The sequence below is a fragment of the Lichenostomus cassidix genome, chromosome 22, assembly GCF_008360975.1.
Source record: "Lichenostomus cassidix isolate B80296 chromosome 22, HeHo_3.0, whole genome shotgun sequence".
NCBI classification, from domain to species: Eukaryota; Metazoa; Chordata; class Aves; order Passeriformes; family Meliphagidae; genus Lichenostomus; species Lichenostomus cassidix.
The window spans coordinates 4,415,218-4,537,113 of NC_139502.1; the positions used below are offsets into that span (position 1 = coordinate 4,415,218).

Consider the following 121,896-nt stretch of genomic DNA (forward strand, 5'->3'; position numbering starts at 1 on the left):
CAACACCACCACCACCCTCCTTTCAAATGGCAGTCAAGGTCTTAGGCATTTACTCATGGGGATTCCTTTTCTCTCTTTCCAAGGACCCCAGGTGAACCTGGGATCATGCATTACCCTCGATGTCCTGAGAGTTGTGGATCTGAAGTACTGCGCTGGCAATGAGCAGGTGAGAAAACCGTAGTGCTTACCTTTCTTGAACCAAGCGCTGGGGCTTCATTTCCATCAGCATTTCCATCAGAGCTGCTGCCCAAAGGCAACCCTGATGGCCCTCTTGCCTGGCACCTTCCCTGTTGAGAGCATGGGTGAGCAGTGGTTTCCGCCCCGAGACCCAGAGCGTGGGTTGACTGTTGCCAGTCCTCTTGCACGCATCAGCCTCTAAAGGCACCAGACGACAGCTGTCAGATGCAGCAATGATTCGTTGAATCCATGGAATGAATTCTTCGGGCCCTGCCCAAGGGCACAGCCTTGATTCTGGGTGCTCTTGAAAAGACTGAGGGCAGTGCCAGCACTTCCCAGGGGGCAGCATTTCTTCTATCGTGGAAGGGATTTTTCAGAAGCTTTGGGGACACCAGCGACTCTCTTCAAAGGGCAAACGGCTTCTTTCCCTTGGCTTTTTAGTCTCAGCAGATGGATCACAAGTGCCATTTCTCTGGTGGATGTGTTTTCCAAAATCTGACTCTCAGTAGTCAAACACATGTGGTGGTTATGCAGCAAAGGAGTGAGCATTTGTCCTGGAAAACCATCTGGAACTACAACATGGTGAGTGGCAGGGCGCGTGCTTGTTCACAAAGCATGCGAGGAGACGGGCTCCTCGTACAGCTGGCCCAGGGAGGGGGCTAGTTTCTTTATTGTGACCATCCTGTGTCCACATTTTTGGTAGCATCTCTTTGCATTTCCTAATCTTTTTATCCAGATTTCATCCCACCTTTTTAGGTGGAAAACCAAACTGTGAGTTTTTTATTTTACAGGGCATCATTGCAACCAAAGTGATGCAAGAGAGAACTTGCTACATTTCCACCATGAACAGAAATGAGATGCCCAGCTTTGAATATCTGGCCCGCTTTGCTTCACAGAACAGGGTACGTTTCAAAATCAGCAGTTCCTTGCCAAATCAACAGTTGTTGTGCCAAAGTCCCCGATTAGTTAGATTTGTTTTAGAATGCTTTAAATTGCTATATAATTAAAGGTTTTTACTGTCTTACTATCTAAGAATTTTGATTTTTCACTTAGTACACTTCATTATCTCTCAGTCTCAAAGTCTGAAAAAATAATTTTTTTTCGGAAGATCTTATACAGGAAAAATAATTTCAGTATTATAGAAAGAAAGGAAGTTACCAATCTTTTTGAATAGTATGATGCATCATGTTCCTTTAGTTCAGCTCACCGAATTAGTACAGACAGTTAAAAATTATCTCAGCATTCAGCATATTCTCCTTTGGTAGACAGCAGCTTTCCTTCAAATTTGAAAACTGAGACCTTAAAGATATTCAGATTTGAAAAAGCAGGAAAACCTGTAGGGCAGAGAGAAATCAGTGCAAGGGCTGGGACTGACCAAAAGCTTTGGAAGGAGCTCATGTTCAACAGAGCAGCCACACTCCTCCTCTTCAGCGCTCTCTTCGTGTTGCCGCTTCTCTTTGTGTTCTCTTCACCTTGACTCCCTTAGAACGATGTGCCTTTGGAGCTGCCTCCAAGGCTTGCTAGTGGTCCTAAAGGCCCTCAGGGGATGAAAAGGTGTTCCCAAAAGCAGTTGGGAGTCAAACACCAAGCCCCGAGCCATCATTGCTGACCTAGGAATATGCCTAGCATGCAACAGGTCATGGCACTGACCTTGCTTCATGCTGTTATGTGATGCTTAGAACCAGATTGGTCATGGAAGACCTACCAAGAAGATCACCTTTGTCGCCAATGGATTGGTCAACAGCCTGAGTTCTTATGGAGCCGATGTCTTCTCTATGTGCAGTGGAGTCACCACCTACGTGGCTTACGAAGTTCACGGTGAGTGCAAGCAAAGGAATTGTGTCTCTGAGTGACCTGGCCTTTGTTTCCCCTGGGGAATGACTAAGGCACAAGCGCTGCTCTTCTGCCTCGAGGCACACAGAAACTAAGCAACAAACATGCACCCTTGTAGAAGAGCAGCCATTGCTATGGATATGGGTATAAATCTCCTGAGTTTCTCTCAGTTTGTTAATCATAGAAATTCTTGTATTGAGGTCAAAAAAATATTCTTTTGAAATATATTCATAGTAATTATTTCACTCTGAGGAATTAATCCTGAAGCACAATCAAAGTATTCTGAGCCTTTCTGCAAGCTGATTGTCTTCAGCCCTCTTTGGGAAAACACTCTAGAGTTCAGGCTCCAGATGCTGCATTCTGGCAATAGCAGCACTTCCACCTACTCACTTCTTGCTTTGCTTTAAATTTGCTTTGGCGTCTGAAAGGGCTCTATGTCTTTGGAGAAGCAAGTGCGATGTGCCAGGTATTAAGGGCTGTAAGTGAATGTACAGAACACTTAACAGCATCTAATCCAGTGCCTTTTTTTTTTTTTTTGTGTCATTGTTTGTATAGGACCCCAATTGAATCTTGGATCATGTATTTCACTTGATGTCTTCAAACTTGTGGACCTGAATTATTGTCATGGCAATATCAAGGCCTGAAAACCTTACCTTTCTTGAACCAAGTACAGAGGCTCAAGAGCTGTACCCCAAAGCAAACTCTTACGCAATTCTTCCCGTGCATCTCCTTTTAGAGATGTTCTTCTTGGGGACTTAGATGCTGAAACAGATCAACTGGTTACCAGATCTTTCAAATAAAGTCTTTCATTATAGATTAACACCAGCTTTTGGTCATTACTCTACCCTTTATCATCTATGAACACCTCCAGAAAAATATTTTTATTGCCTCCCTTCTGCCCCATTTGAGCCCTTTCATTGCTCTTTTCATTGCCAGCTCTCAATGCAGGGCACAGCCAGAGAGCTGGGCAAGCCCCAGGGTGTGCATGGTACAAACAAGGCATTCAGAGCTAAGATCTTCCTTCCCCATTCAGGGAAAGATGCCTCACATTAAAAAGCTTGATTCAGGTGGTACAAAAGGCAGAAAGAAAAGAGGACAAAGCAATGAGTTTGCCTTTTGTAGGGGAAGGGGAGTCTCCTTTGTGGGATTTACAGAGTTGTTCTGTTCCTAAAATAAAGCCAGGTTGGGATTCCTGTTGCTCAAATCTTCACAATCCAGATTTAGTATTTCCCCTTCTCTAACAAAAATGGCAGGATGCCTCAGGTTATCCAGGTCAGTACATATCTGGTATTTGTATATGTGGTATTATTTTAGTACCAATACCAGCCATGCAACATCCCTCATTTTCTGATGCCCTCTCACTGGCCCCAGGGGCTTTATTCTGTAGCAGGTTGAAAGGATGCAGAGTTCACTGAGGCACATCTCAGGCAAAGGCATCTGAATTACCTGGATGAGCCCACATCAGTCCCAGCAGAAGAAAGACAGCCAGGAGTTTGTTGCTGCCAATCTCCTTCCTTCTTGATATTACACAAGTTCTTTTGATTCCTCCACCGTCCAACAGCAATTTGGACACTTCATTCACTGAATTTGACAACTCGTGCAAAGTACAAAGTGGATGTGAAACAGATGAAAAGCCTAACACTGCTCACAGTGCTGGCAGACAGCTGCAGCTCCATGGCACTCATGGAGCCCCAGCAAGGCCCCAGGCAGGAGCAGAAGGACAGAGTGTGGCCCTGAGCAGCACAAGTGAGAATTGGGCCTCCCCTTCTCAAAGAAAGTAAGATGTACTGGCTTTTCCAGGAATAGCTGCAACAATAATCCTCATCAGAAGAGGCTGGCAGAGAAGTAGAGTGTTCAGAGACATTAATTCAGAGTGACACTGAGTCCCCATCGCACCGTTCTGGCAACGCAAAGGAAGCTTTAGTGTGCAAACCCACCCTGAACTGCAGCCAAGGGCACCATCAACACACAGGGACTGGCAGAACTGCTGTCAAATACAAAGCACTTTGGGAGTTGGGAAGTGAGCTCCTCTAGGAGTGGTGCTTCTGGAACCTGGAACAGGCACAGCGAAGAAAACAAATCCAAATTACCACAGGCTCTTGGGCCGTGGCACCATGTATCACTATCAAATTCAAAGAACTATTAAAATCTACTTCCTAAATAACAGGTGACATCAAATGCCCCATGGTGCTGTGCCTCCTCACACATGTTTTGCTACCTCTAGTTTATGGTCTCTTTCTCAAATCAGCCCTTAAATAATCAGGTCCTCCTCTCCTGAAGAGGCTCAGTGAAGACACAGGAGCCATGTCTGACAGAAAGCAGATCCTGGATGAGCTTGGAAAGGAAGGTCAGCAAAAGAACTTAGGAATTCCTATGGTTTAGAACCAACCTCATGATCTCTAGGGACTCACTTAACATTTTTAACATAGCATGATCACCACCTCCCTTGGTTTGAAAGGTGGTTTTGCTTATAGGTCCAACTGCAGGCTGAGTCCTTTGCCACATTGGCACAAAGCAGCACTACAAGTTTACTGGGAATCTGCTCTGCTTCTGATTATCTTTTTTTTTTACATTTAAACATTACTGTTAAACACATTGGACTTACCATGACCAGTTTTCTTTCATTTCCCTGTATGCAATGAATTCAATCGGGCTGCTATCAAAGCCTCCTCTTATCAGAGTGCTTCCCCAGGAAACTCGTCATGCTTCTGTGAACACAGGGCACCTGCCAATAAGGTAAACCTATTTTCAGATTTAACTTTCGGCTATTATGTATAAAACGTAAGAGTACACATCAATTACCAGCAGAGCTGGCCTGGCCTACCATCCAAATGAAGTTCCCTGTAAGCATACGTATCACTTTCTCATAAAACTCTTATGGCAGGGCAGCTTTTAAATGGTTTTGAGCTTTTCCTGGCACCAAGCAAACTCATAGTGATTTCTGCAGGGCTCACAGAGTGAAAATGCCAACAGGGTGGGGACTGCAGGGGTGAAATCTCCCTTTTGGCAGGGATGGAACTCCACATGCCTAATCAAACGTGAAAGAGAGAAGTGCTCTGTTCCAGGGGTGACACACACACGGGAGATGTCCACAGGACAATATTTTCTATTTAAATCCTCTTCAGCTGCAGACCCCACTGCAGAAAGTGCTTAGCCTATACACAATGTAAACTGGAAGTCAGAATTATTTTAAGACAGAGAACAACTTGAAGCAAGATAAGCAGTCACGATGTAAAAATATGAATTTCACATGCTTATTTCAGATGGTGATCTCTTTCTGGTGGTTTCCTGGCTCCAGCTCTTGCTACAGGGTGTTGTGAACAAGTGGTTTCAGTCACTTAAAGAATCACCATAAAAAGTATTGGCAAAAGCAGATTTTAATATGAATTTGTACAAGTTAACAGAGTTAAATGGCAAGGTTTAGCCCATTGCTTACTGCATGGATGAAACCTGCAAAGGTAAATCAAATAAAAATCACTTTAGAATGGCATGCACAGAGTCCAAGGGTGCATTGGGCGAGAGTGCAAAGGGTTTAAGAGTATTTAATCATTGACTCATTTACAAGGTGATTCAATAGGGTTTACTACAATTACAACAAGGACTAAAATATAGTTTTGAGATAGCAAAATCTTATCACTCCACATACCCACACAGTGGCCCAGAGCTGTCTACATCTATATCTATGTGTGCAAAAGTACCTGTTAAAAATTCCCCTTCAGTTCACTGAAACAGGTCAAATCCCATTGTATTTCTCAACAGATGAGGGTTGAGCCTCGAGGAGTGAGGGATATCAGCCCAGTCTTCAGAGACAGTCTTTTGAGTATTGCAAACTTGAGGGTTTGACAGCTCCAGGAGACATCCCACTCCAAGGGAGATGCTTGTGGAGCCCACTGCAGTCCAGGGGAGCTCAAAGGCCTCACTTAGCCCTGCTGTTTGTAGTGCCAAGAGATGACTGTTCTTAGTCCCAAGGAGATTTCTGCCCTGGCCATATCCCAAAGTTGGTAACAATGGTACTGTTCCACTCAGGCTATGATACTGGTAGATAATGTTCCAAGGCTGTCAGGGGATAAGTGATTATCCCTTGTTCCCTGCCTTGGTCAGGCAACAGATATTCCTGAGACAATCTGTGTCACTCCCACATTTCCCACTAAGATCTCCCAGTACAGTAGTGAAAACCAGGTCAGGATAAAGCCTGTATGTAAAGTCTGACACAACAGCACTAACAGCTTCTCAGCCTCCTCTCAGAGGCCAGAAATTATCTCCCTTTTAATTTGATCTCCAGGAGTAATAATGCCCCAAAACATAGCTATTAGAGCTAATGCTTTATTGAGTGAAACACTGCTGGGAATCAAAAAGCTACATCCTTATCTCCTTCAATCTTTTCTAAAAATTGGAACATCGAGAAAGACTCCAAGGAGCACCACAATGAAAGTTCACATCACTCTGGCACTAGGGTTATGCTTAAGTAGGAGAACACATCATACACGTGACATTGCTGGAAGAGGCAATTTACCTTTAACAAAGTCACTTTTCAACCTCCATGACACATTTATCAAAATAATATAATTGAAAGGACCAATATTTTCTTTGCCTATGATTGTTTGCTCTACATAAAGCCTTTTCAAAAAAGTGTTTATCTTTGGCAATCCACTTCTTTTATTCAATGTATATTGTTTGCATGAAGAACTATTTTTTTTTTTAATATGGCTGCATTGCAACCAAGGTGGTTTTTTGAAAAAAAAAATCATTGATACAATGTGCAAAAGGTTTCGGCTTGACAAACAGTTTCCTGCACCACCTCAAGGAGACAAAGTAGAAGGGTAAATGAAAGTCTTGTGAAAGCCAATTGACTGGGAAAAGGCTCCAAGAACTGAAGAGAACCTTCTCAGCAGGGCTGAGTTACTCTAAAAGTTCCTTCAAATGTTGCATTGCCCATAAATAACCCCTTCCCCCATACCAAAGATGTGTGTACAGCTTTTGAACTCCAGTTTTGGTTTTCCTAAATGCTGCTTTCTGGGTTTGTTTCTTTGATGCTCAGGGACCTGGGCTTTACCAATTGCCACCCAGAGAGAATTGCTTCATTATCTCAAGGTTCAGACTCCAAAGCTTGAACCCATTTGAAAAATGCACCCAAGCTCTGTGCAGAGGAATTCCCTCCTACCTGGCTTACCGAGCTCCTGGTGAGTTTGCTACTGACAGCCTTTGTGTTCCAAAATAAGGACAGGTTAACAAGGTTAAAAATTACTTGTTCACCTCCAAGTAAGGCTGAGTAAGTCAATTATTGAAATCTTGTTGTTTTCCATGATTTTTAATATATGGGTGAATTCATATGTAGGAAGGTCTGGGCTCTGGCTGTTGACAAAATTCGGAATGTTTTAGGTAACCTCAGGCATATACAACACCTGACTCACCAGGGGTCCTACATGGTTCCTCTCTTTTGTGGGATCAGACAGGGCTGGGGGAGAGTGATTCACCCCATAGCCCAGGCAGAAACCCCGTGTTTTCTCATAGGAATCCACACAAGCTCTGCTGCTCATAAAGAACCAGGAATGTGACCCCCATTTGGTGTAGCAGTACATATAAAAAATGTCCCTTTGGACTTCAGACACCCTACAGTCAAACCAAGACCAGAATTTGATTTAATACTGCAAAAGCAGCAATGGTTACAAGTTATTTGCCTTTAAATATTTTAAAAAACACCTTTTTAAAATAATGGACTGGATTGCAGTTGAAAGAAAATTCAGAATATTTACAGTGATTTCCCGCTGCAGACTGGAGTTGCTCACAGAATGAAACTTGACACTAATACCAAATATTCAAAAACCTTCCCAACTGAATGACCACTCCTGTCAATAATTAGTTACATCACCACAGAAAATAAACTGAGACAAGCTAAAGACACATATTGTTGTCACCAAAAAATAACAGAGATCTCTACAGACTTGCACATATGTGGGATAATTCAGCTTGAAATGCCTATTTCTTGTATAACAGTTTTAAATGGCCATGTTGTATTTGGACCACATATTTTGGTGGGTGCTATGGTTACAGGGAATAAACAGTGCATTTTGGAAGGTACAAAGGATTTTTTTGCTTGTTTTGTCAACTGTAAGATTTTTAGTTTTTTTCTATTTTCATATCTCTAGATTATATCTGGTCCTAAATTTAATGAGAATTTTCAAAAGTCATCAGTACATATCAGAAAAATGCTATAAAACCTATCCATTTTTTTGTCTACAAATATATTCCTATCACATAATCATCAGACTCCAGCAGGTCAAACTTTGCAGAAGTACAATCCCCATATTTATCAAGTAGCTACAGCAGGAAATATTTTTCAGTGACATGCAACAGGGAAACAAATGACAAAATAATTTTATTGCAACTCAGTCCTTCCACACCTAATTCTGAAAACATATAAAAGGTGGGAGGTTCACACAATTTATTCTGCTTTCAGCAGCATCAGCTCTGCAGTCAGGATGAATCTCCCTGTGAGTATGCATGCTTTTCTTCCTTATAAACTGAAACTTTGATTCAAACCCATTTCTTTATCCCTCGGAAGTGCTTCTGCCTTTCTAGAGCACAAAGGCTTTCTCTGGGGACATTTTGCTCCTCCAGAATGAGCAACTCAGTCCCTATTACCCAAATGAGCTGATGAGGTAAGGATTTTTTCACAGCTTGGCTGTACATTATTCAGCAAACAGGAAGCTTAATCCATGTCCATTTTTGTCAACACTTTTGCACAACTGGAGCAATGCACTAGTGGATCAACCCCTTCCCTGTAATGCCAGGGAGAAGAAATTCTCCTCAATCTTGTCAAATACCTGTGTGTTCCTGCACAAGTGTGAGAAACAACTCCAGATTCAGCTCTTGAAAGAGCAAGTGTGAAATGTGTCTACTTTGCAGCATGCTGGGGTAAAGCAAGGGTGACTCCTTTTTAGGGCACTATTGCAATCCCAGGATGAAAGCAAAAAAGGACCCAAGGAGGACCCTTAAACATCAGATTAGGAGAAGGGATTCTCCTGATCAGATTTGTCAGCCAGAGCTGCAGTTAACACTTTTGTATTTGATTTTCCTTTCAGATTTTGACTGCAGTCCTTCTTGGACTTGTCCTGACTCCAGCCCTTGCTGATTATGTGAGTACAGTGACCAGTTTCTTCATGGCTGCTCTTTCTGTATTCCCTGCTTCATGAGATCTCCTTGAACCTTTCATTTTTCTAAAGCCTTGGGAAGATAATCACTTGAAAGCCTGAGTGTTCTTTCATTTGTTTTCCTAGCACCAACAGATGGAAGTAAGCAAGAAAGTGTCCATTGGTGGAGGCTATCAAATTATGACCATCAATAGAAAATGGTTTGTGGCAAGTATCCAGCAGAAGACCAACCGTGGGTCCTGGAAAACCATCTGGAACTATGACACAGTGAGTGCAGGCAGTGTGCTTGTTCAGAGACTGGATGAGGAGATTGGTTCAGACATTCAGTAAAAACTGGTTTATTACTTTTTTTAATATGTAAATAATTCCAGTATTATTGATTGAAAGAATAAATTCCAAGTAGTCAATAACTTCATTTTACAGGGTTTTATGGCAACCAAAGTGCTGCCAGAGAAAGCTTGCTACATTTCCATAATGAACAGAACAGAGATGCCCAGCTTTGATGCACTTCCCCAACTGGCTGCAGACAGCAGGGTAAGATTGAAAAGGAGCAGTTACTTGGAAAGTTGTACTTAATGCAAAATAAACTGATATGCGAGATGTTGCTATTTTGAAAATCAACAGATACTTTGAAGATCACATTCATCACATCATTAGTTAGATATTTTTATCAATTTTAATGATATTTTATAACAATGTAACTTGAACCCTTTGAAAAATAGGAATATCCACATTCACATTGCTTTCAGTGGAGGGTTATCAAGTTTTGCCAATGTTGTAGCTCACTTAGATTATACTTAAAAAGTTTATAACAACTAAAACTAGGAATACGCCTGAAATTAAATGGATCAGGGCACTGACCTTGCTGCATGCTGTTATGTGATGTTTAGAAGCACAATCATCAAAGACCCCCTACAAAGGAGATCACATTCACTCTTGTCAAGAGAACTATTCGTGACCTTGAATCATATGGACCAGACACCTTCTCTATGTGCATAGGACTCACAAGCTATGTGGCTTACGAAGTTCACGGTGAGTGCAAGCAAAGGAATTGTGTCTTTGAGTGACCTGGCCTTTGTTTCCCTTGGGGAATGACTAAGGCACAAGCGCTGCTCTTCCGCCTGGAGACGCACAGAAACCAAGGGCTTCGGGAGTTGCACAGAGGCTTCGACATCTCTGCAGCTCAGGACTGGAACAGGGTGGTGTCACAGCCGCCATGTGTGACCCGATCGAAAGCCTTACAGCTCCGTCCTTGGAATCTTAAGGAGGCCTAAGTTTGGGCTCAGAGTGTTTCAGCCCACGTGGAGCTCCTCGGCAATGCCCAGGCAAAGAAAAAGGGTCATCCTAAGAACCGCTGTCCTTCGGCCCTTGGCTTGCTGACGAGTTGGCCGAGGGAACCACCACACCCTTGGGCTTCACAACACTGAGCCAAGCGGCTTTCTTCCCTCTAGGTTTTTCCCAGGGGGAAATTTCAATTTCCCCAGGTTTTTAATGACCTGCACTTCCTAGGAGTCTTCCAGAATGCCAGAGCCCATGCGACTGGGCCCATGAAGTGGCACCAGCTTAACCGTATAATGCCCAGCCCTGGGGACTTGCAGGAGCGAGTGGAATAGAGCCCCGATTTCTGCACGAGAAATCCCAAAGGGTGGCCAAGAGCACGGCCTGGTGGGCATTCCTTGCCGAGCCACAGAGCTGGTGCTCTTGGGGGACTCCAAGGGAATCTGTCCCTTGTACAGCTCAAACATTTTTAGTGCAGCAATTCTTCAGAATATGGCTTGTTCTGAGCAACAAAAATACACCCTTGTAGAAGAGCAGCAATTGCTATGGAGATGGGTATAAATCAGCTGAGTTGCTGTGGGTGCCTTGATTGTAATTTGACCACTTGCAATACAATTTTTTGTATTGATGGGGAAAAAACCTCATTTGTTTTAAATATATCCAAGGAGACTAAGTTTTACTCAGAGGACCTAATCCTGAAGCACCATTAAAAGATTCTGTGCCTTCCTGCCAGCTGATTGTCTCCAGCTGTGGCATGGAAAGATGCTTTACAGCTCAGGCTCAGGATGTTGCATTCTGTCATAGCAGCATTTCCACGTACACACTGCTTGCTCTGCTTTAAGCATTGCTTTGTCACCTGAGAGGGCTCAGTGTGATTGACAAGGCGAGTGCAATGTGCCAGGTACTCAGGGCTGTCAGTGAATGCATAGAGAACTCAACAGCATCTTAGCCTATATCTCATGGTAATTGTTTTTCTTTTCTTGTTTTTAAAGGACCACAATTCTATCTCGGATCATGTGTCAAACTTGATGTCCTTCAATATTTGGCCCTCACGTACTGTCATAGCAGTAACTATGTGTGAAAATCAGCTCTTGAACCTTGTGTGGATGCAGTCCAAAGCCAACTCCAGTGCTGTTATTTCCTGGCACCTCCTCTTTCAAGAGGCTCAATTTGAGGACTGAGTACTGAAACAGATCAGCTGGTGAACAGAGCTATCAATTAAATTCCTTCATCGTGGATTAACTCCAGCCTGTTTGTCACTACTCTACCCTTTTTCATTTATGAACACCTCCAGAAGAATATTTTGCCCTATTTGAGCCGTTTCATTGCTTTTTTCATTGCAAGCTCCCAGCACAGCCAGAGAGCTGGGCAAGCCCCAGGGTGTGCATGGTACAAACAAGGCATTCAGAGCTAAGATCTTCCTTCCCATTCAGGGAAAGATGCCTCACATTAAAAATCTTGATTCAGGTAGTTCAAAAGGCAGAAAGAAAAGAGAACAAAGCAATGAGTTTGCCTTTTGTAGGGGAAGGGGAGTCTCCTTTGTGGGATTTACAGAGTTGTTCTCTGTTCCTAAAATAAAGCCAGGTTGCTCAAATCTTCACAATCCAGATTTAGTATTTCCCCTTCTCTAACAAAAATGGCAGGATGCCTCAGGTTATCCAGGTCAATACATATCTGTCTTTAGTACCAATACCAGCCATGCAACATCCCTCATTTTCTGATGCCCTCTCACTGGCCCCAGGGGCTTTATTCTGTAGCAGGTTGAAAGGATGCAGAGTTCACTGAGGCACATCTCAGGCAAAGGCATCTGAATTACCTGGATGAGCTCATATCAGTCCCAGCAGAGGAGAGACACAGGCAGGAGTTTGTTGCTGCCAATCTCCTTCCTTCTTGATATTACACAAGTTCTTTTGATTCCCTCACAGACCATCACTTTTCATTTTGTGCAGTCTGAAAGTAAATGGGAGAGAATCAAGTTTAGGAGGGATTTTAATTTCTTTTTATTCAGTGCCCTAACACAATCATTCAGCTCTTGTCATGCCCTTCTTTACCTGAAGGAGAAAGAAAAGCCCACTCTTGCACAAGTGCTGCAAGGATGCTCTAGGTTGGCAAAGTGCTTGGAAATGGTAAATGGCAAAGAAAAACAAACATGCATGAAATGCTGAGTAGAGGAGGGAAGGCAGAGAGAAGTGCATGGCCTTATCACAGAGCCCTATTTCCCACAACACCAGCCCAAGAGGACTGAGAAGGAGCGATGAGAAGGAGAATTGGGAAAAAAACAGTAAAACTCATGGGTTGAGATAAGAAAATTTTAATAACTGAAATGAAGTGAAATATACTACTAATAATAATGCTAATTATAAGAACAGCAGCAGCAACAATACTAATGGAAAGTGGTAGGGAGAGAGAGAGACAGACAGACAGAAAGGAATAAAACCCAAGGGGAACAAGTGATGCCCAGTAGAATCACTCACTACTGCCTGTTGCCCAGGCTGTCCCCCAGCAGCTCACAGCCAACTGCCCCAGTTCAGACACTGGGCATGATGTTCTGTGGTGTGGAACATCCCTTTGATAGTTCAGGTCAGCTGTCCTGGCTCTGCTCCCTTGTGCAACTCCTCACTGGCAGAGCATTAGACATTAGAGAGTCCCTGATTTACAGTGAGCACCATTTAGCAAGAGCTGAACCATCAGAGTGTTGTCAGCACAACCTCCCAGAATGAAATCACCAATGCACTGTGGGTGTTACAGAGCATCACAGCATTCTGGTGAGCTCTGGATCAGCCCATGGCAGACAGTGGGGATATTTCCACCCAGGGACAGTCAATTCCAGGTGTACTGATGCCCCTCCAAGTGAAAACAAACTGTGGCCTGCACTCTGCCACCAAAGGGACTGGGAAAAATCCATCAGCAATGTCAGTGGTGGCACAGCACTGGGCTCTTCTGTGAGCCATGTGCTCATGTTGAAATTCCAGTACAGCAGCGCTCAGAGGCAGCAGGACTTCAGTCAGGCCATGATAATCTGCTGTTAGTCTCTGCTCTCCATTAGACTTTCACACTAGCCATCTGGGAGTACTGAAGGGTGAGCAGGGCCTGCTGATCCCTCCTGGGCTCTCCAGGCAATGAATCACAGATGGGATCAAAGTCTTGGCTGGTGCACTGTTGTGAGAGCCATCCACACCTGCTGTCCTTAAATGCTTAACAGCAAAAAGGTCCTCCTAGAGACCAGGCAGGGCAGAGCTGTTTAATTTCCTCCCTCACCAAGGCAGCCATACCAAAAACCCACAGGTAACTGTTTTGGGTGCTTGAAATAACCTGAGCAACCCCATGCCAAGGATGAAGGGAGCCTCCTGGCCACTGACAGTGGAGTGCTTTTGCCCCTCATTCCCAGTCAGGCTGATTTCTGAAACCAGGGCACTTTCTTAGGTTATGGGGACATTATTCCTTGTGAAATTTTCTTCTATTTTATTTAACATATTGCAAGCAATATATTTTCATCTGTGTAATTAGTGTAACACTCTGCCCAAAAGAGTTACATCCATACACAGAGTTTGCAGCCCCTTTTAATAAAAGCTGGAGGAACAAACTTGGATCACCAAAAAAATTAAACATTGTACATGTTACAGCAGAGGCAGATAAAATCACAGCAGGGAAAAGTCAGATAAAAGCAAGAGACAAGAGAGTTCTTGATCTCTTGAAAAATTAGAGCAGTCTAGGGAAGAAAAAAATCCTCTTTGCCACTGAGTGTCAGTCTCGAGTTGTAGAACTGAGATGGAAAAGGCACACAGCTCACACCCAGAGGAGTCTGCTAGCCCACAGCACCAGGAGAGTGTAGTAGTGCAGTGATAGCACAGCTGTGCTGAATTTCAGCACTTGAAGATACAGCCAGTGACTTTAAGGCCATGTCTGCACTGGGCAGGAATTCCTGCCCCAAGTGATAATTTGTGATAACACTGGGTGGTGTGGGGAACTTCCACACAGTGCTGTAACAGCTTCCTGAGGTACCGTGAAAAACAGGGAGCATGATTTTTAGATCTTGGCAAAAGCCATTACCCATCGTACGGGTCAGACATTTGGGAGCCAAAGGGAATCACCTCCAAAGCCACCCAAGAGTGCTCCCAAACCCACCTGATGCTGTCCTGGGACAGCTCTCAGCTGCACCACTGTCACCACTGGCTGGCAGAGCCAGCTTCCTCGAGCTGGAAGTTTCAGAAAAGGTGCCACAGCCACACAGAAGGGAGTAGTTGATAGAACAAGATCTGCTGACACCACTTCCCCCATCATTTAGATATGCGAGTTATAGTCACTCATGAAGGGCATCAGCTGGAGCTTAATTACCCTTTGCACTGCTGTATGCAATTAGAACACCTCATTTTTGTGTGTCACACAAAGACTAGAACACACTCAGTCTTCCCAAGCAGTGATAGGTGTCTCACACAAAATCTCCATTTTATTTCTGGCATTTTTAGTGAAGGGGGACAGACAGAAATTCCAACACCCCTCCTGTGTCCCACATGAGCTTCCTGTTATGGAGCTGCATTTCTCAGAATGTTGATGCCGCCCTTACCGATCATAAACAAAAATACACACTGTTAAGGCAGGCAGGCATATGAAGGGGATTAGTCCTCAAGAGTTGCAGCAAAAACTCAGTGTTCCATTTTGTCAGCAGCTCCCTCCATCTCAGAGCACTCACAGCTTCATCTGATGCTTCATTCCTCGGCTTTTCCCCAAGCTTTCCTGGGGTTTCTGTCAGTCTGAATCCACAGCAACACAAAGAATCTGATCTCCTCTTCCATTCCCCCTTTTATCCCTCTGTTAGCTCCATGCCAAAGTTGTTTTCCTGAGGCACAGCCTTTTCTTTGTTCTGTTTTGTTTTTTTTAAACTCAAAGTATTAGTTCATCTCAGGGCCAGTGAAAAACAAATGGAAGAGATTATCACTCTGCTTTTAATCTCTAGGCAGACAGAGATCATAAAGCAATGACAACAAGACATATCTAACTGTGGCAGAAGTCTTAGCTGTACCTCAGATCTGAAGCCGGCCCTAAGTACTCTTCCAAAATTTCTTAAAGCTAGCACATGAGTCCTTAAAGAGGAAGCTTTTCTTCAACCCATACGTGTTTTACATCTTTCATTGAGCTCATTTTCTTTTAAAATACACAGAAAAATAAAATTCCACAGACTAGTCTCATCCCCTTCCTTAGGGCAGCACAATGTTCAAATACATACACAAAACTCTCCAAGCCCAACCCCAGGATTTGGGTAACTGCAGCTTTCTAACTATAACCTGATCTGGCACAGAACAGCTGTATAAAACTTTAAAATCCCCAACCTGACTTGCTGACCTAGCACACCTTTGCTGGCTACAGGAGCTACAGCTCTGCACTTTGGTGTCTCCAGCAGCCCCATCTGGGAGGGTGTGAGCACCCAGATCACCTGGATTTGCAAACTGCTCTATCATTTTCACAGCTACCTAAAAAGGAGCCCCTGCCCTCACATCCTGCCTAGGGCAGGAGCCACCCCTCATCTTGGGCAGCAGCACAGCTCCCTCAGCAAAAGGCTCCCATATGTGGGACATGCTGCTGTATTTCCATGGATTGCAGGAATCCTGATACCCTGACACAGATCCTTTCCCTGGGCACCAATGAGCTGTGTCCCTGCTCTCCTCTCAGACTAAGAGATAAATGGAAAGACTCACTCCTGCACTCCCAATTCCCCTTGAGTTGAGGTGGGAAATCCAGAATATTCACCTATAAAACACTTGTTTCTGCTCCTGTCTAGCCCTACAGAAGCTTTGCTTCCAAGGGATCTCCAGAGCTCCAGCTTTGATTGGGATTTGACAGCAGGGCTGAAGAGGTACCATTTGCCCATGTCTTGTTCTCACACTGGGGGTGATGGAGCTGGGGAATTGCTGAGCAAGGCCAGGTGTGGGAGGGAGAACACTCCCAAAGTCTGAGTCATCAGTGCACCAGGGTGGCTGATTAATGTGCCATTCAGACATTTCACTTCTGTCAAAGTCTGTTAGCACAGTTTGTCCTTTTCCCTTGCACCCCATCCTGCTGCTTTTCCTGGTCTTCCTTCAGATTGTTTGCTTTTGTTAAGGATGTTTTCAAGACCAATTTAATGCTTTAAGCAGTGCAGAACAGCTGGAAAGCCTGACTCGAGTGCACTTGCACTCCCTGAAACCCCACTGAAGCTGCTCCACTCCCTGGGAGCTGGCACTGGGGAGGATGGATTTGTTGGTGTGGCCTGAGAGGGAAGTTTGGGAGCTCCTGCTCCTGGCAGCTCCAGTTTAGCTTTTACTGGTGCAGGGGCTCCCTCACTGGGGAATGGATGGTGTTCCTCTTGAGCTGTCCTGCTCTAGTTTTAGAGCCTGTGGTGCTGTTTGTGGAAGGAGATCGGAGATGTGAGTGTAGATAAATTTATGTTTTCCATTGAGTTTTCTTGGGAGAGTTTAGGCTTTAGAGGTTGAAATGAGTTTGGTGAGGGTGGTGAGCTGGGGCAGACTCATAAGCACAGACACTGCTGAGTACTTCTCAGGACTGAGAAAATGCAAGGGATGAAGCCTGGCATGGCCTCTTTAACTTTCGTGAAGCTACCCCAGGTTTTTAAAGGTCTTTAAATTCAGATGTTGCCTATATGGGAAATTAAGATGTCTCTGCACATCACTTCTGTCTGTGCGGGAAACAAAGATGTAATGATAGGACAAGGGGGAAAGGCCTTAAACTGAAAGAAGGCAGGGTTAGATGGGATATTGGGAAGGAATTGTTCCTTCTGAGGGTGGGGAGGCCCTGCACAGGTTGCCCAGACAAGCTGTGGCTGCCCCTGGAAGTGTCCAAGGCCAGGTTGGACAGGGCTTGGAGCAACCTGGGCTTGTGGAAGGTGTCCTTGTCCATGACAGGGCTGGGATGGGATGAACTGTAAGCTCCCTCCTAACCCGGCCCAGGCTATGATTCCATGCACAGAGCTGGGAGCCTGCTGTGAGCAAATGTGCTCAGTGCACAAATATGCTGAAAACCAGACTCTGCTCAGCCTGAGTTTTGGCCACGAGATGGCATTCTCTGAGCTTCTTTTGCTGAGGAAAAGTCGAGCTTGCCATCTTTAATAATAACAATAATAATTAAAGGGGGGGGGGGGAAGCCACAAACCCTCCCTGTATTTTCTGAAGTCTGTGACAAAGCAAGATTTGTGAGGAGGCTGCTCCTGCTCTTGGCAAACAATGGTGCTGCTTTCTGAGAGCTGCAAGGGAGACTGAGGGTCAAGTCCCTTTAAAAAAAAAGTGAAATACAGTATTGTGCATCTTGAAATCTGAAACCAAGAAACAGAAGTGCAAGGGAAACAAGGGGGAAAGTCTTACAATTCCTGAGGACAACTGTTGCAAGTGGAGTTTTAAGGAATACAATATACATATATACCTTTTAAGGTCATTGAATGGCTTTTGTGGAGAAAGCTGTGAAATAAACGAGTCTTGGAAGAAGAGATTTCTTTTTCTCCTCCTCTCTGGATATAATGGCCATTGCAAAGCAAAGCATCTTGAGATTTGGCTTCAAATGTGTCTTCCTAGCAATTTTTACACTCACCTGTGATGGACACGGCGGAAAGAGAGAGAATGGTGGTCCTGCCTGCTACGGAGGATTTGATTTGTATTTCATTCTGGACAAGTAAGTCAGTCCTACTTTATTCTTTTTCACAGTGTTCTTTCACTAGGCATGAACTGGAATGGCACATGCTGATACCAAGGAGGTTTTCTTTGGATTTTGGTTTTGTAGAAGTCACTGTGTCCCCAAGGGACCTTTGAAACTCCTGACTGCTTGCTTTGTTGTTGTTGTGGTAACTTCTTTGGTAGGTCCAGTGCATAAATCCCATTGTCCTCTGAAAATTACATCATTGTAAATTTTCCTGATATGGAAGCTTTGTGTGTACTCGAACTCAAGTGTGTACTCCAGTTTCTTAAAACAGTGCCTGGGAGAAGGGCAGCACCCTGGTCCCCTCTGGTTTCCCTGTGAACTGGGGAGGTTAAAGCTCTCACGAAAGCAGGGCTTGCAGAGTTATTCCTGCAGGCATGAATTCAATAGCTGAAAACGTGGAGGAAGCGCTCACCCGCCTGGAGCTTTGCCTGTGCCCCTCTGCTCCCTCAGCTCCTCTGTCCACAGCAGCAATTCTAGGTAAAAATCAGCTCAAAGACAGGCTACTCCCTTCAGAAAGAGCTGAATTCAGCTGCTGTGATGGAGAACAGCTCGAATGCTTAATTTAAAGAGAGCTTTATTTTCTCTAGCTGAGTCACACTTTCTTTGTTTCTTGTGTTAATCAAATGCATATTTTGACTATTTAGCTGTTTGTACTGAAGATAACTTCCTACCTCACTGTTCCATCACTAATTGTGACAGTGTCATCTCCTTGGCACTGTAAGTGTTCTGCTTTTTTCAGATGTGGACGGAGTAATGTGAAATCATTTTGTGCTGAGCTTTGGGAAGTTTCATACTAAAGCAATACAGTAATTTAGAAAATAAACCAAAAAAACATAAAAAATACTAGCTGAAATGATTGTCCTAATTTTCTTGATCAAGAATAGTTATTTTGAACCAAAGGCTTGGAAATACTGGAGATTATGCCTGCCAGAGCCATGGCACTGACATTAATAACCATAAATTTCAGAGACAGGAAAGTATTTGCAAGTTGCCAAAAGTGCTCACAGATGAAATTTCTGACTGATCCTCTTGAGTGTTTTGCAGTAGCTCCCACATTACATTAGTGTAAATGACTTGGAATTACATAACCCTTTATTACAAAATACTGGGTAAAATCTAAGACTGAGACACTGGCTGCTTCAGTGTGCCAGTTGTCCTGATGCTCCAGGGGAAAAGTTTATTTATTTTATTCAGTGGAAAGATCCACCTGCCTTATTAATTTTGCTGCTCTTCAGTTATTAGTTGGAATACCTCTATTGCTACATACAGAAAAAACCCCAAACCCACACAAACTCAGAGCATGATTTGTACTGCAGAGAACTTTTGTCAACTGCATTTCCCTGGAAGTTCAAGCAGGATTGAAGGTTTTCTCAAATCTCATGGATGTGCTGTGTTACACCTCTGAACTAATGTAACTTTAATAGGCCATTAATTCCAGTTCTGTGCTGTTCCCTCACAAAAATCCATGACTTCTGAGCTTTGCTCAAGGGATTATGGATTTGGGTGGAAGCACAAGCCTTGGCACACACTTTAAGGCAGGCTGGCTGGCCCCAGTGTATGTACCGAGGTATCCAACAAAAATCCTGCTTTGACAGTTGCAGAATTCCTATTTCTGGGATTTTTCTGGTGCAGAAATGAACAGGATTTGATGTAAAAATTTCCTTGGTCTCTAGTGGAATTTGGAGGGGCACTGTAGTTTTTCAGCTCTTCCTGAGTACAATACACCATTGGACCTGGTTGTTCAACTTCTGATGACAGGTTTACTGTGATGGAGTCGGTTATCCCATATCCTTTAACACCTTCATGGAATCATAGAATGGTTTGAGTTGGAAGGGTCTTTAAAGATCCTCTGGTTCCACCCCATGCCATGGGCAGGGAATCTTCCACAAACCTTTCATTTCCCAGAGGCTAAGCTGAATTTCTAGAAAAGTTCAGTCTTACTTAGCCTGGGTTTTCTACCTTCTAATTCTCTAGAGAATGTTTTTCAAGATGCTGCTGAAGTCCTGAATGCGGAGAGAGGTGATGCCTGTAGAGGCTTTCAGGAGAACTATGGAATGATAATAATAAACTCAGGACTCATTGTTCCTCTTTGACTTCAAAGGTGTAAAAATGATTACAAAATATGAAAGTCATAAAGGACTCTGAAGCAGAAGAAATTCAGATTCTTAAGCCTGAAATGTAATTTCAATGGTGGAAGAAAGCCATCAAAACATTAAGCAACCTCCTTTCTGGGATCAAAAGGAATAATACAAAACCAACAATCACTGGAAGCCACCAGTGCAAGAGCTCTGAGCTGATCTATTGGCCAGGGTGGATTTAGTGACTCCATGAGTCTCTTTCGTTCCCTGTGACTGAAGAGTTCATAGGACACACTCCAGGGGCTGCACTGTGCCCAATCCTGGTCACAGCTGCCTCTGGATCACAGTGCTGGCCACAAGAAGCCCCCTCAGAGTGACCACACAAGCCAGGGGAAGTGGCACAGGCTGCCCCAGCTCCCTGCTCCAGCTCCTGCTATGTTCTCCTGAGGACATTCCTGAAGACCTGCTCTGTGAGCTGCTGAAGGGAATCCAGGTTTTGGGCTGTCTGCAGGCAGCTGGAGACAAATCCTGCTGCACATGGAGGACCTGCAGCAGATTTCCCATTTCTCATGGTCATGAAGGAGAGGGAAAACCAGTATTCAGCCATTCAGAGTTAATCCTGTGTGGCCTTAATGTGCACATAACAAACAGAACAATGGCCTGATGGATCCCAGCTATTCCTGTTGGGTCCAACATGTCCTTCTCTCTGTGTTTGATTCTGCTCTCAAGAGCTCTCACACAGCTCAGGAAACTCCAGAACCATTGCCTGACATGCAACAAACTTCAAATGACAAAAACAGTATTACACACATAATCACCTAACTTGAAATTCTGAGTTGAAGGAATTGAATTGACATGAATTAAGATGGGATTCCTCCATGTCTCTTTTCCTTTGATTGCAAAATCTCAAACTATGTCTATTTTCTCAATTTAGTCTCAAGCTGTGTGCTATTTAGAGTAGAAATTTGCTGTTTGGAGTAGCTTTTTGCTCGTTAGAGTACCTATTTGCTGTTTAGGGTACTGTTGGGGGCTCTTTGCTGTTTGAGTTCTGTGCAGGATTCAGTCACACAGGTGCTGAGCACCTCAGAGTGAAGGTCATACCCAGATAAGCCCAATGTTGTGGAAGGCAGACTTGGCTTCCCTTGAGAGATCTCATGCAAGGTCTGTCCTTCTGGGTTCTGTGGTGCTCAGGAGGTTCATGGATTCAGGCTCCCATACACTGAAGGAGTTGGTGCCAAGGAATTTACAGCCTGATGCAAGTTAAGATACAGGACCTTCATTAAGAAGGAAAATGAGGAAGCAGTGAGATGTTGCTAAAAAGCCCAAACACTTGTCTTTGCTAACATTGTCCAGTTATTCTAAAAATATCCCCCATGTGACTAATTAATGCTGACTGTGGCCACCCCAAAACTGACATGGCACCCAGCTCTGCAGTTAGTAAACACCCCCACAGGCATAGCTGGAACATTTAGGGGCAGCTCCCAAATTGATTTATTTGCAGGTAGAGAAGAAGGAATAACACCTGAGCATTCTCCGTAACCTTTTGTTGTAGCCTGTGTATGTCAGAGGGATTATTTGTGTGCTCTGCAGATAATGGGGATTTATACCCACATGTAGAAAACACACACGGAACTAAAGATGTGTAAAAGAAAACTTGGCTCTAAGAGATCCTTGGAAAAATGAAGCAAGTAATCCAAGCTGTTTCCTGTGATCCCTTCATTATCCAGCCAGACAGTGGATCTCTTTTTAACCAGTTGTATTGAAATGAATCTCCTGCTCCAGAGAGGCTGATGTTTGAGTGTAGCTTGAATAGCTGTAGTTACTGTGATTTAAGCAGGACTAAGTCCAGATTTACACTCAGCATGTGGAAGATACAGGGCCACAGTGGAATGGAAACAGGCAGACCACAGGCAGGGAGCCTGAGCCACAGGATCTGCTCCTTCCCCTGGGAAAGTGAGCCCTCGAGCAGAGCTGGAGAATGTTCCAGCTGCTCTCCATGGAAGAATCTGAAGCCTGAAGTAGGGAATAGTGACACTGAGTGTCTGTAGAAAGAGTTCAAAACTATCTCTGCTACTCATTGACCTAGGGAGTGATTCCTTGGGTTTTTTCCAGGATCACAGGCCTGGTCCAGAGCAAGGCGTGCATTTTGTTGGGATGGCAGGGGCTTACAAGGATGTGGAGGGATGTTTTTTCTCTGTGTTAGCATGAGGGCTGAGGGATGCCAGCAAGGCAGGGTGGAGAAATTTGTGCATTTTTTTGTTTTTTGCTTGCTCCCTGAAGGAACTTAATTAACTCCTAACTCTGCCAAGGGTAGACAATCGCAGTGAGCTGAATTAATGCATGAAATCCTTGCCAGTCAGGACCTGCAGATGTGTTTTTTACCCAGTGATGCATCTTAGGTAACTATTCCTTGGTAAAAGGAATGGGTAGGAACTTCCTCACAGCCTGGATTAAGCACTCTGCACTTTATCTGCTGCCTGATGTAAATTAAGTCCATGGCTACTTGTTTATTAGTTGTTTTTTTGCACACCCCCTGCCAGAGAAGAATGTTCTTGGACTGCAACTGGGCTTAGAGGCTTGTCCTGCTCTGAACTGAACCTCTATAGACCCTGTGACCTCAAGTGTTCAGCAGTGTCCCTGGTGAGCTGTCTCGTGTGAAGTGTGGCACAAGATAACTGTTTCCTCAAAGAATTGCATCACCTCACAAACGTCTTTGTGCTATGGAGGGCTTTCAAAATTGCTCCTAAAGTATTTAGAAAGACAAAAGACACTTCTTGGCTCATTTGTGTTATTTTCAAATAGCTCAATAAAGAGATGCTGCACAACTTCTCAGGTGAATGCCATCTCTGAGAGCCATGAGACTTCTTGGAGTTAGTCCAAACCCATGGAAGTTTAAGGAGATTTTTGGATCAACGTCAGCCTCTGAACCAAATGTTTTTATGCCCTTCTGTCAGCTGCAGAGCACAAAACTCGTGTGAAGTCTTGGTGTAAGAGTGTGTGGGCTTGATTCCGTGATTCTTCTAGTTTGTGAACTGAAAAAACCCACGGGTGTTCTGGGAAGATGCAACAATAGAAATGGAAAAGTGACGTCTAAAAAAGTGCAAGAAAAACAAAGTCTAGGGAGGTTTGAGTTGCTGCAGCTTTGGGTTCGGGAGCATCTTGTCCCAGTGAGAAGGAAGAAGGCACCTGTTGAAGGGCAGGGCTTGGACAGAGCATGGCTGGACTGGCTGGAACCACAGAGCCACTGGAGTGTCTCTCTCAACACTTGCATTCCATTTCAATGTACAAAATGCCAGTGGAGTTGACCACAGAATGTATCTTGTTAAAGAGAATGGTTTACTTAGGTTTAATTTCCATTTATTGGGCCCTTCTCCAGAAGAGAATTTGGCATCCCCACGATGAGCCTTTTCTTAAATTGCAAGTTTATAACATCAACCATTCAGCTGCAAAGTGTTGGCTTGCTGACCATCTTGTTTCTTTTGGGACTATGAAGAGAGAACTATTTAAAAATTGGCTTTTCTTATCTTACAGTTAGGCTTTAGAAATAGTTGTCCCACTCAGAGTTCTTGGCCTGCCTCATGACAGGCAGTACAAGGGAAGTGTCTTTTACAGTGTGGCTGCTGAATGACACAGCTCAAGGAGGTGGTCACTGTAAGCTAATTCTGGGTTTGTAAACTTTGTATTGGCTGCAGAAAGGCTGGTTGTATTGGATTTGTCCATTTTATGCCAAGTGAAGAATGTCAGAAATCTGAAGTGTGTTTCAGAAGATGCATTTTATGTACAAGGAGTACTTTTTCCTAAGTGCAGACCTGGGCATTTGTGGCCCCTGACATCAAAAGGAGAAATGAACTCCATGCAGACTGAGCTGTCCAGCTCAGGTGGAAGCTTGCTGTGCAGGAAGGAACAATGTGTGGTCAGCAAAAGTGTGAACAATTATTTTGGGCCCCTGTTGTAGCTTCCTCTGCTAGAGATGAGGAAAAACTGGATTGCAGACCATTCCAATCATCCCACTCCAGGGCCATAGGAACTGAGCAGAAACCATCCTCCTTTTGTGGATAGAGTGGGTTTATGATTGTAGCAGTGGTAAGAAGTCTCCTTAAAAAAGGCGTTTAGCCTTCTGCTGCTCCCGAACTTCAGGTGTGTTAATAGATATGTGGGATGATCTCCTGGAAAAAGAGCTGTAAATGGTGGTGTTCCAGAGGGCAGGAAGATGAGACTGTTGGTGGGATAGTATAGTGAGGATGATGAAGGGGAGGAGGTGCAGCAGCAGCTAAACCTGTACTCGTGTGAAGAACTAAAAGCACAGCTTACCTGTAAAAACTGTCCAAACCACCTCAGACCAGCAGAACAAGGGTTGGAAAGGCAAACACTTCACAGGATGTGCTATGGACCTGTTGACTGGCACATCTCTGAATTGAGCTATTGGATCTAAGCTTTATTCTGGCAAACACTCTTTTCAAAAATGCATGACTTCAGAGCCATGGGAAGTGTCAGGATTTAGTGTGACGACCTACATACCTGACATGGCTGGGTGTCCTTCCCAGCTGCAATAGTCATTTGAAGGGATGATCAGCTTTTGTTCAGAGGGGAAGAAACAACCTGACTTTCCAAGGCTAATGGAGCTTCCAGGGCAGTGTCTTGCTGCCAGAGATTTTCCTCAACATGGAGAGTGGTGTGGTTGTTTTACCTGATGACTGGGAGGAAGTTGGTTAGGTGCTGCTGGTCCCAGCTTCATGTCCTGTCCCAGATGGGTCAGGAGATGTGGGAAAATTTATTGAGGTGTATTTTTGAGAGGTGGATTTATAGTCTAAAGTAACATATGTTTCATTGAAGTAAGAACTAATTGGTTTATGATTAACAAAACCTTGGCTTTCCATGTCTTCTGGAGACTGACGCAACCCTTGCTATAAAGTCAGGTGTTTCTTTTTGCCTCACCATCTAGACAATAAATGCTTATTTTCCAGGCCAGTTCTAGGAAATTATTCGGGCTGTTTGGCATTGCTGAGACTGGAGTGCCTGTCGTTTTCAAGGTCTGCACCTGGGGTTGAGTTTTTTGTGTCTCTGTTTCATCAATTTAGGGTTTGGATACAGCAGGATTTAAGTTTCCTGTCTTAAAGAAAATGCTGATGTATGTCACCCTCCATCTCTTATGATGCCAATTTTCCCGCTGTCTGTGGTTTAATTGGTTTATCAAGACCTTTGTTATTGGTGTTCCTTTAGTGCTCTTGGATATACATTTGTGTGGAGAGCAAGTCATCATTTCATGTCCTGCTCTGATGAAAGAGCCAAGAAGTAATTCAGCACTAAGAGCATTTGGTAGTGATCATGTCTGCTCTGCCATCTGTCCCCCAGTGGTGCTGAGAGCAGAGTGTCTGCAAGACCAGCCCTAAACAATGCTTTTGGGATTGAGTCCTTTGCTCACCATTTTTGCATAGGGCATAGATGCTTTTGTACCTGAGCAAAGGTCCTCACTGCATGGGCAAATTGGGGTCATACAGGGAAAGAACAGCTTCAGGAGTCATGGAGCAAGAGGGGAAGGCCAAGGCTTTTCCTGAATGGCTGTGAATGAAAATCAGGTGCAGGGAGAAGGGGGTAGGAAATGTCTGTGACCCACACAATGGGTGGTCACTGCCTGCTTTTCATGCTTCTACAAGTGAAGCACTGCTCTGAGCAGCCAGTCTGGGGTGGCTGCACCAGGCTGGGGGAAACTGTCCTGGCTCTTCATTGGCATTCTCAGATCTGAGGTAGAACAGAACAGGTCAGGTGCCTTCCTGTGAAGTGAAAAACCATCTCAAATGTCAATATTTTCTTCTTCAGGCAGCAGATCAGTGAAGTTTCTGTTAAAACGGGAATGATTATTTCCCCTATAAATATTTCTAATTGTACTCAGTGAATTAAGTGATGACACATTTATTTTCCAACTCTAGGAAGGAATTTTTTTTCCAATATTAATATTCCAGTGTTCATAGGAGCTTTTATGCCAGAAGGGGCATTTCATGCTGAAAGATTCTGATTAACCTAATTTTTTCCTCATTCTGACAACATAAAGAAGAATAATCCAATCCCATTATAGCCCATGGTTTATTCTCCTGAGGAGAGAAATTAGTTTGTTTTGTCTTTAACTGAGGTGAGAAAGAATTAACCAGAGCAGTTGAGATGTGGACAAAGGTGTTTTACTTTTCAAAGTCTCTGGCACAGTGGAAACACTGGAGAAGTTTAATAATCTGTTCCTCCAACTGTGTGTAATTCTCAGAATACATTTGAGCTAAAAGCTCTGTGTAATGGTTTGGAAGTGAGTGGGTGGAATTAATCTAAAACATCGTGCAGAGAGACAGCTCTTCACTCACATAGGGTATATTTGGTTAAAGCTGTGTTAAGGTCCAGCCTAACTGCCATATGCCACTGCCAAGGGTAGCTTCAAACACTTGCATGGAGTGGGAATTATTCTTGCTTTTTAAAGTTAAGTAGGAAATGTCAGTTACAGTTTGATCTCTCTTTAAAGGAAGAGAATGGGCAGTGAGTGTTGAACAAAATAAAAGTGAATGCCTTGCTGAGCAATGTGGGAGAGAACATATGGCTGGGAAAACTCAAACTAATATATCCTGTAATCATTGTTTCCCTAGATCAGGAAGTGTCCTGCACCACTGGAATGAGATCTATCATTTTGTGGAACACTTGGCTCGCAAGTTCATAAGGTAAGAAGGGCTGCAGATCCCTGGATGGGGAGGGGGTGCCAGTGGCTCCCAGTCTCAGCATGTGCTGCTTCCCACTGGGGGATATGCTGGAGAAAGGGCTCTTAATGCTTTTCTCAGATCATCCATTGACTGCTCTTCTCCATGTTTCTGTTCTGCGGGAAATGGGAGGACATAAGCTAATTCCTCCCTTTATTCCTGCCTGCCTTCCATGGATCAAATTGTATTTCTGTGGGCAAGCAATCCTCCTGTCTCTGAGCTGCTGCCTGAGGTAGAGAAGTGTGAGTCTGCAGGGAGAGAGCCTGTGGCTGTAGCTTTCAGGCTCTGAATGACTTGTGACTGGATGAGGAATCCCTTGGGATAGGGGGTGGAACGTGTTGTGATAAACATAATGAGCCTTCCCTCATCTCCGTGGTGATACCAGGATGCATTTAAGCCTTTCTTGCTTTAGCAATCCTAAGCTTGTGGTGCAAGTGTTCCATACATCTTTTACAAGGATTCCCCAAGGTTTTCCTCGACTAAGAAGGCCCAGGGCAAAATACATTTTCCTGCCTACTTGTGTCTTTCATCTTCTTGAGTCATAACTGTGATAGCAGAGTGTCCTGTGTGATTGGGTTACACACACAGTAAGCTCTGCTCTGGACCACCAAATTAATTTCCTTTTTTTCTCTCCTCCAGCCCTCAGCTGAGGATGTCCTTCATTGTTTTTTCAACTAGAGGGACAATTCTAATGAGGTTAACAGAAGACAGGTAAGAAGAGTTTTAGAGGCACACAGCAGCTTTTGTGTCCTTGTAGCTTCCTTCGCCTTCCTTGCTCAATAATTTCCAGTCCACTAGGAACAGTGGTGTGGTATCTCTGTGCTTCTCAATGTAATTGGCAGAGTCACTTGCCCATTTCTCACATACTAGAATGCATTAAGGCCTCTCAAGGCAGAGGCTGCCTTCTTAATTTCAACTTCTAAATGTCTTTTTGCTGTCAGGGTTTCAGCTCACACTGGTTTCATTGAGGGAGTCTGCACTCCCCAGGGATTCAGGATATTGTCAGAGAACCAGAGACTCAGTGCCTGTGAAACATGCTCTGGGAGTTTCTTCAGCAAATAAATAGGTGAAACTCCCTTCCCATAAAAACAGGCTTGGAAGCCAGAGGTGACACCCACACTCCTGGGGTAGAGGGGAACATGATTTCCTTGAAGGTCTGAAGGTATGTCATAGGCAAACAGTGTTTGGGATGGACTGCAAGGGTGTGTATTTTTTGGCAATAACAATTTGCTTGCCTTGTTTGTGAAGCGTGTTCCTGCCACCCCCTTACAGACCCCCAAGTTAATCCCAGTAAAATCTGTGGGATGGATTTTTTTTATTTTATTCTGACTTCCAAGGAGAGCTGGATGAGGTCCTTAAATCGCTCTTGCTTCCTCTGTTAACTTCATTGCCACGTGGAGCAAAAATATATGTAACACATGTGTAGACTCTATAAGTCAGCATGTGTTTTACATATTGGATGTCTTAAATCACATACCAGAGCAGCTCCATGGAGGAATGGGGAGGAAACTGGCTGCCTTCCTACAGAGCGGTGCACACACATACCAGTCTTGAAAATGTCCTTAAACCCAGCCAGCTTAAGCATCTCCTGCCACTTACTGCAACAGTGGGGATAAAGAGAATAAACCATATTTATTTAACTGGGTGCCAAAGGAAAACCTGTTCCCTGCCACTTGTTGTGTCCCACCCTGTGAGCAAACCCCACTGCAGAGATCTTTCTGCTCAGGCTCTCAGCTATGAGACTGAAATGTTTCCCATGTGGAAATGTATTCCATATTTATCCAGCTGTCTTAGAAATGTTGACTGGGAACAGGATATTGATATGGTATTAGTCTAACAGCCAGCTGACTGCAGAGCTGCTGGGTTTTACTGGGCAAATAAGGTGTGTGCTGGTGCTTCAGCTCACACTGAGCTCTCTCACCTGGAACACTGGAGCAGTGGGAGAACTTCACCCACCTCGTCCCTGCCTCTGAGTGGTGTATCAGCATCTGAATGTGGGGATTGAGGGCACTGAGCATTCCTTTTGGAAAAACTCTGTGCATCTAATGGGAATGGACTGGTGTATTTTAAAGACTTTTGCTGTGTATTTTAAAATTTCAGTGTTTGCCTCTGAAAACATAGTTTTGATCACAGGAAATGCTCAATTTTATAATAAGCTTTGGTTTGCTATGTGCATGGGTGTCTGAGAGGAGAAAACTTATGATAGCCTCTAAGTAGTTTGGGATATCCCAGGTACAAAATGGGTTCTTGAAAGTTTGATAATTCAGCCCTCGGCAAAAGCAGACAGTCTTTATTCCCTAAGGGAGTCACTACTGTGCAGACTGAACAATGTCAATGCCCTGCTGCAATCAGCCTCCCAGTGTGAGCTCTGAGTGTGTGATCATACAAACTGGGCTTTCTGAAGTAGTCAAAAAATGTCGAGACAAAACTGACTTCTGCCATGCCTGTGTGGTCCTGCCTGCAGTGACTTCATCCCTTTCCCACGAAGATTGTGTTGTTTGCTCAGATACACCCCACACACTGCAGGGTTTAATTTTGTATTAAAGACTCCTGGCCTGTGCTTGGCTTCCAGAATTTGATGTCTGCCACTCAGTGGAACAACAAATGACTGTCCACCCCACAAAGCCTGCAGCTGATCTGTCACTGTGCCTGGCACTCCTAAAAAGAATTAAAACACATATCCTGAGTCAAAATAAGCTTCAGTCTTCAAGTCAGTTTGACCAGAAACTGAAGATGTAATGTCTACATAAACTGACATTCCCAGGATGGTCTGAGACTGTCATTTTTTTGTGGCTGTGCGACGATATTTGTACAGTCAAGTCAGCAAACATGTGAGGAAAGTGAGCCAGGTGCAAGTCAGCTGCTAAGGTTTGGCCAGGGAATATTTATTTAGGAAGAAATGCATGAGATGTATGGATATTGACCTTGGAGATGATGCTGTTGTGATGCTTTCCCCCGGCAGTGGGAACACTGGGAGCACAACTACTCTATGTTCCACATCCCTACAGAGGTATCTACCCAGACTCACCTTACCTGGAAACACTGGGTTAACTGTTTTCCACCTCTCTGTGTGGCTCTGCCATGCACATCTCCACCTGGCTCTCAGGATATCCTGATGACTTTGGTCCTGGGTCTAACAGAATGCCTGTGTTCATTTCAGGGAGCAGATCCGCCAGGGCCTGGAGGAGCTGCAGAAGGTGCTGCCAGGAGGTGACACGTACATGCACGAAGGATTTGAGAGGGTAACTAGTGCAAGATCAGTGCCTGAGCAGTGTCTGCTGCTCCTCAGGAGCTGTAGAACAAGGGGGGATGGTTAATAACTCTGGTGGATGAGTGAGACAATGTTCTTTTGCTGCAATGAGCACAGTGAACTGTAAGAGTTCAGTGCTGGAGCTGCAAACTCTACTAATTAGCTTTATTTCTGCCTTCAGCTTTTATGGGGAGACCTGTTTTTTCTGCTTAGGAGAAGACAGAAGGCTTTGGCATTCAGTCCCACAGGGCTCTGTGTCCAGGAAGTGGGACAGTAGGAAGCTGTCAGTCCTGCAGCAGTCCTGTTAGAGTGGGGTGAGCCCACAGCTCAGACCTGGCATGGCCAAATAATGCTGTGCAGACATTATTCCCTGCTCTGACCTTCTCCTTGTGGGTATATTTTTTATATAGTTTACAAGCTTAGGAGTTTCTGCAAACCTTAACTCCTGCACTCCCTTCCACCTCTGCCCTAGATGTGTGTTTGGGAGGGGTTTGAACTGCATGCCCACTGAAAATACTGCACCATCACTGTTCACACTTAAATGTGAACACACAGCAGAATCTCAGGTGACCTGACAAAGATATTGGTTTATTTGCAATTGGAATAGTTGATCTGGGGGAGCTGAGGAATATTTAGCATTGGGTCTAGGATGTTTCTCAAGGATGAAAGTGGATGAGATTTTCAGAGAGGAAAGTGGGAGATGACATTAACATTGGCCTTGGGGTTGGTTTGACTGATAAGAACTTGCAGTAATGCAATCAAAACCACAGGCAAGAACCTTGCTCTGTGAAGCAGATGTCTGAAAGCAGAACTCATGTAAACTGCAAATGTGACATCCTCACTGCCATTGTTCCTTTCGTACGGTGTGTGACTAGATGTTCACAAGGTCTTATTATTGATTTATTGCTAATAATATTCTGATTTCATTTCAGGCAAGTGAACAGATTTACTATGAAAATGTTCATGGTGAGAGACTTTCTTGATCCACTGAATGTTTTTTTCTCTTTCTTTTTGACTGATAACTTTAACAGATTTGAAATGCAGCTTTGCAGTGGAAAGGGTGGGGGTGGCTGGTATTCTTGCAGAAATGTGGTGCTACTCAGGGTAGACTCAGGTCTGAAAGGGAAAAAGAACAAGTGGAGCTTTAATGAGCTGGAGCTGGAATTAAAGTGTTTCAGGCCAAAAGTGAGAAGTCAGGCTGGCTGAAGATGGCCACTCTTACCAAAACTGTCTGGTACCTTACTTTGCTGCTTTTGCTGGGGGACTCTGGTGACCATTTCGTCTTCCTTCTGAAACACAAGTACATGGAGAAGCTGTTACATAAAAGCTTTGTTAATCAGCAATTATAAAAACCAGCAGTAAATGCAGACAATTAGAAAAATGTTTGTCCTTTCCTTCCCTGTAATTGATGTAAAAACTTTCTGGTTTGGAAGGGAATGCTGCAAGGTTTAATGATGTTTCTGAAACGTTACTTTGGAATCTTGAAGATTTTAGGCCCTTTTCCCACCATGTCTTTTTAAATCCCAATTGAGCCTTTTATCACAAGCTGAAAAAACTCCTCTGGATTTCTTGAATTGACAGCATTAATAAAATCAGGAACCAAGTAGGAACAAATTGCATTGGGTTTTTGATGGCTGCAGTCTAATCTACTGGTCTGAAATACCACAGTTATGCCACTAAGTATGCTGGCAGGATGTTTTCTAAGGTAGTTTAACAAACACAACCAAAGCCAAGGGACTAATGAGATCTGTGTATTTAGGTTACAGAACTGCCAGTGTCATCATTGCATTGACAGATGGAGAACTCCACGAAGATCTATTTTTCTACTCTGAGAGGGAGGTAAGTGACTTACACATTTGTAGTCAGGGAGACGGTGAAATGTCTGGGCTTGCTGCTGTGAATGCAAAGATAAGGAAAGACTTTTTCCCCAGTGAGAAAACTGCATTTTGGTGCTCTGCAGACATAAATCTTAAGGATAACCCTTAACAGCAGCAGCTTCTGACTCATCACAGCTGAGACTGTTCATGGGAAAGGAGAGGGGTTAAAACTCCCTGTTAAAAATAAACACTAGGAAAAGGAATAGTTCACAGCTGAAAAGTTTCAGTATTTACTGGATTGCACTGGGAAATGCTGAATATTCTCACTTTCACTTTTTTCTCTCACAAAAAGTAACAACTGCACAAAGAGGATGGCTTCTGTCACATCAGAAAATCTTCCAGATCATCCAGTCCAACATTTCCACAAATATTTCCAAGATTCAAGCACTTCTTCTCAACATCCTCATTAAATTAGTGAACTATGCAGTGTTAGCTAAACAATAGGGTGAGCACTGAAAGCGTTGCTGTAGAATGTTCCTGCTGCTGTCCTTTGGACAGTCCTCCCTGAAGAGATGAACCAATTGGCACTTGTCAGTAAAGCAAACCAGAATGACCTAAACTTGGAAGATGGTATTTTTGCATGAATTTGCTATGGACAGAATTTTTCCTCTCAGTCTGCCCAAAGTGCAGCATTAAATCCAATAACAACAAAAGGAATGGGTTTGTAGAGTAAAACCAATATTGCTCCAGCAAATGTCCTGAATCTACAGTTCCCCTCCTTACAGTTCATCTCTTTTTTCTTCCCTTCTGAAATAAAAAATCCACAAGAAAAACAAGTTTGTTTTTAGAGGTGAATGAACAAGTTGAAAGGTCAGAAGTGTTATATTTGTTTTGGTTTGGGGAGGAACAGTTATGGGCTGGTAGAAGGAAATCCTGAACTCGGCACTTACACTGTGAGTTGCTTCAGTTGTTTGGGTTGAAGCTTTCCAGTGTAAAACTAGAATGACGCTTTTCTGCTAAAAGAGCACTTTGCTGTTGTACAATGTGCATTGCTACAGTCTTCCCATATAATTTGACTTGCTACCATCTCTTCTGGGAAGGAGTTTTCAGTCAGGTCAGGTGTTCTTGTTCTACTGAAATATAATTAAATTACTAAATTCATACTCATGCATTTGGAGCAGTTGCCTTTTGAACAGTAAATGCAACTTCCTCTTCCTGGGAAAATCAAACCTGTGGATGCTCTCCCTTTAGTTCAGGATGCTAGGTAAACACAGTTTTAGGGCAGATAGAATGGAGTGTCTCTCACCTTTGGATATCATGAGGCCAGGCACACATATCTGAAACAGGAAACACAAAATCATTTCAGGTTACTGATATACTGGAGTGTGCCCTAAATGATGAAAATTGATTTGGCTTGTCTGACATCTGGGAAGTTGGAGGAGCTAGAAAGGTGAACTAATTAAGTTTTAAAAATCCCTCAAACACCTTGGGAGCTTCTTTACTAAAGAATAGTTAGTCTAGCGGCAGATTGAACCTAATTTTACACAATGAGGGAGGAAAACTTTTCAAGTCCCCTTTTCATAAACTCCCCCATTGCTCATTTTACAGAGAAAGAGTAAATTTATGATTAAGTCTTCTCAGGAACCTGCCTTTCACCATGTTGGTAACCATGTCATGCCCCCTCTCCTCATTCCAGGCAAATCGCTCCCGGGACCTCGGAGCAACCGTGTATTGTGTGGGTGTGAAAGACTTCAATGAGACTCAGGTAAAGGAGGCCCTCATGGTCACTGAGTGCTTGGCAAAGGTTGGACATGGGCACTCACCCCTGAATCAGCTTCTCAAGGGGTTTTCCTCTCCTTCTGCTGCCTGTCTAAAGTGACCACCTGGAGTGGCTGGAGCTGGGTGTTGGCTTTAAGCCACTCTCTGTCTGAATCTCCAGATGTGCAGAGCTGCCCCTCTGCCTGCCCCAGATACTCTTGCTAATGCTGGAGAAAAGCAGAGGAGAAGACACATGAAGAATAGCAAATTGGCTGGCCTGAGCTGCAGGCAGGAAGAAGTTGTGGGGATGTTTTTCCCCCATAAAACTGAAGTATTGCCTTATACCACTTCAGTTTCAGTGCAGCTTTTCTTTCAGGGGAAAACTGTTCTGTAAAAAGCAAACAGCTTCACTAGTGACAAATATTTTACAGTGTTTGTTTGACTTCTAAATTTATCAAATGAATGTTAGCATGTCCATTAATTATATTTCACACAGTAACAGCTGACATTTTTCCAATATGAGAGAATCACTTGCACAGCCCCATTGCACAGAAGTGGGGATTGAAAGACTGTTTCCAGGTTTTCAGCTTTCAAAAAAGGAGTCAAACCAAACTTGGCTTAAAACAATCTCCTTTGAATCAATCTCAGAGACTGGTGTAACCCAGAGTAAGACATAGAAAAAGCAAAGAGGGAGTAGAAATGGAACAGAAACCAGATCAAAGCAGCAGACCTCAGACTGCTGCTACTTGAAGGCATTTAGAGGGTGAAAAAATTAATTTGAATTAGATGACTGTGTCTGAAGTCCCAGAATGGACGAGGAGGAGGATCATGGGGAATGAACTGAGGAAGCTGTAAACATCCAGCTTTTTCACAGCAGCTTCTGCAGCTCAGCTAGCAGCAATGAGGGGCTTTCCTGCCCTGCCTGGGGCAGGCAGGGGAGAGCTGCCCGAGGATGACTCTGAATGCAGAGCTGGGGGTTCTGACTGACAGCAGCTGGAAAGGGGGAGCCCCTGGGGTTTAGGGAGGAATGTGTGGCTGCTCTGCTGCCTCCAGCTTGCAGAGCTACAGGAAACTCCAGAGAGGCCTGCTGGGCTGGTGGTACCTCTGCCAGGGGAGATTTACTGGAACAAACCTTGGCCTTGCAGCACTAAAACTTGAGTCTGCTCCAGCAGATGCATGGAGAGCTCATTACTGCTGAGCTGGGCTTATATTTTTGTCTTAACCCTTAGCGTGCTCTTGGCAACTGAGCTGAATGCAGCTCTTTGCAGGGGATGTCCTGGCTCCCCTTACCTTACCACCACCTCATGAAGGCCCTTCTTCCTCATCATGGAGGTTTCTGAATGCTCCTCTGATACCTTTTAACCTCCACTCGGAAAATATCTCCTCTTAGCTCCCTGCTTCCTTCTTTTTGGCTCTCTGGTTGAACACAGGACCAGTAGTCAAATCTCTGTCCTGACAGGAAAGGTGAATCAGACCTGTATCTCCACGTGGGGTATGATTTCAAAGAATCGTGGAAGAGTTAAGGTTGGAAAACACCTCTGTGATTATCAAGTCCAATCTTTGTGGATGCGACCTTTGCACTAAAGATCATTAGACCCTGGGCACCAGAGTAAGCCATGTTCTGTCTTGTCTCCAAGTCTTTCCTGATCCCTGATATAAAGCTTTATAAAGTCAATCACACTAACAAGATAAACATTTTACTGCTTAATAAACCATAATACAGTAGCAACCCAGAAAGAGTAGTTGAGAATTTGAGGGTTGTATTTGCAAGCGAATTAATCTGGAGAAGTCTTAATTTGCTGCCTGCTGGCTAATTGATCTCATTCTTTGCACTTCTGTTTTATTTCTCTTCTCACCACTGTGTCAGCTGGCTCGGATTGCTGACAGCAAAGATCACGTCTTCCCAGTGAACGATGGGTTTGAAGCTCTGCAGGGGATCATAGACTCTGTGAGTATTTTCACTTGAGTGTTTGCACTTGTGCATGTTTGTGTTACCCTGCACAGCTCAAGGTTTGGTTTTCCTGTGTTCACCAGCACCTGCTGAAAAATCACAGAATCACTTAGTCCAAAAGAACCAACCTTGGTTTGTGCTAATATGCTACTTCAAGGTCAGGTTTATGGGTAGGTTCCAATACAGCAGCTTTGAACTCAAATGTTATCTTTGTCTGTGGCTCTCTTTGGTGGGAAGGAACTGAGTGAATAATGAGGCACATGGGGACATGACTGCCACACAGCCAGGCTGTGTCAGAGCACATCCTGTACCTGGGATTAGGGCACTGGGATCTCCATCCTTCTGCTGGATTGGCTGGCTCTGTCCTGGGGGATGTGCTGTACTACCTGGGAGTGGAAGAAGTGTGTGCCAAAATCCCCAAACCCCTGCTTCACACTCAGCCTCTGGAAGATGAGCTGGTTTGTTCCTCCTCAGACCTAGGCTTCCCTATTCCCTGTTCCTGGCATTTCCTGCAGGATTGGGTGCAGCACATAAGAGCTGGCCCACTACTGAAGTGGCTGATTCAATTGCTTCCCATGGCTACAAAGGATGGGAAATCCGTCAGGGCCATATGTGTTCTCATTTTGGTCCAGGCTGTTGGGGTGATAAAACCCAGATCAAAGCTACAACATGGAGCTGGGGAGGGGGGATTCACTGGGGGGCTCAGATTTCTCTGTTTACAGTGGTTACACACTATTTGGACAATGCAATTCCAAGCAAATCTGTTCCCTCAGCACAGGCTCAATTTTCCCTAGTGCTCTCACATGGATATGGAATACAATCCCTGGCTTACTGGTTTTCCTGGCACTGTCTAAGCATGGATCTACTGCCTCAGCTCTCTTGGACAATCAGGTGTTGCTTGTCATTTAAGAAAGCAACAAAAACAACAAAAAAGCAATCATTTGCTTCCCAGCTCTGCATTCCCTTTGCAGCTGTTTTTAATTAATTCCAGCAGCAGCTCTGACTCCTCTTCCAGTTATACTGAAGAGAATGGGAAGATTTCAGCCTCCAGGCACCCAGTCAAGACTGCTCCAGCTGACTGGTGCAAGACTTCCCAGGCTGGGAAGGAGGGTCACAGGGAAGTGCAATTGTACAGTAATGAATCTGTGACCTGAGCACTTGCATTGGAGTGGAGTCATTGCAGTAGCCTGAGGAGAAGGGAAGTGGTTTTGTGTGTAAAAGGAATGACAAGGAGGACATTAATCACTCCAGAGAATAACAAACAATCTGTAGATTCCTGTTCTAGCTGGAAAATCAGGTCCCTCTTTCCTATTTTTCTCATACTTGCCAAAAGCACCCCTGTGTTGGAGCAGACAAAGCAATTGTGGTCACATAAAATGTTAATGGTGAAAGGCCCCTGGGATTTGGAAACTTCTTTCAGTTCCTGTGTAAGAGCTGGCACAGCAAGGATGCTCAGCCACGTGAAGGAGATTGATTAGGCTAAAACCTTCTGGCTGATGTCACAGGAGAAGGAAAGATCCAAAGATAAGCCTGGAAAGATGAGTACTTGAATTAACTCTAGAGATGTAAATACCTATGTCTGTGTGGGCCTGAGGGGATTTGGTGTGAATGGCCCTGATTTTTCCCTCCTCCCTTGTCCTGAGTAGGTCTTTCTCGACCCTCTGTGTGTGCAGAGGTGGTGGTCTTGGAAGTCCCTCTGGAATAAGGAAGAGGGTGGGAGCTGGGAGTGGTGGAGCTCAGGCTGGCCTCAGCTGGGCCTCTGGATCTGCTGAGCAAAGATGTTCAGGGTGGTGGGGCTGGGGATGTTTCTGAGCACCTGCCCTTCTTTTTCTGTGGGAGCCACAGAGCTGGGCGTGAGCAGCTGCAGGGAAATCTGCTCCCAGCATTCCAGGAGGGATTGTCTCCTCCAAGCACCACCAAGCCCTGGAGACTGTGCTTAATTGAGAAGAAAATCCAATTCCACACTGAGGTCATGCTTAAAAATATGATTCTTAAAGTGGGAGCTGAGGGTGTTCAGTGCACTGTGGGGTTTGGTCCTTTCTGACCCATGAGTTCCAATGTGACTTTTTTATCAAGTAAACAAATTTTGTCTTCCTCGTTGCGCAAAAGCCACTGCTAAAACTCCAGCTTTCCCCTTGTAATGGAGATTTGAGTTTGTCAGGAGGGAACAATCTGGAGGAGAAGCAGATTTGACTGATTGCTGCAGGCTGGGAAACTAATGGAAGGAACTTAATTAATTTATTAAATTTTCCTTTGCTACGAAAAATGTCTGCAAATTTCTGTCAATTTAACGCAAACGAAGCAAGTCTTAGAAGCAAACCTGAAATTCAACTTTATCTCCTGCCCAGTATGGCTTTGGTAGGAGTGCTGGAGGCAAGGAACATGAAGCAACATGAAAGTCAGGATGGGATCCTGTCATCACTTTGCTTTAAGCCTGTAACAGGAGCTGACTGAGGAGCAGTTCTTGGAACAGGAAAACTCCCTGCTCCTTGCCATGTGTTAAACCATGGCACCAGCTTGGAACTTATCTCAGAACTGTAATCATGGGTCCCTTAGCAAGGGGTCTGAGAGAGCTGCAGGAAGCCTGAGGAAGCAGTTGTGATGGATACGAAATGAAGTGGCATGAAGTAGTCTGTGAGACTGTCTCCTATCTGTATAAATTGTGCAAATGGTTCATCCTTTTAAGTTTAACTTCTGTGTGCTCCTTTTGGATCCTCTTGCAATGGTGTTCAGCTACTCAATATTTTTCAGCTCCTGCCTCAGCTCTTAGGATTGATACAGCAGTTCAGAATTGATGTGACAGTTCCAGGTGCTCCTTCACCCTGGGAAATTTTAGGTTGGGAATGCACTGCATACTTCAGTTACACAAACGGTTCCTGGGGCAAACTGCAGTACTGGATAAGTTCAGTGTGGGGACTTTGGAGAGAACTCGATGTGAGCATCAGTGAGACACAGTGTGAGGAATGTGGCGATGGCTTTGTGTGTCCATGCTGAGCTGAATGTTCAAACTGCACTGACAGATGAGAAACTGCAGATTCCCTGGTGCAGGGCGGGGGCTGAGACCCCCTGAATGGGGAGAGAGATCAAAGAAAGTTAATTCCAGACATATCCTGTAAGTGCAAAGTCTGTAATTGACACAGAACATGTATGTCAGCTGATAACCCCCAGCCTCTACTGCCCAGGGTTTCTTGTTAGTTTTAATGGTATATGAGCAGTTTTCTACTTCTTTCTTCCCCCATATGCATCTTTAAAAAGGACTTAAATGTATTTGTTTTGCTTAGCCCATGTAGATATTATTGGACAGGAAACACTTCATAAATAAATGGCTGTTTTGTAATTGGCAACAGACTTTGGTATTCAGTAATTGAACAGAGCTTGCTAATGAGCACCTGGCATCAGGTCATTCCCACTAACACTGATTATGCAGTAACCTTCTATTACACTTCAGCATCCTGTTTGCTAATTAGAATTCCCAAATTTGGTGAAAAGAATGTATAAGAAATATGCAGCTGCTGTGGTGAAATAATCTGGCTGTGTGCTTATGGAGTAGAATATCAAGTGAAAGCTTCCAGCAGCTGCAGAATTTCCCCTTCTTCCCTTTGTTTCCAAAAGGACTCAGTGACCTGCTGGGCCTCTCCTGGCTCTTGGCTCTTAGTGCCTCACCTGACAGAAAGGTAAATTAGTCCCAGGTAGTGCTAAAATCCACCCCCACAGGGACGTTTTCCATTTTTCATCTGGCATGTCAGCAAATATGAACCAGAGACCCTTCCAGAGCCTGTGTTTCCCTGATTGGAGCCCCAGAGAGTACAAGAGGAGCCTGATTTGGGATCTGAGCTGGGTCACTGAGCTGCATTGCTGAAGCCATCAGGACATTTCCTCACCAGGAGGGAGCTGTGCTCCAAACACTTCTCTGCAAGGGTGCCACAGCAAAGTGCCCAGCAAATCCTGCAGTGAGTGTCCAGGGAACGCAGAGCTGGGAGAGTTCTGCTGGTGGAAATGGGGTTGTGGAGCCACTGTCCCAGCTCTGCTGTCAGAGTGATTTATGGGCATTCACCTGGAGATTGCATCACCACCCTTCCATGGGATGTGCTGTCCTGGGCAGCCAGACCACAGGGATGGGATGCACCTCCAGCCCACTAGGGCTGTGCACTTCTCAGAAAATAAGAAACCTGATGAAATCTTTTACAGTGAAGATGTTGAATCATTTTTGAATGTATTTTTTAATCAGGAAGAGACATAAAGAAATTTTTTTTCAATAGTTCTGCCTTTTGCAATAATTCTGCTTGGTGTTCACTTTAAGTTAGGGTGTGTGCTTGGAGCACTGGAAATTTAATCTAAATCAAAATAAATATTGCAATTGGCACTGTAAAAGTGTTTAAGGCCAGTTTTTTATAGTCACGTAAAGGGATTAGACTGGACTGGGAGATCTGCATCATCTAATTGAGACACCTGCTATTCCCCCCATCCGAGCTGGCTTACAGCAGGAATGTTTGCAAAATAGCTGAATAGAAGCTCTGAATTTCAAAATTAACCATGTGAGGGTTTACTTCATTTAACAAAGAGAAATATTTATTGCATTTTACATTCTTTGTGCTTTTCCTTATCCTGTCTTTTAAATTCTTCTAGTGCTTCTCTGTTCTGTTCTCAACTGTTGACTTTTCTCTTTTTTTCCACTTGACAGTTCCTGTATAACCTTGTTCCTGCAAATCTTCTCTCTCCTCACCTGTCAGACAGCCACCAGTTCAGACCATCCTGCCTCCTTCAGTCCCTTGGTACTTTCAGCCCTGCTTTCTGAAGTTTGTTCTGAGTAACTCAAACTTCTGTTTAAAAGTTTTAAAAAACAAAGCCTGGCTCTATGTATAGCTTTTGCAATTAGGTATTTGAGGGAGGGAGCTGTGACTGTGAAGAAAAAAATGTTATCTTTTTCTTACAGAATTTATTGTATTGGTTGCTGTTCTTCTCTTACAGATGTTTCAAGTTAGAGTTGGGAAAATAGTTTTCATGTTGGATTTGAGTCATGATGCTTGGCTGACATTTACTTGCCTCTTGGAGCTGACCTGAATTTTGATCAGTGCTGCCTCGTGCAGGGGCTGGGGCTGAGCCCTCCGAGCTCTCGGTGCTGCTGTCATGGGGGTCAGAGGCACTGGCACAGCTCTGTCTGTGCAGTGAGGAGCTGGAGTTGGTCTGCAGAGTAGGGCAAAGGCTGCTGCATGCAAAGAACAGCTTGAGGAGTTTCATGGCAACATAAACAGTGTCCAGCCCCAGCCTGCTCCTCGTGTCTTGCGAGCGCTCAGCCAAGCCTGACGCCGAAGTGTTTATGAAAATCTCTGCATATAAAGTGGTTAAAGCCAGGGACAGCCCTTCCAAACACACACTGCTTCATTTAAGCTTGAGTGAAATGAAGAATTGTCTGTGCATTTGCTCTGAAATCACAGAGCAGCTTTGGGGATGCCCTCAGGTGTACTCGCATAAATCAGGTTAAAAACATAAGTTACAACCCTCTGCTGAGACTTGAGAAGTGGCTCTGCAGGTATTTCTGGGATGTTTTAATGCAAAGCTAACAGTTTACCTTAAACTTGTGATGTTTTATTTGGAGTTTTGGGTCCAGAATAACTTTGGAGAGGGAGGTGTGACTGCAAAGGGAGGATGATGATGTTGCCTCCCCAATCCTTCTGAGTGCTCTGTGGGGTTGAAGATCTGGGGGTGCAGAGTCCCTTTGCACTGGGCACAAAGGCAAGGCTGCCCTGGGATAGTGGAGAGCTTGGCATCTCTCACCTTCCAACCCAGCAGCAGCTGAAGGAGGCCAACAACACCTGGTTGGGTGGTTTAGAGTGAAACACCAATTGTACCACAAATAAAAAATGTTTACATGAGAACAGCGCATTCCCTCACCTTTCAGATCTGTGTTTCCATGGAAACAAGGCTGAGGTACTTCATTATATTTGTATCTTTTAGATTTTGAAGAAATCCTGCATAGAAATCCTGGCAGCAGAGCCCTCCAGCATCTGTGCAGGGGGTAAGTATAAACGAGGCCATGGCTGTTCATGTTGCCTAAAATACAATTTTCAGTTCATCTCTAATTGCTGGAGAGTGCAAAATTCACTAATTACCTCGGGCTAAATATTTCACCTTTGTTTTTGGTGAATTTGTTTTTTAACCTTAGGGTAGTTTGCACATCTCCCACTTCTGCCAAGTGATGTCAAATGGGAATTTCTTACAGAAAAGGCCTGAATTCAAAAGTTTTGTTTAAATGTTCTGTCAAACAGTCTGTCTTACTCGGGCTGTGCCAGACTTGAAGTAGATGTACTGCAAAATTACAAACCAAATTAAGAAATGAGACTTTGTGATTAGGTTTAGAGTTTTGCGAAGTCATAATCTCAGAGCATTGTTGAGGGAAGTGCTTCAGAAATCAGCACAAAAGACAAACAAGCATCTGAGTGCTTCTAATAGTCCTTGAACCTTTCTCAGGCATTTAGGATTGAGTCACTGAGGGCTGAGTTTAACCACCATTCTGCTGACTCGTGTAGATGGTCCTGTCCCCTCTGTGCCCTGGCTCTGGTGTAACTGCTGTGCACATTCAGCAGGACTCAGCCTTTCTCAAATCAGTCTGGAGAATCATTTCAGCCTCTTCCATCTGCTCCCTGTGAACTCCTCTCGTTCTATGAAGTGCATCCCCACTGTTTGTTCAATGTGTAGCAACTCACTGAGTAGAGGTTGGAAGAAGAACTGAGGTTTGTAGAGGACAAATCCCTGCCAAGTTCTGCATCTTCCTTTATCTTGACTCAGCAGTCCCAAGAAGTAACCCAGTTATCTTTACTTATTTGTCCTCACTTCCAAAGCAGCTGCTTTCATCACCCTTCCAGCATCTCCTGTCCCCAGAGCCTGCACACCTAAATATCTACAGCTAGTCATGTATTTCCCAGCAGATGCACGACCAGGCTCAATGCCCAATAAGTACCCAGCATCAGTTTTTTTTCCAGATGTGTGTGGTTTTGGAGTTCAAAGCCAGGATGGTATAACTGACATGAATTATAGTCATTTTGGCAGGCCAGTTAAATAGTTCTGTGTTTAAAAAGGCTCCAATGCAGGGCTCTGTCTACCTTAGCATGCTGGGTGATTGTTGTGACAGTCTCTGGAGTGGTGCAATGATGTTCCATATATGCAAATGTTAATTGCATGAACATTCACATCCACCTTATACACTCAGAGATAATTTAAACAATATATTTATATTCATATTCAAATGATAAACATTGAAGGTTATAGAATCTTATGAGCCAGAAGATGACTTATAATCATAATTTATAACCATCTTTAACACTTTCTATATGCTTTGATCTTATCATTCCCATTCATTGTGCCTTAATGGGAAGACAGGGGTAGAACAGTTGTGCCCAGCAGAGCAGATGAGAGGAAATGCAGAGGGTTTATATAAACTGCTTGTATCACAATTTGGCCAGTACTTCACAAGAGGAACGATCTTGGAAAATGCCAACAGTTATTTAGATCCTCAGTTCAGGACCTTGTCTCCAAGTCTGGACAAATAGTCCATTGCTCTTGGACTGCAGGTAATTTAATCACTCAGGGCTTTGAGACTAATGAAAGTGCCATTGACTATGCAAATTATGTGCATTAGTGTCTTTAAAAAAAAATGTTTGCAGGTATAGCTGTGATACTTCATGTTTTCATGTTTCTGTGCACATCCTTGAGGAATGGTGGCAGTTTGTTCCTTTGTTTCTTGTTTGCAAGCAGCAAACCTGAGGGCTTTGTGTTACCCGAGGCCACTCTTGCACTGCTGACTTGTCCAAGATGCTGCAGTTATGAATTTCAGCTGTGACCTCATTCTGAAGTGGCAGTTTCTGGATGATTTGGCTGTGCAGGGGGCACTGGACTGTTCAGTTCAGCTGATGCGGAGCCAAGGGTCCCTGTGGTCCTGCGGACATCACTGACATGCTGTTCTCTGACTGCACTCTCATCCCTCAGTGCTTGAGACTTCTGTGATTTCTCTCAAATATTCAACAGAGCAGAGTTCTTGTTCCCCTGCTCTTCCCAAATGCTCTCCCACATCACACAATGGGGCTGGAGCAGCTTCCCTGGATGTGTTGGGATGATTTGCAACTTGGCTGTAAGTGAGTGGGACCTGGAAGGGAGCCCAGATTCCAGAGCAAATCTGCTTTTCTTGACAAGTACAGTGTGCTGGTCCTTAAGGGAGATGAAAGAAGATGGGGACCGTAAAATGCAAGGGGGCTAATCTGAACCTGCAAAAATGAGGTTCCCTGTTGCTCCCGGGGATTTTAAATCCAGGGTGGTGTCCCTGATGCACTGAGGTTACTCCTGGGTTGTCTTGAACAGTGAAAAATTTTGTGTTCAAATCCCATTCCCCAGCCAAACTTCAGTGGGAATGAGCTGAGTGCCTCTCCCAGAGAGTCACAGGAATTGTGGGGGCTGCTTCCTTCGCCCTGAGGAACAGCAGAGCTGCTCCAGGACTGTTCTTGGGCTGTGTCTCCAATTCAAAGCCTGAAAGTCTGCAAGTGGTGCTTTCCTTGCAAGGCACTTGTGCTGGGGCTGCAGGAAGTTCAGAAACTTTTCCCAGTATGATGCTCAAGTAATTGGAATATTAAGGGACAGTAGAGTGGTGGGAGAGTGGTGAGGATGTGACCTCAGTGCTCAGCCCTACTCGTTCCGACAGCTCATCTCTGCGCAGTGAGGACCTGGCGCTTCCTGCAGGGACCTTGCGGAGCTGATCTGGAAAAACAGCAAAGAAAGACACTTGGGAAAATGCCCTGAGATCACAGCCTTTGTCCAGAGACTGCAAAGTTGATCAGTTGATAAAATCTCCTGTCATTGAATGGAAATGAGTCTAGTTGTACAGTAGGAGGGCAGGATGTGATAAAATGACACCATTTTGCAGTTACCTGGGGAAGTAACATTTAAACTTCTCCAAATTATTTGTCACTTGTTTTTTTTTTGCCTTTCCACGGAAAGATATTTCAGCCTTTCTTCACCCAAAACTTTTTGCCATTTAAAATGGATACTTGGAGAGAGGAAAGCTTGGTGTCCTTGAAGCTTCATGTTTCCACTGCAGGCCAGTTAAAATGTTTCTGGGGTGAATTGTTTCCTGTTTCTAAAAATCCAAGTTGAAATTGGGTAGGGAGACAGTGGAAATTACATTTTTTTATAGTTTTTAAACTTAATTGTTAAACTGCCAATTTTAGCAGCTGAAAACCTGTGAGATGTGCCTGGTATAAACGACCATTCCCTGCCTTGCTCTGTGTCAATAATCCAATGTCTGTTTTTGCAGAGTCCTTCCAGGTTGTGGTGAGAGGAAATGGTTTTCGCCATGCCCGCAATGTGGACCGAGTGCTCTGCAGCTTCAGGATCAATGACACAGTCACCCTCAGTAAGCTCCTTGGGTTTATTTTCTTTTATTTTCTGACTCTGCACTGGCAGGCATTTGCTTGCAGGATGTTTTGGATCTTCAAATATGTTGATTGTGAAAGCAATAATGATGGGATGAGGAGCTTTAATTTGCAGAATGCAGAGGCAAATTGCTGGTGGCATTGTGTGCCGTAACTGACAGCAAGTGTGTGAACAGATAAGCTTAAGGAGGATGAAAATACAGAAAACAAGAACCTTGCTGCAAAGAGCAGCTCTCAGGGTCTCGCTGGGCTGTGTGCAGGGAGAGCAGGTGTGTCTCTCCTCACCAGTGTTTTGGGGTGCTCAGTGGGTCTGGTCATGCAGCTCAACTGAGCCCTGTTGGTGGAAGCTGTAGGGGCTCAGGCCTTGCTGTGCTGCTGGGGAAGCTTGGAAAGATGTTCCCTCTGCAGTTCCCCCAGCAGAAGAACTGATGAGAGTCTAGAATTTTTGTGACGTGCACTGAGAGCCACTGAGCTGCTAGAACTGAGCACTCTACTGCTTTTGTCTGGCCTATATGGGAAATCAGATAACTCACAGCTAACACCACCAGTGACAGCAGAATTCATCCTTCCTAATATGGAATTTGTCCAGAAAATGCCTGATTATTTTGGAGACGGTCCTGACCCTCTTCAGTATAAAACAAATGCATTAATTAGTTCTAGAAAGTGGAAATATAGTGGCTCAGTGTGTTTTGAGCATCTGTGTAACTTGTTCTTTGGAGCAGGGGAAGTTTGCTAAGGCTGCTTGCCCTGTGCGGGATGTCAGTGAGCCCTCAGGACAGGAGTGGGATGGTTGTGCTCTTGCAGTGGCCTCTAACAGGCAGGTTCTGGACTTGCCAACTCTTGTGTCACCAAGCAGAAAGTCTGACTGGCCATGGTTCACATTTGCTTAATTCAGATATGGTCAGCGCTGAGGATGTGGGGAGCAGAAGCTGGAGGGTTCTGGAGCAAGGCTTCATTCCTGGAAGCATACTAAGGCTTTCACAGAACTGGGAATGCCATCCACCAGCTTTCCAGTGCTCAGTGTCCTGTCTGTAGAGACACACACAACTGGGGGGGGGGGGGGGGATGACCCCACTCCCAAACACTGTGACCTGCTGGTGAGACGGGGAGGAGGAGGAATCCTTCCTCCCTCTGTGCTGACTGCTTGTCCAGCCCAGTCATTTTTCATGGTATCATCATAATTTCATTGTAGATTTCAGGAAAGATCAGCTTATCTTAATGCAGCCCCTGGGCTTTTTTAATTTGAAGCTGTCTTCCTGTGACCACAAAATGGCAGTGGAAAATGAGGATAAAGGCCAAATGTTTCCTGCCCTCTGACCTGGTGCATTCATGGTGTCCTGAACTGATGCAGAGGTGAGAAGTGAGCTCACTCTGCTTGGCACTGCACCAACACACTCCATGTGCTCTGCACAGCCCTGGGTTGTTTGGAGCTGTGATGTGGCAGGAAAAGGCCACAAACTCAAGCTCTGAGCTCAACCCCCTCCCTGTCAGACAGGGAGCTCGGGAGTTCCCAAGCCCAGGTCTCTCCAGGTGGGAACTGGCACAGCTCTGTTGGGTTTAAGTTTTTCTGTGGGCGATCCCAGAGCCTGCAGTCCCTTCCTGCTGCTCCCAACTCAAACAGCCAACCCTGAGAGAACTGAACCAGGATTTTATGGAAACCTCATGGAAGTTGGATAGCTCAGCCATCTTTGTTTGCTTGAAACCTCTCTGCCTCTGATTGTATCAGGGAGGGAGGTATTTTTAAAGATAACACTAAGCCAACAGTTCCTGAAACCTTAAATTATCCCAGATGAGATGTAGTGAGCACGGCTAGGACGTGCTGAGGTTAGAGGCATGAGCTAATGGGGTTTTACTGGGATTATTGGCAGGGAAAAGTGGCAGGTGAAGAGAGCATCGACATATAATGTTCATAGTTATGGGATAAAAAAAAAAAGAACATCTGTACAAACCATGAGGAATATTTGGCTGAGCAGAACTGTAATCAGATGCATGTTCAGCAGCAGGGTGTTCCTGCCAGCAGCAGGACCTGGGAGAATTGGGCTCAGTCTGCACAGAGTTAAAAGTAATTATCAAGTGCAGTGACTTATGACTGCTCTGTAGTGCTAAAATGTCTGTGTCTGCCCAGATTGTGCAGGAGCCAGCAAAGATAGCTCTGGGCAGAGAAGTTGAACTCTGCCCTAAGCAACTGAAAGCTGAGTAGAGAGATGAAAGGTTGGTGAAGGAGCAGGCACCACAGCAGAGCTGGGGCTGGATCTGCTGCACTCAAGTGAGTGCTCTGGATGCTTGGCCAAACCCCATCCTTTGCACAAACTGGCCTGAATTCTCTTTATTCAGACAAAGACACTGGGAGCAGGCCTGTGCCAGGTATCAGCAGAGAGCGAGATGTATGGGGAACTGGATCCCCAGACTGCCCAACAAATGTCTTCTAAAAATTGTCTTCTGATTTTAAAGCCTAACAGATTGCTCCATTTCTCCCATCTTCCATTTTTCCTGGCAGCACAGTACTTTTCTTGTGATATCCTTTTTACTTTCTTGTCACTCTTAGCACAGGAATGTTTTGCTTTGCACTCTCCAATCCCTGATTTCCCTGCTTGATCATGTCACTGTAACCCTCCACTGAATCCTTCTATTTTCTAATAGCAGCTTTTCTATCTTTCCACTCTGGTACTAGAGAATGTCCATGTCTGTACAAATTCCACCAGGTGTTCTGGTGGGTGTGACCTTTATGAGGGACCCAATACATGCCTCTAATCTTTCTAAGGGAGAACATGCACCAAGGTGAGCTTGGCCTCCTGTTTTGAAGGGTGGCCCAATCACTGTTTGCCAGAGAATATAAAAAAGGAAGAACTGGTTGTGCTTCCCTCAAATGCTCCCCCAGCCTCCAACAGACTGCAGTGTGAGAACTTTTAACACAGGATCACTGTGCCTTTTCCTGCCCAGGCTGAGTGGAGGAACAAGCCCAGTGCAGTCAGGGGATTTGGGCTGAGTGAGGAGCAGAGCCTCTGTGCAGGGTGGGGGGCTCCGCCAGGCTCACCCAGTGATCCAGGTGCTGCTGGGGGACCTGGCTGGTCTCCTACTGTGACACCAGTAAGGAGCTGATGGTGACAGCTGGAGCTGCTCCGTGCTGGCCCAGGGCTCCTGTCCAGAGGGACACTGGGATGGTGCAGCACATGCTGCTCCCCTGAGCAAAGCAATGCTGGGCTGCTCTGCCAGGTTCTCTTGTAGCCTCAAAGCTCCTTGAGCAGTTGTTTGCTCAGCTCATGAACCCCTCAGAGCAAATCCCTGTCCTCCATCCAGAGACTGCTGGGAATGTGATATCACTGCTCTGTGCTTATCTGTTCTCCATCCCTTTGCTCTGCTCTGGAAGGCCTTGGCACTCAGAACTGCTGTGTCCCTGCAAAAAGCAGAGCAACTACAGCTGATCTCAATGTGGTTTTCATTACAGCATTAACAAAACATTTCTTATTTATGGGTCTTTCTCACAGGCAGTTTCTGTGTCTTCCTGCATTCCCATCTCCCACAAAATTAGTTTGAAACACAAACTTTGCTTGCCGAGCTGTAACAAGAGTGGCAGGGGAGGAGGAGTCAGCCCAGGGGAACAGAGACCCAGCTTTGGTAGGTGGGGCAGAGAATTAGGGAGGTGTTTTGGCTCCTCTGAGGTGACAAAGGGACAATGGAAGTGCTCAGGATGACTGGAAGCTGCCATCTCATGTGGGATGAGGTGCAGAGCCTTCTTAGGGCAGCAGCCTCCCACTCCAGCTGGGCTGGACTGGAGTCTCCTCTGCTGCAGAAGCAAGAGACATGGGCAAAGCATCTATGAGATGTACTTTAGTTGAATACAAATCATAAATACAGGGAGAGCAGAAGGAAATTGTTAGTCTGTGATATATGGGAAGTTCAGCAAACAGCTTTTGCAGCCTTTCCTGGGCCAAAATATTGCTGATCCTCCAAGTCCAGCAATCAGCACTTGCAGCATTGCAGTGGCAGTTTGGAAATGTTGGGCTTTCATAAACCCTTCTGTAAGGGATCCTTGCAGTCACATTTCAGTGCACCATTTGGTTCTTGGATGAACCATTAACCAAAGGGAAGGCTGTTAATTTTGGCATGGTTAAAAGAAAGTGCTGCTATCTGTTTAGTCACCTTCTTTGGGTTCTTATATCTCTCTCTTTTTGAGGTTTGCTTTTTTGTGTTAAAGCATCCTGCATATATAAAAGCTTTTATTATTATGGTTGGGAAATATTCCAAGTCTTGGCTTGCCATAAGGTTACACCCAGCTAATGACATAAGAAATTATTCACTATTGCTGGGAATAATGGATTTTACAGTCCACATTTAGTTGTTTAGGTGTAAGAATGCTGGGTATAGAATTTCAGAAGCCTAAGCAGTATCAAGTACCTTGTTGAAAAGGTATCCACAAGACCCAGATGTGTTTTTGTGGGAGGTTTACCCTCCTCCACTCTTGCACACTGCTCTGAATGGCTCAGGCCTCAGGACTGGCCAGTTTGAGTGATCTGGGGGAGTTTGTACAGTAAGATCCTTATTTTGCTTGAAGGAGGGATCAAAGGAGCACAGATAGGGAGCAAGTTGTGCCCATTACTGTGGGCAGCCTTTCTCAAAAGAGAGCCATTGCACTGTTTCCTGGAGATGTCCAAGTTCTGCACACGTTTGGTGTCTGAGAAGTGACCAGGGCATGCCTTCTATAAAACTGTCAAAGGAGCAAAGCGATTCCTGCACCACTCCTGGGCAGCCCCAGCCAGGAACTAAAATTACATCCAGGGTAGCAAACTCAGCAATGAGCCCAGCGCTCCGCCCTCCCTTCCCAGCCCTTCCACCACCACTGTCAGCTGACAGCAGTCCAAACCACAAAATCCAGACTCTGGCATGAGATCTGGAGTTTGGGAACATTCAGCCCATCTCTTACTGCACTGGGATACAGCAAGTTTGTCCTGCAGCAGACCAGGAAAGCTCCACTCTCTCAAATGCATCCGGCAGGTCCAATGCAAGAGCAGATGAAGTGTTGTTTTGTTTGCTTTCCCTGTGTAAGTTTTCCAGGAAGGAGTCAGATGGCCAGAGTTATGCAAACCAAATGGATCTTCTTTTGTTTAGAGCAGAGGAAAATAGTCACTCGTTTTTGCGGTGAAACACAAACATTCTCCAAACAAACTAATCTCTGCTTGCAGCCAGCCTGGCCAGCCAGGAGCTCCCCCAGGGGACTCTGGGGCTGATAAACTTTCTAGAGAGGCATGGACTGATGGGAGTTGAGAGTGGGAAGGGAGAGAAAGAGAAACAAAAACTTAATGAGATCTAAGTAAAAGGCCTTGCAAGATGAAGCAGCTTTTGTTTTAGTGAATGCTGGCACAGAGAAGCCTTTGGCCTTGGCTGCCAGAGTTAGCAAAGAAGAAAACAAGACACTGATCTTCATTTTCTTGGCATGTGTGTGCTGAGACAATGTCATAAATTTATGAGAGTTAATGATATCTTCATAAATCAGGGTGAGAACAGCACTGTGGGACCAGATGTGCCACCACTGTGCCTCTGCCTTGTGCAGAGCGGGAAATGCTGCTTGGTTTGGTAACTCCATTGCAAAACTGAGGGCCTGTCTGTGCTGCAAGCTCCCCATCAGCCCAGAGCTGGGCTGGAGACAATGGGAATGAGGGACGTGTGAGATCACTGTACTGTGCCCTTTACATGCCTGTGTTCTGCCTCCCCTCTAAGAGGAAATCAGCACCTGGAGGACAGGGCTAGCAGGGAATACCCTGTGCTAAAATCATCTGTTCCTGCTTCTCAACGTAGGAGAAATGTTCCTGTGAGTTCTTGCACTGAGGCAAATAGCACTAATATGGCACTTCCCAGGCCACCATCTGGAGCAGGAATCCTGAGGGATCCCAGGAGCTCTCTGTAGGTGAGCCACAGCAGAGAAGCAAAGCCAGTCTGTGGAAACTACAAGGCTGCCTAAAATGTTTCTTGTTCAGCTGTTGGCCTGTGTCAAACAGTCCTTCACAAAATAACTGCTGTGGATAACCCAGAAATTCAAGTGTGTGTATGTAGGCATGTGCATGTAGGGATTTGCTAGAAGCTGGAAACATAAGGAGAACTTCAGGGAAGTTAGAATTTTTCATTACCATTTCTCTTTTTTCTCTTTTTTTCTTGTTTTAATGGAGTGTAAAAAATAAACAGTTCCTAACCTGCCTGAGGAAATATCCTTTTATATTGCTTCCAAAGCAAAGAAATACACCAGTATGAAAAGGGATTCTATGTGACAGGAATTACCAGAGCAATACTACTGCTTTCTAAAATTTTGTAACCAGTGGAAACCTCTTCTAGGAATATCTGGGAAGGAATGCTTGGCTTGGTGAGTCCTGCTCCTGCGTGATGGGATAGATTCTTATAGTTAGTACCTCTTTATGACTCATAAATGCAGTAAAATGTGCTGTGTGACCCTGTTTGTAAAAGCTGAGAACAGAGCAGGATCAAGAGTGCTCTGCTGCTGGTGCCCTGAGCATCATTACCCACCATCCTTAGGAGCAAACTCAACAGCCCAGGGAAGAAGGAACAAGGCTCACAGCTGAAGTAGAAAATACCTTGGAGAAGGCTGCCATGCTCTCTTTGGCTTGTATCTATTCATGGCTTTTCTTTTCTCCACTGGCACTTGAAATGGAGTCACAATGTGCACAAATTTCCTCAAAAACAAAAGACCAAACAGGCAGAACCATTCAGCTCTTTATTCCAGTTCTAAATGATTTGGTTAAACTTTTATCCTCGCTCCTTTGCATTCCTGATATTCCAGTGTGTCTCACTGAACAGTGTGACCTTGTTCCCCTGTGCCCAAAAAAGGGGGAATCCCCTTGGTGTAACACTGCAGGAACAATTGGACAAAGCAACATTTGTTTTAAATTTCCTAAATATTTAAGAATGAATAAATACCTGGGAATGCATGAAGTTCATTATGAAGTTGAGTAAAGATTTTAGGTTAAAGATCCCACAGATTGGCTGTGTCTGTGCCAAATGGCTCAGCAAGGTGGGGATGAATTGTGCTCCTGTCCCAAAGCAACCCTGAAAAACAAACGTCTCATCTACCTCAGTGTGTAGAGAGAAGATTGAAAATGAAGTTTGAAACCTACAGTTTTGAGAGGCCAAGGGGAAGGAATCTGTCAGGAACAGAGGGGATTTCAAACAGAATTGAAAGTTTACTGGAAAATTTTAGGTGCTGGTAAGATTTGGGAACTGCTCCTTTCAGGTCTCAAGCATCCGTGTGGAGGCCCTGGAGCTTCACATGGGAATGGCTAGGGAGATTCCTGATGCAGCAGAATCAACCCCTCCTGTGGGAATGTTTTGGTTTCCAGCCTAAACAACACTGTCTGCCTGGTTTTCTGCCCATCTGCCCCTTCTCCAGTCAGCTGGTAAATGGTCTGGGAAGCTCCTCAGCATCCCCCACTGTCTGGTCACCAGTGGTGGTACAAAGTTCTGACTTAAGTCTACAGAAGAGGAATATTAGTCAATGTTCCTGTTTCCCAGGCAATTGCCTGTTGATAATTTCTGTCACTCCATTTTAAAACCAGTTTAGAAGGTTTAATTAACCAGTTTGGAAGGTTTAATTTAGGTTCAGATGCTTCTGCCTTTAAATGCAAAATTTTCTATAATATACAATTTTCTTAACTTGGATGTCTCTGCTTATATAACCTGTTGCAACTCCAGCTGGGCTCCTGCACAGAGTGGCTGTGATCCTGCACTCTGGCCTTCCAAAAACCTCCACACCTTAGGCTGTGCTGTGGCTCAGACATGTGAGGCAGCTCTTTATCCTCCACAGCGTTTGATCGTGTTTGTGTATCAGTAGTGAGGAAAATCATTATTTAAACATGTTTTTTAATGCCTGGATTACCATCTGGTAGTAAATCCCACAATTTCTCTTTTCCAGATGAGAAGCCTTTCGTAGTGGAGGACACCTACCTGCTGTGCCCAGCACCTGTGCTGAGAGAAGTTGGCATGTATGTTTTTCCTACTCCCACTTTGCCTGGGGGAAGATGGGTCTGGGTCACCTCCCTGTGTTCTGTTGTTCCCGTTTGGATCCCATGCTGACATTCTCTTGTGCCTATCGTGTTCATTGGCAGTTGTGTGCTGCAGCACAGGGGCCAGGGCACCACCAGTGGGAATTATCTGTGCAAGAGGCTTTTCTGAGCATCAGCAGCCCAGGGCCCAGGATGGTATCAGACACAGGGTTGTGGATGAGCTGCCCTGACTTTTTTCTTTGGTTTGATTGTTCTTTTCAGGGAAGCAGCTCTTCAAGTCAGTATGAATGATGGGCTGAGCTTCATCTCCAGCTCCGTCATCATCTCCAGCACACACTGTGTAAGTTTTGATTCCTGTGCCTAAAATGTTTCTGTGGGATGGTGGGACTTAACAATAGATGTGTGTTACATTAGTAGTAGGGCTGCCAAGTTGGAAAAGCCTGGTGTGAAGGACCTGTTCTCCCCTTTAAGGTAAGTTTGAACATGCGGTAATGCAACATCTTGTGAACCTTTGTGTGCCAAAATGTGACAAAGCCCTTGAGCCTTCAGTAAATGCCTCAGGCTCTTGTGGGACATCTGTTGTGGGACAGGGACCAGAGCTGGACTGGCAGTGGCCTGGAGGTGTCTGTGTCTGCCTGGCCACTGCCCAAGGAACAAGGAGCAGCTCTGCTTCCTTCATTACCTGGTCTGATCTCTCCACAGCAATTGTGGCAGTTGTGATCATCCTCTTTGCAAGGAAACCAGCCTGGGGCCAAAAATGTGCTGGATATAGATGGTTTGTGGCTGCAGCCTCCTTGTCAGTGGGGAATTGCTGCACTCAGGTTCTGCTGCAATCAGGATGGTGAAATTTTTAATTCCCAGTATTGCTGAAGATGCTGCTTCTGCCCTTCTGGGAACAGGGCATGGAATGAGTCATGCTGAAGGGGGTAGTGAAGGAATTCCTTTGGAATTCAGAGCAATCATTCATGCTTCAGTGTATTCAGCTTTATTCATCTGTGGGCAGACCTATCATTGTACAGGCCATGGGTGAGGCACTGCTTTAATTCTTCTGTGAACTGACTTAGAGTAATTTTTGGGAACCCAGAGTAGTGTTGCCAGAAAGACTTAAAAATCTGTCCCCTGATCTTATCCCTGTGCAGCAAAGGGCACTGGGTTTCTGTGCAGAACAAGGGAAAGGCCAAGCTGTACAACATCGAGTTACCAGAAGTGTTCTGTGGCCCACAAAAGCTGAGAAAAGGCTTTTGTGTCACTTGAACTCGATCCTTGTTCAACAAGGACAAGACTGTATAGAGAGAGTTTTCAGAGCTTACATGAGAGGTTATATTCCAAAACTGACAAAGACTTCCTTATGCCTTAAAAGAAGGGTATTTATTTTATTAGTCAAGTTTTAGTTCTAATTCATTCATTACTGGCAAAAATGTATTTGCCTGTTGTCAGCACATAAGCATTTGCTGTGTTTTACTCACATGAGGCAAGACCTGGGAAACAATTCGTAGAGAAAAATTATTCCTTCCTCACATGCTTTCTTCTGGGGATAGAATTATTATTTGTAGGTTATAGGAGATGAAATACCTGATTCTCTTCTATTGTTCAATAACTGTAAAGAAACTTTGGAAAATGCCTGTGCTTCATGGCACTGCCTGTTACTCTGATACCTCCAGATGGGGAACCTGGATTTGCAGTGCAGCTGAGCAGTCAGAAATCAAACCTAGATCCTGCATCTAAAGTTAGATGCAGAGACATGCAGTGGCTGCTTTGAAGATTATATCTCAGGCTTCACTAATCGAGGACATTCCTTCTGGGCAAACACACATTTTTGCCTTCGTAGTAATGTTTTATGTTTTCAAATTCTTTTTAAAGATAAAACTGTTTACTGAGACTACAATGCTCTCTTCAGTTAAGGTTACAAGGGCTCTGGTCCTGGAAATACCCCTATACAAAATGTGCACCAAATTGTTTAATTGACTTCAGACATGGAATCTGTGTCTGTAGGACCATCTGCATCTGAAGAGGGAGAGTGAGAGCTGCGAAATGATGTGATGGTAACACACAGGGGAAAAAACCAAAGATTTTCTTCCCTCTGTGTAAACCAACAATCAGTGCTTTGGGTTCCCCTGTGTGCTGTGTTTCTGAAATGGTCAGGTTTGGAGGGAGTTCTGGAATGCCCTCTCCAAAAGCTTCCCTGATGGCAGCAGTGCCACACTCAGCTTGGTGCCAATGCCTTGAGCCCCAGTCCCATTTGCTCCCCAGGAATGGATGTTTAATGGGAGAAGAGACAAGGCAAGTGGCTCAATGGCCTGAAAAAATTTGCCATTTATCTTATGATGCAGCTCCACAATGAAGCTTTCCTCTGCAACATGTAAATAATCTGCACAAATCCCATTTGCCCTGTAAGCAATAGCTGTCACTTTCTCTCAACTATCCATTTTCAAGAACTCTCTGGAGGTAACCCAGGGAAGCAAAAATTCAATTTAAAACATAGCTGAAGCAGACAGCTGCTTTCCTGACAAGCAAAGACCAAAAATGGATAGTCAGAAAAGTCAGCTGGACTTTTACTCCTAAGTTGAGAATGTAGATAATTCAAGATCAGGACAGAGAGAACCTAGATATATAATAAAATTTTTCATCACCCTAGCTGACAAAAAATTTAGTGTAGCTTTTCATGCCAGGGAGATTTGGAAAGTTTCTAATAGGTTAATAAGGCAAAGCTATTTCATAGCAGCATAGCTCCTGATCTTCCGTTAATATCCAAAACCTCCTAGGAATGAGGCAGCAAAATAAATGTCAGTTTATTGAGCAGTGAAAACTCTAGAAGAAAAACACTTTTCATCTTTGACACATGGGTCACTTTTTGGAAAGAATAAAGAGCTCAAAGCCTTGGCCTTTTCTAGAACCTCATCACAGTGTCACCACTGCAGCTCAGCAAGGCCTGGCTCCCAGGACAGCCAGCAGGGAAGAGCACGAAGTCCTCCTGTGCTCACATTGTTTTCTAACACCAAGCACCAGCTGCAGAATATGGGATTCTGGGGCTTTTTGCCTTGCACAGTGCTGTCATTTTTGTGAGGCTGCCAGTTCAAAGTGCCTTTTGCAGGCTGTGCTGCCTCAAACACTGCGTGCGTGGCAGAGGGTGCTCAGCGCTCAGTTCCCTTGGGAACTCACAGTGTCAGTGCAGGATGCACAGAGCTCTGCAGGATGAAATCACTCCCACAGGGCCAAACTGAAGGCATTAATTGCATTTTCCCCCTTGAGGTGTAAAATCTGCTACAGCATTTCAAGGGGGAGAAAATGTGGGAAGGCCAGAAATTAAGGCACATGGAATGACTGATTAAACCTCATTCTTAATCCAAGGGACACCATAAACACCTGTCACTTTCCAGCATTGAGTTACACTTGTCACATCTGCCAACATCAAATCAGACCTCTCCAAACACTGTTTGGGTTTGGGGTCTTCTGTTTTGTTTAAAGGAGCCAAAAGCTCAGGTAAATCAGCCTCAGCTGCTTCCTTTGCTCCCAGGTGTCAGCATTGGCATCCACCTGCCTCAGTGTCTGTGGTGCTCTCAGGTTTGCAGCCCTAGGAATTTCAAACGTTGTCAGAAGTTGAACCCTAAGGGTTCTGTTGGATTCTGCCTTTTCCCTAACTGCTGGAGCTTTCCAGTATCAGAGTACAGGTGACTGTGGGTGCTTTTACACCTCCTCCTCAGGGGACTTGAGGAACTGCTGATTTAGATGCCCAGTGTCAAACTACCAGACATGATTAAATTTTAGTATTTAAAATAAGTCTCCACACTTTCCTGGTACCTCACTGCAGTTCTCGCTGTTTAAAAGTAATTGATTTTTTATGTAGCAAAAGAAAACAAAAGGTGTGGGAGAGACTTGTAAAGATGCTTTTGTTGCAAAGGATCTTTTAGTATTTTCATTTTTAAGTACGTTTTGGGAAGATTTGCAGTCACATCATGTGGTCTCAGCTGGAGCACAAATTCCCTTTTAAAAAAGTAATGAAAATTCTTCTTAGTTGGCCCAGTTCTTTTCAAGCCTGAGGGATGAAACAGTCTGTCCTAGGTTGCAATATAGATGTAGTTAAGTATTCTATTACCACCAGCTGTGGGCCATTAGCTGCTATCACCTGCTAATGACCCACTCCGGATGACAGGCAATGGCCCATCAGGGACCCACCGTGTGACTCATGGACTTATCTCATCCCATTGTGGGATGCTCTGCCCAGGAGGGAGGAACCAGGTGTTCCCACCTGGATATAACCTGGCCTTGGAACTGCCTGAGCTAGCCCTGTCTACTGGGTTCCCAGAGGACCAGAGCTACCACTGGATCTTCAGCTGGAGACTAGACCTTCACAGGATCACAGCTTCAACTGGACTACTTCAGTTGGACTGCTACTACCACCCTAACAGGGTGTTAGGTTGTATCTGACTTTGTCAGTGCTTTTCCTTGTATTATTTCACTTATTTTTAATTTCAATCTTGACTTGTGATCTCCCACTGGTTTGTTTTCAAACCAATACACAGTCCATAGGAGACCTTGGGAATTTTATTTTGTTTTTCTTCCTCAAGATTTTCAATACGAGTTTTTAGAGGCAAGAGTTGATTACACGTGAGATGCCCTTCTAAATCCCTGGTGATGAGTGTCAGGCTGGAATTTTCCTGGCCAGTGACTGGAACTCCAAATGCATGGTCTGTCTGTCTGTTCTGAGCTTGTGCAGGGGTGGCCTTTAGCCAAAGGTGGAGTTGTCACCTTCTGGAGATGACAAAAGGAATTGTCTGGAATTGAATGGGACTGCTCTGTTTGCAGAGTGTAGTCAAAGAAGAGTGAAAGAGAGAAACAAGGTAGAACCAGGTGAGTGGAGAACTCTTTGTTGCTGGTGAATGAGACTCTGTCTCCAACTCTCCTGTGAGTTCCTCAGGAACAGAGCTTTTGGAGTGTGCTTTTCACCATCTTGGCCTTGCTGCTGGTTTTGGTGGCTCTAAAGTCTAGTGGGGAAACCTGGCTGGGCAATGCCAGGTGCCCTCAAGCTGGTGAAGTATCAGGGGATGTATCTGTGTGTCAAGAGAAGAAAATAGAGACCGGGATATTGCACTTGCTGCTTGGAGGTGATAAAGCAAACCTACCCCAGTTAATCACATCCCCATGGGAGTTTGGGGGCTGCAGCCCCTCACAGGTCCCCAGATGCTGCAGGCAAGGACAGGAATGTCCTTTGGGGGGGGGGGGGTTGGGGCGGAAACACAGGGTTATATCCTGCCTGGGATATGTGCCAGGCAGGAGCCCTGGGACACAAAGGGCTTCTGCTTGTTGGAAGAACGCGCTAATTTCCATTTATCTATCAGAGCTGGGCGAGACACAGGAGCTGTTGTGGTTGAGCAGAGCATTTTTTTTATTAAATTATGGAATGCAGATGCAGCCCTGTGGCTCGGGACAGAACTGGTGCTCTGTGACACTCAGGCCCTCTGGGCACAGCCAAGACTATTTTTCATTCAGAGGTTTTGCTCTCTGCTCCCTGCAGACCGAGGGTCACTGGCTGGATCCTGGTGGAGCTGCTGAGAGTGGCTGGGTTTATTCCAGAGGGAAGAGGGCAACACCGTGTAAATCAGGGACTGCAGACAGAAGTTTAATCCTGCTCCCCACTAACTTACATATTACCCAGTTAAACTAAGACGGGGCTGTCCCGAGGGCAATTTAGGGTGTTCTTTGGCCTGGGCTATGTGACCAGTGGCAGCAAATCCAAAAGAGCAGGGGAATGGCTGGAATGAGGGCTCCCAAGGCTTGGAGACAGTGTGGTGTTTGTGTGCTTAGCTCTGTGCACACCTCTGGTGTGACACAGCTCAGCTGCCCGAAGCATTTGATGAATTTGTCTCTTGGCTTGGCTTGGCCTGAACAGTGCTGTGGTCTCACCCCAGCTGGCAGCTCAGCCCCAGCAGCCTCTCATCCTCTTCCTCAGTGGGCTGGGGAAAGAACTGGAAGACTAAAAGTGTGAAAATTCTTTGGTTGAACAAGTTTAATAAATTTAACAGGGAAAGTAAAAGCTGCACACACAAGCAAAGCAAAGCAAGGAATTCCTTCCCCACTTGCCATGGGCAGGCAGGTATGCAGCACCTCCAGGAGATCAGGGCCCATCCCATGGAGCAGTGACTGGGGGGAGACAAAGGGCATCACTCTGAGCATCTCCCCCTCCTCCCTCTGCCCCAGCCTCATCTGCCGAGCACAATCCATGTGGGATGCAATATTTCTTGGGTCGGGGCGTCAGCTGTCCTGGCTCTGTCCCCTCCCAGCTTCCTATGCACTCAGTGTTGGATGCTGTGAGGAGCAGAAGGGCCTTGGCTGTGCAAACCCTTCTCACAGGAGCAGATCAGCACTGTTATCAAAGCTGTGTTCAGCACAAACCCAAACACAGCCCTGTACCAGCTACTGGGACGGAAATTAACTCTAATCCTGCCAAAACCAGCTCAGGGAATTACTAACTTACTGCTCTAAAATTGTTTTTCAATAACTGTGCTTTTTCAATAGTGTTTTTCTTTCCTTTGGAAGCTCCCTATGTGGGAGGAATCGCTCCCTCCCCACACAGGGCTGAGGCTGTGCTGATCCCTGGGCAAGGGGGAGCAAAGCCATGCAGGGACACCAAGATGAGTTCTGGAGGGAGCAAAGCCATGCAGGGACACCCAGGTGAGCTCTGCTGCTGGCACAAGGTTCTGGGTGACAGCCCCAGAGCCTGCACAGCTCCAGCACCTCTTGGGGCAAGGCTTTGCTCCTGAGAAATGTCCTAAAGCCTGTGGCACTGCACTGGCCCAGAGGAAGGCTGGGTTGGTGTCCCTGTGCTCCTTTGGGTCAGCTAATCTGTTCCCTGGAGAATCCAGTGTGCATTTAAACCCTCTCTCCAGCCCTTGGATTTGGTTGGGACTGCTTGGACTAAGATTTGAGGAGTACACTATCCTTGGAAGCATTCTTAGGAGGTATCCTGGGCATCTGTTTAGCAACTGGCTTCTTCAATTCTGAGTCTCAAGGAACTATTTTGGTTATAAATAATGTTTAGTTATCAGAACTTGCCTTTATCCATCTCTTGCTTGACTCAAATTAGACAGAGGAGGGGCAACACTCCTTTCTTGCTGCTGATATTCCTACTTATTTGGCTTTGTCCTGCGGTCATACTTAGGGATCTGACTTGATCCTGATAGTTAATGACAAGACTTTAAAAAGTGGTTCAATTCTCCTACTGACATCAGTGGGCCTTTGGTAGCTGAAGGCACCAAGATCTATAGTTTACTGCCTGCTAAACATCTTGGGACAGCAACAATACAAGGTCAAGGACTGTAAATGCGATAGGAACTAAGCATCCTCAGCTTCCACCAATTTTAAGGCTAAGTAAATCAATTACTCCTCCCTCTTCAGCCATTAATCTCAGCACCCCACTAATTTCAGGTGTGAGGTTGCCCAAGTCAGGCTTTGGTGGTGTGAAAACTGCTCCCACCTGTACCCAGGGCAGTGTGTGCTGCAGGGCAGTGTGTGCTGCTTCTCCCTTCTGGAAGAATTAGCAAGTGATGGCAAATGAAGTTGGGGAGCTCTTAGAATGGGATTTACTCCTGTTGCTGCATTAGGAGTTTGAAGAACTGGAAGAGAGAGAAAGTATTAAATGCTGTGTTGTGAATGTGCAGGTGTGCCCAGGTGTTGCACACCAAGCAATGTCAGGAAACAGAATGCACAAGAGAGGAAATAATTGCCAAGGCTGTGTTTGGGGGCAGGAAGTCAGGGCCAAGTTCTGCGGTGCAGAAAGAGCACCTCAGAGAGAAGCCAGGATAGGAATTGAAATAAGTCTTTGTTCATTTTCTAAATGCTCCCAGAAGAGGAAAAACCACTAATGACCTCTTGCACTGGTAGTTCTCAGACTCAGAACTGGAAGGGAGATGAAAACTGCAGGGACAGCATAACCCAGCTCTTCCTGGGCAGCTCTTGGCGGGGAGAGCAGGGAATGTCACCAGATAAAAAAATGGCTTGGGATGTTGGCTGAGGTGTCAGGGGAGGGGCAGGCCCACTAAATTGGATAGAAACAGCCCCTCTGGTCAAACAATTCCAGATGAAAGGGTGTAGGAGCCATCAGAGTCAGCTAAAACTTTGGTCTTTTAACCTGGAGAGGTTTTGCAGTTGACATAAGGGGGTGGGGACTGGCACAGCCTCACTACAGCTGGGTATCCCAGCTTTCTTCCTAGGGCACTTTGAAAGACTGAAGGAATTTGCACCTTTGAGTTAAACAATAGTGGATGGATTTGACCTTTAAATATAGAGAAAGTTAGAAAATCAAGCAGGAGCTGCAGCCTTGTAGTAAAAACCTTTCACTGAAGGCTTCCTTTTGTTGGGTTTGTTGTTTTTTGTTTTTAATTCAAAAGAAATGTAGTTCAGTGTTAATGTAATGTAATTCAGAGTGGATTTTTTTCAATTGTGACTTTCTTCTGGGCTGCATAATTAGGACTCTGACAGTGATGAGTGCCCCTGAGTCTGCAGGCAGCTAAAGGCACTCCGGGGTCTCAATAGAAACTTTATGAAGCTGCAGAGTCCATTTAATGAGACTTTCCTGGGCCCTTGATCTGGGTGTTGTTAACTGAGGCATTGCTCAGTGGGAGCTCCAGGGCATGAGATTTTGGGTTTGTTTCTACAAGAAATTGCTCTTAAGTAAGCATAATAAGCAAGTATAATAGGCAGAGAATGTTTTTGCTGCCACAGGTCACCCAAAGAGTTAAATGTGCAGAGATTATTTCACTTAAATATTGCTACATGGGTTCGTTTATAATACCCTGAAGTGTGGTTGTCACACTGCAAAACTCATGTTCCTATGGGCTGGAAAACAGGGAATCACAGGAGAGACCACTAAGTTGGAGGTGGGGGCAGGACAGGATGGAAGTTTTGAAAAGCTTTAATTTGAAAACATCAGAATGGTTTGTGGTTATGCAGCCTGTGCTCCTGTGACAGTGCTGAGGTTAAACAGAAAATGCAATCCAGGATATCTGCACACATGTGCACCTCCAGGGGTGAAGCCCCACTTAACAGTGAGGTTGAAACAGAGCACTCTGAAACAAAATGTTTCATTTTATTGAAGTGTTTTCTGTTTAAAATGTGATTTCAATTTACACTGAATTTCAGAAGGAAATTTATCCCAAAGTTGTTGTGGGTGTCCAGGTCATGCTGGCAGGCTCTTACCCCATCAGAGGTGTGAGCTGCCTGTACGGCCCATCAGCAGCCTCTCCTGCTCAGCTCAGGGGGCACAGAGCATTATCAGCTCAAGGAAGGTGCTCCTGACATTATTTCTTTTAAAAAGCACTCTTTAAATGCTGCAAATCTCATAGCTATGTATGAGGCGAGACATTCCAGAGCTGCAGCATGCTGTTCCCTTTCCTGCCTGGTTGAGATGTAAACCAAACTGAAGCCATAAATGTTCTGACAAAGACTAATTCCACAGAATTTTGTCTGCTTGCATTCCAGTTGCCATTCATCTCTTGAAATGGATTTACCATGCTGCTTATTAAGGGCTGTCTTCAAGCACAAATGGGACCCAAAACGACTGCTCAGGTTTCACCTCATAGGTTTTGCTGTTTGGTTGCAAGTGTTGAGGGACAGCAGATGGCTGGTCAGAGCTGGAGTTCCTCAGGAACAGAAACATCCACAGCCCAACTGCCCTGTCAGGGGAGAGCTCAGCTGCTGCTGCTATTTCAGTGCAAAGTGTGTATGTGCACATGGAACCCAAAAACTGCACTCCAGTGGCCTTGCCTTGGTGACAGCCAGTTCCAGGCCCTTGCTGTTGTTTTGGAGAGGGACTTTTCACAAGGCCTGCAGTGACAGGACAAGGGGGAATGGCCTCAAGCTGAAGGAGGGAAGGTTTAGATGGGGTATTGGGAACAAGTTCTTTAATATAAGGGTGAGGAGGCCCTGGCACAGGTTGCCCAGAGAAGCTGTGGCTGCCCATGGATCCCTGGAAGAGTCCACGGCCAGGCTGGACAGGGCTTGGAGCAATCTGGGATAGTGGAAGGTGTCCCTGTCCATGGCAAGGGTTGGCACTGAATGATCTTTTAGGTCCTTTCCAACCCAAACCATTCCATGGTGTTCCCAGCCACTGAACCAAGGCTCCATCCCCAGGACAAAATCAGAGGCCTCCCAGGTGCTGTGACCTCTGCCTGTAGCTGCAGGGTGTGATGAGGGAGATTTTCACACGGAGCTGCAGCACTGAAGGTTTTCCCCTGCTCCCTTCCTGCTGCTGTGAAGTCTTTCCACTGTTTTCAGCCTTTCGTTTAAAATAGGTCTCCTAGCAATGGCATTCAGGGTCAGGAGCTTTGTATTAGAAACAGGAGTAGAATTTTACCAAACCAAGTGGGCTGTCACAGGGAGATAAAGAACCAGAGAGGAGTGACCCTGTTGTATCTAACGCAGGATGCTGGATGCCTTACAGGTGAGGCACAAGCCAGGGCTGGACTTGTGGCTGGACTGAATTCCACCATCAGTTCTGCCTTTCAGAAGTCTTGTGAGCACTTCTGTTTGAGTTGGAAATGTCGAAGTATTTCTTCTGAAGGAAAAGTTCTGTGCTTTGCAAGGACAAACACAGCAATCAAGGATTAGAGAATTGCTTTCCCTGACCAGAGTTTCCCTTGTAGCAGAGGGTGTAATGATCACTCCCACCATGTGTTTGCCTGCTCTGTTTAGAGTGTGAACTCTTCAGCCTGGGGTGAAGGGAGGCTGCACTGCTGTTTGCACTGGGTGGTAAAGCAAATTACAGGATGCTGGAAAAGTGTTTGGAGCTCTCATCTCCTTTCAGATCTGGAAGGAAAGGAGGGAGACTGATCATTGCCAGAGGTCACAGCCCAGAAACCATGGGGGAAAGAGGCTGAGAATACCTTTGCTGGGTGACCTCAAACAGGTGCTTTGTGCTCACATCCCCTGCTGAGCTTGGCTCCCACTCAAGCAGCTCCACATAGACACAGACCCGAGGCTGACCCTGCAGAGCAATGAGTTTTCATTTCCTTTTAGAAATTAAGTCACATTGTTTCTGTTATATTTAAAAAAACCCATCCTGTATGTCATAAAATAAATGACAGACGGTGATTTCTGTTGCTGTGGTGGGAGATCCCCAAGAGAGTCTGACACAAAGAGATGCCTCACCATAAAAGCTGTGTGAATGTCTCTCATGTAGAGGGACAGGGTCAGCCTTTCCCCCCCCTCTGTTGACTAAAGGACATTAAAATTGTTTCTCCTTTCTCTCTGGGGAAAAAAAACCTGTCAGATTTTGGATGCTCACTCAAATCTCTACTCAAGATTTTCATAAAGCTTTTCAAAAGTCCTTCATCCTTTTCCTACTGACACCTCTGAGAGCTTTCAGTAACTTGTTGCTCTTCTTGCTTGGAAAATGTAAACCAGGACTGGGATACAGGAGCCATTCACATCTCCCTGTCTCTGGAAGGACATTAGCCATGTTTCTCTTCTTTGTAAAGCACCTGAGGTTCAGAGCTAAGTGTTATTTAAGCTGTTAATGCTGCAGAGTCTCTCTGGCTGCCCTGACGCTGCTGTGCCCAATCCTGGGAGCAGTGCAGGTGGTTCTGCCCTCACCCCGCCACAGCAGTGAGGATCCCCAGGCTGCCCTGGAGGAGAATCGCAGGGCTGGGTGAGAGCCTGTGCTCCTCTGCTGCTGTTCCCAGCTGGAGAGGATCCCACAAGCTCTTCTGCACAGCACAGGGCAGGGATTACCTGCCTGAGAGGGAACCTCACTGTACTTTACTGAAGTAGGGATTGCAGAGTCAGATCAAACAGGTTATTGGGGCTTCTTGCCTCCCAGTGAAGTCCTTAGGAATTAGGACTCCTTCTCCCAAGTCCAGTCTTCAAGGCCCACTAATGCCAGGCACTGGATTTCACAGTAGTCATCACTCTGAGGCTCAGCATGAAGTCATCCCATTTAAACACATCCTTAAAGCTAAATCAAATGCCTGCTGTGGTGAGGAGCAGACACAGTGCTTTCCTCCCTCTCCCTGCAAATCATCAGGGCATTCATTTGTCAGCCAGGACACGAGCACACTCATTAGATGAACCCAGTACTTCATCGATCACTCCTGACCAAAGCTTCAAGCTTTGGAAGCTCCCTGCACTTTGAGGTTGTTATTCCAGGTTTTTCCCCATGAACAGCCAGTGTGTGCTGCACAGGCCAGTGCAGTAAAGTGAGAAACTAAGAAATAAAATCTTGAACAAAAATAAGATTAGAAAAAACAAAAGAAACCCAAACACAACAAAAAATGCCCGTCTGGTGTGTAGCAGCATTTTTTGGAAAATCGTCAGGATTAAGCCATAGTTCCATTGAAATTCCAATGAACTGATTTATGGTTGTTTATGAACAGATTTATTTTTGTTTCTGTGTCAGAAGCATCAAGGATGTGTAAGATGAAATAGGGCCTTAGTACCACAGATTGTACCTTCGCTTTGTCTTGCCTCATGATTGCATCCACACTGCCAGGGGTAAAATTTTGAGAGCTTGGTCTTGGGCAGCAGGCAACAGCAGGCAACAGCAAAGAAATGCTGGAGGATAAGTCATTTCCTCTGTGGCACAACCATGCTGGAGTGGCCATCCTTCCTCCCTGACTGGGAAAGGAATGTGCACCTAGTTCACAGGTTTTGGGTCTGATCTTCCCAGGGATCGGTGTGTGCCTCAAGGGAGTTGTCCCCTTGCAGGACATATCCCACGGTTTGTGGGTAGAGTTCAGGAAACATCCCACAGCAGTTTCTGGATCAGACTTTGCCATCCCTTCCCTCCCTTCTCAAGGAGATCCTGCGGTCCAAGGGATGGGCCAGGCCAGTGTCTCCTGGCCAAGGAATTCCCCCAGTCCAGCCTGACTTCTCATGTCCCTGACAGTTCCACAGTGAAGCTGGACAGGGCTTGGAGCAACCTGCTCAGGGGAAAGGTGTCCCTGCAAGGGTGCAACGAGATGAGCTCTAGGATCCTTCCCAACCCCAACCATTCTGTGATTCTCAGATTCTCTCTCTCTCTCTATTTCCATGTATATACATATATATGTACACCCTCTTCCATATATGAGGGAAATGCCTCTAACATGTTCTGCTCCAGATTTCTTGCTATCTATTGTACAATATCTTCCAGAGGTCCTTTTCTATTGACCTTCCACTGCCAGTACTTGCAGCATTTTCTTGGCCTTGCTGGACTCTGGCAGGGCAAAGGAGTCTTCAAGGCACAGCTGCTTCTCTTTCTCCACAGCTTTTTTGTTTCAGTCTACATGGGAGAATTTTAACACATCAGACACGGAGCACCTTGAAAGGCCATAGAAAGAGCCCACTATTTTTTCTATTACTGTTTCTCGGTAGAATAACAAGGTGTTTCAAAGAACAACTCCAACCATTGTCCAGGCCTTCAACAGTTCTCAGGAAGCAAAGTGCCAAAGTTTTACAGTAATTTGGCCCCAGCTCTGAGAGAAGCTTTGCTGTCTTGCTTTTGTCAGCTGTTCAGGTGTCAATGGAGTTTTAGGTTGTTGATCTCACTGTGGGTACCAGCCCCATATTTATCTGTGCAAGAAGCCAAGGTGAATCCCTGTGACAGTGGCACCCATCACAGATAACTGTGTATTTAAGGGCTGGCCAGGCTTTTCTCCACTGATCCTTTCTTATGGAAAAACTTCTTGTTTCCTGTAAAAATTCTCTTTTTAAAATGAAAGTTGTTTTCCTGGTCTGAATTGCCAGCCTGTATTTAATAAGTATTAAACACACTCATTGCATTATTCCATGGTTCAGTGTTTCCATGAGCGTTTGCATTGTTCTTCCAAATTTTGATTTAAAAAAATAGAATGAAAACAGACATTTGAAATGCTTCAGCCCATTTTCACCAGCTATATAAGACTGGGAGAGAGATTTCAAAATGCCAATGGAACTTTTGCAAACTCTTTGAGCAGGCAGATTTTTGTTCCTGTTTATCATTCAGCTTGTCCAAGTGGCAGCTTCTATCTCGGCAGAGTTCTAACAGTATAAAACCATAGACATTACACAGAGTGACAGCTAAATTCTAGCAGGAACTGACAAAATAAAGATAAACCAAAAGCAGCTTTATAAACCACTTTGGATTATTGTTGCAGGATTTATTGTGTGCACAGACTCTGTCCTGGGGTGACTCTCTGGGGTTTCCTCACAGCAATGACAGCTCAGAGGAGCTGAGGCAGCACCTGCAGCTCCTGACTGAGGACAAAGTGGCTGTGTTGCTTTGATGCTTTTCAGTTCTGGCTGAGCCCAGAAAATTCAGTTCAGATTTCTCTGGAGCATTTTGCTATTTGTTCAAATACTAGGAAAGGAATTAATCCAAACAGAGGGGGGTTGAGGAGAGAGCATTCTGGTTGTGATAGCTGGAGAGAGATTATTCCTACAGCCCTGCCAGGCAACATTGGCTTTGGGGAGAGGCATTACCTGAGTGAGAAAGGGAAGATCTGGCAACTCCAACTCTGCCCAGTCATCTGGACTGGTTTGCTGCTATGATACACAAAACCACAGCTGGCCAGGCCAGCTGCATTGCAGAGAAACAGATGTGTTGGGGTACTGAAAATTGGTCTTTACAGGCTGTCTTGGGGGAAAGAAAAGTAAAAATAAATTCTATTTTTAAAAGCAAACAAAAAAAATCTCTAGAAAACAGTTTAAAAGTCACTTTAATTTGTTTTGTATTTTGCAAACTGATTTTAGAATACTCTTAATGACCACATGTTTATTTTAATAGGGGACTACAGGGGTAGATAACAATTAGACATAAAAAGCCTTATTTCTTCTACAATTTCATGGCAGTAAAGAGTTGAGATCACATTTTCTGAAGCGTTGAATACCAGCAGGTTGCATTTTGTAGATGATGGATGTGCCTTTGTGCTCTTTGTCTTGAGGAACAGCCCCAAATGTACAGCTCTGTCTTCTCAAATGAGCTTTTATTTTGTGTTGGGGTCCAAGTTCCATTTCCAGACATGCCTTGGGTGAATTCTTCTCCTGTGTGGATTACCTTCTCCTGCTTCCAAGTGTCAAAGATCAGGTTGTCTTGATCCAAGTCCTCCAGAAATTCTTTCTACACCAGCAGAGAACTTGGAAAATGCTCTCAACCTGGTTGTTCTTCCATTACTCTCCCATTCTGGAATGATGGGAGGTCATCTGGCTCTGGAATGGCAGTGATTTAAGCAGGCATCCATTTTTTGCACCCGCCAGGTCAGTCTGTTCCTGGCCATGTCCTCAGTCTGGCCGTGACACGTGGGTGGGGGGTTTGAATGTCTGGCTCTCGCAGCAAGAACATCTCAAAGAGGCTTAGGTCAGGACTTGCTGGTCTGGAAACAGCTCAGTCCTGGGCAGGAGTGGTACAGAGAGGCTGGCACACCTCAGGGAGACAAGAACATCTGCTTTGGGTTGAATCTGAGCAACAAGAAATTATTCACATTTGGGGTTTGACAGCTGAATTGAGCTGGCTTATGCAGCAGTTTGCAATGCTGATCAATACTGGAGAATTGCAAATGTGGTTTAGCTGGGGAAAGTGTCTCAGCCAGAGAGGAGGGGATCTTCTGGAGTTAATGATGGGGAAACTCCCTGTGTATCCTTGTGATGCATGTTGAGATCTCTTGGAAAGCTTGTGGCAGAACTATTCTGAGTCAGCACAGCTGAGAGGAGCAGGAGGACCTGGGTCAGGAGCCCCTGGAGATCTCACTGCAAGTTTTCTGTTTGGAGTCAGCTGTAAGACCAACATCGCTGTCAAGTTTGTACTGCAGGAGGGGAAGAACTGCAAAGAAGTTGCTTAAACTACAGTGAAACATTGCTAAATTGTGGCTGCCCCATCTCTGGAAGTGTCCAAGGCCAGGCTGGATGGGAGACTTGGAGCACTTTGGGATAGTGGAAGGTGTCCCTGCCCATGGCAGGGGGTGGCACTGGATGGGCTTTGAGGACCCTTCAAACCCAAACCAGTCTGTGATTCCATGATTGTGTTGTGAGGTCTTTTTTAAATCTTTAAGTCTTCACTTAAATAGTCTGATGAATGTCACATTAATTTTTATCTGAATAAAGTGTTTTATGTAACTGTGAGTATCAGAAAATCAAGGCAAAAACCTGTGAGGTGAACGAGAGGTCTTGGACTTGGTTTGCAGTGAGGTCTTGGGGGAGGGCAGGTGCCAGAGCTGGATGTGTGGGAAGAGAGGAAAGCTACATCTGGTCTGAAAATGAAATGGAGTGTGACATTAATAATCATTCTTGTTAATGTGGCAGTAAATGGAGAAGGCCCTTTGGGAAACACCTGGGAGCAGGATGCACAGGGAGGATCTGTGTCAGAGGTGTCACACGCACTGTGTTTCTCTTCCAGTCTGACGGGACCATCCTGGCCATTGCTTTGTTGATCCTCTTCCTCCTGCTGGCCTTGGCTCTCCTCTGGTGGTTCTGGCCCCTCTGCTGCACTGTGGTAAGTGATAGAAATCATCAGCACAAAGCAGCATTTCAGTGCTGCCTGAAAGTAAGAAATGAGGGGAAAGGAGGCAAAGTTTTCCACAGGACTGATCCCAGAATGGGGCAGCATTTCTGCCACTGCTGGCTCTGCTTTGGGCTTCTGCTTCTTCTGCCCAGCCTTGGATTAGACCCGTGGAACAACAATGTTGCCAACATGCAAACCTTGTCAGGAGCCTTTTAGTCTTGTTTTTTGGTCACAAAATGGAAATAGTTTGCAGAAATGTAATCCTTGCCATGCCTGTTCTGAATTTTCTAACCCTGGTGTCAGCATGTCCATTCTGGAGGGCTCCTGTAGAAGGGCAGGATCAACCCACACTGGAGTCCTGATTCTACCTCAGGTGCAAGGAAAAGACATTTCTAAGTCTGCAAATTTTTTCAAGATGAACTTTGTTTCCTGGATCACCATCTCTGAAAAGCAATTTGAAATATCCCAGTGACAGTGTCAGTGGAAGTACAACTGTGCTTTAGTGAGCATTGTCTTTCCTCCAGGCCCTTTCACAAAAGTTCAAAAGCACAATCACAGAGCTAATACTTTAAAAGGGCAGAGAGAAATCAGGAGAAAAGGGGGGAGAAGGAAAGGGTCAAGGGAGGCAAGAAAGAAATCACAGGACTCGAGACCAGCTTTCATCTCACATGACTGCTGTTTGTCTGTCACACCCTGTGCATCCCTGCTGATCCCTGGCACTGCCTGTTCAGTGAGGATCAGGGCAAGGGCTGATTTCTGTGGAACACACAATACACTCAAGCTCTGCTCTTCCTTTGGATTTTGTTCATGCTGCAAATATAGAACAGGAATTAGGGACATACAAATGTCAGCAGAATTGAGTCTGGGTTTGGTGACTGGCTGCATGTAACATTTCAGATGCTGCTTTTAAGGCTGCCCATACTGTCTCCAGTTTCTGGGTCACCATCATTATTCCTGATTTTAAATCACAGACCCAGTGTTGTAAATTTGCACCATGTTGTACCAAACCTACAATCCAGAGCAGAGAGCTTTGGAGCCACACACTGCAGGAGCCACTCACTGGAGGATGAGTCTCTGTGCTGAGATGTATTATCCAGAACAAGGATGGAAATCTTGCAGGAAAAATCTTAATTGTCTATTTCTGTTCCTGGCTGAAAATGGGGATAAAATGCTTCTTTTCACAGTAGTTTGGCACCTCTGTCCCAAGACGAAAACCAGAATGGAAAAAATATTTATTTGGACTTTCAGAACAATAAGAAAAAAATTGGTTCTAAAATTGGCCAAAGGATTAGCAGCGTGGTAGGTTGCTCAGTTATTTGTCTAAACTAGATGGCACATTCCCAGAGGAGCTGGGCCAATTTTTTGTTGGCACATCTGCATGGAAGTCAGTGGAGATGTGCCCTGTGCAGACATTTGCACTGGGATGTGGAGAATTGAGGGGATAGAGGGGAAATGCTCTCAGTGATGCTGCTTATTTAAGGTTCTGTTAGAGGAGATAGATGAAGCTGGTGAGAAAAACGCATAAATAAAAGCAGCAGGGCATGGAGGAGAAATGGAGTTGTCATTGTGAGGGCACTGTGGCTCTGCTGCAGTGGAATCATGTGAGGACAGTGGTCAGGTAACAGCTCTGAGTGTGAAAAATGGTCCAGATAAGCAAGGTGGGTGCAGCAGAGACAGGGAGTCTTTGGTCTGCATGAAACATTACAAGCTTAATATTTTCCAGATTTAAATTCTCTACTTAAAACATTTGTTGTAGATAAAAGCTTGTCCTCACTCTCCTCCTTTACCTCCCACATTCCCTCCTCACAAGGTCTGCAAATGAGGACTATCTCACTGATATTTTTCCAGTGTAGTCAAACACTTCCCTGTAGTTGTTGGAAAGATTTTATTCCAGAGCCTGTATGAAATCTCTTCCATCTCTCTGGGAGGGCATCCGGTGTGTCTGGCAGTAGATCAGCAGCCAGGGTGCCTCGCTGTGCATTGCTCACCCAAAAATTCTGTGAAATTAAAGATAAATCCATGGAGGAGTGCCCAGCCTGTCGGGCTCTGGGATAGGGAAAGGGAGCAGAGCAGACCTTATTGACTGGTTTGGAAGTGGCACAGGAAGGAATGCGGTGTTGTCAGAAGTGAATTAAGGGCAGAGGAACTGCATTGCACAACAGACAAGAGCTCCAACCTCAAATAACCAAACCACAGACCCGGAGACATCACCGTGGATTACAGCTGAGGGACGTTGCAGAGATAATTGTGGATGTGTCCAGGGGAAAAAAGGAAAAAACCACTCTTCTCTTACAAGTATAAATTTGTTTCTGAGTGACAAGCACATTTCTAAACCCTGAAATTCCTCTTGGCATGCTTTTTAATTAAATAGGAGTCATTATTATCCAGCAGTTCTTCAGGAAAGACACCAAGCCAGCTTCATCCCTGGAGTAAATGGACTGAAGTCAATAGACTCACTCTGGAGGATTATCTGGAACCCAGTATCTCCTTGGCACGCGCCCATAAAGGAATGCTGTTTCCAAATGTATCCAAGTTTATTGGTCTCAGAAGTATTCTGGGATGAAGTCTGGAATTTACCACTCAGTTTACAGTAGAGGCAATTGTTGCTTAGTTGATCAGAACAATAATAACTCTTTGCTGTGCCTGATACCAGCACAGGCAAAATTTCCCTGGATACCTGTGGAGGATATTACAAAAGCATGGGAGGCAGGCACTAACCTTTCCAAAGGTTGTAGGAGGTTTATTTAATAACAGAAAACAAAGAAACAATTCTGCTGTGCTGAACTCCCCAGCACAACTCTCATTACAAGAATGATGGCAAATACACAGACACCTCCAACAGGCTGACCCCACCTTTCCCGAGCTGAGAACATCTGCAAAGCAGCAGATCCCAGCTCCTGGCTTCCCCCAGTCACTGGTTGTCTTCCCATTTATCCTCTTTGCTGAACACAGCACAACCTGGAGGAGTCCAGGCATCCACAGCAGTAACTGTGGGTGCCAGAGGCTGCTCAGGTGCCCAAGGTGAAATTGTTCTGGGTAGGAGGCCAACATGATACTCAGGTTTAATGCTAATGTAAATCAAATAGATTTATATGTACATATATGCCAAAGGGATAATAAACCTCCAAAACTGTCTTAAGAAGGACTTTGCAGGCACGTTGTTAGATTGGCTTGGAAATGGGACTGCTTAAAGTGTTTGGATGTACAGTGAAGGCATAATTAATGTAATAGCTGGAAGGCTTTGTCTGTGCTGGGATGGTTTCCCCTGCTGGGTTTATTTTCCTGTACTGGGATGGTCTCCCTTGCTGGGATGGTTTCCCTGTACTGGGATGGTTTCCTTGTGCTCAGATGGTTTCCCTGTACTGGGATGGTTTCCTTGTGCTCGGATGGTTTCCCTGTACTGAGATGGTCTCCCTTGCTGGGATGGTCTCTCTCCTGCACAAATGCTGACCCTGCAGGATGAGGGAGCTGTGCTTGGACCACACTTTGCCCCAGAGCAGGACCTGCATGGAAGGTTTGCCATGGAAGGTTTGCCATGGATATCTCAAGGGATGGACCCACCCAGCCTGCTCGAGCCTTGGGCTGGAGCTCAGCAAGGGCACTCCTGTCTGTGCGTGGAATTCTCTCCCTGGGGCAGCTGAGCCCGAGCCTTTTCCCCACGTGCATTTCCCTGTACATCGCATCCCCTCCCCTCCATGGCTGTGAAGTAAACAAGAGCCTTTTGCCTCCTGTCTGCAGCCATCCAGGATGGCCTGAGGGGCTGGGCTAGTTGCCCACGTAGAAAATCTGCCCCACCTCACTCATTTTCATACTACAGCGATTTTAAATGCAGAGGTGTGGCTGGCAGATAAATGAGGTGCTGGTATTTAAGCATCTAACACCAGTTATAACTTTAAAGCTGTTTTCTGGAAGTAAGCATGGAAGAACCCAGCAATCTGTTTGGCTCTCAGTCTGTACTGCAGCTGACCAGAAGTTTTGGAAACAAAAAGCTGGGTGGAGAAAATACAGAAAATATAGATTAAAACCACATGGCTAAACTGCTGGAAGAGAAGGGGAGGAAATGCATAGGCTCTGCAGCAGCCCTGAAGAGCCATAAAATGACACGGTCCCTGTTGGCTGGATGGAGATTCCTTACAAGGGTCCATGGTTTCTGATTCCCACCCGCTACCATGAGCACACGAGGCACAGCTCTTCTGCAGTCCTGCTGATCTGAGGAGAAGGGAGCACAGGATCATGAATCATCTGGAACATTATTGAAACAACCCAGGAGAAAGAGAGAAAGCAGAAGTGTGCAGGCAGAGGCTGCCTGAGAGCCCTGCAACCCCTGCCTTTGAGCAGTGAGTATCCCACATCACAGACTGGAAATGTGAGCTGGTTTCACTGGATGTATTGGAACTCCCTGGGAGGTATCCCATCCAAGGTCTGAACCCACACAGGCTGCTAAAGGAGTGTCTCCATCTACAGCACACTCAGCCCAGGTGCCTCGGAGGAAGTGCTGGTTGAAGGTGGCTGCAGGTTTGGGGCAGTTCAATAACAAATCTGACTCTGCAGTGCTGAGCACAAAGGGCAGCAGGAGGATGAAGATGGTCTTATTCATCAGCCAGGGCAGCTCAGTGCTGCTCTCAGCCTCCTGTCTGCCACATCACAGTAGTTTGGATATGGATATAACACTCTATAACTGGTTGTCTTTAAAATGCTGGCACAGAGCCCCAAAGCCAGCCTAACAAAGGTGTGTTATTTTGCCTGGCCTAAAGGCATCAGCTTTGCAGCAGCCCAGGTCGAGACATGGGCTGGTGAAGGGTGAGGGTGCCAGGCACTGAACTGGGGTGCCTTGGGGTGCTGCTGTCATCTGTCACTACCAAAAGTTAAAGCCAAATTCTCCCAGGTGTCCATCAGGTCTGGGGTGTCCAAAATGAAAGATCTTCAGGGAGTTCCTGTTTTGGAAAGTGCCCTCTGAGGTCAGGAAGGCCATCTGCCCTTGGATGCTATGCCTAGACTTGAGTTCCTAAACAATTCCCACCTTAATGCATTTTCTTGAGGCCAGATCCAAAGGCAGTGATGCTGATCCTGACCAGGCTCAACACCCTCTGTTCCACCCACAGCAGCTCCTTCACACAAACAGAGGCACCACTGAGCTTTGCCCCAGTCCTGCATGGGAAGTCATTTACTCAATAAAAAGAATTTCTTCCTTTGTTTTTTTCCCCTGGCCACCTCTTACCTCTTCCAAAGAAAGCTGGCTCAGCCCAGCTAAGGAGAAATAGATCCTTGGGACATAGCCTCACTTAAACAGAAAATTCACCAAGAATCAGTGAGTGAGGGCAAGGGCTCCTGTGGACACCTCACAGTGGCCACAATGGTTTTCCTTTGCCCAGAAAAGGAATTTAATTTCTATAGTCTTCCAAAGAAAGTGGGTCAGACACTCGGAGCACACCCCAGTGGCTCTGGCCTGGTTTATCTGTGTGAGTGGAATAGCCCAGGAAAAGGAATAACCTGTGCAGCCACAACATTTTTCCCTACATTCCCTGCAGAGCTACATGTCAGCCCCATTCAGCTCCAAACTTTACCAGAGTTAATTAAAAATACAGCCTTTTTCTCTTCATTATGTCATGTCTTTCAGAAGTGGATGATTTTGACATGTGCTATGATCCTGTATTGAATTTGGGTTGTTCACCTCCAAATCTTAGGGGTGAAACAGCTTTTCCTTGTAGTTTTAGCCAGTTTAAAACTGAGCTTCTTGAATCTGCTCCCAGGCTGACAAGAGAGGTGAACTTAAAAGGATGAGTTAGCTCTCCACTGGACTTCTTTTACCTCTTACTTGCATTCTGAGGAAGAAGATTGTTTTATATTGCAGATGAAGAAATTGGGACAGGCTCCTGCTTGTATTAGCTTTGAAGTGTAGACCAGATCTCCAAGGATTTAATGGGTACTTAGAAGACAGAGAAGATATGACAGAAATAAAAAGGAAATGTTCCTTTACCCAACTCATACCTCAACTATGAAACTGTCACAGGACTGAGAGGTCAAAACTATAAATATGTAAGGGGAAAAAAATAGGAAATTAGTCAGATGGATCATAATTTATGCTATTAAAAATCCTTGTTTATTAGGATAGCAAGAATAGATATTCTGTGTTTTTCAGAAGAGTGAAGGTAATTAAGGACAAAAATAATCTGCTCAGTTAACTGCATTCTTCCAAACTGTAGTCCTAATTAGAGGCAAAGTCCTTTATTTCTTATTTTGTACTGTTTGCTTAATTTTAAATTATGATCTGTCCCATCCTAAAGCAGATATGCTCCTCTGACAAGAAACATATTGCCCACATTTATCATCTAAAACTCTAGGGATAGTTACTGTGTGATTGCTGGACATTGAGAGCTGGTGGAGATTTCTGGGCTCCCAAGATGCAAAACATCCTAGACACATTCCTGGAATGTGCAAAATTTGGATTCAACTTGTGCTTTCTTATGCCTGGATGGCTACAGAAATTTCAGGACAGCAGAAAATTCATCCTCCCCTCTGCTTTTAACCTTCCAGGAGGTGGCTAAGAGCATTCCTCTGCTTTGCCACTGCGTTATCTAGCAGAAACAGCCACTTCTCAATGGATCTGTGACATGGAGAGGTTCAGCTAACACAGACCTGTGTCCTTCACATGCATCTTGGGATCTGTGATGAAAGGCACAGAATTACCTCACAGTCCTGAATTTTCACAGCTGAGTGTGTAGAAGTACTGATAACTGCTCTCAAAGTTCCTTCCTGTGCCAGGGAAAGCCAATGGCCACCTCTCTATTCCAGGGGCCTTTACCCTTGGAAACAAAAGAGCCTTGCCAGGTTTCTGTAGCATGGTGATGGTGTAGAACTCCTCAGGTATTCCTCACCTGGAGAGCAAGCCTGAGTCTGAACCACCATCTTCTTCTTCTCCCAAACACAGGGACAGGAGACCCAGAGATGGCTTGGGGTTATCAAAACACTTGCAGCACACATGAACAAACACTGCAGCCTTGCCAAGCCAAACTTGCTGGAGAGCTGTGCTTGGCCTGGCGTGCTCCCAGCCAGCTCCCTTCAGCAGGTCCTGAGTGTCATCTGGCCAGGCTGGAGGTACAGCCAGAGCAAAGCTTGATGGCCATGTGGGCTGTGTCCTCACAGGGTCTTTGTCATGATGTTTTCTCTCTTGTACTCGAGCTGTTGTTTCCATTTGTGCCAGCAGGTGTGGAGTCTTTGGGGTCTGGGACCTCTATGTGGGATGGAACCATGATCTCATTTGCTTCACTGCCTTCAGTGCCCCAGAGTAAGAGTCTCAGTGCCCAAAACAAGGGTCTCAGTGCCCCAGAATAAGGATTTCATGCACACAGAGTTGTAACTCTAAGAATCCAAAAGGGAGAAGGACAGGATTTGTGCTGTTTGAAGACCCGGGCAGTGAGTCAGAAATTCGATTTTTTGTAAGACTTGAACTTAAAAAGTCATACAGGCTCAAAGGCACAGGAGACTGAACTCCCCCATCTCTGGACTTGTCCAAATTAACCAATCCATGCTGCCAATTTATGGGGAGTTCAGTTGCTCTTAGAAGTGCAAAGCACTCAAAAATGGAAGGAATGTCTCTTTTTTCCCCCTCTTGGCCTGTGATGGAAAACACTTGATCTGTTTACAGAAGTCGGTCTGTTTGTGTGTATGTGTGTGCATATGTTATGGGCAGGAATGCAAATGTATGGAAAACATTTACATTGTTGTGATGTATGGAAAACATCACTTCCAAGTGTGTAATCTCTAGAGCTGCCAGTGATACTGGCTGAGAAGTTGTGTTTGGATGCTTAGCTGGACCAAATATGTTGGATGGCTTATCCTGACATTTCATGCCAATGCAAATGAGAGAAACTCCACTGGAACCCGTGATGTTCCACCAGAACAGGGAATGCTCCAGGAGGGAACCAGGCCATTTCCAACAGGTATATTTTGGATCAGATATCTGAAATTTCTCAGTGCCTGATGGGTTTTGTTCAGGGGTTTTGTTCAAAAGGACATCTGTTGGCAAATGCCACCCCTCACACTGACCAAAATGAAACTGAAAAAGTCTCCCATTTATTTTGGTGCGTTGCACACTCTGTCAGTATTTAGTGTGTCAAGAGACACATGAGAGATTGTGCTGCCTCCATCTTACACCTCTGAGTAAACCAGGCTGATACTCAGGATTTCCTTTCCACTGAGTAGTACTGAAATGCAGACAACCTTTCATCCACCTTTCACAGAATCCCAGAATTATTTAGGTTGTAAAAGACCTCTGACATCACCAAGTCCAGCCTGTGGCCGATCCCCACCTTGTCCCCAGCCCAGAGCACTGAGTGCCATGTCCAGTCCTTCCTTGGACACCTCCTGGGGTGGGGACGCCACCACATCCCCAGGTGGGCCATTCAATGTCTAATCACCCTTTCCATGAAGAAATTCTTCCTGACTTCCAGCTTGAAGCTCCCCTGGCACAGTTTGAGGCCATTCCCTCTCATCTTCTCCCTGTTTCCTGGGAGCAGAGCCTGACCTCCCCCTGGCTGCACCCTCCTGTCGGGAGTTGTGCAGAGCCAGAAGGTCCCCCTGAGCCTCCTTTTCTCCAGGCTGAGCCTCCCCAGCTGCTCCTGGTGCTCCTGGTGCTCCAGACCCTTCCCAGCTCTGTTGCCAGCTCTGTTCCCATCTCTGGACAAGCTCCAGCCCCCTCAATGTCCTTCCTGAACTGAGGGTCCAGAGGCAGACACAGCACTCGAGGTGCAGCCTTAGCAGTGCCCAGCACAGGGGAAGAATCACTGCCCTGCTTCTGCTGGCCACACTATTCCTGATCAAGGCGAGGTGCCATTGTCCTCCTTGGCCACCTGGGCACACAGCATCCACTTCTCATCTACTTTTCATCATTTTTCATCATTTTCATACTTTCCATTCTGCCCAAGCTAGGATTCCCAGGATGAGCAGGGAGATGGATGCTGTGCCATTCACTCCCCAGCGCTGCTGCTCATCTTGAGCTCCTCAGGGCCATCCCTGCTCCTTCCTCCCTAACTGGGCCCATCAGCCACACCTGACCACAGTTCCATTGTGCCTGAATGGGGGATGAGCAAGGCTCCACCACACTCCTCAGTCATTCTGTGTTTCCACGTGTGCTCTAGGCTCCTGTGCATGCCCACATTCAGTGCTGATTCCTAAAGCACAAAGCCTCTTCAGCAGAGGTTCCCTGAGGTGCTGAAGGCCACCAAAACAGAAGCCCTGTGGCCCAGGAGCAGGTAATGGCAGAGACCAGCACTGATCACTGCTCTGGGCTGGGACACAAACTGCTCCAGCCCTGTCTCCTCCCCAGCCAGAGGCACATGCTCCTCATTAATGGCCACATTGCATGACTCGGACTTTGCAGAGGAAAATAAAAACAGTGAGCTCATCACAGGAGGAAAAACACGAGTGAGAGGAATTGCTGTAAATATTTATATCTTCAGGGCCTTTAATGTGATTGCAATTTTCCCTTTTCTGCATTTAAACAGCCAAGCCGTTGCTCTTTGGGACTGGTTTTTTTTGGTTGGGTTTTTTTTTTTTTTGCAGGGTGATTTTGAGGCCCACATGTGTCCCCCATGCCAGGGCAGCCTCTGCCCCTGACACCCAGCTCTGAGCAGAGCTCAGGACATTCAGTGTCACCTCCATGGGTGCTCAGAGCCCCGACAGCCTCTGACTCATGGCCTGGTGTGTACAGAAAGAGCTGCCTCGTCCAGATGGACTAAAACCACTGGAGCAAAGGCATCCCTGGGGCAATGGCACTGACATGCCTGGCTGGGCTGGGGCTGTGCAGTGGCTCTGCACCGGGTGCGTCTCGTGTGAGGGAGAGGGTTTGACGTGCCTGGTGTCGCTGCCTTCCCCTTGGAAACCTCTCTGTTGCTCTTGGATGCAGAGCTCTGCTAACAGCCAACTGCCTGCTGAGCCCTGGATGCAAACTTTCTGCATGAAATAATGGCCTCACACCCACATAAACTAAAATTGTTTCTATGGAGAATATCCTGGACCAGGCTACAACCTCACCCTGCTTGCTTTCAGTGAGCCATACATATATATATATATATTTTTTTTTTTTTTAAATTTTATGACAGTGAACAATATTAACGTGATAATGTGAAAAGCATGAATGTGAAGAGCATGAGGTGGCACAGCCTTCTGGAATGAAACAGAAAGAATGGTCTGGGAGACCGACTGGGGGTTATCACTGCTTTGCAATGTTCCCAGGGCATTTTGCTTCATGTTGGGTTTGCTTTCCAGCCTTTGTTCAGACTGTAAACTGTTTGAGGCAGGTTTTATACATATGTGCAGAGGGCAGGAGAAGGAGATGCTGGTTTTAGTGTGGTTGTCCAGGTGAAACATCAATTGTGTGCTGCTTAGAGCCAGCACTGACTGTGGGAGCTACTGGGATTAGGAGAATGAAGGTTATAAAACTAAATTTTCTGTTGCCTCACTCAGGGCAGGGGTCACCTAATGAGCAGGGTGAGTCTGGAGTTGTAATTAGGAATGCCTTCATAGCAGGGCTTTGGGACACTCCAAAAGTGTCCCCTCAGTGACAGTGGCACCCGCAGCCACCCTGTGATCACAACTTTGTGTTGTACAAAGTTCAGAGGTGTTCCAGCAACATATCCTGTTGTTTTCTCCTTTGGATTTTTTGGTAACATTTGAATTGTGCTAAAGAACAAAGTATGAATTCATGATTCTCTTTCTCTTTCATCATTCTAGATCATCAAAGAGCCTCCTCCACCTCCTGCAGAAGACAGCGAGGTAAGTGACACTGACCACTGGTCTCCTCTGTGTTTAGGACAAGGTTTTGTTCAGTCTCCTCACAAAAGGTGATTAAATCTGTGTGTTCAGTCCCTCCACTATGCAGGTAGGAAAGGAGGACAGATCAGACAATACTTCACTTGGTCAGAACAGCAGTGCAGAGTTAGGCTGTGATTCACACAAGGGACAAGCCTTAAGCCTGTGTTTAACTCTGAAGTTAGTGGAACCTAAACATAAGCTTAACTCCCTTCCTGGAATGGCACAGTAATGATTTTGGTGGTTTGGGATATATAACCACTGCTGGCAGGAACTCCCAGTGCTGAGCCCTTGGAGCACAGTTGCTGTGAGAAAAGGAAGCTCATGGTCCTCACACTGTGTCTGAGGCAGTGGAGCAGATTCGGAGCAGATGTAGAACCCTGGTAAAATCTTCTTGACATCAGCAGAGCTGCACAAGCCAGGGAAGTTTAAATGGAGAGCAATCAACAAACGGTAAATCAACATTAAAACCTCCACCTTAGCCCTGCTTACAAGTTTTAGATGAATCTTGCAACAAATGGTTAAAGCTCTGTCACCCTTCCTTACTTAACAGACTGTGCCCAGAAACATGCTCAGTTTTCCATCTGCCTCTTCCTCTGTGCTCCTGCTTTCAGCACGCAATGAGTCTCTGCTTTGTCCCACTGTTTTCCACATGGGATTTCATTGCAGTCCCTGGGCTCTGTGCAGGATACTCTGATGGCAGTGGGAGTTTTTCCATTGACTTCACTGGGGTTTGGATCAGTTCCTCTTAAATATGCAAGTAAAATTAGACTAAGATCTGTGCTCAGAGTGATTTGGTTGGGTAGTTTGCCTTGCTTTCTGCTTCTGGAGACAAATTCATTGTCTGCTTCAGCTTGCAAGTGGAAAAGCTTGAAGTGAAAATGTGAAAAAGTGAAATGGTCCTCTCTGCTCTCCGTAAATTCTGGCCCAGGGAGTGTGAACTGAGCTAAGGCTCAGGAGAGCTCAGGCCTCTGCAAGGAGCTGGGATTCAGCCTCAGCTCTCCCTGCACTGCCCAGGGTGGTGGGAGCCTAGGCCAGCCCTGAAACCTCCACCTTGGGACACTTGTCCCCCTGAAGCAAACTCCAAATCAGATCATTCCTAGAGGGGGTTTGCATTTGGATCCAGTGCTCCCTGTGCCTCTCTCTGCAGGCATCTGGCCCATTTCCCTCAGCAGACATTTGTTTGGGCTGCAGGAAAATCCACCAGCTTTGTCAGCTTCTGTCCTCTGAATGAAAAGGAAAATATTAACCTCAAATTGAACATGCTTTGTTCTGCATCACACATGCCTCCAAGCCAAGAGATTCAATTGCTGAAATTAATTAAAATACATCATTCTGGAATGCTGGCTCCCTGGCCAAGAACTGGAGGGGGAAATTACATCCCCTAAGAGGGAAGATGTGCGTCACCTATAAGGAAGTCTTTTGTCAACCCAGTGAGTGCTGCAAAAGCAGAGCAGTTACTGCAAAATCCCAGTTGCATCTTGAAATTCAACTTTTCCAGGCTTTGATTGTACCCTGAGAGGGCCCTGCACTGTCCCAAAAAATTGCATTAGGACCTGTGCTTTACCTGCTGCCTCATCAACCTGAGAGGGGGTCTGAACATTGTTTTGGCTGTTATTCTCCTGTTTGGGGACTTTGGGATGGCAGGATTTGGTTACAACAATCATGGAATGGTTTGGGTTGGGAGGGACCTTGAGCCCATCCAGTGCCACCCCCTGCCATGGACCAGGACAGCTTCCACTACCCCAGGTTGCTCCAAACCCTCTCCAACCTGGCCTTGGACACTCCCAGGGATCCAGGGGCATCCAATATGTGGTCTAATGGTATCATTTCACCTGTGCTCCCCACCAGAGCACATCCCCTAAGCTTAGTGCTCAGGTATCCTAGAGCAAACACACACATTTAGCAGCTAAAGGTTTTTTAAAAAGGAAAATGTAGTTTATACTACTTTAGAAGCTGTACATCATCACAGCAGTGCTCAGAAATCAGTAAGGCTTGAAGCTGTGACTTGCACTGTGTGTTTTTTCCCAGACAGAAGAGCTTCCCACTCATGAAAAAATAGCAGGAGCTCTGAAAATATGCATTTTGTTGGTGCATTTACTCCTAGAGAGGCTGGTCCACAGAGTGGAACTGGCAGTTGTGTGGTGTTCTACTTTGCTCTAAACAAATAGAAGATACAGTTGATCTTCTACAATCCAATTTTTTTAGCTGTTGCTGATATCCCTCTCCCCTGCAGGAAACCAGCAGCTGCTCATCTCCAGCAGGAGGGATTGCTGGTCCCTTTGGCAGCAGGGTTACAGCTGGATTTTTTTCTTCTCATGAAAGTCTTGGCCAAAAAAAAGAAAAAAAAAAGATGAGGAATTCTTGCCTCAGCAGGTTTGGGAGCTGAGGCCCACAGGAGGAAGGAGAATGCATTACACTCTAACAATGAGGGGGAAGCAGCCTTTGCTGTCCAACCCGCCAAAGGTTTTATTGAACTCTGTTTTAGAGGCCCTTTGGGACATTTTGAAGACACTTCACTGTTGGTGAAGGAAATCATCATTGGCCAGAAACTCCCAATTAATTCATTCAGAAATTGCAAATATTGTCAGCTCCTGCTGTGCTGCTTGGGGAGCTCGGGATGCTGAGGGTGAAGCCCACGGAAGGACAGATGGTTTCACTTAGGCCAGGAAGGATTGAGTTAATGCCAAGCGGAAGAGATTAGTGCCTGGAGGAGCCAGGAGCACCTTTCTGGCCTGTGATTAGTCACTGAAGGTGGATCAAAACCACATTCTCCTACCTCCAGTGAATGGGAAGGCTTTTTCTAGCCCTGCTGCAGGAAGACACAGCTGCTTTTAGTCCTGTGCCCCATCGCCTTTAGGCTGGGTTTATTGGAACAACTCTGCCCAACTCTGAGCAGAAGCTCAGCACGAGGCTGAAGCTGCTTCTACTACAGCAACCTATCCTCTACACCAGAAAACCCAACTGCAGGGCTCTGCAGCTTCCAACAATTCCCTCTTCACTACCTGGCCCAGGCCAGAATTCTGCTGCTGTCAGTCCTGCAGAAGGACAGACTGGCTGTGGTCAGAGTGTACTAAACTGGACTTTCCAAGCATCCCAAGAGACACACGCTGCCCTCACTGCTGCCTTGCCCTGTAAGCAGAGCCTAAAACCCACAGCTGGATCTGTCCAGGCACCTCTTGTTCCCACAGCAGGGATCCAGGGACATAAAGCTCCCTGAAGCCTGCCAAAGCCAGGCAGGAGATCTACCAGAGCTTGCCCAGAGATGACCAGAGCTTGCCCTTTCCCCATCACTCAGTCCCTTTTCTTCCCTGCTGCTCTGTCACCCAACATCCACAGACATCCAGAATGTGGCACCAGAGCCAAGCCACCAACCAGCCTGTAATTGGATAATTCTTATGTCTGTTGTCCTCTTACCCACACACAGCAAAGCAAGCACTCACAAGGAAGTGCTGGAGAGAAAGGGCCATTCAGCAGCACTGGCTCGAGACCCTGGAGGTCATTATCACTGTCCAGGGTGGCAGCAAGAGGGATTTAACTCCCAGCATGTCAGCTGTGGTTCACTCGAGGGATGAAACCGCCTGTTCAGCTGGATCCACACTGGTTGTTGTGAACTGATCTCTCCCACAACATTCATGAGGCCAGGGAATGACTAAAGGAGATTCAGCTGCTTGGAGAGCTGCTTGGACCCTCACTTATTATCATGGAATCACAGAATGGTTTGGGTTGGGTTGCTCATTATTGCTGTTCATTATTCTTTTGCAAATTGTTTTCCTCTCTCCTCCTAGAAAGCCTTGCTGGGGAGATAGCAAAACAAGCTCCAGAGAAAGGATCTTACAGGAATTTTTTTGTAGACTCCAAGGCAGGAAATTTATTCTGCTATTCCTGAAATGAAGCCAGGTCCCAGTGCCAATGCTTCGCCTTGCCTGTACTCCCCTTCTACAGCGAGTTGTGGAAATGTGGGAGGAGGAGAAAAGGAACCTTTCAAGAGATAGGCATTTAAAAGAAAAAAGATGGGGCTGTTATTGGCAATAGATGTGGTGCAGGTATTACACCATGAAGGTGTGGAGGTTTATAACCAATTTCATGTGAAATAGCCAGGCAGGCCCGGTGCAGAGTAGAGGCTCTGGCAGTTGCGTTTAATCACATCACAGTGCAGTGGTAGCACTGCTGTTAATTCCCATGACCTTACAGGACCTTCACCTTCTGCAACTCAGTGTCTGAGCTCTGCAGTGGGAATAGCTCAACATCCTTCTTTCATCAAAACCAGGGCTCCCTCTTACCTGTGCACACAGAATGCTTTGCTCTTGCAGGACTTCCCTTCAGGCAGGACCTCAAAGGATCTGGGCCAGAGATAAATGGGGAGTTTCTGTGATGACCAAGGCCGCCAAAGGCTGGTTTGATAAACATTTGTGTCTCAAGGATGAGCTTGTATGAAGCTGAAGTTGTTCAGGCTGGAGAAGATGCTGGGGAGCCTGTAGAGCTTCTTCCAGTGCCTAAAGGGGCTCCAAGAGAGCTGGAGAGGGACTTTGGACAAGGGATGGAGTGACAGGACAAGGGGAGATGGCCTCAAGCTGAAGGAGAGTGGATTTAGTTAGGAAAAAATGAGTGAGGTGAAGGTGGGGAGGCCCTGGCACAGGTTGCCCAGAGAAGCTGTGGCTGCCCATGGATCCCTGGAAGTGCCCAAGGCCAGGCTGGACAGGGCTTGGAGCAACCTGGGATAGTGGAAGGTGTCCCTGCCCATGGCAGGGGGTGGGGCTGGATGGGCTTTTAGGTCTCTTCCAGCCCAAACCATTCCATGATTCTGTATGTGGGTGTTTGGATTCCTCATGAGAGTTGCGGTATTTCTTCAGCCTGGTCCTCTGCAGAGCACCAGGAGCACATTCCCTCTGAGATGTTCTGTGACCTGTGAGGACATTTTTTGATGGTGCTTTGCGGCTTTGGGCCAGTGACAGGCAAAGATCCGAGTAAAACCAAAGCAATTAATTCATACAGCTGCAATTTAGAAGCCTGGCAGGCCATAAGGTACCAAGCAAAACCTTTGAAAAAGGTTTCAAAAACCTTCAAAAAACCAAGCAAAAAAAGCAGGAGGAAATGTTCCCTGAGAACAGAGCAAGGTGTCCCCAAAGTGTAACAAAGCAGCTGAGAGGTGGCCATGGGATTTGGGAATGACTCCAGTGTTGGGAGATAGGGTAGAAAGGAGTTTTGGAGGACACTTGGATTTCCCTCTGTGTTCTCTCAGCTGTAAAATTCAATGATAACATCTCTCATGCAGAGCAATGATTGCCCCATCATGGCTCAGCCCTTGGTACAGGCAGAGCTCTCTATAAATGCTGAATTCTGACAAAATTCAGGCATTGTAGAGACAACTGGGAAAATAATTATAAGGGTGGGAAGAGGGGTAAGTTGTTCAAATGGTAATTGTTCAAATGTATGTTTTTTTAATAGCTGGCCAAATTTAGTTTGAATTCTTACCCTGAGTGGTTCAGATGTCCCTTGTGGAGCCTGAATTATCCTTGTGTTACCCACAGATGAGGTTCCCTCAGGTCAGGGTCAAAGTATCCAGAGCCCAGCCTGGCCTCTGAGATAAACACAGATCTTTGTTTTCTGCAATCCAGCACTTAGGAATCTGGATCCCTGACTGTGAAATGCAGCTCTGTCCTGCTTCTTCTTATTTGTTAAAAGAAACTCTAGCTCCATCTAAAGCAGATTTTGAGGGTGGAAAGTTGCCGAGTTCTGTACAGTCAATTTCCAGCATCCTTAAATGCACTTGATTTTCCGGGGCTGTTTTTGACGCTGCAGCTGGGTGAGAGCTGGAGCTCCTTGTGCAATTCCTCAGGTATCAAACCCCATTGTAGCCACGAGTAGGAAAATACAGGTGAAGCAGGCAGAAAGTGAGAATTCAGCCCTGGCTCACGCACCAAACTGGGGTGCTAGCCATGGGGATGATGGGGATTGGGTGCCTCTTCCTCCCCATTTTCCTGCTGCCTCCCTGCCCTGACCCCCATTTCCAGTTCCTTCAGCTCCTCACATGTGCTGTGAGCACATTGGCCAAGTGTGTAGGACATCACTGGTGGGGGTTTCTGCTTGTATTGCAAAACCTCCCCTGCCCTTCCAAACATGTAAACAGACCCATTCTGCAGAAAACTTGTGACTCCTTTGTTTTTCAAGTGTCCGTGTTGTCTTTCTGTGCGTGTGCTGTTGTTCTGGCTCCCGACTCGTAGCGAAGGGACTTGCAGGGTTTTTAAGGGCTTGTGGGGAAGATTTCTGAAACCTTGGTATTTCCTGTTGTGAGAAGTCCAGTCTGTGCTAAACTGAAGAGAGAGAAAGAGAATTGCTGAAGGAAAATATTTAGATGGCTTCACTTCCAATTTAATTTTTTTTAAACAAAAAAAGTCCTAATGGAAAACTTCGTGCAGAGATATTGAGTTCTTGGGTTGCAGCAAAGAGCCTCAGCAGCTCTGCCCAGGACCAGAGAGAGGTCAGCTATGAAGAGAACAACCTGGTAGTTGGGACCAATTGTTCACTCTTCCCTTAGATCAGGACACATTTTGTAGCCCAATTTATGTGTGTTTTGATAAACTGAAATGCTTTTGGTTGCTGTGAAAACCATAGTTTTCCTTGGATACCCCCCCCCTTCCCCAGTTTTTCAGTTTTCCTGATGGGGAGTTTCAATTTCAAAGTATTTTTGGCTTTTGCAGTTCTGGAAAGCTCCTTAGTTTTGGAGTTTAGCCAAATCCCTGTGAAAAATTAAAGAAAGAAGAAGAAAAAAGAGAGAGGGACCATTTTTCTTTTCTCTCCACGTTTTTTACAGGAAATACTTCACGTTTTTGATGAATTCTGCTTTTCTGTTTTGGCAGTTCACAGCCTGAACTGTAGAAATTAAAGGGAAAGGCACTATAAGCTCCACGTACACTCTAACCTTACAGAGGGCAAGAGAAAATATAAAATATCTTGAATCTCAGTAGAGCTTTAGCAGACTCAAATAAACTTGAGGAAATTTTCTTGATCTGGTAATTTGCCCATATCTGAATATCATCATGAGGTGCTGAGCACATTTAGCTCTGTGGCTGCTGATGTGCCTGTGCAAGGGAAAAACACAGAATTTAAATCTCATTTTTCACACAGGGCCTGACTTTCTTTGGCACAGGCCACAGTTGTCCGTGAACCCACATGGACTTCCATGGGCAGCTGCCCCAGCCAAGGCACAGGTTCATTGCAGGAGTTAATTCCATTCTTGTGACTTTTCCATTAGACATTACCATCCCATTGCTCTTGGCCAGCTCCTCTCAATAAAGCTGGGCATTCCCACCAGGGTTGTTTCTGAAGGTACCCCGAGTCTGCCATCACTCAGGAGAAAACTTACTCTGTTGCTCTTTCCCTGCATCCTGTGAGATCTGAATTTCAATACAGGGATTTATCTGGACCCTGGAGGGTTCCTGCAGCACAGGGAGCCATGAGCAGCAGCTGCCTCTCCACAGTCCCTAGTGAAGGTGGCAGAGGTGAATTCCTGCTGCCATCACTCCTGGCCCAGCCCTGCAGTCAGAATATCCCAGCCCCAGAGCTGGGCTCACTGTGCATCTGCTGGCTGCTTCAATGATTTTGCAACTTGATTTATTCTATTAATTTAAAGATGATGAAAGACAGTCTCCTTGAAAAAAAAAAAACAAAAAAAACCACCAACCTACAAAAATACCAAAATCTCTTTCTTGCTGAAGCTGGACTGTACCTTTCAAGTTGTGGTGTGTTTATATCATGAAACATTGTCCTTTCATGAGTGTACATCCTCTGGAAAATAACAAGGGAGGGACCCGAACCTTGCCTGCCCTGCGGGCTCAAAGGACAACACAGCCTGGGACTGTTTATTGCTTTCCATCCCTGATCATTCTTCCTAACAGTGCCACCCATTGCTGCTGTTTTGTAGGACGAAGATGATGATGGTCTGCCAAAGAAGAAATGGCCAACAGTCGATGCCTCTTACTATGGTGGGCGAGGAGTCGGCGGCATCAAACGGATGGAGGTAATTAAATCCCAGGTGATGGATCAGATCTGAGCTGGGGACTGGGATGTGACATCCCCCAGCAATTCATCCAGGAGGAAACTCAGGAGACAGACACAAACTTCTTTTTGGTACACCTGAGTCCAGATCATTTTTGTATGGGCGTATTTGAGAGCCAAATGTAGATTCCTGAAGTTTGGGACCATCTGTTTCCTCTGGTTCAGCAACATCCTGGTCCATGCCTGGAATACAGGGGCAGTGCTGCCATACACATTACAAGGAAATGGTTTTAGTTTTTCTGAAAGCCTTCCCCACTCTCACATTCCTCATAAACCACAAAGAAGGAGAAGTTCAGAATTTCGGCTGCAGTCTAGAAACAAAGCTCACAACCTGTTGGTCCACAGCTTGGATCTGGACACTGGGGAAATACAAGCAGGGCTCTGTTCTTGCAGCAGGGCTGTGACTTGGAGCAGGTGCTGCTATGACATGGCCTGATCCTTCCTTCCAGGTCCGCTGGGGAGAAAAGGGCTCCACAGAAGAAGGTGCTAAGTTAGAGAAGGCCAAGAATGCCAGGGTCAAGATGCCAGAGCAGGAATATGAGTTCCCTGAGCCCAGGAACCTTGGCAGCAACATGCGCAGGCCCTCATCCCCTCGGAAGTGGTACTCCCCCATCAAGGTAAGTCCAGCCCTGCCTGGTGCTGCTCGGGGTGTGCGCAGGAGATCTGTTTGTTATGTGTGTTCACATCCAAGGCTGAGATCTGTCCACAAACCTGTGATCTCAAGTGCTGTTAGAGCATCTGTGTCTGAGGGAGCCTCCTGAACGTGTGCCTGGCGAGGAGCTGTGGAAAGGAGCCACGAGGGGCAATGGGAATTTCCCACCTGGTTGGTCAGGTTTGGGGGTTGCGTTGCTTACTTAGAACAGAACAGGATCCTGATCTCTTCCTGTGGTGTAGCAGCTTCTGGGAAGTGCTCATAGAGTGCAAAGGTCCACATTGCACATTCCCTGAGATGCAGGGAATAAATAGGATATTTTCCAAAAATGATTAAAAGTCTGGAGCATGTCTCTTGTAAGGAGAGACTGCAGCAGCTGGGCTTGTTCAGTTTGGAGAAGACTGAGAGGGGCTCTCATTAATGCATATATGTATCTCAAAGGGTGTCAGAGGATGGTGCCAGACTCCTTCCATAGGTGCCCAGCAACAGGACGAGGAACAATGGTCATAAATTAAACACAAGATTTTCAACTCCTCATGAGGAAGAACTTCTTTCCATGGAGAGTGGCAGAGCCCTAGGACAGCTGCCCAGGGAGGGTCTGGAGTCTTCCTCTCACGAGACATTCCAAACCCACCTGGACATGTTCCTGTGTCATCTGCTCCAAGTGACCCTGCCTGGGCAGGGGCTTGGACTGGATGATCTCGAGAGGTCACTCCCAATCCATCAATTGTATGATTCTTTCCTTAGAAAGAGGGGAAAAAGTAAGAAGAAAATTGCTGCTGGATGTCTCCAAGATGGGTTGAATCTTGTGGATAAGAGGAGCAAACCACACAGACAGATCATGAATTGTCCTGTGAGTGCTATGAGGCCACTCCAGTGTCAGAAAGTTGATCTCTTGCATCCAGGACAAATTCAGCTGTTCTCAGGAAGGGAAGGCAGCTTAATGGCTGCATGGCATCTCTAATGAACAGGAAAAAAGTAACTCCAGATTCCTGTTTCTCAGGTTTAACTCCTTTGGGAAATGCTGATACCTCTCTTCAGTCCAGAGTATTTGTAGTTACCAGGCTCAGAAAAGACTGAAAACACCTAAATCATGTCCAAGTGCAAACCTGGCACCTCTGGAGTATGGATCTGAAGAGCAGAGGTGCGGGTTTAGGATCCTAAAATCCCTCCACAGGCAAAGAGGGTGTGTGTAACACACATAATAAACCTCTCAGTGTATAGAGCTTGCCTTAAACTTGATACTGGGGAATGGGAAAATGCCTCTCTGATGGAAACAGAGACTTTACTGTCCTGTTTCCTTGCTGCCCAGCAGCAGCCAGTGGAGCCAGACAAGTGCTGTGAGCCAGGTTGAAGATGTCCCACCCTGCAGAGCACCCAAGGCTCCCTGCACTGCCTCTTGTTACTGACCTGCTCCAGGTGCTGCCCATAGGGACTGGGGCAAATCTCTTGTTTTGGCTCTGCTCAGTCACTGATCTTGCTGCTGGTTCAAATCCAGCAGTGGGAATGGCAGGGATGCCCAGGGGAGTCCGGGTGGTTTCCAGAGGATCTGAAAATGTGAGCCTCCTTGAAAATTTGGTCCAGCGCTTTCTCTTTTTTCCCCCTGCAAGATTATTATCTCATAAACAGGGCCTCCCAACAAGTCATTTGCAATTGTGTTGTAATGACTTCAACGTGTGTCCATGAAGGTCGTTCATTCCCACAGTGGGACAGGTTGGAGTCGACAGCTCCAGCTCCGAGTGGGGAATGTAGCACACACCAATCCCATGGAACTGCCCTTTGTTCCTGCGTGAGCTGCATTGTCATTTTGCATCAGTGCACTTGGAAAACACACCAGGCCCACCTGGGAGGTTTCCCTTGCTCCTGGAAGTGACCTCATCCAGCCAAGAGGCAGCACTGGTTTTTGCAACTGAGCTGACAGAAACACTGATTTTAGGACAAAGAGCCCCAAATAACTGCTCAGGCAGCTGGAACCATGTGGGTGCAGCTACCTGAGCTCATTCCTTGAGAGCTGGTTCCTTTCCCACAGGAGATGCTGCTGAGTTTCTCCCCTTCCCCAGCTGATGCTGTTGGATCACAGCCCCAGGAGACTTTCAGTGGACTTTCAGGATTTATTCTGCATGATAGGAAATCAGCTCTGTAAAGAAGAGTCAGGTTTGTTGCAGATCTGTGTCCAAGATGGAAATTCTCCAAAGCTCAAGAGAGGCTTGGAGAGAAGACCCAATGTATGTAGGGCTGAGGTTCAGTTCTGACTCTGTGTCACGGTCTACTCGTAAGCAGACGCGTGATGGTTCATACCAGCTACGATCTCAGAGTGCAAAAAGGAAAAGAAAACACAAAATGCAACAAGTCAAGGGAGTTAAATTTGAATCCAAGGGGGAACTTTATTAATTTGGCCTGTAAAGCGGCCTGCGATAGAGAGAGAAAGAGAGAAAATTGGGAAAAGATGGGGAGGAAAGGGAAGGAAAGGGGCTATAGCTACCACCACGGGTCCACAGACGTCCAGCGTCCCTGGCGTCCCGTCCAGTTGGCGTTCCTTGGCCTCTGCAAAGATCGATGTGATCTTTCGGTGGGGAAGATCTTCGGAGTTCAGCCACTCCAAAGCTGTCTTTTATGCTAGTCCATACACCTGGTCCCTCCTTGCCAGCCGCCTTTGCCCCCCCTTAATTCTTGTGGAGATTTGCCAATCTCCACTTGGCAGGGTCAAGAGAGGAGAGTCCGAGGCATGGTCGGCAGGTTTTTCACAATGGGTGTCAGGGCAACGGGTGCAAAGCCTTCGTCACATACCCACATTGGCAGGCACAAGGCCTTTGTTCTGTATCAACTCAGGCAGGTGCAAAGTCTTCGTTCTGTACCACCTTAGGCAGGTACAAAGCATTCGCTCCGTATCAGCTCTGGGTAGGCACAAAGCATTCGTTCCATACTACCTTAGGCGGGCACGAAGCATTCGCTCCGCACCAGCCTTAGGTAAGTACACAGCATTCTCTGCATAAGTCCTGCACCTGTAATTTCTGATCAGAAATGTTGAGACAGAACTCGATTCTTGGATCGACCCTTACACTCTGGAACAGCCTTTGCTTCATAACAACAAGAATTCAGTTATAAGGATGCCCACAAATATTAACAGCATCTCATGGGCCATGTAATATTCTTAGTTCCTTTAGAAATATCTCTCTTATCTACCATTCCAATTGTATACAGGATACAGACACTTCCAATCCAAAACCCTCTATCCAAATACTCCCAAAACTTTGGAGTGTTCCACATCTGGATAGTATTTAGCAGCCTGGACAAGAATTTACCTAATTATTAATTGCCACCACACCCCTTACTGAGCTGCCCCCAAAAAGAGTATGGAGACAGGATAACTGTCTCCAACACTTTCCTCGTGGACAATCATCAGCACTCACCAAACCCAGGAAGGATCATTCCTATGGAGCAGAGTCCTGCTATTGCTCTCCCTGGACAGTAAGGAATTAGCAAAATTGGCAAAATTCATCAGCAATCTTGGCAGAAAGCCCTGTCCTGGAGGTGTGAGCATGGAAGATGAATTTGCAGGGAAGCTCTCCCGGAGCCATGGCAGGCAGGGAAGGTGGGAACCGCCTGTGAGCTTCCTGGGGCTGAACCCTCAGCCAGGGCAGCACTGGCTGCAATCCATCCTGCTTTGTCCATTCTGGGTTTGAAAATAACAGAGAGGCTCCCATCACTTCTTGGGGGGAATATTTCACAGACGCCCAGACCTCACCCATGGCAAATGTCTCCTGATACTCAGCTTGAATTTTCCCTCATCCCCATGCTCCAAGTGCACTGTGGTTAAAGCAGATGTTAAATTTCCACCCCATCCACTGGGCTGGTTGAAGCACCCCTTTGGGAGGCAGATAAATATACCTGTAACAAGCTGCTTAGAAAACTCATGGGTAAAGGAGAATGGCAAGAAAGGAATTAAACTGCAGGAACAGTGAACCAAGGGTGCTTGACTCTGACAAAGAGCCAGGAAATTCACATTTTATAATGTGTGCTGGCCACAGGCCTCCTCTTCTCCACACCACACAAGCACCAGCCCCTATTTAGAATGATCTGCCTTTTATGATGGAGTTCTTCTTCCCTCTGTTTTTCAATCTTGCCAGAGTCATGTCTATAAATAGGTAGACAGCTGAGAGGGGATAGATTGCTTTTATTAATTCTCCAGAGATTTATTTGCTACCAAATGTGGCTACTGACACTTAACAGATTGGGGTTATTATTGTTGTTATTCTGATTTGCTGCTGTTACTTCTTAGCACATTGCCAACTGGATTATCCTGCTTTTAAAATGTCATTTCAACTGTTTGAAAAGCCAGTGCAGGTAATCCAAAGGGAATGACAAATCCAAAAACTTCTTAAGAAACTCGCCAAATACTCGGCTCATCTGACAGGGAGGGGCAGCAGAAAACGTAGATGGAAATGAACCAGAGAGTCATGGAATCATTAAGGCTGGAAAAGCTCTCATCAAGTCCAATCATCCATCCAGCACCACCACCTTGTTCACCATTAAACCATGTCCTTGAGCCACATCCACATGTTTTTTGAACACTTCCAGGAATGGAGGCTCCACCACTGCCCTGAGCAGCTGTGCCAGGGCTTTACAACCCTTGCAGTGAAGAAATTTTTCCCAATATCCAGCCTAAACCTCCTCTGGCCATTTTCTCTCATCCTGCCACTCATTTCCTGGAACAAGTGACTGACCCCCACGTGACTACAACCTAAGGCTGAAGCAACAGGGTGCTCTCAAAAGGAAACCTCAGGTGAATCCTGCATGGAGGCCTCTCCAGCATTTCCTGGGCCCTGTGTTCCTGGCACGTTCTCCAGCCTTTGTCCCTCGTCTCTGTTCACAAAGTTGTCATGGCACAGTGGCCTTGCCAGAGAGGCCCAAGGGCAGCTTGGGTTTACAGACAGGTGCAAAACTGCCTCTGCCTGACACCAGCAGGCCTCGGGAGCACTGAGGTAACTCAGGGTCAATACAGCACTGAATTAATCATGAGTTCAGAAGAAATTCCACAGCTGGAACTGTGCTCTCCTTCATTTGTCATCTGCCCCAACTGTTTCTTCTCTCTGGGCTTGAGATCTAGTAGGACTCAAGACTTTATTTGCCTCCAGATCTCATTTTTCTCCAAGTGATTTGTGCTTCAGCTGCAGAGGAGTTCCAGACACAGAGACACAGCCCATCCATGGAGTGCACAGGAGGGTTTCTGCGTCCAAGTGAAAGCATTGCCATTTCATTGCTTCAGCCATCATCCTTTCCATGATGCACACTCCCTCTCTCCTACCCAAATGTCTCAGGCAGACCCTGAGGCTCCCAAAGACGGAGCTCTTGGCTTTTCCCAAGAAATCCTGGTAGGCTCTTGGAAATAAGGACTGCAGAGTAAAAAGGAATTTTTTTTGTTCCATGGAAAGTTGTCATTTTGCCTCTGTTTTCCTAAAGGAAAAATGGAAGAAAAAGTTACTAATTTCTTAAGCTGTCAGAGTGGACAGGAGATCAAGAGCTTCAACCAGCTCTGCTGTAAGGGGAAGGATGGATTGGAATAGAAGGGATGGTTTCCCTCAGGTCTAAAGGGTTCTGCTGTCCAAGTGCAAAAGGATCTGACAGCGAGGTTTCTTGCTTCTTCCTTTGAGAATAACAGTTTCCTGGCTCTCACCTTAGGAAGTATTTTCCCCATATCCTATGGAAACAAATTCTATGCAGTCATTCTACATGTCTGTCTCCACCCATGTGTCCCTCCAACTCCCAAATAAGCTTTGAACCATTGGCTGAACACACTGATTGAGGAATAGAGATCCCAGAGAGAATTATGGCCCTGATGGTTCCTTGAAAAGGGAAGAGAAGAACTCTGCCCCCATGAAAAAGAGTGTTTAGTTAGACACCAGAGACCTGAGGTCACAAAGGACCTCCCAAACACCCCGACTGTCAGGTCTGGCCCTCACAGATACTGGAGCTCACTCTGCAGACCAGGCCCTCAGGAAAATCAGCTGCCTTACTCCGAATGAAGCTACTCACTCTTTCCCCACTATCTCTGCAATATCCAGCTCACATTTCCATTTGTTAATTCTGTCCCACAATGGTTACACAAGGCATTTCTGCAATCACAAGAGTTTTGTAGTCTTTATTTCCAGGAAAGAGTGATCAGACAGGAGTTCCCAGATCCAATCAGGAGTTTGTCTTTGGGTTTGATCCTCCTACCTGCAGAAAATAGTTTTGTACCAAGGGTAAACTTTGTACACTTTCAGAGGAGCCTGTCTCTAGAGGTACAATGAAGTTTGCTAATAGGGATTTTGCTGTAATATCACAGCACTTGGAGCATTCAGGACAATACGCATGGAAACATGAATGAATACTGTCTGTTGTTAACCCTCTCCAGAAACTCCTACAAATCTCAGGGCATTGTGCACTTCACAGACTGAGGATCAAATGAAGTTAATGTGAAGAGGTTTGATCAAATAATCTTGTCTTGTGACCGACCCATCTGTAGCCTTGCTCTGAGCCACTGTGTGCTCATGCAAACCTTCCTACAGCTCTCCCAGGAGCCAAGTCCATTTTCGAAAGGAAACCCTGACCTGTTGGAATAGGGATAGAGCAGGAATCCTTCAGCAGCAGATGAATGATTCAGAGCAAGTGATTTGGTGGATGTTTCTGCATTGCAGAGCCCTGGGCTGCTCCTTCTGGCCTCGTTCAGCTCGTTTGAAGAGTACCCTCAGGCTTGACTGCTGAATTCCAGTCAGGGATGAATGTTTGGGCTGCACTGAAGGGAATGGCAGGGAGGGTCTGATCACACATCAGCCAAAGTCTGTCTACAAGAGGTTTCAATACATTGGGTTTTGAGCAGACCTCACCCAGGTCTGTGCTGATGTACTTATGGGTGTTTGGGTGTGTGGGGTGTGAGACAACCCAGTGAGGGACAGCTCCTGCCTCTGAGCTCAGAGTGGGGCTCTAGGGCTTGGAAAGATGATTGTTACTGCCTGGAAAAGGTGCAAATATGAGCTGACATATGGGGAGGGCCTGATGAGACCTCTTTTGGTGGCTGGATGAGACCTCTCTTGGTGGCTGCCAGGAGAGATGACCTGGCCGTCACTCAGTCCCCACCTGGGGCTCAGCTCTCCTGGCAGTGCAGAGATGGGTTTGCTCTCCATTCTCCCCAGCAGATTGTTTTGAGACATAAATCAGAATTCTTTCTCACAGTGATCACCTAGAGCTGGGGGTGAGCTGCTCAGCCAGAGCAGGAGGCATAGCAGTTTGGAAAAGCATCACATGAGTTCACTGCTCACTTTCTGCATTGATTTAATATTTTGCTGGCAGGGATGCCAGGAGATGAGTAGGTATTAGGCTCTCTCTGAGACCAGAAGGTATCTGAGTCACACATTAACTTTGAAAGGTCAGACACACTGTTATCTGTCAGACATCTGAGTGCTCTTCCTTTGCACTTGCAGCAAGTTCAGAGCAAGTTTCTGTGAGAGAAAGCATTGTTCTCCAGCATCTTCTACAGGCACTGAAAATGGAGTAAAACCTGTGGGGTCCAAGCTGCATTGTCCCTGCACTGCATTTTGCACAGAGCATAACAAACACCCTGTTTCCTTTCATTCCAGGGGAAGCTGGATGCCCTCTGGGTCCTGCTGCGGAAAGGATACGACCGTGTGTCCGTGATGCGTCCCCAGCCAGGAGACAAGGTACCAGTGCCTCCAGACCTTTCCTTACAGCAGGGAAAAGTGAAACCCTCTGATCACCTTCACATGTGGCACTGAAGGCAGACATTCCAGAGAGCTTAGAAACAAACTCTCAGTGACATCTGTCAGCTTTGTTTGCAAACAGTTCATGGGGTTTGGCTGATATGGTTTCAAGCATGAGCTGTCCTGATGCAAGGACAGAAATACCCATGGAAGAGCCCAGCACAGTCCAGAGCATAGAGTTCAGTTACAGGAAGAATTTCTAGTGAATAGTAAAGGATATTCCTGCATATTTTGACGGGACCCATGGGAACAGCTGGAGCTGTGTCAGGGGAGGGTCAGGTTGGAGATCAGGAAAGGTTCTTCCCCCAGAGGGTGTCAGGCACTGCCCAGGCTCCCCAGGGAATGGGGACAGACTGAGGCTGCCAGAGCTCCAGGAGCGTTTGGACAATGCTCTGGGACAGGGTAGGATTGTTGGGGTGTCTGTGCAGGGCCAGGAGCTGGATTGGTGATCCCTGTGGGTCACTTCCAGCTCAGGATATTCCATGTTTCTGTGATTGTCATTCATTAAATTCCCCTCATGGTGGAAAATGTCAGTTAGATTAATGTCTTATGCAGTCAGTAACATATCCCTGACATGAATCAACAAAGACCTTGGAGTTGTTTCAGGAATATATTTGTCCCAAAATGTAAGTAACTGCAGCACTGTAAGGCTTCAAGAAACTCGACATAAGACAACAATGTAATTGGTGGAGAATCATAGGCCTGTAGCATTTGGTTCCCTGTGGGCATTTTTATTGAATACAGGACCTTTTTGTGAATTAAAAGGTTTAATATTTTATTCCTTCCCAGGGAAGATTTGCTAAAACATCTTCACTGATTCTGATTTTTGGGAGAAAATTTGGGAACGGGCTGGTGCCTGGCAATTCTCTCTCAGAAATCAGGGCCTGAAGAATGCCTATTCTGTGAATTTTTTTTGGTTTGGTTTGGTTTGGTTTTTTGTTTGACTTGACAAACTGAAATTATTTACATGACAGATGCCACTTCCATTTATGCTGGGGAGAATCCAGAGCAGTGTAACCCTCAAAGTTAACAGCAATTTCTCCTGGTGCAGCTGACAGAGGCTCCAGCCTTTGCAGTGACACGCCCTTGGACTCATTCTGTCCTGGAGCACAAGCACCAGCAGAATCAGCCCATACAGGTGTGATGTGATCCAGCCTTGGAGTCAGTGAAGCCCTTCCTGACGGAGTTGTGCTGTAGAGGATCTCCGACCTGGGCACAATCTAATTCAGTGCAAAAGAGGAGTTGGCTGAAAATGCACCCAGGCTTAGAGCTGCTAAAATACCTGTTTCTCTCCAGGTGACTCCTTTGTTTGGCCACTTCCCTGTGTAGATATGAAGTACTTCCAGGCCCTTCTGCAAGTTTTTCCTCTGTGTCAACAAAACTATGAGTTTGAGTGTTTGGTTTCTTTGAATAATGGTGTGTCAGAGAACATCAAACCTCTTGTTGTCAATTACTGTCAGGTTTAAGTGAGCAGTTTGTGTTTATCCCTTCACAGCAGTGTCAGAACTCCCACGTGATGCCACCCCCAACAGCACAGGCAAAACCAGGCTGAGAACTCACTGTAAAACACTGAAATGACTTTCATTAGTTTACACAGCTAAAATGGCAATATTAGTTCAGGTTTTCCCCTTTCCTATTCAGCAAAAATGTGTGGGTTTTGTTTCCCTACTTCAGAATTAGACTAAGGAGAAGCATCCAGCTCACAAGCACTGGGTTCAGCTGCACAATTTCTGAGTCATCTCCCATCTTGATACAGACATTCCCATGATTTGGATGCTCGTTTTAGTCTGCCCTACTTCACTTTCTCCTAGAAAGGGATTTTACTGGGCATTAGAAAGGTTGGCTTTACAAAAGTAGAGGCTTCTGTTCAAGGGACCAAAAAGGGATGAGGCAATACTGCTGTTAACTGTACTGCCAAAAACTACAACTGTGCCTTGGGAGCCAAATCAGGCAAAAAGAAAAGCAAAAGGTTGGAAAAACAGTTGCAAAATTTGCACCTCACAGAATAGGGAGACTCTCCTCAGTAGCCGGGAGCCCTGCTGGATCCCTGCCACATCCCTCTGTTCTCATCTGTGCCACTGTTCTCTAAGAGAAATTTAAATGCATGTCCAACCTTAGGATACAAAGGCTGCCTGATTCGTGGTTTCTCTCAGGTCAGCAAACACTAAATATTATCTCATAAAACACATTCCTGTTTTGGTGTGCTTGGAAATCCAGGGGGAAGGTCAGTGCTGAGTTGATGGGAATGGCAGCACAGAAACATCTGCTGGTGCTGACTGGAGCTCTCAGTGCCCTCAGTGCAGAGTCCTGGGGCACCACAAACAGTCCACTTTCCCTGCATGGAAAAAACCACCAAGGAAAAGAAGCAACTCCACAGAAAATCTTTATTGAAATGAAACCTGTGTCTGTAGGACAGCATTGCAAAAGAAAATGATCAGATGTTGCACTGAAATGATGGGAAATTTCTACCTGTGCAAAAAGCTGTGTGGCCAGAATCCCCTGCCCAGGGCTGGTGTTGATGGGCTCGGATTCAATCCCTGCCATTACCTTGGAGACTTCACCAGAATCACAGTGAGAGCCTCTGGGTTGCATAATAACACAGCCCTTCCTCTGCAGTGAGTGTTTCATAATAGAAGTTTAATAAAGTGTCCATCATTTCCTCCATCCAACCCAGGACACAGTTCTTGGCATCTCTCTGGCTTGGAAGAACACTCACAGCCCACAGAACTTCATCCCTTTGCTGTCCAAAGTCAGGACCACTTTTGTGATGGATGCACAACCTGGCACTGGGTTCCTTAGTAGAAACATTTATTTATTGACCTGGCCACATCCCAGGAGTACAGCTGAGCATGTGGTGTGGCTGAGGGCTGCCAGGGACCGTGGGGAAGGGGTCTCAGTGCTCTGAGGTGTGGCATGTCACCTCCTGGGCCTGACCTGCAGACTGGGGCCAGCGGGCTGCATCCAACAGGTTTAGATGTTCCTGGAGCAGGAGATGCTGAGGGAGGACAGTCCCAGCCAGGCAGCCCTACACATGGACACACCGACACCTGGATGCTCTCCCAGCCTGGTGTTCCCAGTGCAGGCTTTGCCAGGGCAGAGCTGTGGTAGGAGTTTTGGCACTGCTGAGCCCACATGTACATTCCTGTGGCCTCTCCCTGTGATTCCATACAGCTCCCTTGGACCAGGAGCACAGGGATAGACTTGGTCCTCTCCAGGCTGCAAAACCTCCTGTTCTATTGGGAAGCAGAGCTGAAGGAGTGCCCTCCCCTGCGTGGCAGCAAAAGGGCCCCTCAGAGCTGATTCTGGCAACTCCAGGCCATGGTGTGGGGACACAGATGGTTTGCAACTCCAACCCTGCTGCCTAGTACAAACCCAGCCTTGCTGGGCAGAGGCTCCAGGAAGCTCCAGCAGCTGCAGCTTTGAGGTCTTGCTACATAGGCCAGGGCAGCTGCAGCTTCCCAGCTTTTCCCTGACTGCCCAACTTCATCCTGATGCTGCGGGGGACCAGGTCAGCCCTCACTCCCATCCCAGGTGCTCCCAAGAATGCTGGGCTCTGGTTTGCCTCCCTGGCAGGCACCCAGAGCAGTTCCAGACTAATCAGCTCTATTTCAGTGCAGCTGCTCTGGGTGGATTTCACAAGCTGAATAAACACCTCAGAGTTATTCAGTAACAAACCAGCAGGTCCGCAGTGCCAGCCCTGGACAAGCTGCCAGCTGTGGACATGCCCCGGGAATGAAAGAACCAGGAGTTAGCAGAGCATCCCACAGGAATCAGCAGCCTCAAAGGGAGCCAGCAGACCAAACTTGGAGCCTTCTCAGGGTGGATAAATACTCAAACTCTCGCAGGCTACATGTATGGCTAGTAAAGCAGAGATTGAAGGCACACAGGAGCCTTTGACCATATGATATTCCTAAAAGTTACAAGATGTTTTGATAGCAGTTTGTATGTCCTCCTTTCTCCTCTCTTTCGTGAAGAAAGGGAAGCAGATTTCAGACTCAGTGTTGTCGAACGGGCTCGTTAATTCACCCACTGATAAACATAAAACAGTGAAGCCAGATGAAAAATAACTGAAAGGCATCTCTGTTTGCTTTGGAGCCTAGAAAGGAGTAGGACTGAGTCCCAGGGTTACATCATTTTCATATATAAGCAATCCCTTGCTATAATCAGTGACTTTATCCCTGCCAGCACATGAGCTGAGCTGTTCAGAAGATTCCTTACATAGAACGAAACACAGATTCCACTTCAAACCCTGTGTTGAGTAATTGTTGCTGTTTATCCGCTGCAGCCCACGCAGCTTCCAGGGATCCATGAACTTGTCAGGAAAGATGTCCCCTGCCCTGAGGTTCACATCAGTCTGGAACCAGACATTGCTGCAAGGCAGTGAATAACACAGTTTATATACATTGCAGTGGATAATGTGGGACTGAAGATTCCTGTCCTCCCCCTGCTCCCTGTGACCTCACACAGTCCCTTGTCTTTGCCTCTTGCCTGTTCCTGCCATGGGCCTTTGAATGAAGGTGGGGATGCCTTGTCCTGGGGCTGTTCACTGCAGCAGGCACAGCTCTAGGAATGACTGCACAGGGAGTGTGGGTTAGATGGGTCTGGAGGCAGAGCTGAGAGCTCTCCAAGGGGAACTGCCACGAGGGAAGGGATCTCTGCCCAGAGCATGGCCTGAGCCACAGCTCCTGCAAAGCTCCAGGTCCTGGACATGGTGTCATTGCTCCTGCAGCCCCTGCTAGCCCCTGGCTGCCTCTGCAGGAGCAAACCGTGGAGCAAACCTTGCTCTGGTGGGCAGGGGGCTTTTATTGACTCATCTCTTAGCCCAGGGCAAAAGGAAAAGACAGGGATGCTCAGGACCTGTTTTGAAGTGCATCCAGAGAGGCTGAGATGTACAAAAAATTAATGAAATTCTGTTTTTTGGAGTCAGACCTGGGGATAGAGGGTCTGAGGTTACCAACAGACACAGATGGTTCCAATAAGGCAAGGAAGTGAAATCACATGGGATTCCTGTGGTCTTCTCACATTTTCAAGAGACGAGGTTTGCGTTCTTGTCAGCATTAATGAGGTTATTTTTATATTGGAAACATCATCAGAGAGGTGATGTAAAAATATATACATTTTTTAGAGAACTTTATCACTTTTATAATGCAATACAGGAACACATACTTGTGCAAATTGCTCACAGGACCCAAACAATTCCTGCTTCTCTGAGGTGCCAGTTGCACTTCCTTGATAAATGTCATTCTGTCAGGAATTTATGAGATTATCAAAATGCATTTCAAGCTCAGGCTTGGCCAAGAACTCTTCAATCAGGGAGCAAACTGTTTTGATTTGTTACAGCACTGCATTAATTGCATTTTCATTTTGTGCTTGAATAGAAGAATATAGATACAGAAGGGTATAAATAGAGAAAAAGTATAACAAAGCCATGTGTAATTATGTGTAAAGATGTATCCTACCCAAATTAATGAAGATTCAGGGAGAAGAGCTTATTTTGGAAGTTTACTGGTGGAATCACACCATGCTGGATCTCAGTGACAGGGCTTTGGTACAGATTGTGGTTGGTTGTGATGAGAGCGTGAGGCCACCAAATACATGAAAATGTCCACATTAAAATAATCACAATTGTTCTTTTCACTAGGAAAGGAAAATGTGTGTGTGCATGTGCGGACATAAAAATTGGTCTTTATAGAAACAGAACAGTCAGAGTATGAAATAAGACATTTACAGCCAAACTTCCTGAACCTTCCCCACAGAAAAGCATTGTGGAGATGGAGAGCTCTGCTATTGTAATTCCAAATCTAGGGTGTCCAGTGGAACTGCTCTGTGGGCTCTCCTCAAGTGGCAGTGGGACACCTGAGGTTTGGATGCTAAACTGAGAGTCCAAGCCTGGCTGGTAGAGCCACTTGGTCTCTACCACTGACACACAGAGTGACCTTGACCAAGGCACTTCATCAACTTCCACTCCTCAGAGGCTTCTCCTGCCCTTGAAATGCAGCTGATCCAATGTCTTTCCTTTCCCAAAGGATTTGTGAGAAGGCAGGCTGGGGCTCAGCAATAAATGTGAAGGATTAGCAGCAGCCAGGGTGTGGTGGTTTTGATTGGCCCAAAACATCCGTGAAGTGTTTCTAACATCTAGGAGAAAATTGGACCCCTCAGAAGCTGTTGTAGTAGGCCTGGGGAGGTGTCTGAGGGGTGGGGTGTGGCACAAAGCTGGCTCCTGTGTGTCCTGAGTGCAAGTTCTGGAAGCTTAGATGAGACTCCCACTGGTTCACAGTCTTTTCCAGGCATCCCCCTGCTCCTCTGGCGTGGGCTGTGGGTGAATTTCTGCATCCTTATGGACTCCATGGGCTGCAGGAGAAACTTCTTGCTCCCCCATAGCTTCCACCACGGCTAGCAGAAAGTTTCAGCTCCGGTGCTGGGAGCATTGGAGCACCTCTTTCTCCCCCCTTCTTCACTGACCTTGGCAATCTCCATGCTGTTCTCCCTTACATATTTTCACCTCCACCTCCTCCTCCTCCAACTACAAAGAAGTGAAAGAAGTGTGTGCCTGCTTTGTTTTGAATTTTTCTTAAATATGTTTTCACAGAGGCGTAACCAGCACCTCCAATTGGCCCACACTTGGCCGGCAGCATGTCCATCACCTTCAGAGCCATCAGAGATTGGCTCTGCTGGTCTTGATGTAAAGACTTCCAGAACTTGCACTCAGGACACACGGGGGCCGTCTTTGTGCCACACCCCACCCCTCAGGCACCTCCCCAGGCCTGCTACAACAGCTTCTGAGGGGTCCAATTTTCTCCTAGATGTTAGAAACACTTCACTGATGTTTTGGGCCAGTCAAAACCACCACATTGGGACAGCTGTACAGGGAGCACAGGTTGGCACAGTGGCCGCTGGGTGCACATGGCCACAAGGTGACATTCATAGTGCAGAGATTCAGGGTCTGCAAGGCCAGGGATGTTCATTTTAGACCTGTAGGAAGCACTTTGCCAAGCCTGTCCTCGTGCCACCTTTGGCACCCATGCCAGGAGCTGACCACAACTCACAGGACAGCCATCTTGAATGTCCGCAGCTGAGAGGGTGACCATCATTGTGTCTAAAATATGCAGAGGAGGGAAGAACTAGCCTGAATCATTACCACAGTAAGATTTCCTGCTTTTCTGTCCTTTCTTATGTCTTTGAATAACCTTTAATCTGCTGCAATAATGAGGTGTTTCAGAGAGGGATTAGCACTGGCCGGTGCACCACCTGAGGAATTCGGTTGTCTCTTTATTTCTGGCAAATTCAAACCCTTAGAAAATCAAGTCTCCTTTCCTGGACTTTCTCTGTCTGGTGGAGAATGCTGTGTACTTGCAAAGACCAATCCAGGAAATAACTCGTTGTCTCTCACTTCCCACACAGTGCTGAAAGGCAAGGAAATTAAATCTGCGCTGAAAAGACTGGGACAGTGCTGCCACATACCCTGGGGCCTCGTTCACTGTAATGGTGTATTCCACCTGGTGATCCACGTGTTAGCAAAAACCAAACCCATCATGCCAGGAGCTGTAGAGGTGTAAATTAAACCAGGAATTCAGCCTTATCTGAGGCAAAGGAGAAGAGAAAGTATAGGCAGCTACAGGGAGAACCACTGGGACACTGTGGTGGTACTAATTCATCTGAACTCTAAACAGGGGATCTATGACACCAGCTGGAATATTCTGTTAATGTAGTTCAAATCCTCCTCTAACCACAACGAACAGTTTTTCTTGCTCGTTCATTTTCCCATGCACAGCTCCCATACAGCTTCCAAAGAGGAAATTAGGAGGAAATTCTTCCCTGTGAGGGTGGGGAGACCCTGGCACAGGGTGCCCAGAGAAGCTGTGGCTGCCCCATCCCTCCAAGTGTCCAAGGCCAGGTTGGACGGGGCTTGGAGCACCCTGGGACAGTAAAAGATGTCCCTGGAATGGCAGGGGTGGAACAGGATGGGCCTTAAGGTCTTTGCAACCCAATCCATCCCATGGCTCAGTGAAGCAGCAGTGTAGACTTCCAGCCAAAATGGAATTACGTTTGTGTGCACACAAGTTAGAGCCTGGAGCAGGCAGTGCCTCTGGAGATTGGGCTGGAGGAGGAGGAGTCCCAAACCCTTGCAGGTCAGAGCAATCCTCCTCTGGATTTGTGGGACAGGCAATCAGTCCGTTGTGGGGTGTAACTGTGCAAAGCCTGCAGAATATATATTTTGCTTGCCAGACAACAGAAGCCCAGGTGGCACAGAGCACAGGGATGGTGGTGTAGGTTTCTCCTGCTGGCTCAGTACCACCTGTCCTCTTCATACCAGGGCAGGTGCTTGTGTTTCCACTCCAGTTCCTCTTTCCCTCCCATCCTCCCAAATACTCAAATGCATTTTACTCCTCCAAGAAACAGGGTTTGTCCACATTGTAGTGTGCCACTGAAGCCATCACAAGTGGTTTTACATGCTGAGCCTTAATGTAAAGTAGGATTTGAGTTGAGGCAAGAAATCAGCCTACGTCAGTGTTGACTTGAGATTTCCAGAGCAATGAGGGGCTGGGCAGGCTCTGTCCCAGGATATTTCTGTGTGGGGCTCATGGAAAAGGCAGCCTTTGGTGTAATGAGCTGAGAAAGAAAAGAGGTTCCTTGTTTGTTTTGAAGAGCAGAAGGCAAAAGAAGCCAATGGAACACCCCAGTTCAAACTTTCCCCTGCATGGACTGAGTAGTTCTGCAGCTGTGGGTAAATGAAATAACTGTTGGAGTAAAACCCTTCCTGGAGGTAATGCTGGGTGTGGGGGTGGAATTGCTGAACTCAGGAGACCAGATTCAGAAAAGAGTCCAGGTATGTGAATTCTCACAGAAAACATTGCACATTTGTTCAGTAGGTGTTTGGGTTCTTAGATTTCAGAGAGATGAAGAGAGAATCACCTTATGACAGATGTCTAGAATCCCCATCCCTCCTATGCATGGTTCTTGCTGAGTGAATGTTGATGCTGCATTGGGGTTGTGATTCCCCCCTGCAGCTTCCAGCAGTGGCTGGACTTGCTCTACTTATCCTTATGGGAAAGCCAGGTCATTGTTTCCTGTGGGATTGCAATAAATTCCTGAAAATAAGCAGCAGCCCCAGCTGACACTTTGGACAGTGACTGGGTCCATCTGCTCTGAGAAGCTGTGAGGGAACCCTGGGCCTCACATCAGCAGCCAGGGGCCCTCAGAGACTTGCGAGGCACACAAAGCACCCACAACCAAAGGCACTGGCAACAGATGCTTCACCTGTAGCCCAAGGCAGGAAAGGATGACTTAAAATATAGCTTCGTTCAGTCCTTGGCTTTCCGCAGTCAGACCCCCATGCTGGGTGTGAAAGTGTGTGGTGCCTGCAGGGCCTGGGCCAATAACCTGCACGACGTGTGGAAAAAGCAAAGGGAATAAGGCTGAAGGGATGAGAGCTGTGCAGACAAAGGCTCGGGGGGGGGAGAGGAGCTCCCACAGGAGCCAGAGGGGCTGGTGAGGGAGCTGCCCCTCCCTGGGCCATCCTGGCTCTCCCTGTCTGTGAGGCCTGGTGCCTGCAGAGCCTCCTGGTCCAGTTTGGGTGATGCACAAATGTACAAATTCCAAATTTTTGAGGGGCATTTTGGAAGAGCCGTGAAGAGACACAGTGGGCAGCACAACTTCAGCCGGCCTTGTGCTGCTTCCTGAGCACTGCTGTGCTCTGGGGCCTTCAGCTTCAGCTGTCCCTTCCTCCCTCCATCCCAGCTCTGCTGCCCCTGCAGTCCCACTGGAGCCTGCAGGTGTCTGCTGAGTGCCAGCCCTGTGTGCCTGAGACAAGAGGATACACAAAGACTGTCCCAAAGGGAGTGCAGGACTCCGGAGTGATGATCCCTCCCTTCCGCCAGTGTGTCCCTACCAGCAGCAGGCACCTACACCTGCTACATCAGGGCCCACCAGTGACTCACAGAAGGGAGGAGACCAAAGGTAGCTGATTTTGGAGTTATTTTGGAGTCACCACTGAGGATTAGTCACCAGTTGTTTGGCACTGGCAGGAAGCTCAGCCCCAGCAGGTTCAGGAGAAACTGTGAAGCCCATTAGGTACTACTGGCATGCTGGAATTCTGGTTTAACTCATGGCTGTGTTATTAGAGCTGTATGAAAAAATACAGAGGGAATGTAGCAGGTAGCCTGGGCCTGGGCTTGGAGTGTACAAACCCAATGAAAACATACCCAAAGCTGTAATTATTTGTTCATAATTGGATACTGAGGAGCAAATTCTGCCACACAAACCTCCAGCGAGTTCACTGAAAACATGAAATGTGTTTTATTATTGAGTAGCCACAGTGAAGAGTGATGTGGGGATGGCTAGGTATTACTGATTAATGAGAAACATCAGAAAACACACAAGCAAAATCTGTCATTCTAGAAAACCCCCTGGCTCTTGCCTTATTTTGCATTAGGAGTCTGTTTCAGAGATGAAGAAATTCAGATATAAGGTAATTAATTGTCTGATTTCAGTGTCATGAACAGAAACCTCCTGAAACAAAGAGCAGAAACCAGGAGATAGAATTTCAAATCCCCCTGGTTTAAACACCAGACATGGTCCCTTTTCAGACCTGAGAGTAAAACCAGCTGTGCAGACCCCCAAGTCACCCCACACCCCTACACATGTCCATGTGATGATTCTTGTCCCTGCAGACCCAAAGCCACTCAGGCACTAACAAGGAGCTGCTGTTTAATCCATCCTTATGTCCCAGCTCACAGATTTCCCTTGACAGGCAGCAGAGCCTGAGAACAAAATTGTAACCTTTCCACACATTCTACTGCAGTGTGGTTTTCCATTAACAGCCATGGAAAACTTAACCTAAACATTAGCTCCTTTTCCTGGAACTAACAGCTCCAAAGCCAAAAGTCTGGAGCTCCTCAGCCTGCAGAGTGCTCAGGGCTGGGGAACAAAGCAGAGTTCCTGAGGCAGCTCCTAAAGGGTCCAGTCAAACCTGACCCACAACAGGATTTATCCTAGACCGAATTACAAAGTTATGCCTTTAACATTGACGTCAGAAGCCAAGGCAAACCCAGCAGCAGGGACTGAGGGGATGGGAATTATTTCTCTCCAAATGCTGTGGGAATTATTTCTCACCAAACACTGTAGGACAATATTCAGCAGACAGTAATTCCTACTTCCTTGAACCATTAGCACTGCTCAGGGTGATTGTCCTGAGTAATGGAAGGTGAAAACAGCTATCAAACTGTGTTCTCATGTTCACATCGTGGAAGATCCTGTCCTGAATCCTGCCATGTCCTCTTTGCCCAAAGACAAACTGCAGGCAGGGAGATCCTTCTCAGGTCATTGATTTCTGGAGCCTGAGGCTCACTCTTTCCTCTCCAGAGGGATGTTTACCTTGCCCTTGACAAGTTGTTCCAGTTGTTGCTGCCAAAAGAATGTGCTTCATTTTTCATTTGAGTTTTTCTCTCTTTTCCTCATACCCAGTAGGTTTTGTTATTCAGCCCCCAGATGAAAGATTCCAGCTTGGGTGAGGTGTGTCTTTGATGTGTCACTCAGCATTTCTCCAAGCCTAAACTATCTCTTTCCAGAAAGACAACGGGAAGAACAACCAGCTCTTCCTGGAAATGACACCCATCCCACAGCAGAAATAAGCCAAAAGCAGCTCCTGCAAAAGCCATCAGGGCTGCTGCTGACATTCACATGCCCACTCATCCCTGGGGGAGCCATGCTCCTGAACTCCTGGCACAAGCCACAGTCTGGGACCATTAAGCTCATTCCCACGCTCGAGTTTGGCAAGGTAGCAGACTGTATCATCTTGTTTCCCTTTTCTTGGAGGAGTTTGCCCTGATTGTTTCCTTTTCAGCAGTCTCCCCCACTGGGTCAGTCCTTCCCAGTGTGATCAGAGATGTCAAGGCCCAGCAGCTGGCAGTGCAGGGGCTGTTATAAGGGTTTTTCAGGGTTGTGGTGGGTCTAGAGAGCCAGGCACAGATGAGAAGTGATGAGTAAACTCATGAGTAAGACTGGAGGTTGAACTGGCACAACAACTCTGTTCTGTGGGCCCTCAGATGCACAGTGCTATATGCATGGCTACAGACATTATATATACTATATAGTATATCTTCTATATTATATATACTATGTACTATATTATTACATACTTCAGTCATAAGCCAACATGACTGAACTGATGCTCTAAATAAGCTCTTATTTCAAATTCTTCATCGTGTTTAGTGTCCTCTTTTCTTCAATAAGTCCTGCTTTGGGGTTGCTTGAAGAGAGCAGGATTGTATAAATACCAATATAAACCATAGCTTTAACATCTGGATAGACCAAACCATATCAAGGCATTGAAGAAAGGTGGCTTTTCTGCTGATTTTTCCTGCTGAATTTAGGCAGGACACTTGTCTGCAGTGGAGGGAACTGCCCCAGTAAAGCTGGAGTTCACTGTCATGTCACTTGTCACTAGTTTTGATATTTATCCTTCTCCTTTGGGGTAAATCCCACCTCCTCGTTGGCTTCAGAAGAAAACACCATTTTGTACCAGTCTATTCCAGGGAGTTAAAAAGTCAAATCTAGGATGGTTTGTAGTACTGAAACCTGACAGAGTACTCAATCTTGCTCCAAACTTTCTCACCCTGTAGTGCTTCTCTCAAAGCCTTTTCAGGGAAACCGTAACATCCCACAGTTTTCAGTGCTGCCTCTGCAGTAAGAGACCAGGTCATTAGAACCCTGTTGGAGTGACGACCTTATCAATGCAAGTCTTCCTCTTAATTTGGAAGAAAATAGATCAAGTCTCCAATTTTTTATTTATTGAGTGGGCAAGGTGGCAGGAATACCTTGGGAATGGCAGGTTTTATGAGCAAGGCTGAGATCAAGGCTCTGGCTTTAGTAATGAGACACAGATGGGAATGGTTTGGTTGTGGTGATGTTTTATCACGAAATGAAACAGATTTAATGCTTGTTTGGTAAGAGGCACAGAGGCAGCTGGGTAATCACTGAGCTTTGCTGCAGGATTCCTGGCAGTACCAGGCACACTCCACTCAGGCTGAGCTCAGGCTGCCTAATAAAGCCCAGAAGTGAGTTAACAGCTTCCTAAAACTGTCTCCAGACCCCTTCATGTGATTAAAAAGGCAGCAGGCTGCCAGCACAGGTTTGCAAGCAGGGATATTTCAAGCTCACAGAGTCCTGCATTGTCACAGAATCCACCTAGGAATTGGGGGTTTATCTTGGCAGGGGTTCAGAGCAGCAAAACCCCTGCGAGCCCCAGAGCTCCCTGACAAGTGCTGATCCCAAACGGCAAAAAGCTGGTGGGAAGCAAACATGGATTATTCTCAGCCTGATCATTCCCTGGTATCACCTTTGTCCAGGCACAAAGGGATGCATTTTTGGCCAGAGATTTGTAAAGTCCCCTGTGCAAGGAGCAGTTTCACAGGCAGGAATCCACTTCATGCTGGCCATGGGCAGTTTCTCCCTGGAGCCACAGGAGAGGAGCAGGAGCTGTCCATGTGTTTGGCTCAGACAGATGGACAGACAGACAGAGAGATGGACAGTCCCCTGCCTTCCCATCCCCACAGCTCCTAGCTGCCCTCAGACCCACTAGGACTCCCCACTCTGCTCCTCCTGCTGCTCCCACTCTTGCCCTCACACATCAGGGGCAGTTTCATGCCTGGGTTGAGTTCAAACCATCACCCAGATCCCTTGGAGGAAGATTTGCCTCCTTGGCTGAGCATTAGTTTCTCACATCATGTTTGTGCTTTGCCTTTAGAGTAGCTGCAGTTTGGTAAATCATCTCTTTGCAGGCACTGGTCTAACTCTCAATTTTATTTAATATATTTAATGTTTGCCTGTTACTCATTTGGCCAGTACTTCCTACAAGTTTTTGTGCATGCTTGAGTGAGAATTAGGTATGAAATCACAAGTTGTTTACTACATTTCCTTTTCCCTCCCTCTCTCTTTTCCTTCTTCCCTTTCCTTCTCTTTTATTTCTGTATTTCTTTTTATTTCTCTCTCTTCCTTCTCCTAACAACAGGGTAAACTGGGATTTTGTTTATGGAAAGTCTGAATTACTAAGGACCCATACAAAACAATATTAAGGATCATATCTTTTCCAGGGCCTCTCTTTAAAGCAGGCAAAAGAAGCCAGTCCCAGTGTTTTATGTTCTTAAAATGTTGATATTTTTCCAGGTATTAATTCCAGCTTGATAGGAAACCAAGAGAAACAGAAACGTATTCAATCTTCGCTTCAGAAAAATGCTTTCCATCTTCCTCTGTTAAAGAGATATCTCCTGGATCCTATGGAGGGCATGTCACTGCCCTGGGACCCCCTTCTCTTTCCTGAATTCCCTCTTTGCTGTGCCATGTGCAAGCTTTTCCCCCTGAGCAGCTGGAAGCACAGAGAGCAGGGCTGGAAAGAAACTAAGGAAAAAGCTTCCTTCTGGTCTGAGTCCTGCTGGGATGGAGGCTGGAGAGCAAACTGGCCAGAGAAAAGTGAAATACTGCAGTGTCCCAGGAGAAGAATCTGTCCTTCCCAAGGCTGGATTCAGCTGTACACTGCCAAAGGGTCCATTCCCAAGGCTGGACTCAGCTGGACGCTGCTGAATCCCAGTCATGTCTGGCTGGGCAAGTCCTGGTGCAGCGCCTTGAGGCACAGCCCATCTCTCTGTCAGTTTGCAGACAGATAAAAGCAGAAGGAGAGGCAGGAGTGGGTGGGAAGTGGCTCGGACAAGGCTGTGGAGTTCCTAGGAAATGCCACAGCTCGGCTGAGGCAGCTGCTGCTCCATGTCCCTCTCCCTGCCAGATCCTTGTCCCATCTCTCTCCCTAGGGCTCAGCAACCCCCACCCTTTGCTACGGCCTCAGCAGCCTCGTGTCTCCCTCGCCCACATCCCACCCTTCCTTTCCAGCCCTGGCAGCGTTCCTCCCTCAGCCAGATGTGAAGAACAAAGGGAAAAGCTTGGATCAAGTGTGCAACCCTACAGCACTCACAGGGCAAGGGAGAGGAGAGGAGAGGAGAGGAGAGGAGAGGAGAGGAGAGGAGAGGGAGGAGAGGAGAGGAGAGGAGAGGAGAGGAGAGGAGAGGGAGAGGAGAGGAGAGGAGAAGGAGAGGAGAGGAGAGGAGAGGAGAGGAGAGGAGAGGAGAGGAGAGGAGAGGAGAGGAGAGAAGAGGAGAGGAGAGGAGGAGAGGAGAGGAGAGGAGAGGAGAGGAGAGGAGAGGAGAGGAGAGGAGAGGAGAGGAGAGGAGAGGAGAGGAGAGGAGAGGAGAGGAGAGGAGAGGAGAGGAGAGGAGAGGAGAGGAGAGGAGAGGAGAGACAGCCCTGTGGCTGAGTGTCCATGGTCACAGACTGTCCCTACGGCCAAATACTGAGCTGCCAAATGCACTGCTGCCTCCATCCCTAAATCAGCTGTTGGAGGTGAAAGGGAAGCTGATAATTCCTTATCACTCTACCTGCAAGTGCTGCTCTCTAGAAAAACAACAGAAAATGTGAGAGTGAACTGCCCTCACTGGTTTTGCTGAATCCACTAAATTTCAGATCTAATAATTTCTCCATGTTGCTTCAATTGTCTTTTCTGAGGCACAGCTGTGACTCTCCCCCCCGGAGCACTGTGGCTGCAGAAAGGGAAATAAAACCTCGCCAAGGCGTTCAACACAGCAGCATTTTAATATCCAGTGTGTTCCCTACACTCATACATCCTGTATCTCCAGCTACTGTCTCCCTGCTAGAAGGACTCATAGAACTGGCTCTTTATTCTCAAAGCTCTGGTATAATCTGGTTAAGGAGTTTTTTATCCTGGGATGAAAGGTGACCTTTCTGTTTAACACACCAAAGTAGCATTTAGTGGAAATGGGTTGATTTCCTGCCTCTTGGATGTTCTGCCACCATCTTCCACATCCACCTCATCTTAATTTAGGTGCCTAAATGAGGTGCTGAACATTGGTGGAGAGCTAAGAGGAGCTGCTGGCTGGTAGCCATGGAGACACTCATAAAATCAGTCACAGGAAATTCCCTGGGTCTCCACTGATTTGAGAGATCCTGCACTCCTCTTGACTTTAGTACCTCAGATTTTGGTAAAAGACCAAACTCAGACCCTCTGGTTTTGCATCCAGACCCCAAAGCTGATCAAGGCACTTGGATCCATTTATTTAGAGGGTCTGTTCTCTCTCAGCTCCTGTTGTCTGTGGGATGAACAGAATTGCCCTGGCAACAGGAAGCCCTGTAAAACCCTGCATGGGTGGGTGATGAGCCAAGCAACCTGCTCTTCATCCAGAGTATCCTCCAGATCAAACAGAGCTGGCCATGGAGCAGGTCAGTGATGCTGATACTTTATTTTCCTACTGCAGTCACATGTGCAAAGCCCAGCTGTGAATCAGGGTCCTCTTCAGGTGGGAAAACACAGCTCTGGCCATGAGTGCAGTCAGCTGTGTCCTCCAGAGCTCCAGGGTTACTATTTGTGCGCACACTCTGCTGTAGCACAACCTCTGCACCTTTGCTACATACAAGGGGTTTAATATCCAGTTTTTTGGTTAAAGGAGCTCACTCCCTCCTGGGCCTGCTTTGCTTTTGTACCCAGGGCACCACTTAAACATTTTCTGCCCCTCATGCAAGGGAACAGTGATTTGTTTCCTGGATATCCCCTTGTCATTCAGTCTGACAGTTCTCTCCCCAAGGAGCTGTTGGCTTCCGCATCTCCTCTGAGGCAGCAGAGCTGCCAAAGTCCATCTCAGTCCATCTGGGCTGGAAACTCCTCTCTGGCACTCTTCCCCCATATGCTCGGGTGAGAGGAATGTCAAGCCATGAAACACAAGAACTCCATTGGTCTGGTAGCTCACGCAGAGGGAGGAGGAAGGCTGGGCTGTGTCTCTGCCCTCCACACGTGCTAGATGCCCTGCTCTCAGCACTGCACAGGAGGAGAAGGTGCTGCCAGACAGGTCACTGTCAATTCAGGGCAGCACAGCTGGCTTGGCAGCAAAGAGGAGGAGATAGGGAATGGCTGCAGGAGCTGAGGGAAGAGATCACTGCATCCTGTGTGAAGGGGAAGGAACTTTGAACTCTAAGTTATAGCAGTGAAGAGCACAGGGAGTGGGGCACAGATATCTGATGATCAGTGGCTGCTGGGCCAGCTCTGGGACAGCTCTGGCTCTCATGTCTGTGCTCCCAGCTTGTCTCTGCTCTGCATCTGAGCAGCCCCTGCTCACACCCCAGTCCAGCTGCTTGTCCAGGCCAGCCAGCCTGTCCTTGGGCCTGTGAGAGAGCAGCTACCAAGGACATGGAGAACAAATCATGTCTGAAATAAGAGTTCTCTTGTTTCCAAGCAGCCTATTCCTGGAGAAAAAGGGCTGTCACTGGTCATGGATATAAGCAGTGGTTCATGAACAAGGGCTTACTACAGGGTAGCTGACTACAAGGCCTGGTGCAAACAGAGTACAGCAATAGTTGGCACCACTTGTGAGTCCCATCTGAGTGACAGGGGCACTGCTGAGCTATCCCAGCCTGTCCTCATCAATAACAAGTCAAACTTTTGCCAGTGCAGAGGATGCAAGGGATGTGTGTGCCCTTCTGGACCATGCGTTGGGCATTCCTGTGAGCACTAGACGGCTTTTAGTCCTCAAGCCCTGCCCCAGCCCCAAACTTGAGGATTTCTGAGCCCCAGTGCATCCTCCCGAATGCTCTCAGGGTAGTGCTCAGTTCCATTTGGGTCAGCAGCTCCATAACCTCACTCTTGGAGCATCCAGACAGAGCATCTCTCCACACAAAAACAACTGCAGCTATTTGTTCTCTGGCTGAGATTTCTTACTGCTGCTTTTTCTTCAGGTTTATTTTATTCTCAACATACATAAAGAAAAAAAACTAGTGCAAATAATAGTCTGAAGCAACTAGGGTTGCATGGAAGGAGATGTGGCACTGGAACAAGGAAAACATTCTTATGGGGGTTTTTTTCTGAGTAGGACTGGTTAATCTCAGGTTCAGACTTCCCGTGCTCAGCCGGTCTGTCCCACAGTATTTACTTAAATTCTCAGCAAAGTGCATTAAAACAACATTAGAAGCAAGGCAGGAGCTCACGAGAGCAAACGGGGCTGGGTGCTGTGGGATGGGGCAGAGTCTGGGGCTCACTGCAGGCTCTGCTGTGGAAGGCAGTGCTGGAGGTGCTGGGGGAGCACAGGGCTCCTGGTCGTTCTGTGCTTCATTTTGTGTTGGCATTTTGTCCCCTGCCAGGGACAGCTCAGGGAACAGACCAGGAGGGAGCTCCATGTGGCCGTCAGGCTCTCCCCATCCCCCCCACGATGTCCTGCTGTAGGGACAGGCCAGACAAGGGACACCACTGATCCCCAGGGAGGGCATTGCCATTTCCATGTTCATGGCCACCCCATGGGCCCTGGTACCATTGGTACCATTCCTGAGCAGAGCCTGAGCTGGAGCCAGAGGCTGTTCAGGGTTAGGCCTGGCTGGGAGGGCTCAGCTGCCCCTGCCCAGAGCTCGTGGGGTCATCTTGAACTCGGAGCAGTTCAAGGCACTGTGAAATCTTTGTTTTCCATAAAGGATCTTTGCTCGTCCAAGCCAGGCTGAGCTCAGCTGGGGCTGCTCCACAGCCTCACTTGGCTAGGAATCCTTTTCCCTCTGCTGAATGGGCTCAGGCAGATGTTTCTCCACATTCACAGCAGGATGATAGGGCTGGCAGAGCTCTTGGACGGGAGCTGTCTGTCCATCTCTGTGTCCCTTCCACACCAGCTCCTCCCACCCCTGTCCAATCCTTCAAGCACCCTTTCTCCCTTCCTTCCCATGGCTCCTCCGTGCAGAGCATTTGTGCTCAGGCTGGGGACCGCAGGAAGGAGATGCAGAGCTGTGCAGGGGATTAGAAATGGCTCATGTTGTTACCCCACCAAATCTACTCCAGCCTGCAAGGGTTCAATGCTCCATTTGGCATTTTTTCACCACGAAAAACATTTACTTTGGGAGAGGAAAGAGTAAAACAGAAAATAAGCTCATACTCACCAATCCAAAAATAAAGAATGGACTCAGAAATCCTCTAGTGCCTTTTTGGATGATTTCATATCTAAAGGAATGAATCCATAATACAGTAATGCTGATTCTGACATTTGAGTATTTACAGTGGGATCTTTTGCAGGTGGAACTTAGAAGAAAAAAAGAATAGCTCAGAGGGCAAAGGTTTTGTTTAAAACTGTACACAAACTGTAGCTTAGCACCAAAGAGCAAGAAAAGCAGTTTATTGGTTTCTCATGAGCACTGGGATATCAAGACATCCTGATGAGTAATGGATGCATTTCAGGAAAAATTCTGAGCAATAAACTGTCTTAGTCAAACAAACCTTCCCTTTTCCGTGGTTGGTAAATGGTTGGGATGGGATAGAAAAGCCAGGTGTTTGAAGAAGAGGTTCCAAAGGGGCAAATCCCAGATTTTGTGCTGCTGTTTCAGTTTCAGACTGAGGTGTGGGAAGAAGCATCTGTGGAGGCAGGAACCACAGGTCGTGCACTGACTCCAAAGCCAGCTCTGCAACACAGGAATGAGGAATAGCACAAGGGGGAATGGCCTTATGCAGATAGAGGGCAGGTTTATATCAGATGTTAAGAGGAAATTCCTCCCTGTGAGGGTGGGGAGGCTCTGGCACAGGTTTCTCCAGAGAAGCGGTGGCTGCCCCATCCCTGGCTGTGTCCAAGGCCAGGCTGCACAGGGCTTGGAGCACCCCGGGCTCGTGGAACATGTCCCTGCCCACGGCAGGGGTGGAACAGGATGGGCTGTGAGGTCTGACCCGTTCCATGGTTGTGAGAACAGCTCTCGCCAGCTCCTGCAGCCTCAGCAGGAGCCAGAGCAGCCCTTGCTCTGCTGGAGGCAGAGAGCAGTGGGAGGGGATTTTATCCTGCTGCTCTGAGGGCCCCGGGGATGCCAGGAGGAGCGCCGGGACAGGGTGGGCTGAGGCAGGGGGCTCAGCTGCCTCCCTCAGTAACTCCGCTCCTCCTCTTGTGTTCCAGGGCCGCTGCATCAACTTCACGCGGGTGAAGAACTCAGAGGCTCCCCCTAAATACCCTCTCAACAACTCGTACCCCTCAGCGCCGCCCCCAGCGCCCATCTACACCCCTCCGCCCCCAGCCCCCATCTACACCCCGCCGCCCCCCAGCTCCCCCCACACCCCCTCGCCCTCCTCCACGCTGCCCCCGCTCCCACCCCCGCCCCAGGCTCCCCCCCCCAGCCGAGCCCCCCCTCCATCCCGGCCCCCTCCCCGCCCCACAGTCTAAGGGGTTCCCTCGCTCCCGTCTCTTCCAGAGGTGTCCAAGGGGCTCTTCCAGCAGTACTGTACCACATCCCGCTGGGGCCCGGGGGGGCCGGGAGGAGCCCTCAGCATCCTTGCCATGGGCCACAACAGCACCAACGACTCCCGAGTCGCCTTTCTCCTTTCGTCTTCTTTTGTTTTTCGAATCCCTTGTGCATCAGTGCCGCCAAACCCTCAATGCTAGAAAAGCCAAGAGACTGCAGGAACGGGGTGAACAACTCCAGTTCCATTCCAGCAAGTCTGTGCCCCCTCGTGGTCCCGAACACCTCCCTGTGCCTTACCATGGTGATCCCAGGATTCATTGGAAAAAAGGAATGGATAACCAGAGCAAGCTCTCTGCGAAGGAAATTCTCCCCGGGAAGGACTGCAAAGGACTCTTCCCAGTGCAGAATCCCAGCCAGCGACCTGGGGACAGCTGTACGTGAGACAAGACCTGCACGGCAGGACACTGGCCACCCCTCACTACCAGCTGCTAGCCAGGAGTGACAACAGCAGCTCTGCAGGTACAGGAACCTGTAAATCTGGGGAGAATTGGTGACAGGCAGTTGTTCCCACGGACCAGGAACTGCAGATGAGAAGGTATTGTCACCTTGGAGGGTTTGGAAAGGAGAAGGGGGTGTGGATTTGAGGATGTTGGTTTGTGGAAGTGCAGGTGAATGGAAACAGAGTGTCACTAGGAAAATGAATTACACAGGAAAATAAACCCCATCCCTGAGGACAAGGAATAATTGAGGACAGGTGAGCCTTCAGTGTTCCCAGTGGGACAGAGGAGGTCATATCCATTGAGGAATTTGGGAACGGTGTGGTCAACAGAAGAGTCTTTGCATTCGGTTCAGACAATTCTGTCCATCTAGTCTATCACTCCACAGTTCTGCAGTGTAATTTAATGCTGGTTTCCACTTAAAAAGGAAAGACTCTGAATGTAAACCAGAGGTTCAGCATCTCAAGTTCCCTAAATCCAGTCTGCTTGGGCTCCTTGTTACCATCAGTTTGAAATGGTTGCCACTGATGCGTCCCTGTTTTTCTGTAAATTGAATTCTTTCACCCTAAAAATGTTTCCACGTGGATTTTTATTCTTTGTTTTCCTTTCCTAAATAAGTAGCAGATGCCTCCCCAGCTCGGAGTGAAGAAGAGCCAGTGTGCTTACTCACTCCTGTCAGCTCTCAACAGCATCACTCCTATTAGCAGTTGTTGACTAAGGCAAACCCCCCCGGGACACACCAGATGGGAATCAGTCGCCAAGAAATGCACTGGCTGCATTTCTCCTGCTTCCTCCTCACATTCAGGGGACCCCAGCACATCCCACAGTATCTCCTGCACACACCTGTATCCTACAGCCACCCTGAGCACCCTCCTCTGCAGCCACTGCAAGAGTCAGGGCAAATCCCTCAGCACCTCAGCCAGAGCCCTGGGTTCCTGATTCACCCTTGGGATCTCAGTTCTCTCAAAACTCGTTCTGGAAATTGCAGCATCGTAGGAGAGAAACCACCTTTGTAGCTGCAGTTCTATGGATAGCAAAGGGTTCTCATCTCACTTTTTACCAGACAAAGAAAATGCTTTGCAAAGTACTTCCTTCAGTGCTTTTGGAAATATCAAGTCTAGCTTTTCTAGCAAAACGAGAAAAAAAAGAAAAAGAAAAAGAAAAAAATATTGTTCAAAGAGGAAAGGCAACAGAAGAAAGAGACTCAGTGGAGACTTGCCCTGGGCCCCTTTGGGTGAGGACAGGAGGGAGCCCTTGGCATGAGGCTCTGGGTCTCTCCCTCCCTCTGCTAGGTCAGGGTCAGCTCTGAGGTGAAATGAATTCATCAGTCACGAGGACCTGGGATCCATCCTGGGCCAAGGCTGGCTGTGCTCCCCTTTGTTCCCCGCACTGTTCTGTCTGCGGGCAGCACGGAGCAGTTCCCAACCTGGAGCAAAAACCCCCCCAGTTGCTGCTCCCTCTTTCCAGGTTGTTGGTTCCACAGCACAACACTGACAGGTGGGAGGGGAAGCTTTAACACCCCCACTCAAGTTGGGATGGATTCCCTCGTGGGATGGATGGGATCAGACAAAGAGCTCTTTGGTTTGGTTTCATGATGAAAGGTGTAAAAACTGGGAGTAGTGTTAATACAGGATCAATGTTCCCAACAGATCCTCAGTATTTCAAAAAAGTTTGGGAAGGAAATTGATTTTTTCAACAATAAAGCATTGACGATTTTATTTTTTTAAGTGTCAATTATCCAATAACTTGATTGTTTAGTTAATTAGCCAATAAACCTACTGCTGGGGGAAAAATACTAAAGCAGTGTATTCTCCATGATTTTTTGCAGATGTACATAGAAATTCTCATTCTCCCCAAACTAAGGGGGAAGAAAACATTGCAGATTTAAAGACGCAAAATAAAGCCTAGATCAGGCTAGAAAAATCAGGATTTTCAAATGCTCCCTTTGTAATCATCCAGGTTATGAATATAAAACAAGCTCCAAATTTTTTGTTGTACATATTGTTGCTGCATGCTTACCATATGTTAGATGGAAGCATTTCCTATCCGTTGTGGATAAAAGAACATTTTTCAAGTTGTAGTAAATTATTATAAAGCCAATGACATTTCATGGCATGTTATCGTATCAAGCTGTGCTTGTTGTATTTTTTCTTTATGGTTGTATTGCTTTTTATAAATGTACAAATATTTCCTGTAGTGACGAACACCTGTTTTACATGGCATTAATTGAGGCACTGCAGCTCCAGGCTACATAGGTCCTCAATCCATTGGCAAAGGGTTTTGCACATGGATCCAGCTGGGATCTGGCTGGAGCTCAGTGGGTGCTCCTAAAAAAAGACCACACGAATTTGCAGAGGATCAACTTTGGTGACCCTTCCCAACGTTCCCAGAAAAATCAGAGCACGTCTAGTGGTGAATTTTGTACCTGGTTTGTATTTAAGAAGGAATCCCTCCCTGTGAGGGTGGGCAGGCCCTGGCACATGGTGCCCAGGGAAGCTGTGGCTGCACCTGGATCCCTGGAAGTGTCCAAGGCCAGGCTGGACAGGGCTTGGAGCAATCTGGGACAGTGGAAGGTGTCCCTGCCCATAGCAAGGGGTGGGACTGGATGGGCTTTAAGGATTCTTCCAACCCAAACCATTCTGGGATTCCATGATTTAGGATCAACCTAAATGTGTCTGCAGAAATGGCTCCCAAAAGTACCTCACATGCCTTTGAAAACCACACTCCCTTTATGCCAGACCCTAAAGATTAATTTAGGAACTTAATGTAAGGCCACCAAGGGTGAAAATTTGGTCCTGAATTAAAATCAGCTTCCACTGACAATTAATGCTGTGTAAATGAGGTCGAATTACCTGTAGCAACATCCTCCGCTCTATGGTGCCCTATGTACTCTCTGTCTATAAACCTTTCTAGTCCACACCAGTCAATCTTTGATTAAATACATGTTCATTCCAGACCAAAAGGAGTTGAGCAATGCTGCAGCTGCTCTGCCACCTCAGAGACTTCAGCAGGTCTCCCTGGTCACCAGTTGCACATGCTCCAGTGTAGGCTGGTCTGAGCAGCAGTTACCAGATGTCTGATGGCATTAAAAAACCAATCAGTTGTTTCATTCGCTCTTTGATTCTTCCCCTTGTTTCTCATTCATTCAAAACTTTCTGTCAGTGTCTCACAGCCTCAGAGGGCTGAGCTGCGTTTGACAAAGGCTCAGATTCTGTTTTATTTTATTTGCCCAGTGTTACAAAGTGTTGCTGGCTGTACTTTGAAGTGCTCACCCACATGAACTCTGTGGTCATCCAAATTCTCTCTCTGCCCCCTGGTGTGTGAAGGCATCTTCTGTTGCTGTTTATTTTGGGGAAGGGGCATGTCTGGCTCTGAGGGGTCCGACAAGATTTGGGGGTAACCAGTAGGGAATGTTGCCTTGTTTGTGGTGCTGATGCAGGGGAGGAGGAGAACAGTCCCTGTTTAGACGTTAAATTTCATGTTGTCAGTTCAGCCAGTGCCGTGCAGTGATGTTTTACTCCCTCTATTTGTTGCATGTGTCATTTGTTAAATTCAGTCATTACTCTTGCTGACCTTGATGTTATTATTAAAGAACTACACAAATCTCTGTTGGGCTCTGTACAATTCCTTGCCAAGGCAACGCAAACGAAGCAGGAGAATCCTGGGCAACAAGTTCTCATAAAATGGTTTGCATTATCCTGGGGAACTCAAACTTGGTGGTTTTCTTCCCAGCAGCCCAGAGCACTTCTGACACAAAAGCAATTTTCTTTGGAATGAGACAGTCTAAACTGTCAATTCCTCCCAGAATCTCCCACAGACAAGAGAACTCCCATTTCACACAAATGACTCAGGAACGTTTACCAGAGGCACCTTTAGCAGGGCACAGCCACTGCCAGCGATAACCAGTCTTAACTACCCCTAAATCATGTGGATTTTGATAAGGTTGTTTTGATATTCCACAAAGAAGATTAACTGAGCATGAAGAAGTTCAGCTCTGGCTCTGGGTCCAGCCAACACCTGCCCAAGCACAAAGCTTCACCTTCCTCTGAAAAGGTGAGCTGACAGTTCCCTCAGTACATCAAACCCTGCAAGTCTGGGCTCAGCCTGCCTTTTTTGTGCCTTGTTTCATTTAAACCAAACTTGTATCTGGTAAATGCAAGAGGGGAGTCACAGTGCTCAGCAGGTCCTGCTGCCACCTAGACAAAAGGTGTTTTTTAAATGGAGACTCACAGAAAATCACAGTTGCTTTGCTCTGAGAAGGGGACAGGTTAAAAACCCATAAAAAATCAAGGTTAAAAACCCA

At 46.3% G+C, this 121,896-nt stretch overlaps 3 protein-coding genes across 7 annotated transcripts in view; all 3 read left to right on the plus strand.

The window, feature by feature from the left end:
* LOC146428106 (uncharacterized) overlaps positions 1-2,835 on the plus strand; it is a 73,255-nt gene extending 70,420 nt beyond the window's left edge. For all 5 annotated transcript variants that reach the window (XM_085080558.1, XM_085080559.1, XM_085080562.1 and 2 more), the window contains 4 exons: positions 619-759; positions 969-1,079; positions 1,857-1,995; positions 2,566-2,835. In XM_085080558.1, coding sequence (XP_084936684.1) covers positions 619-759; positions 969-1,079; positions 1,857-1,995; positions 2,566-2,654 — 480 coding nt within the window. In that variant the 3' untranslated portion in view covers positions 2,655-2,835. The remainder of the gene's footprint in view (positions 1-618; positions 760-968; positions 1,080-1,856; positions 1,996-2,565) is intronic.
* Positions 2,836-8,489: 5,654 nt separating this feature from the next.
* On the plus strand, positions 8,490-11,675 carry LOC146428109 (gastrokine-1-like). Its single transcript, XM_085080485.1, has 6 exons — positions 8,490-8,501; positions 9,093-9,146; positions 9,288-9,428; positions 9,585-9,695; positions 10,052-10,193; positions 11,432-11,675. Exons 1-6 carry the CDS (start codon positions 8,490-8,492, stop codon positions 11,518-11,520), a joined length of 549 nt encoding a protein of 182 aa, XP_084936611.1. The 3' UTR covers positions 11,521-11,675.
* A 5,896-nt stretch (positions 11,676-17,571) lies between these two features.
* Positions 17,572-121,200, plus strand: ANTXR1 (ANTXR cell adhesion molecule 1). The gene is made up of 18 exons (XM_085080412.1): positions 17,572-18,095; positions 26,824-26,895; positions 27,571-27,642; positions 30,092-30,173; positions 31,114-31,147; positions 31,941-32,020; positions 33,695-33,763; positions 35,624-35,704; positions 41,663-41,723; positions 45,009-45,107; positions 53,042-53,111; positions 53,394-53,472; positions 69,472-69,567; positions 80,308-80,349; positions 88,310-88,405; positions 88,893-89,060; positions 96,712-96,792; positions 116,814-121,200. Exons 1-18 carry the CDS (start codon positions 17,944-17,946, stop codon positions 117,075-117,077), a joined length of 1,698 nt encoding a protein of 565 aa, XP_084936538.1. The 5' UTR covers positions 17,572-17,943; the 3' UTR covers positions 117,078-121,200.
* The last annotated feature ends 696 nt before the right edge of the window (positions 121,201-121,896 follow it).

Excerpts from the sequence above, each read along its gene's own strand:
- ANTXR1 (XM_085080412.1), top strand. The coding sequence starts at position 17,944 with ATGGCCATTGCAAAGCAAAGCATCTTGAGATTTGGCTTCAAATGTGTC. Across the intron at positions 18,096-26,823 it reads TTGTATTTCATTCTGGACAA|ATCAGGAAGTGTCCTGCACC; the intron begins GTAAGTCAGTCC and ends TTGTTTCCCTAG. Across the intron at positions 96,793-116,813 it reads GTCCCCAGCCAGGAGACAAG|GGCCGCTGCATCAACTTCAC; the intron begins GTACCAGTGCCT and ends CTTGTGTTCCAG.
- LOC146428109 (XM_085080485.1), top strand. Across the intron at positions 9,147-9,287 it reads CTCCAGCCCTTGCTGATTAT|CACCAACAGATGGAAGTAAG; the intron begins GTGAGTACAGTG and ends TTGTTTTCCTAG. Across the intron at positions 10,194-11,431 it reads TGTGGCTTACGAAGTTCACG|GACCACAATTCTATCTCGGA; the intron begins GTGAGTGCAAGC and ends TTGTTTTTAAAG.